General features: G+C 36.1%; 3 protein-coding genes and 1 long non-coding RNA gene across 6 annotated transcripts; 2 read left to right on the top strand and 2 right to left on the bottom strand.

Moving 5' to 3' along the window:
* Window positions 1-20,873: 20,873 nt before the first annotated feature.
* On the bottom strand, window positions 20,874-107,802 carry LOC132158343 (uncharacterized). 2 transcript variants are annotated; one of them, XR_009437683.1, is made up of 3 exons: window positions 107,518-107,802; window positions 99,354-99,551; window positions 20,874-21,303 (listed from the first exon to the last, which is right to left on the bottom strand). It is a non-coding gene; the product is annotated as an uncharacterized LOC132158343 (long non-coding RNA). The 2 variants fall into 2 exon arrangements; XR_009437682.1 differs by lacking the exon at window positions 107,518-107,802 and adding an exon at window positions 104,318-104,458.
* A 70-nt stretch (window positions 107,803-107,872) lies between these two features.
* Window positions 107,873-108,996, top strand: LOC132157741 (RIIa domain-containing protein 1-like). The gene is made up of 4 exons (XM_059567039.1): window positions 107,873-108,016; window positions 108,228-108,304; window positions 108,539-108,585; window positions 108,883-108,996. The coding sequence occupies exons 1-4, from the start codon at window positions 107,936-107,938 to the stop codon at window positions 108,945-108,947; spliced, it is 270 nt and encodes an 89-aa protein (XP_059423022.1). The 5' UTR covers window positions 107,873-107,935; the 3' UTR covers window positions 108,948-108,996.
* A 2,042-nt stretch (window positions 108,997-111,038) lies between these two features.
* Window positions 111,039-124,040, top strand: otoa (otoancorin). Its single transcript, XM_059567038.1, has 29 exons — window positions 111,039-111,155; window positions 111,277-111,368; window positions 111,918-111,939; window positions 112,356-112,392; window positions 112,510-112,639; window positions 113,181-113,249; window positions 113,437-113,627; window positions 113,763-113,923; window positions 114,137-114,217; window positions 114,539-114,663; window positions 114,821-114,963; window positions 115,587-115,695; window positions 115,789-116,010; window positions 116,090-116,251; window positions 116,387-116,527; window positions 116,606-116,661; window positions 117,322-117,442; window positions 117,562-117,680; window positions 117,823-117,958; window positions 118,932-119,125; window positions 119,385-119,475; window positions 119,736-119,901; window positions 120,011-120,210; window positions 120,335-120,487; window positions 121,135-121,277; window positions 121,402-121,538; window positions 121,640-121,737; window positions 123,096-123,306; window positions 123,487-124,040. The coding sequence occupies exons 1-29, from the start codon at window positions 111,101-111,103 to the stop codon at window positions 123,564-123,566; spliced, it is 3,645 nt and encodes a 1,214-aa protein (XP_059423021.1). The 5' UTR covers window positions 111,039-111,100; the 3' UTR covers window positions 123,567-124,040.
* Window positions 124,041-125,845: 1,805 nt separating this feature from the next.
* Window positions 125,846-135,732, bottom strand: znf687a (zinc finger protein 687a). 2 transcript variants are annotated; one of them, XM_059567719.1, is made up of 12 exons: window positions 135,629-135,732; window positions 132,838-134,905; window positions 131,209-131,287; window positions 130,996-131,080; window positions 129,899-130,083; window positions 129,610-129,801; window positions 129,316-129,478; window positions 129,005-129,232; window positions 128,683-128,795; window positions 128,540-128,571; window positions 128,463-128,509; window positions 125,846-126,524 (listed from the first exon to the last, which is right to left on the bottom strand). In XM_059567719.1, the coding sequence occupies exons 2-12, from the start codon at window positions 134,888-134,890 to the stop codon at window positions 125,943-125,945; spliced, it is 3,759 nt and encodes a 1,252-aa protein (XP_059423702.1). In that variant the 5' UTR covers window positions 134,891-134,905; window positions 135,629-135,732; the 3' UTR covers window positions 125,846-125,942. The 2 variants fall into 2 exon arrangements, with proteins under 2 accessions (XP_059423702.1, XP_059423701.1); XM_059567718.1 differs by having other exon boundaries at window positions 128,463-128,571.
* Between the last annotated feature and the right edge of the window lie 4,541 nt (window positions 135,733-140,273).

Here is a 140,273-nt window from a genome sequence, read left to right as displayed (position 1 = left end):
GCATACGCATTTATAGTGCGTTCTTTCACTGGAAATTTAGAATAATCACATTTTTCAAGATATGGGACAGAAAATGTATAGATCTATAAATTTCATATAGTTACTATCACAAAGAGAGACGTTTTCCAAAAGTCAGCATTATTATAAATGTGATATTGATTTTATAAAACAGTTCAATAAACAAGAAGTTAATATCAAGAGACTTACATTTTAGACAACATATTCCCTTTTTTGGTCCATTTCTAAAACAAAAATCATTCCAAACACAGCCACTGTTTTGCGTCTCTGAGCAACATCATAGTGTTTCGTTCCTGAATGAATCAACCGTTTAAATGATTTGGTTCAATTGCAATGACTCACTTACTAACAGTGACTTGCTGCCACCTACTGGCGGTTTTAATTTCACAGTTAAGGTATCTTTTAATTTTAAAAATACATTTAAACATCCGTTTTCAATATTTTATCTTTAAAATATCAAAACAGTATTTATTCATTTGTAATTGCATGGTTAAAGTATTCCATATCCCACAGAGCTGCATTAAACAGTGTGTAAATCCATCTAAATGGCACTTTAGATGCAGCTTCTGTTTTCTCTGCATTGTAATGATCAATTTTGTTTATACTGATTACATCTGCTTGGTAACAACCCAAATGCAAGTATTTGACCTAAAAGATGGTGCACAATTTTAGAAAAAATGGCGTAAAAAAGATAAAAATAAAAAAATTAGGAGTCAGCTGTCAGTACAATTAGAAATAAGATATGAGCATAATAACACACTGAGCTAAATATTGTCTAATTACTGTTATCCATAAAATCCCAGAAATCACAGAGACTTTTTTTTCCAATATTGCAAACCCTTATTTTTTTCCCTTTATTTTTATGTGCCACCCCAAGATTTACTGTGGCCTCATCTGGCCACCCCTATTAAAATTTTCTGGGGGCGCCACTGGTTGTAATACTACAGAATACATGGGCATCAGTATTGCACATGCTGAACTGTTGACAACAAACACCCGCTTACCCCCACTGAAAGGCTTGGAAGGGCAAGGACAAATTTTAATATAACTCCAGTTGGATTCGTCTGAAAGAAGAAATACACATAAAACATAGACACATTTTCATTTTTGGGTGAACTAACCCTTTAAGCTCATGAATCATTTATGTTACCTGACACCAAAAGTGTTTCTGCAACACTCAGTGTCATGTGTTTCACACTGTACATTGCTACTTTTAGCTCATCTTGGCTCATCCTGAATGTTGACTGATATACAGTGTGGGCATGAGCAGGGCTGTGACACATCAATATCAGGTTGTCATGGGAAAAGCAATAACTGGCAAGGTCAAGGTGATAATTAAAATAAAAGTTATTTATAACACTTATTTAAAAAATAAATAAATAAAAAACAGTATGTGACTATTAACCAATATCAGAAAACACTGCATAGCAAATGTGTTGTTACATTGACATTTATACTTCAAACATTAGGAACTGCTTCAAGTCAATTTTTGTTTATTCTGGTTATTTTACACCAACTACGCCTATATTTCCTATTATGTATGCCTATGAAAGACGATCGAACCAATCAGAGGTATGGGGCGGGGCGACACGTGTCTCGAGCTGTCAATGGTCTCGAGCTGCCGGTGCGAAGACAAATCAGGAAGTCAGTCGTGCATTCAACCATGTCTATGCATTCAACTGTCAACATGAGAGGTAGTATAGCTTTCCTCGGTAAGTTCTTTGATAACAGATTATTATTTTTTATATTATTTTTTACATCTCTGTGTACATCTTTTCATATGTAGTTCTGCGTGAGACAAAACATGATTTGACCTGCGGTTTAGTTTGTCGATTGATCGGTGTATGTCTGCAGATAGTTATTGTTATATAAACGTCACACTGTGAGATACAAGTCACACTTAATATAAATAAAGTGACGGTATCATTATTGCTTTTTTACTCCGAGGTGGAATCAGTTCACTAGTTTCATTGATGTGGCCACCCAGAACTGTTAATAACCCCAATATGTCACGATATCACTTTTTACTGAAAGTTGCGTTTTTTCTGTCCTAAGATGACTTTACCGTGTGTCGAATTATCTGTTTGGGAATCCCCCTCCAGGAAACTCTTCAGACAGTCTTATCTGTAGCCTGCTCATGGTGAAATATATAAAGCACAGTTTTCTGTTGATTAAAAAAACTTTTTGTTTTTGTGATTGGATGCAATAGTAGCTTGTGAGGCGATGTTAATGTGATTATGAGATATAAGAAATTGTTGCAGAACTAATAGCACTAATAGTATAATAATTTGGGAGTATATTTTCATGTGCCATAGGCTTGTAATTGAATGCTTAAAAAGAAATGTCAGAGAAGCGACTGGGGTTTCTTAAAAAATTAGGATGAATGGCTGACAATAACATTTACCATCACCAGAAAGTGAATATATTATGTAGTAGATTAGAAGATATGCCCCAACTTTAAATTTCTTTCTGACAATAGGAGACATAAATCTCAACACATTTATTGAAGGGTTGCACTTCTTTAGTCTAATCAGTTAAATACAAAAGTTTGAAAGACTTGTACTACAGAAAAAAGTAAGCAGTGTTATACAAAACCAACTGTTTGCACTACCAAAGCAAAGCTGTTGCTGTTTCACATCATGTTAAAGCCCTGCATGGATTCACACACAACAAGGGAAAACACTTCCTTATCTCTGCACTGGAAGTGATTTTTGTGAATCAGAGAAAGTTTTAAGTTGTCTTTCAGAAAAATTAATGTTTCCCATGTGAGATGAAAATCTCCTGAGGGTTATTTTGTTGAACACTAAACTATTTAAGCACCTTTGGGGATTCCCAAACAGATAATGTTTTGTGCTGGGCAGTGGTTCACATTAACTGACCCTGTTAATCTAAGATGCAATATGCAAGTGAAGGGTAAAATAGAGAGGCCTTCTTAGTCCTTAAGAAAATAATGTTTCATCAGGCATTCTAACGAGTTTATCTGATCTTTTACTTACTATTGAGGTTATTGGAAGTAGTTCAGCATGTGAGTGTTTTCCCTTTCTAAGAGAATGGGGACATTTTTGTACCGTACGTAAGGAAGTGACTAACAGTTTTCTGTGTTTTCTCTGTTAATGTGTCTTTTATACAAACAAGGTTCCCCATTACATTAAGTTTAAAATGATGCCATTACTTTTCCTCTGTTAGTAGTTAATTTTCAAACAGAGGTAACAATCATCCAGAACAGTCAAAAAATGTCTCTGTTGTGTTGCATCATGTTTGAAGTAATGACAGTCATTGAAAAGAAATAAGGTAATGTTTCCTTTCTCTCTCTAAAATGGCAGTGAAAGTCCTAAAATGGACGTCTTTTCCCCTGTCTTGCTTCAGCCCGTGGTAAATAGCTCAGCTTTGTTTACATTCATAAATTATTAGAAAAGCATATAATCTCCTCACACCTGATCTGAGATATCTTCTTTTAAAACTAAACTTTAGAAGAGGTGTGTCATGTTTACATGCCTGGTTAAATAAACATTAAAAGACAAATGGGGTTTTCAGTAGCTAGTTTAGATATAGTTCTTTTCTTGGTATTTGCTTTTCTAAATGACTAGTGTCCTTTTAGAGTATTCATGTATTGAAACAGTATTGTGAAATAGTATCGTTTCTCATGATTTATTTGTGTAAATATGTTTATACCATATCTGTAAATATATATGCATTTGATGTGTTAGATACAGTTATATTCAAAGTCTTATATAAAATGTAAATGTATATGACATGGCATTATTATAATTATCTTAATAACAGTAAAATGTGTTACAAGCAGTGCCACACAAAGTAGTAGAACTCAATATTGTAGTTCTGATGAAAAGCCTAGTTTCTTTCTTTCACATCCTCAGGAAATCATTCAAAGATATTGTGTCAAATTAGTTATTTCTCTTTTTATATCTACTTAATGACTAATAATTTCCCTGTGGATTACGTGGCCTGTGGTCTGGGCTTGTGTATTTAAACACTACTGTATGTACATAACAGTTACTCATCTCAATTTAACCTTTGTTTGTCTAATCATTTTTTATGCTCCATTGACACAATCAGCTGAAAACAAAAATGTCAAAGTGTGGTTTGAGGGAAAATAAATATTAGTCATGGCTCGGTATGTTTAGAAAATCTTTCTTGATCTTGTATTAAATTATGTTTATCAGTGTCACAAGACACAATGTGTTTCTGTGTTTGTCTTGTACATGTCAAAATTGAGAAATTGATCTCTTTAGTCAAGGAGGTTTCAAATGAATATTTCGGACAAAGTGTTAACAAAAAAGCTTTTGTTGTGAAAACTAAATTATTTGAATGAATTTAATAATATTTTCCAGATACTGTATAATTAAATACTAAATCTATTTTCTTTGGCTTTAATACAATGACAGCATAAATACTGCTATTATTTATTTACCATTTTATAACACATTATATGAATCTTAAAATATGCGAGGTCTTTGTGGGGGGATCCATGACATTTGGGGGGTGTCTGACATCAAAAAAGTGTGTAAACCCCTGTGTGTTAGACTACGATTTGTCTTATGAATGGTGGGTTTGGCTCTTCTCAGTTTCAAAGACTCAAAAGTGTAAAAATGGATGCTGAATCAATAAGTATTCGATCAACAAAAGAACAAAACAAAACATTTATCAGTTCATACTTGCTTCATGATTCTTTGCTTTTGCAGTGCAGCATACTCTTCTGTGTGTATATATATATATATGTTTTTTAATTTTTTTTTTTACAGAAAATATATATTTTTGCATCTGTTCAAATGAACCCAGTATACTAATTGTTTTGTACATGTCTCTTTCAGTTGTGGCCGTGCTGTTATGCATCGTACTGTCAGCAGAAGCTTCGGATGTCCTGCGATGCACAGGGGAGAGACTAAGTGATGGCCAGTTCTACTTCAACATGACGTTTGATCTTAAAGAGGGTGTTGATGACTGCGAGACCCAATGGGTCATCAATGTAAATATTTAAAACACTGAGTGATCATTTACAAGGCCGTCTGGAAAATTAAGTGTAATAAAAAACAGTAAATGTAAAAGTAATAAATCTCTGCTTCATGATTTATTCACAAGATATCAGGAGAGAGATATGGTAGTCATGTTGAAAGTATGGGATGCTTATGTGCCCAAGTCTTTAAATAATAAAAGGAACATAAACTTACTCTTGTCACTGTAAATGTCTGTAAATGGCAGGTATTAAATCTTAAACTGTTTGTTTGACTATAGGCTTGTTAGCCTAAACATAAAGATGACATGGCGTTATAAACAATACTTTGCACATAGCTTCAGTGAAAATGTAAATGTATATACAGCTTATTCTTAACCCTGTCCTCCTGCCATCCTTTATTCCTTGTCTCTCCCTTTCCTGGTTAGGGAACCGTGGCAGGAATTTCTGATGCTGATGGACATACGGAGTGCATGCTCCCACTTTTAATTGCAACAGCAAACACTGCCATCTTACAGACCTGCCATGAAAAACTGGAATGTCTGCTCATCTGCCCCTCCGCCAGTGTAAGTGTAATACTGTTTATGTGTTTTAGGTTTTATGGCCATCAAATGAATTTAATAGCATAACTTAACCAGCATTGCTTTGCACTAACATGCTTTCATTATGGACTTTTTATTTGGTTTTCAGATCAACAAAAGGGAACCGTGCTCTTGTAAGTAACTGACTTGCTATATTATAATATGACAGACAACATAATCTTTCTAAACATGCCTAGTTATGTGTTTAATCTTCAGTACACCCAGTTTAACATATACTAATATCAAGTGACTAACTATAAATTACTAAATATCTTTTATTGCCCTAGTATGTGCAATAAAGTGAAATAACATTGTTTTGCAGGTGATACCACTTCTTCAACTACACTTCCTGAAGGTAAAGTCAACAGCACTAACTTGTATCAAACAATTAACATTTAAGTTTGTACATTCACACATTTTCTGTTGGCAAAAATAGGCTTTATAGGCCAGCAGCTAGTATCCTGTTTCAGACACCAGAATGCTATGAAATGCACATGCTTCTTTTCAGTTTTGCCATTTTCTTTGCCTAGAAAATGTGTAACAGTTTGAACACGACACAAGCAAACGTCAGGATTTCTGTTGCTCCTTCAAAAGTCCATTCACCTAAATCTGTGACACTTGACATACAGCCAAGTATTCAGAATTCGTGCTCTGCAATTAACCCATCCAAAGTGCACACACACACAGTGGGCAGCCATTTATGCAGCATTGCTCCGGGAGCAGTTGAGGGTTCAGTGCCTTGCTCAAGGGCTCCTCAGTCGTGGTATAGTTGGCCAGAGACTCGAACCAACAACCTTAGGGTTAGGAGTCAAATACTCTAACCATTAGGTCACGACTTCCCCTTAAGACTTAAAAAAAGATTTAAAAAACAGCAAACAGTGTTTACAACATTACATTTTGTTCACAGAAGCTCAAGCATACTTGCTTGATGTGCAAGAAACAGTATGGTTAATTTTTGCCTGTTACACAAGCACATTTCAGCTTCTGCAAGAACCAAGGGTTTTGTCCTCGTGTGTCAATCAAGAATGATTGAGCTTATCAATGTTTATATGTATATAAATGCAGAAATTAAACTTCTTCATGGTGTAAAGCAACCATATCTCTTCAGAAGACTTGGATTAATATGTTGTGATTTTTTTGAAGCATTTGAGTTTTGGGTGAAGATACTTTCAATTGTGGGGCAGAAAGCAGATTTGATTAAAAATATCTTAATTTGTGTACTGAAGATGAATGAATTTTGGTAACACTTTCGGAAATAAGGAACACATATTAAGCATTAATATTTTCCCTGAACATTCTCCTAATTTGCTGCTTATTAATAGTTAATTGTGAAGTTTAGGTATGAGGTAAAATATGGTCATGCAGAATAAGGCATTAATATGTGCTTTATAATTAATAATAAAATGCTAGTAATATGCATGCTAATCAGCAGCTAGTTAATAGTGAGTATTGGTAATTAAAGTGTTTCCTGAATTAAGAACAACATGACAATGAGTAAAAACCATCATTTTAAGCCTGTAGACAGATGGACATGATTGTGTGGCTTACAATGGAAGTGGAATGTCACCACTGAGCTGTTTTGGCTGTTTGTTCTCTATTCCATGGTAAAAGTCTGTGGTTAGTGTAGTTGTTCACTGTAAATATACCTCAATTTTGTTTTCTTAATCACACACTAAAATTGCATTAACATAATTATTAAGCAATCTGGTATTTTATCATAAAAAAAGTACTTTATATGGTAAATGAATGCTATTTTTACATCTGGAACTTGACAGCTGTTCTATGTTTCATCAGGCAGTTTAACGAGTTTATCTGATCTTTTACTTACTATTGAGGTTATTGGAAGTAGTTCAGCATGTGAGTGTTTTCCCTTTCTAAGAGAATGGGGACATTTTTGTACCGTACGTAAGGAAGTGACTAACACTTTTCTGTGTTTTCTCTGTTAATGTGTCTTTTATACAAACAAGGTTCCCCATTACATTAAGTTTAAAATGATGCCATTACTTTTCCTCTGTTAGTAGTTAATTTTCAAACAGAGGTAACAATCATCCAGAACAGTCAAAAAATGTCTCTGTTGTGTTGCATCATGTTTGAAGTAATGACAGTCATTGAAAAGAAATAAGGTAATGTTTCCTTTCTCTCTCTAAAATGGCAGTGAAAGTCCTAAAATGGACGTCTTTTCCCCTGTCTTGCTTCAGCCCGTGGTAAATAGCTCAGCTTTGTTTACATTCATAAATTATTAGAAAAGCATATAATCTCCTCACACCTGATCTGAGATATCTTCTTTTAAAACTAAACTTTAGAAGAGGTGTGTCATGTTTACATGCCTGGTTAAATAAACATTAAAAGACAAATGGGGTTTTCAGTAGCTAGTTTAGATATAGTTCTTTTCTTGGTATTTGCTTTTCTAAATGACTAGTGTCCTTTTAGAGTATTCATGTATTGAAACAGTATTGTGAAATAGTATCGTTTCTCATGACTTATTTGTGTAAATATGTTTATACCATATCTGTAAATATATCTGCATTTGATGTGTTAGTTATATTCAAAGTCTTATATAAAATGTAAATGTATATGACATGGCATTGTTATAATTATCTTAATAACAGTAAAATATGTTACAAGCAGTGCCATGATTGTAGTTCTGATGAAAAGCCTAGTTTCTTTCTTTCACATCCTCAGTCTCTCCACAAAGATTTCAGAAGTTATTTAATTACAAGCAAATTAAGTAATGAAAGGCTTGTGTGTATTTGTGTAAAAATATCAGTAGATTGTAAATCTTAAATCAAAAACGTTCTTCGTTGTCAATGTATGTATGATGTATGTATATATAAATGAACAGTAAGAAATGTTTTAACTAATGCATTATCTAATTAAGTTAACTAATAAATGTAACAGGATGGTATATTCAGCACACCCATAGACATGACCTGATATATACTGAACACACTGATTCCAGTTTCACTGGATAGTTGTTTCGTAACCTTTAGGAATCTGCACATATGTTTTTGCAGAGAAAGATCAGATGATCCGAAATGTTCTTTTGTTTGTTTTTTTCAGTGGGTTTGCCTGACTGGAGAGTTGGTGTTTGGATTGGAGTGTGTGTAGCTGGGATAATGTTGGTGTCTTTGATTGTCAGCATGCTTTATAAGAGAAAAAAAAAAAGGTGAGGCCCTCTAAAGAAAGTGTGAATATTAATTCATATACAGTGTTTTATTAAGTACTGGCATGAAAAAAAAAAACATGGGTTTGTATAATAATGTCAATTAATATTAATTTAACCATGGATAATTGTGTGCTTCTAGGTCAGAATATGCTCTTAGTGGCCCATGTCCTGCTGAAGATGTCTGATTCTGGTATGTACTGTAGCATCAGTAGTATTCTTTACCATAATGTGGTATGATGTGTAACAATTCCAATCTTTTGTTCTGGCCTTTTTAAAAAATACCACATTATACAGTATTAGGCAGTCAATTACAGCACAGACAGTGGTGAGTACTGCTTAAAACATTTCCCTTTCCTTTTTATTTAACCACAGAAGCAGCTGCATCATTGCACCTGGGCATTCTTCAGTCTTCAGACATTCATTAGGAAATGCCTCCTTTTTCTTTTCTTAACCATGTCTTAAGCATTGGAGGGGGTGGGCAAAAATGTTTAAAGAAGGAATTAGATAAATGGGTAAAGGTATTTAAGTGAATAAATGTACATCTATATAAGCAGCTACATGAATCACGATAAGAAACTATAGCCTATATTTTCAGTTCTGAAGGTGGACATGTCTGTGACTGTGTCTGTGGTGGTTACAGCCTCATTATAAAGCATTAGCTCTATGTTTGTGCTGAACACATTTAGCATGTCAGGGTTTTATAGCTTTCATGATTTGGTGTTTGCCTATTTAATGAAATTATGATCATTACTCTAAACTAACCTAAATGAAGCTTCAGGATAAAATAATAATATTATCTAGTTATCTACTACAGAATTTTATATTTAAATATAAAATATATTTTACACTTTGTGTCCTCTTTTATGGCACAAATAAAAACAATTGAAATTATTTTATCATAAATACTTGTGTGTCTGTTATGCAAATGGACACATTCAGTATATACAGGTCATAAGTATATGCAATTATATCCATAAATAAAAATACATTTTTAATTATATTGTAATATACAACATATACAACTTAATAATATGAATTTATAGTATATACATTTAATTATATTATTTGTATTATTAATATATCTATCACTGGTCTAATCAGTCTGTGGGAAAGAACTATTGTGGACGTTTATAGTGCGTATAAAATGTGTGTGAACATAAAAATAACTGTATGTCCAGGGCATGTATTTCTCGTAAACTACTGCTGTGGAAGCAAAATTATATGAAATGCTGTGCCAGTGAGTACACACAACAAATATTATTACTAATGAAATCAACTCAGCACCTGCCAATGCTTCAGATCCAGCCTTAAATATATAAAAAAAAAAGTTATGTCGTTGATCCACAATAACTACATGATATGCATGTGTTAATTTACATTACCAGGGTGTGAGGGGCGAAGTTAAAATAAAAATGGTATGTTATCTTTGGATAAAGTTCTTTCCCCATTGTACTGTAGCCATTGATTTATATTCATACAGTGTCCACTATGACTTTGTGGGAAAAGAAAATGTCACTGCTAGATTTGGAACAAAGGTAACACTTTATTTTAGTGGCCAGTTCTCACTATTACCTAGTTGCTTATTAGCATGTCTATTATTAACATATAGGTCGTTTATTAGTACTTATACAGCACTTATTCTGCATTACCATATTCTACATTCCTAATCCTACCCCAAACCTAAACTTAAAAACTACCTTACTAACTATTAATAAGCAGCATATTGGGAGTTTATTGAGGCAAATTCATAGTTAATGGTTTGTTAATAGCGAGAATTGGAGCATAAAATAAAGTGTGACCACAGCAAATGTCTGTTTAAAGCATTACACATGTCATGAATGTTGTTTAATAGTATTTGCTTAGCTATTGTATTGCATTGAACCACTATCCTCTTTGTGATTACTTCTTTCTTTTAAGCACTTAAACCCCTTCTGTCCCGGTGCAAAATATTTTGGGGTTATTTCTATTAATAAAATGCTGCACAAACATTTTGATTGTGTACCTGATTTATTTTTCAACAAATATTTTTCAAAAAGCAACAGCTGAGGAGAACTCTTTATATTAGTATTTACATTTACATTTAGTCATTTAGCAGACGCTTTTATCCAAAGCGACTTACAGATGAGAAAAGTGGAAGCAATCAAAAACAACAAAAAGAGCAATGATATATAAGTGTTATAACAAGTCTCAGTTAGCTTAATACAGTACACGTAGCATTGGCTTTTAAATAATATATATATACACACACACACACATAATTGCATAATAAATTAAAGGAAAATAGAATACAAAAAGTTTAGAAAGGTAGTTCGATTTTTTTTTTTTTTTTTTTAAGAATAGAATTAGAATAGTGAGTGATAAAGTTAGAGGGTCAAATAAAAATGGAAGAGATGGGTTTTAAGCATTTTAGTATTTCTAATATTAACATTAAGAAATGTTTTAAGCGTTTATGACTATATTAACTAATGGTAATAAATTGAACATGATGGTATAGCCCAGGGATCAGCAACCTTTTCGGCATGACGTGCCATTTTTTATTTTTATGGTTAACCACTGTGCCAAGTGTGCACAGCCCCCCCCCACACCCCGATATAATTCTGTATTTAAACGGTACATACACAATTTTTTATTATACGATAAAAAAAGTTTTTTTAACGTTTAATCAACGTTAATGCACTGCTTTAATTGATGAACGTGCACACACAGACACACACACACACACAACACACACCACTCGCACACAGAGATCTGAGATCGTGCTGTGCAAAAAGTAGCATTCAGAAGCTCATAAACCTATGAGTGTTGTCACGCTACTTTTATTAATCGATACTGAATCGCTACATTATATTTCTCAACAACAAAGGGGCAAAATTGCTTCATTGTCTGCAGAGAGAGACAATTTACCCCCCCCCCCCCCCCCACTTTCTTTCTCTCAAAATGGCCATATTTCAGAACATTTTTCATCACTGGATACAGCTTTAGGTCATTTAACATTTCTATGGTAAAACATATTATTAAAAGTTGACTAATGTTAATTGATTTGCAGCTTCATCTTACCTCACTCTCTTTAACGTTAAACTGACGCTTCGCGCTCTGCTTCTGTGAACAGTAAACCCCGCCTACTTTGATCTGATTGGCCATCTCAGTCATTTTGACATTGACGAGTGCTGTTAGACCGAGGCTTTGATCTGAAGCACCTAGTATGTGCAGTGTTTGCACGTGCATCCATGCAAGTTAATTCTCACACTTTAATAGTATTTGTAGCTCCTAACAGGCTGTGTGACTATGAGAAGTTATTACATCAAACTGTTCGTCATTATACAGTTTTCCTTATTGCTTGCGTGCCAGCGATTATCCCTCTGCGTGCCACTGTTGGCACGCGTGCCGTAGGTTGCCAACCCCTGGTATAGCCTATTCAGCACACCCACAGACAAGGCCTGATATATAATTATATATACTGACTAAACGCAGCACTTCCAGTTTCACTGGCTAGTCACAGTACAGGAATCTGCACAGAAGGTTTTGCTGGGAAACTGTTGTCAAAATGTTGGAGTTCTGATGATTTATGCATTCCCATCAGATTTAGCTGTCTCCCATTAAAACAATAGGAGCACAATTTTCAGATTACAAAATCAGATTGTGCTTTATTAATAATCACACCACCTTCTACTTTCTCCTCATACTAAATTTCTAACAAGCAAACAATTCACCAGAGGAAACCCACTCAACTTTGTGTAGATGTTGACCTGCATATTCATTACATTCACCCAGAGCCCTTAGTAAGTGCATCTTCATTGTCTAAGTTCTGTTACCATAATGTTCTGAAACACTTTTCAGTTTACAGTTCACAGTACAAGAATACATAAACACTTCATTGTCTGTGATTATTGCAGTACCAGAAATCATGCTCTAAACTGAACCTAATTTTAGCTAATATTGCCAATACTGAAAACGCAAATAAATGTTGGCTTGGGTCTCTTCCACTTGTCAGTTCTGAATAAAAAGCTTATAAATCAATCATGTATACTTTTTTTATTCTAAAAAATGTCCTACATGCAAAAGCCATTTGGATTGATTTATTGACGCAGTGTCAGCTAAGCTGCATGCATTACACATTATGCTTTTGTAATACTCCATTAGTATCTTATCGTAGTAGCATCACTACAAAACCTCTGCCTTGAAAGCACTTAAACTTCTAATTAAAGAGCCACACAGATGGGAAATCAAAAATTACCTGTATTACAGTGTATGATGTAGCTGTCCATCAGTGTAAACAATGTGCAAAGTAATTAAACCAAAAAGTACACGATTTATAAAGTTATTGGCTTCTAAAGTAAGGAGTCGACTCTGAATCGCTGAAACGAGTCGTTATAGATTTCAAATCTTTTGCCCATCTCTTTGTACGTAATGAGAACACTTTGCATAATAATCTCCGCCTACCGTCTTGGGAGAAACAAAACTCTGACCTGCCCCACCCCCCACACAGATGCTCTGGTTAGTAGTTGGTGTGATAGCATCATGTCGAGGAGTGTGTTTTTTAATTGTAAAGGCAAGTTTGTTTTATTTTCACTGCCAAAGAATGAAGATCAGAAGAACCAATGGCTAAAATTCATTTTTACCACAATACCAGAGCAGTACAACAAATCCCTTTTGTTGTGTTCACAACATTTCACTGATGACTGCTTTTCTAATCTCGGTGAGTTTAAGGCGGGATTTTCAAAGCGTTTGGCCATAAAAGAGGGTTCATTACCAACTTTATTTGGACCAACAAGCATCTCCGAATCACAACCTGTAAGTATGATTATGAAGTTATGTGTTTGTTTTCTCCCGAGCGTCTTATCAGTATGTCGCGCTAGCACTATATGTTAATGCTAACGCATTGTTTACCGTGAAGTTGTGTGCTCAGTTTGGTTATGTACGTGCTTACGTGAGTATGAAAATGTTAGTGTGTGTCATCGTTTTTATTACTTGGATGAATGATAAAAGACGTGTAGATATGATGTTTTTCCCTTACGTTTCATTTTACAACACGTACATGAGGAACAACCAATCAAAACTGACTATGTCAGTTGACCAATCAGAACACCGTATGTTACCGAAAGGTGGGGTTTAAGGAAACTGAATCTTTTGAACAGCTTCGAGCGAACCGTTTGGGGATCTCTGAGAATTAAGGTCATTTTAAAATGATATTTTGACAAAATGACAATGTTTTTTAACCTTGCATGGATTTGGCGCTGATGCTACTGTAGGTGACAAAGAGGGAGACCGCCGACAGACCAGGATCTTGTCTTCACGACAACAATATCTATACTTCATGTTGAGCATAAATATAAAGCCTACTGATAAAGGAACAGTATTGACGTCAAAATAGACTATGTTTGACAGGTGCAATATGCCAGTGTGTCACCGGCCTAAGGTTTTCAAAAGGCATCACGCGAGTGTGAACATCTCTACAACTAGGAAAAAAACGATTGTAAATCAAACGCAGCTCACGTCGGCATTTAAACAGACCTTTGCTCTTAATTCCGATCGGTCCAACGCAATAACGAAATCTGAGCAGATCTAAAAACTGAAACTTTATGCTGCACTTTACACTTTGGAAAAGTTATATATTTTTTTAAATATGAACAGGCCTACAAGCTGGGATTGGTAATGCTGCACTGTAATCATAGTTATTTATTTATATTTTTCATTATATTTTATTATATGATATTGGTTTGAGACTGAGAGTATTTTATTTAGTGGAGAACTTTGCAGCAGTATTTTATTTCTTATTCTTTTTTTATTTTATTATAAATTATATTTTATTATTTATTTTATTAAAAACTATTTAAAAAAAAGTGTAAACAAATTGTTTAAAAAAAGTTTATAGTAATAAACAACCTGCAGTTTAATGTTTGCATTTCTTTCCCTTACTGTACCGAAAATGAACCGAACCGTGACTTTAAAACCAAGGTATGTACCGAACCGTGATTTTTGCATACCATTACACCCCTAATATATATATATATATATATATATATATATATATATATATATATATATATATATATATATATTATATATATAATTTAGCCTGCAAAAAAAAATGTTACCGTACCCCCTTATGTTTTTTGTTACATATCAAGGATAAACAGTTCCAATTGCTGCATTTGGAAGTGATATTTGTGAATAAGAGAATGTCATGTCATTCAGAAAACGTGTGATATGCAGTGTTGGGGAGTAATTAGTTACATGTAACGGCGTTACGTAATTTAATTACAAAATTATTGTAACTGTAATTAGTTACAGTTACTACGAAAAAATGAGTAATTAAATTACAGTTATGAAATTTTTAACGATTACAAAGGGGATTACATTTGAATGTTTACACGCATCCACATACAGATTTAACTGATTTATTTCCCAAATTGCACTGACTATTCTGAGACATATCGCCCTAATAATTTCCGGGATGCCTTTTTTGTTACATATCAAGGATAAACAGTTCCAATTGCTGCATTTGGAAGTGATATTTGTGAATAAGAGAATGTCATGTCATTCAGAAAACGTGTGTTATGCAGTGTTGGGGAGTAATTAGTTACATGTAACGGCGTTACGTAATTTAATTTTATTCTGAGACATATCGCCCTAATAATTTCCGGGATGCGGAAATACAGTCTGGTTCGTAGAATCCAGTCATAAAAACGGATGGAATATGCCACATTTTGGATGACTAAATCAAAAGTAGGTCAGTACACTTGAATCAAAACATGACATGGACTAGTGTCTGTGAATATTAAGCCCCAAAAATGCAATATATGACTTCCACATTCTGCGTGTCTGTGGAAATCAGGCGCGGACTGGACACCGGGAGAACCGGGACAATTCCCGGTGACCTGGCAGCCGATTTTGCCCCACTATTTAATATCATTATTGTATAATTGCCTGCCGAATGTACTAAAGCTATCATTTGCGAATCCGCCATTTGATAATTAAATCTCTAATAAATCATGAATTGTTAGTCATGACTCGCGCGCTCTCCGCGCCTCCGCCAAACGGTTTGGATCAGACTCAGAGTAATCAATGCGAGAGAGGGAGACTATGGAAGCGCACAGCTGGAGCAGAGAAGCAGAACTCCTGTTCAGGGTTTCAGGTCAGTTTCATCTGTAAAGATGCTTTTTTGTCTTTGTTTTTTTTTGTTTTTATTTAATCAAGCAGCAGCACGTTGCTCATCAGTCATCACTCAAAATACTATATAAAGGACATCATTATTATCTGTTGTAATGTTACAGTAGTAATTTAGCTGAAAAAAATTCAGATTTTTTTTATAGGTTTAGGGGGAGCTACGACAGACAACAACAAAATTAACATTTTAATATTTAACTATAAGTCCAGAGAAAATGGTTACTATTGTTTAACTGTGATAACCAAAAATGTAAAATTATTTTACAAATGTATTTATTTAAAAATAAATACAAATCCATTTGCAAAAAAAAAAAAAATTAAACAAGGTTATTTTACTTTTATATAGGCTAATAAAAGCATGGTTAATTTTTGTAAGGGAAAAATATGACTCGTGTACAGTATTAGGATTTTTCTATAAAGATATTGTAGTATTGGAGAGTATTGTATTGTAAAGTATAGTTTTGTTCAATCTTGAGTATTAAAGTCAAGAGTAGGGTGACCACCTGCTAATAAGCCCAAGGGGGGACAAGGGGTACGTTTCTGAGGGACAATGTGGGACACCCCATGGGCAGACTCACTGATAGTGGTTTACCCATTTCTTGCACATACCACCTTACATGGTATATTAATAATGCCCTATTCCCCTAAACATGTGTAATTGCTGATGTATGCTCATGACAGAATTGACAGATGCACTTCCACTTACGATTTACTTTAGCTATTTTATTAATTTTTCATTACAATTTATTCACTTTAAATAAATTATAATATAAAATTATATGATTAAAATGAATTGTAGTTGCTCAACACCACAGGAAAAGTAAAAAAAAAAAAAAGTCTGACATCACAACTCAAGGGAAGGGAATTCACTCATTCACTAATCCCTATATAGTGTATGGCAGTTGAGTTCACTATATCAGGAAGGAGTGATTAAATAAATAAGTGAACGGATTCGGACAGTGACGTATAGCCTACACTGCGCGTGAGACTTGGAGCTGTTGCAAAAACATTGCCATGTGTACTTTTATATTACATCTGCCTAATTTTAGAAAATAATACTAATAGCAATAATACTCAAAATTACTTTATATTGCATATATACATACCTCCCGCGTCAGCTTTGTGGTTTCATCGATAGTAGCCTATATAGTAATAATATATATATATATATATATATATTGTAATGCTTTATATTCATAATCATTAATTGCTATTAAAATAACGTACTGAGAACAAAAATAAACACACATAAACGTTCATAATTATGTATTTATTACTTTTAGTATCTTGACACTTGCTCAAGCAGCGTTTTGAGCTCAGATAAGATGGTTGTTGAGCGTCCACAGGCGACTGTTAATTTTACATCGGAATACACTACCTGTTATTAACGGAAAAATGTCAATTATCCACCAATTTATCATTTTTGTAAGTTAACAACGATGCCACCTCAGTAAATTAGTCAAATAGTAAACTGAGTTATTGCCTAGGCCTACATAACATATTTTAATATAAATAATGTAGGAAAAACGTTAAAACAGAAATAATAAAGATGTAAACTTCATCTCTCATTCAAACTCGCTCGCTCCCGCTCTTGCAGTACACATAGTGCACATAGGCCTACTGAAGCTTGCAGTGTTTTCAACCTCTGCCGCCTCAATATAGGAGTACACGAGCACATAAACACAATTTCTAGAACTGCTCTGTGTCACTTCATGTGCATTTTACTTATTTTGAGAAAACTATCATCATATACAAAGAGACAGCAGTTTAAAAAAATACACCAATGTTTAGGAGTTTATTACACAGAATACGTCACATGCTTATTAGATAACTGTATTTAAGTTGTAATATGCTTTTATTTATTATTCTTTAATTTTCACAAATTTAGAAAAGTAATCAAAAAGTACTCAAAAGTAATTAGTTACATTACTTTAATAAAGTAATTGAAAAAGTTACACTACTATTACATTTTAAACAGGGTAACTTGTAATCTGTAACCTATTACATTTCCAAAGTAACCTTCCCAACACTGGTGATATGTATCAGATGGAAATCCCCGAGGACAGGAAGCTGGCCACCCCTTTAGCACAGGGTGCTGCATATGAATTCTGACTTCATTAAAAGCTGATGTTTCTAACTTCAAATAACTGACACCAGCACAACTGAATCTCTTTACCTCTGCCACCTTCTTACTGTAGCTTTATTGTGTAGCAATCAAAAGCAGTCCAGCATGTGAGTGTTTTCCCATTGTAAATACTGAAATATTTTTTGTTGCTGTTACTGAGTGGTATGTAAGAATAAAAAAGTGGATTGTGGTTTCTGTTTCCTTTGCTAATGTTCTTTTTATTGAGTTCTCTCTTTCACGGAACTAAAAGCAATTAAAAAAATTATGCCATTCATTTTTCTTTTATTAGTAGTTGAATTAGCAGACATGGGTAGAAAGCTGTTTAAAAATCTTGCTGTTGTGTTACATCAGATGTTTGAACTCTTGTCAGGTGTTGATAAAAAAACAAAAAAAACAAGTCAATTTTTCCTATCTCTCCCTAAGATGACGTCGTATGGAAGTCCTAATATGGACGTCCTTTCCCTCTGTGTTTCGTCATATCTGGGAAGATGACTCAGTTTTGTACTGTAGTCACGAGTTATGAGTAGGTGTAGGTCGAATGGGTGGCAGATGAACTTTTTTTTGTTTATTAGCATCAGACAGTGATGAGACCAGATAAAGATGCGTAATGAAAGTAGATAAGCATATAATCTCCTCATAATTGATCTGAGATATCTGAAACTTGATCTGAAACATCTTCTTCTAAAACTAAACTTTTGAATTGTAGTGATTTGTTAGTATTTCAAGAACCAAGAGATGTGTCTCTTTGTTTAAATGCCTGGTCAAATAAACATTAAAAGCCAGTTTAGATATTAGAGTTCATTCCTTGAGCTTCGCCTATTTCTATCTGCCTGTAGAAAAAAGATGCTCAATATGCATTCACTGTCATTCACTGGCACCTTATTTAATGTGTTGGTGATTTATGTAAATTATAGTGAGAGTATTATGCTGAGAGTATTGTATAGTGAAATCAGGATCATCAAAAAGAATCATGACAGGAGTGCATTGTTACACCCAGAAGAATTTGTTTTTTTAAATGCCTCATGTACAGTAAAACCAGTTTTGGTTTACATGACTGTAATTTCTATGTAAATGCATTTTGGGTTAAATTACCACATTTGCTTTGTAAGATTCAGTTATACACAATTTATAGTATAAATACACAGTCATAGTTATGCAAATAACATGATATTATAACCAAACCACAGTAAATGTTATCACCAGCAGCACCACTCAGTAAGTGATTTGATTTTGTTGGTCTTATTAAAAGCCAATTATATTCTATAATGTGGGTAGTTTTTTTTTCACATCCTCAGGAAGTTATTCAAAGATATTATGTCATCTTGCAAATCAGTTTTTTTTTCTCGAGTCAAATATATTTGTATAAAATAAGAGTAGTATTGTCCCTGTGGATTTATTGGCTGTAGTTTCAGTGAAAGCTGTACATTTTAATAAAAAATTAAACTGTTAGTAGGGCTTGGAGATAAAACGATAGCGATTATCATCATTATACTTTTTTCCTTAATAGAACCATAACACATGTTGGTAAAATGTTCGATATAATGTTTATGCATCAAAAATTATGTAAGTTGAACAAAACAGGTTTCAGTATCAGAGTAAACATAAGTTTACCCCATACGGATATAATGCAACTGGAAAGACCATTCAAACTTACATCCCTTTTATGGACATTGTGGTTTATGCCTTACCATAACCTAGCAACAGCATTGCAAAAACAAACAAATTGGTGTGGTAAACAGAGTCACACCTGTTTAATGGAAATAGAATGTATTCAAAGAAAACAGTAGGGCAAACCCATCTTCAAGTGTCTCTTATAACCAATTTTATGAATGAGAAATCAGATACTATATCTTATTCTTGGTTACTGCAGGCATGCTAGTTGAATAAAATCCATATAATGTAGATAGATCTTGACTCTATACTTTTATATCATGGACTTTAAATATGAAAGTGTACATACCCTACACATGCCCATACTAATGCAGCAGTTATTTGTATCTGTCTGCATGTACATGATTGTATTACCTCCATTTCTTACGTGGTGTCTGTTGTCAGAAGCTGCTACAGCTAAAGAAATTTGATATGGTCAGTAAAAAAAAAAAGTATTCTAATACTGAGTCAAGTGTAATTTTGATTCATTATCATTATTGTATTAGCGTTCATGAACTACAATTTTTAGGTTTAGGGTTACAATGTTTGTGTACTGTATATATACACAAACAATGTACAGCTGCTTTAATTCATACTAATTCATAATCCATTGTTGTTAACACTCAAAATGCTAATACTAGAGGAAGTGACATAAATTAAATGTATTGTATTGTTTATTGTTCGTTTATGATAGCTTTCACACATTAACTCATGTTAAATTAAGCAGGGTGATACATTCAGTACACCCACAGACAGTTCATGGCCTGATGTATGATTTAAATGACCAGAACTGGCTTTCTTGTTCTTTTGTTGACACTACTCCCGTGACCCTGCATACATGCTTAATATTTTATTTATGAAAGGAATATCACGGGCCATAAATACTGAAACAGATATTCTCTTCACACTTCTTATACTTTGTCATAACAGCAGTAGACATTCTTCACTACACTGTATATACGAGTGCTCGGAATTCCCCCATGCACAAGAGTGTTCACCTCATCTAAGAGGTCACAGTGGTTGGCAGATTAACAGAAGAATCAAAGGCTGTCTAACTGCTGGTGGTGGAGCCAATCATGTGCCAGTAAGATCACCTTACATATCTCCAGCAATTAGGGAGAAAGTTTAGAGACATGGACATTACATCATGTTCAATGAAAGCACAAACCAAATTAAATTAAGATGATACAAAAAAACTAAAAATAATTTGAGTTTATTTAAAAAGTCTTGAAGGTGGTTGCCTCAGGTTTTGAGTTTTCTTAACTTTTATTAGACAACTAATAATAATTACAACTTTTAAATAAATGTCATGCATTAAGTTAGTACTTCTCAGTTGAGCTTTCAATTGAGTAAAGATATATGCACTGGCCTGTTAATAACACTGATATGGAACAGGATATTGATACTTGAATACACTAATGTTGATCAAGTCAAATGTTCAATAAAACTTACCATGCTGGTGTCAATCTTTGACAAGTACAGTCCATAGTTTTCTTCATCCAAACAGCAAAGTAATCCACAGTTAGGGGGAAAATAAAATATAGATGTTTTTCTTTTGCAGCTCCATGTTATTCAACAGAGTTGCACAAGATCTTCAAGCTAAACTGCTGTCAGGTTCCAAATCCAACTCCTGAAAATTAAACACCAATGAATAGCATTAGCTTACAGTGAAGGACATGTGAATGTTTATAACATTTTAATACTATATATATATATATATATATATATATATATATATATATATATATATATATATATATATATATATATATATATATATATATATATATACTAGCTAGGAAAATAGAACTCTAACAATTGGCCACATCCAACACAAATATTTTCTAGTTAATTCAAATTCATTCAGAGACTTAGGAAAAGGGAAATAGAATTACTAAAGCCTCATATTTGCTGATGTTGGTTTACATTTTAACAACACACAAGTATTATTATCACTCTTGGTCACCTGATTGGCCTTTATCTATATTTAGCTATATTATAAAAAATATTTTGCTCTCTAAAGAGTTAGTGAAAGATTTTAATGAACCATCTTCTTTTATTTCAAAGAACTTTGTACACAGGATGTGGCACCATATCTCTCTCTCTCTGCTCCTGTTAGGGGTCGCAACAGTGGAATTATCTGATTAGATATTTGGTCTGTATAATCCATTTGTATCACTTTTGGATGTAAAGATTAAAGGTATTTGGTTTGGTTTTTTCAAAGGAACACAAATCTGAAATTACATGAGGGGGAATAAGTGATAACAGAGATTTCATTTTCTGTGTGAACTTTAAACAGTTTTTTCATTTAGATCTTTCTGTGGTGACTTGCAGCCCATGTTCATAATGCAGCGGAACACAGTTATATACAGAAATCTTACACCTGTATATTTTTATGACTCAGAACCACACTTTCTCTGAAGCCCTGCACTTTGAAATGTAGTTATCAGGCACATTATACAAGGGACAGGGCTGGATTTAGCTTGAATTGAGTCACAAAAACAGCAGTTACTGTTAGCAGACATAAATGTACCTTAGCAGATATTAATAGACAAGTGATTTGTTTTTTGTGTAATGGATCCAGTAACATCTAACAAAACATACAACAACACCTAAATGACCCTTTTTATATAAGAGATCTTTAACTTCCCCAATTCTAGTGAAAGGTACTTTCCAGTTGCTTTTAAGACACACACACACACACACACACACAATGACCAAGCAACATGACAAAATGATCACAAAGACATGCATTTTTCCCTTCACTTAAAAGCAAATTATTTTGGAGATGGAAATGGATGTTTGTATTTGCTTTTTTTAAGAGCTGCATTTTTAGTTCATTATAGTACAATTCCCTTCAGACCAAGTTGAAGAAAAATCCATTAGCCCTAAATATAAAAAGGAAAAAAAAATGTACTAAAAAAAAAAAATATATATATATATATATATATATATATATATATATATATACACTTTATTTTAAGGTCCAATTCTCACTATTAACTAAACATTACCTATGACTTTTGACTTAATTAACTCCTAATTTGCTGCTTATTAATAGTTTATAAGGTAGTTGTTAAGTTTAGGGTATTGGGAAGGATTATGGATGGCATGCATTATATGTACTTTTTAAGCACTAATAAACAGCCAATATGTTAATAATAGGCATGCTAATAAGCAACTAGTTATTAGTGAGAATTGTACCCTAAAGTGTTACCATAAACTATTTGGCATGCTACTTCTGCACAATGCACATTTCTTAAATATTAAGTCTAAAATGTATTTTAATGTCACTTTGGAGTATGATTGTATGATCTTTAAATATTTTGCATTTAAGGGCCCTATCACACATACGCCAGGTGCGACGCAAGTGTTTTTTTCTAGTTTCGATCCAGTTATCGTTTTCACCATGTCCCGTGCCACGCTGTTTAATAGCAAATGCATCTGTGCCCATTAGGCGCTCATGAGTGTGCTGGTCTGAAAACAAGATGTGTTCAGGAGCATTGGTGGTGCAATGCTATTTTGAGGCAAATTAAATAAATGAATAATTTAAATAATGTGTGTAAATGAATAATATTAATGTTTTTCTGAAATATAGCAGATCTTTAGTACTGATACAGATCTTCAAACTCCTAATATTTCTCAGAACATTAATACAGATCAATGTTACTGCACTACAGAAGAACGCTGGGAATTCCATGTGGTTTCAGCTCATCTCAGAAGCTCCAGGTTACCAAATTTACATCATGATTAAACACTCTCCAACTATGAAGCCGGCCATGTGCTAGTGAGATTACCTCAGCTTTTCACCTCAGAAAAGGACAAGAAAGTGTGACCTGCAATAACCCTCAGGTCATTTGACAGTTGTGTAAGCCACTAATATGCAAGAAAGACAATCACACCACTCTTCTACTCAAGAGGAAAAGGGTGTTACCAGTGATTGCTCTGCTGCCTGGCCACCCCATCCCCCTCCTTTCCTCTGTTTGATGTAAGGAACAGTGTCTTGTTTCACCCTCACCATTTTGCTGAATCATCCGTCATTTTCATACACTCCACCTCCCTCTTCACAAACGGCTCTACTCATGGGTAATTTAATGACTTCAGAGAAGTGTTGGCTATTCCTACATAGATCGTGAATCTCAAGACATGCAGTTTCTTGTTTGGTGAATGTTAACGTTTACTTTTAGCTTGAGCACTCAGAGCACCTTCATTTTCCAGTTTGAATCTTTTTGTTTAATTATTTTTCAAGAAGACAAGACATAATGGTACGTTCAATGAAAAATAATCAATTACAGATTGTCCCAATTTAAATCATAACACCACTCTACATGCAAAACAAGCAAATTAGCCAATGTTGTATTAAAGATGATATTTATCAGCTGACAATGTTATAATGTTAAACTCCTGTCTGTTCAAATTTTACTTTAAATTTTAAATGTACTTAAAATTTAGTGTCAGTGTCAGAATTCAGTTTTGATCACTCCTTCTCTTCGCTCTTGCCTTTGGTTTTGTTTTCATTTTCTCGTCTCCTCTCTCCTCTTGAATTCTCAGCTTCCAATACATTCTTTTTTCTTTGTTTGTTTGTTTGAAAATGTGAAATTTGCTTCTCATGCTTGCAGAAGACTTTCTTTCAACATGTCCAGTTAACCAGTCTATTATGCCAGTCTAGTTATTGTTTTGTTCATGATCCTCTCCTCTGCCTGTTAGTGTTGTGTTTACTGTTGCACTAGAATACAAATCTGACTCTTGCTCTCATCTTAGGCCTCGGTCAAAGTTTGCTGAACTAGCCATGTTTGATATTCGTTCACCTCAGACTGCAACAGTGAACATCACAATAGATATACAAACGTACAAGAACTGTTGATTCAACTACTGGTTCTGTAAATTTCCATTTAAAATAATGTATACAAAAATCATATTTGCTCAACTGAGGTAGATATCTTTTCAAATATTATAATGAAGACATGCACATGTACCCTCAATAAACCCTTTTAGGTTATGTAGTTGCATCCACAAAACAATGAACGGTAGTCAAAAAGAAAAAAAAACATCCCATGTCAAGTCACATGTTCTCCTGTGAGCACAAAAATAGAATGGAGTTTTATGTACCAAATGACATCAACACAGTAGTCAAACTGGCAGTCCTCCATCTAACCCTTTATTAAAACACTAAAGAGAGCAGTTTTAGAGGCACAGTCACGGTAGGAATGGGGCAGACTAACCATACAAGTGTAAAGCAGACAGGCATGTATTGTGCTGCATGTGTTTAGCTCTAATTAAACAAATCTCAACTAGCTAAGAAAAGTATTTGGGAAGACGGGAAACTTTCAAGTGAATGTGTTTGGTCAGACTAAAGCTCAACTCCTTGGCCCCCAGAAACAGGATTGAACACCCTTGGTTTAACGCATTCCTGTAGCATTACTCAATCTTTTTCCTGGACTACAAATGTCACATACTAACACACTAACACACCTGTTTTGCCCCATTAGTACTATATCAGAGCAGACAGTAATTTTATCATGGGTGTGTCACATGGGTGTCAGCACTGCTTTGAATGCTTAAATTATTGTAATAGCAAACACTTGCACTGGATCATGTGTGTGGAATATTGCTTTTATCTTTTCCTTGATCATGTGACTAAGCCAATCCTGAGACATTCAACCTAATCATTCTTGTAATCAAGAATCATATGTAATATTTTGTGAGACATTACTTAAATGAAAGCTGCTGTGTTTTCACATTTATCAGGACAGTGGACAGGACATTTTCCACAACAGATGTACTTTCACCAAAGGGAGAATGAATCCAGTCAAGGATTGTATGTAACGATATGTGTGATTGTTTGCTTTACTGTCATCCCCGCTCTCTCGTGCAGTCACACCCAGCCCCATCCAACAAATTGATTGTTATGTTATACAGGTGATACAAGGAGTTACTTGACCTCTGTAAGTCTAAAATGCTTTAGCTATAACCTATACCCCATTACCTGGGTCCATTTTAATACTATAGAATACATGTACATCAGTTTAGTTTTTGCACATGCATTTATTTCCTCAACCAATATTTCTTGTTACAGATTATATTGAATACAAATTAAAGTTACTTTCAGAATTTTCAAATGCCAGTTTATATATTTATTTCAGTTTGAATATTTTCTATCCGGATATTTCTACCTCTGAATTGTTTTGTCTTTTAAATATTTTATACAGTTGTTGTTAAACTGGTCTTGCAACTCTTGGCTCAACCATATGGTCACAAAATGAAACATCTGCAACACATTGAAACTGCTATCTGGAGTTGATCAATTGTTTTTCTTCAAAGTTGTCAGACTTGTGTCTGTATGTGTTTTCTTCACCCAACTCCCACCCCATCATGTGCTCCATATTTATGTTTCCATGCCCTTATTTGGTTATCTTCCTGTTCCTGCACCCTGATTGTTTCTGTTTGAGTCCATGTGTTCACCGTTTAGTTCATATTTTGCTTAGGTGTGTCCCATTAGTTTCTGTGCATTTATACCCTGTTTCCCAGTGTTTTCTGTCAGCTGTTATATATGTTATCTCCCCTTGTGCTCTGTGTGATTCCATGTCTCTGAATAAAGGATTATTTGATGGTAATTCTCCAGCATCTCCTGGCTCCTAGTTCCTCACTCCTGTGTAGCGTGACAGAACAGCCGAGTAGTACGGCTCCAGACATAGAGGCCACAATGGGGTCTGGGGCTACTCCTTCTGGGCTGCCCTTGTCTCCTGCCCTGCCATGGCCTCCCAAGTCCTCAGATCTACAATGGTGCCTGAATGTATACCAGTCCCATCCATGTCTGTCTTGAAGCACCTCCAGAGTACCCCCCCCCCATTTAGGTGGCATGAGGACAAGCCTTCCAGACGGGGAAGTAGTGTCAGACTTTGTTCCGTGTCTATGTGTGTTTTCCAACCCACCCCGATTTAATATAATATTTTTCAATTAACCAAATTAAGAAAAATGAAAAGTGCAAGTGTATATTGATATTTTTTATTTATTTATTTTTAAAATAAACCTATGGAAAACTTCAATTAAAAATTATTTTCAGTTTTTATTGATAGCATAACAAGATAGCAATGGCTTTCGATGGTGAAAATCAAGGCAGAAATAAATTTTTAAAAAGTTAGATCACAAAAATTAAAATTTTATGTTCATCTATATACACCCAGGGCATCCAAGATGTAAGTGACTTTGTTTTTGCAGTAGAACACAGGCCAAAATTTTTAAGACAAACCATTGCAGTCTGTCAGGAAGCTCGAGGCGGTGGGCTGGAGTGAGTTGCCGGGGACGGACGAAATCGCTGCCGGCCACCCGCAATGTGGAGGGGAGGCTGCCATCCGTGAGGGAGAGGAGTAGTTGTCTCCGTTCGCCAGGGGGCCGGAGCCTGCTGTAAATCAGATTTTTTTTTTTCCTCTCTCCCCTCTCTCGTCTCTGTCACTCCTCATTCTTCCAACTCCTTTTCTCTCGCCTCGTATGCCTTTCCTACCCCCAGGTTCCTGCAGGTCACTGTGAGCGGTCCCCCCGGGGGGGTGATGTGGGGGGGGAGCTAATAGAGCGCAGTCTCGGGAGTACCCCCCGGCCTGCGAGGGGTGATGGGGGTATGTGACGAGTGGGTAGGGGCCGAGAGCCATGGGAAGGTAGCGAGGCCGGTGGAGTGACTGGAAATGGGCGACACCTGCGACCAGAGCTGGGTAGTAACGGATTACATGTAATCTGGATTACGTAATCAGACTCCAAAACTCAAGTACTTGTAATTAGAGTAACCTACTTTTTAAAATACTCGTAATCAGACTACAGTTACTTTTTTATGGATTACATGATTACATTTTATTTACACAATGGTAATAAGTCGTTCACAATTCATTGATTTTCCTAATTGTCTTTTTTTTACGTTTATATTTTTTCCTAATAAACCTGCTACATATATACGTTCGTGATTCTTCGAGTTTTTCCGGTGGAGAGGAGGAGGGGTGTCAGAATCACACTCAGAAGAAATCAGCAACAGGATAATGTTAAATGGAGGGGAACCTGTTTTTATACAGTCTATGAGGGGAATGCAGCCTTTAATCACTGGATGTTCAGACATCATTTCATTTTTAAAGACTTCTAGTGTTTTTTTTTTTATTAAATATTCTACCTAGTAGTGATATTTTATTTTTTTTTTTTAATTAAAAGATTAGGCTATCTGAATATATGTGATATCAAATAAGGGTTAGCACAAATGTAATCTAAATGTAATCCAAAAGTAATCAGATTACGTTACCAAAAATGTGTAATCTAAGAGATTATATTACTGACTACAATTTTTTTCATGTAATCTGTAATCAGTAACTGATTACAATCCATCAGTAATCTACTGAGCTCTGCCTGCGATACTCCCCGGTCTCGAGTCCCACTGAGGAGATTGGAAGTGTTGTAAATGCTGACTTATAAGTGCATAACCAACACCTATCTCTCAAGTGGACCATTGGCACGCCTAATTGAGATTGTAGATAGTGTCTATGGTCCACTTGAGACACAGGAGGTGGTAATGCACTTATAAGTCTGGATCCACCATAAAGCAAGAAGAAGAAGCCTCCTCACATGCCTGCTGCTATGAGCACACTCAGGAGATTTCTTACAATTCAGACAATACGTGAATCAGAGTAAATAAATAAATAAACAATATAAACACTGTTCAGTTTCTTGACAGATCATTTGTGTCTTTACACATCCATGTACTGTATCATCACAAGCCGCAATGGTTTATTTAGATTTTGTTTGTGTACGTATGTTTTTTTGTTGTTTGTTTGTTTTATTGAATGTTTTAGCAGTGATTCTGATCCACTTTCATTATAAGACTGACAGACTGCAACGGTTTGTGTTAAAAATCTTGGACTGTGCTCTACTGAAGAAACAAAGTCACCTACATCTTGGATACCCTGGGGGTAAGCAGATAAACATCCAATTTAAATTTTTGGGTGAAATATGTCATTTCTGTCATCACTTTATTTTTTCTATATCATTATTTTATATTTTTGTTTATCTTTTGCCTTTGCTATCTAGTTGTCTTGTTTCTCTTTTAATAAAATCTGATTGTGAAGTTTTACACTTAAAACTGTAATGCATGCCTGTCTTTATTGAGAACAAATGAAGAAATTAAACATGTCTTACACCCACTATTTACATCCATACACCCCAATTTCTTCTTGCATATTAAGTTATTTTTAAAGATATCTATGATAATTTAAATAAAATAACAGCTGGGGATAAAAATCTTAATGTTCTTATACTGTTTGCTGTAATGGGGTTTGTGTTCTTGTTTCTCAAGGGACCGAAGCAAAACTAGAAACTACACTTCAAAACTACTTTTAAAATAAATGGGGTTTTGACAAATTTAAAATCCCTGCCAAATTATTACTGCCCTGGTTGAAGCTATGATCTGATAACTTAATCCTGACCCCAATATTAAGGAGCGAATCAAGATGCATGTACAGTATATGCCATAACTAGTGGTATTAGTGGATTAGTGGTAGATGTTGTCACATTCAAGTTTTGTAAAAATCATTTTTAAACACACATTTAGAAAAATGTTCCTTTCTACAGTAGTTTTAAATTGAATTGCATTTGAATAAAAAAAAAACTATAAGATTCTACACAGATTGTTAGAGCAAAACACAAACACAGGTGTGGTTGTCTGAACAACAGCTATGCCAAAGCAACACCCATTTACAGGAAATGGGATGACTTAAAAGAAAACAGTAGGGGAATCAACTCTTCAGCTGTTGCTTATCACCAGTATTGTGAATAAGGAATGAGAAACTATCTGACATTATTCTTGGTTATAGACATGTGAGCTCAAATACCATCAAATCATATTACATCATCATCAACAAAGGGCCAGCATTAAGCAACATATCTGAGGATACGTTTAACTGGCTGCCTATAAACTTCTTTAAGCTTATTAGTTAGAAGTTATTTACTACTTACTCTGCACTTTAATATCATGGACTTTAAATATGAAAGTGTACATACACTATACCTATACTAATGCAGCTGTATACATCTGCAGCAATGACATCTTGGTTTCTTTCTAGTTATTTGTATCTGTCGTACATGATTCTATTCTTCTGTTTCTTATGTGGTGTCTATTGTCAGAAACTGCTACTAAATACATTTAAAATGACCAGTAAAAAACAGTTCTGATTATGACTCTGAAATTCTAATTAGCAAGTCTAAAAAGCTAGATTTTTTAAATGTGACATGGCCTGACGCAGATGTATGGTATATCACGAAAGCGTCAGTCAAAAATATGAATTGGTACACCTAAACAGATATCAGTAACCACCCCAACACAACATATTCACTTTCTGTAAGGAATAATTGAACAACCAATACTGTATACTCGTACGAAAAATAACCATGGTTTTATTATAGTAAAACAGGAACCCATGTTTTTTTGGCCTGTTGACTACCATTTGTATAACCACAGATTTACTACAAATACCATAGTTAAACTATGGTTAATATAGCAAAACCATGGTTAATTCGTGGTCACCATGTATGGTTAACTATAGTAACCATGGTTTTACTACAAATAAAACCAAAAACCATGGTTATTTCAAATTTTCATAAGGGTAATTTCTGTATGTTTTATTCCAGCATAGTCATAAACTTTTTTTTATTTTTATTTTTTAATAAATTGGGAGGTTAATTCAGAGAAGATGTGCGTGTGTGTGTGTGTGTGTGTGTGTGTGTGTGTGTGTAACACGTGTTAGCCCCGCCCCCATACTACAGGCTCAAGTTTTGACAAGAGGGAAGTAACGCATTCGGCAGAAAGTGCAGTAGTAAGAATAAGAGACTAGAGTCTGTTCTTCAGTTCAAGATGAAAGCTCTTATGACTATGTTCGGTAAGCTTTTTAAATAATTAATTTCTATGTAGGCTTCTGCTTTACATTTCTTGCGGCAACAATACGTTTTGTTAAGCGAAATAGTGTTCCGTTGTTGTGGCTTTGGTCATTGTTGATCTGAGATGGAGTCTTAAAAATCTTGAATAAGATAACAGATTTAGCTTCATTACGCCAAATACGTCAACCACATTTTCACTCGGCGTTTTATTAATGTTTTATTGTCTAACTGATACTAAGAATCCAAACGCGAACGCCACTTTTCTCTGTATTCTCTGGCTTTACTGTATCGAGTATCAAGAGTTCCCATTCAAATCATGATTATGACACACACAGAGAGAGAGAGAGAGAGAGAGAGAGAGATGGCAGTACTTTCAAAAAATATTTACTATAAAAAAATGTCCTGTTCATGTTTATTTTAATATGCTAGATAATGTTACTTTTTCATCACTATGGATAACACAACTAGTTGGTTTACTTGAGTGTTGTTATGCTGTTATTTTTGGATGAGGAGAAAAAAGTCATTTCCTGTGGTGCGATTTCCTTTTGTCCTGCGTGATTGCCTGCAGTAATGTATGATGCAACATGTGACTTATGGTATTTGATAAGTCATAGTACTAATAAAGCGGATGTTTTGAAAAGATATCTTTAGGCCTTGAGGAAATTCCCTGAGTGTGCAGAGTTACTTACGGTGGCCCAGTAGTGCACAACACAACGACATTAAAAAAGCAAACATAAGCTCACAACACAATGACATTAAGCCACAACACAAATACATTAAGCCACAACACAAAGACATTAACCCACAATACAACGAAATTCTCACAACACAACGAAATTAAGCCACAACACAAATACATTAAGCCACAACACAACGAAATTCTCACAACACAAATACATTAAGCCACAACACAACGGAAATGCTCCCGACCACTAGGGGGCAGTTGGTCTGCAGAAACGGGCAATAGACTACTCTTTCCTGTGAAATCTCAGTGCGAATAAAAGGTTCCTGTCTTTATTCTGTGTGAGTGCATTACCAGCTGCAAACTTTTATCCATAAACGATGAATATTAAATAATATTTATACATTTTGCTAAAATACAACAAATTAAGTATACCACAGCAATATAATTATTTAATGAAGAGTTCCATAAACATCTGTGAGGGTGGTTTACACAGCTATTGCTGTGATCCGTTTTGTGAGGCTCCTCAAAGGTTTTTCACACTTCTCCCCTGGATGTAGAAACTCGAAATAAGTGGATTCAAATTAGTAATGTTAGATGTAAGGATTTCAACATCACTTCTGGTACTTCAGTGTGCAGGCACCTCTTCAAGAATGACAACGGCATGCGAATCTACACTAGGTAAGATCTAAACCTTTATTACTATATTAACGAGCACAATGTAGGCCTATTGAGAATTTTTTAATTGTCATTATTTATTTTTTGCCGCTGTGGTTGCCTGTTTGTTTAAAAACCTCTTCCGTGGATCAAGGCAATACGTGTTAATAGATGATTAACCCAAAAATAAAAAAATAAAGCTGTCATCATATTCTCAACATTATGTCGCTGTAAACCCATATGGCTTGCTTTGTTCATTGGCATACAGAAATGTTGTAAATAATGTTACCATCAGTCAGCTATCTAGATAGACCCCACAGAATAAATTCAGAACAGTTTAGAATGACACGAGGGAGAATAAGCTAAAACCCCAGCTAAAATCTTTTTACAGACCTACCTTTTTTCCACTTGTATGTCAATACATTATACATTTTTAAGTATCCTTCAGGTTCAGTGTAGGCAAACAAACTTTTTACATTGTTTGGTGTGTATTTTCTGAAAACATGCCTCATCCAATATAGATTTGAGAAGTAGATACATTTAATGGCCTTTTGGAGCGTTATTGAACCTGCATTCCACATGGTTCGTGTGACCAGAGCAAGGACAGCTAAAGCAAGGAGAGAAGTTGAAATAAAAAGCAATGCAATGGTAAATATTGATATTGTATTGTTTGTGACAGAGAAAGAAAATGTTATATTTATTTTCACTTTTTGATGCACACGTTAAATGCATGTATCATAATTATTTAACGTTTATTTTGACAGTGTCAGTCTCTGCAGCCCTTCGATGAGTTCCCCCTCTTCATGGTCCACCTTTCAGTCGATCTTCCACAGAGAGATCTGGCCTTGCACAAAAAACTTGGGATGGATTCATTTGGTTTTATTTGTACAGACTACAATATAAAATGTAAATTAAATATTATGTAAGTGCAAATATATGTAACTTTAATATGTTTTCTTGCTCACCAGTGTAATGTAAACATGTAAATATCCACACTTAAATTTTTTTAACTTTGATACAATTTTAATAGTTATGTAAAATACAAATACTAATAACTATGACAGTGTAATGGTGTGTTACTATATTTTTATAACACTACTATATTTATAACACTTCTGCCACTTGGAGGACTGCTAGGTCAGGCAGATCACTGGTGACATCACTGTAAACATTCTCCTGAGATGAAAAACAAAGGTATAGTGTAAATTGACCATTAAGAAAAATAAAAAATTTCCACCATCATTACAAGTTGCATGCATAATGAATAGAGCCATAATCATTATGATTTGTTTTTGTCTTTTTTCTGTTAGGGCTAATCAAATAGGCATGTTATACATTATGGATAAAAGCAAGATATGAAAAGATGATCAATATCAATATTAGACACTTTACTCCTACCTAAAACACTCAGCGAGTTTCCTCTCTTGAAAACAGGACCACCATCCCACTGACAGTATCTGGCTTGACTCTCTAGGCATACCAATGGGGCGTGTTAATATTATTAATCAAAGTTTATTAGTTATGTCATACATCAAAGAATTTGATCATTCTCTTACTTACCATTGTTGTAGGTTTGTGCCAGCTCTGCTCCCTTCAGTGCAGCTCTGTACAGCAGGAACTGCACTGATTCTCAGTTCTGAATAGTGTGCTGTCTGCTACAGTGCTACAACAGTATGGATGGGAGTCTGTTAAAACAATCTGTGAAGATAATAACATTGGTTTACATATTTAATTGATTTCAGATACATTTTGGATTACTTTCAGTTGCATTTTAATTTATTACATTGTAAATTACTCTATATTTTAAATAAATTATGACAAATAATTAATATTTAATAAAATGTCACAAACATGCCAATAGACCAGTGATCCTCACTATTTTTTTCACAAGAGTCACATTGGCAGAGCAAAATCAAAATGCGAGCCACTTTTACGACAACATACTAAGTCACCTTTGCAAATGTGCATTTCTACATATAAATTGGACATCCCACAAAAAAGAAATAACACGGCCAATACATTTTCGTTTAAGACCAGATTTACTTTAATAGTGGGATGAGCGAAAGCTGGCATGCATGTCAAACAAAATGCCCCCAAAAGAAAAAAAAATCTCTATGTTTTCAGTGCTGATGCATTCATGTAACATTTAAGGGCACCTAAAAGCTGTCACAACGAACCGGCAAAATTAATGATTATGAATATGTAAAATATAGCAGAAGACATTTAATTTTTTTTATGTCTGTCAGCTAGAAAGATGCTGACTCGTGATCTTCGCAGTAGTGAATGCGCCTGAGAGACATGCACATTTCATACGGGAAGGAGAGCAGTCTGTTTTCTTTCGTTTTGAATTGTTTTGTTTAAAAGTAGACATTTCAAGCTTTATATATAGCCTATTTGTCGGGTCTGTGAGGCAAGTAGGCTATACGCTGAGTTTCGGTTCATTCATGAGACAAACTCCAGGTTCACACCGGCTCCTTCGTATCGTGGTTATCTATTTTCTATTTACTTCTTATTAAATCCAGACAATTGGTTGATGAAACCTTGATTAAAATTAAGATACAATTAATACAAAACGAAATCAAATTTAAAGAAAGGCTTTGTGCTTTCTGTTTGAGGTCTCAGTGAAAGTTTTAAAGCAGTCTTAGTGCCGCTGTCAGAGCGCTCACGTCCATAACGGAGAACTGTCCCGTCCATAAGATTTTTTTTTTTTTTTTTTTTTTTTACATTTCTAAATAAATGCGACTTATAGTCCAGTGCTAGGCTAGGCCTATATGTTTTTTCTTCTTCATGGCGCATTTTTTTGACTGATGCGCCTTATAGGCTACTCCAGAGCGACTTATATTGATAGGCTACACCTGTATGAATTCTCATTTTACTTTTTGAACTCCATTATTGAGCCGAGTTTTGCTTGAAAATAGTCTACTGTTGATGACTGTGCAAGACTAATGGATTCAGGGTCAGGCTTGAATAAGCATGCTTCAGACTCGTGGTGTGAGCAGAGCGAAATTGGAGCGGGAAATGTGACGCTCTGTCCACCGTCCTTTTGAAATTGCCGCTCTGCGCTCTGTCCAAGATCCGCCCACTCGCGCTCCCCGCTCGCTCCCGCCTCACATGCTCTGAAGGCAAGTGGCAGTGTGATACTGTAAGCTACTATACGAGCCGCCAGTTATAGCTTGACGAGCCGCATGCGGCTCACGAGCCGCGCAATGAGTAACTGTGCAATAGACTGTAAAGAGATCAGTAATATTTCAAAGGATGTTCCTATCTCTCTTAACCATTTCTGATCTTGTTTGCTTTTTACTGAATAGCTTTATCATGCTTGTGTTGGGGATCCCCTGGAAAACTGCTATATTAATGTGAACAATTAATTCAAGCTTCAGGTTACAGATAATACAATTTGAAAATATAACAATAACTGTCAGACTAAAGCCCCGTTCACACAATGAATGATAACTATTAAGATAACGATATTAGAGTCCACAGCAGCGAATGATATAATCTGTTTATTCTAAGCGCGCAAAAGCTCGTCTGCTGCTTTACATTCTCGAGCTCGTTATAGCAGGATTCTGATTGGCTGTCAATGTTTTTAATCGTTCATCAGCTGGAAAAAAATAGTTCTTAAAGTGATTCCAATGATATTGTTTCTCTATGTCTTTATCATTATAGCTGTGGTGTGGACTCTTTTTTTAAATAGTGAGAACGATTTTTAAAACTAAATATCTTTATCGTTTTCTTTATAGTTTGGTGTGAACGGTCCTTTAAGATTTATTACGATACATGGCAATCTAAAAATGGCAACAGTATTTAAAATACTTTATATCAAGTGAAGAAGTTCCTATCACAGCAAACACCTATCAGAACCACCGATGCAAATCAACGTGGATTACCGGGAGTCCTGCTGTTATTTCTACTCTACTCTTTTACGAGTTATAAAAAGATGAAGTGGATGGAGTTTAAAGCAAAACTCTAACTTAGCCCTGCTATTTTTGAGCTGATCAAGTCAGTGCAGCAGCGTTATCCAGCCTTATTAGCTAGATTTGCTAGAAGACGATAGAACAATACTCACCCTAAAGTTGATGATGTAACTTGAAACGTTTAATGCCCTTCTCCGCGCGATGCAATTCATTTACAGTCATCAGGGGAAGTTCTTGTAAGATGAAAAATCTTCGACTCTTGTCAATTTGAAAGCTCTACGGAAAGAGCAATGGTTTCCCCGCACAGCACCAGATTTAAATAAGCCCCCTAAGGAAAAACATTGTGTACAAGAGCAGAGCTAAACGGTCCAAATTGAAAATATTATCAATTTATTTTTTGCTCGACTCATGAATCGATACATAAGATTATCAGGATATCAAAACATTTAATAAAAACACGTTTTTCATTTAAAAATCGATTACACATATTAAGTTACACATACGTCTTGATGAAATATTGGTGTTTAACTTTCAACACTGCCCCCTAGTGGTCGGGAGCACTTCCGTTGTGTTGTGGCTTAATTTCGTTGTGTTGTGAGAATTTATTTGTGTTGTGGCTTAATGTATTTGTGTTGTGGCTTTATTTCGTTGTGTTGTGAGAATTTCGTTGTGTTGTGGCTTAATGTATTTGTGTTGTGGCTTAATGTCGTTGTGTTGTGAGCTTATGTTTGCTTTTTTAATGTTGTTGTGTTGTGCACTACTGGGCCACTGTAGTTACTGTCCTCGTGCAAGTGTATGAACATATAGACAGAGGAAATGCACTCAATAAAGACTCTCGTAAAGATTGACATTTCCATAAATGTATGATAAATATAGCCTCAGATAAATTAATAAGCCAACCAACAATAAAAAATTTCTGCTGGCCAGTGGTTTTGGTTGCTGTTGTTTATAGTGTAGCTGTAATCTCCTGGAATGCTGTTGGAAACCACTCGATTAAAGGGTGTTTAAACGTGATTAGCAGTAAGCTGCTGTTGACAAAGCTTATCATTGTAGCAAACTGGTACTCTTTTTACGTGTAAACCCTTGGGCTGTAATTTAGCTCTTATCAACTGTTGATAATACATGTGTGTGTGTGTGTGTTCTGGTTTACATGGTTTATAGGGACAAATGTGAATAATAATGACATTGGTGCTACAATGTAAACATGGTTTATGAGGAAACTTCATGTGTCTCCATTAACCAAAAGGCTTAAACAAACTACTAAATGTTGTTTTATGAAATTCATAAATTGACAGTGGTTTCCTGTAAGGGTTAGGTTTAGGTGTAGGACGATCGAAAATACAGTTTGTACGTATAAAAAACATTGCAAATGCGTGCAGATGCATGGTTTTGCCTACATATACTGAAGGGAACTTGATGCTAGCTGTGTTTTCAGCCTCTACCGCCTCAATATATAAGTAAATAAATACATAAACAATCTCTAGAGGCACTCTGAGAATCACTTCAAGAGCATTTTAACATTTCTTTTGGGAAGAACTATCATTATATCATGTACAAACAGAAACTTAAAAGTCTTCACAGCAACCTGTCAAAATAAAAGTTTGGTTGCTTAAAGAAACTGTCACAGAAATATATTACTTAGGCCCCTAATTTAATGATTATATTTAAGGGTGCTCCGATCACGATCGGCCGATCATTAATGCGCATCTCGTCAGTAAAGCCGGTTCTCTAATCAGCGGTAAATTCCCTCAGGTGCGTGATTTCACATAGAGCAGCTGTTACTACACAGAGCCGTTGTTAACTGAGAAGATGCGCAAATAAACGATGAAAATGGAGTGGATTTGTGCATCTTCTCAGTTAACAACGGCTCTGTGTAGTAACAGCTGCTCTATGTGAAATCACACATCTGATGGAATTTACCGCTGATTAGAGAACCGGCTTTACTGACGAGATGCGCATAACGATCGGCCGATCGTGATCGGAACAACCCTAATTATATTATATTATATTATATTATATTATATTATATTATATTATAGGGGTGCACGATTTTGAGAAAAAACCTAATTGCGGTTTTTCTGACAAATATTGCGATTGCGATGTGATTTTCGATTCTTGCGTTCAATACTTTTAAGTGCATAAAACCTAAAATTATGAATGAAATATGTTGTTACTTTTACGACACAGAGGGTTAAATAAACTACATACATAGTTATTGAGGTAGTTATTGAGGTAATGAGATTGTTATATGCTTCGTGATTATTAAATACCTGAACCTAAATACCAAAGATTAAGACATAATGGAAATGAACTTAACCACTTGGTCATTTATTTTTAAATTTAACAATCTTAAACACTGAAATATAGAAAATGAATTCTTATTAGATTTAGATTTACAATTAGAAAAACAAAATAATTCTGTAGTCCACTGCCATTTACTGAACATGAAACTGTTATATTGCACAGTGCACACACATTTTAAAAAAACTGAGACTGTATTCAGGGGAATCATTTCTTTTGCGATATAACGTGTTATAGCCGTCGTGATTTTTAAGATGCTGGTATAGATTGGTAGTGTTTCCTCTGGATCTGGCCACGGCACGTCGACATATTTTACATTTAGCACTCTTTTGCTCCACGTCGTTCTTCGCGAATCCAAAATAAGTCCAAACAGCTGAAGTACCACCCTTCTTGTTAACCAAGTGCTCCCCCGCTTCCTCTCCCGTCACCGAAGAAGTGCCTTCGGCCATTTCTGCGCAGTTACACAAGCTTTTTCTGGCACAATTCGAGGTAAACGTTGTGTGTTAGCTGCTTTTCTGCTGACAGAAAGCCGATGCACTGCATACAACCTTGTTTATCCATTGCCATTTCTAATTGGCCAGCAAGCCAGGAAAGCGAGATTCGACCATTTTGATTGGCTAATAGGTTTGTCACTCAAATGTCAGAGGCGGGGGAAAAAACCTCAGACTCCTGAGGTTAGGTTATTGCGGGAGTTAAAACCTCAATATCGATGCGATAAAGGTTAATCGTGCAGCCCTATTATATTATATTATATTATATTATATTATATTATATTATATTATATTATATTATATTATATTATATTATATTATATTATACAGTGTTGGGGAGTAACTAGTTACATGTAACGGCGTTACGTAATTTAATTACAAAATTATTGTAACTGTAATTAGTTACAGTTACTACGAAAAAATGAGTAATTAAATTACAGTTACTTATGAAATTTTTAATGATTACAAAGGGGATTACATTTGAATATTTACACACATCCACATACAGATTTAACTGATTTCTTTCCCAAATTGCACTGACTATTCTGAGACATACCGCCCTAATAATTTCCGGGATGCGGAAATACAGTCCAGTCATAAAAACGGAATGCCTAACGCGGACGGAATATGCCACATTTTGGATGACTAAATCAAAAGTAGGTCAGTACACTTGAATCAAAACATGACATGGACTAGTGTCTGTGAATATAAAGCCCCGAAAATGCAATATATGACTTGCTCATTCTGCGTGTATGTGGAAATCAGGCGCGGACTGGACACCGGGAGAACCGGGACAATTCCCGGTGGCCTGGAGGCCGATTTTGCCCCACTATTTAATATCATTATTGTATAATTGCCTGCCGAATGTACTAAAGCGATCATTTGCGAATCCACCATTTGATAATTAAATCTCTAATAAGTCATGAAGTGTTAGTCATGACTCGCGCGCTCTCCGCGCCTCCGCCAAACGGTTTGGATCAGACTCAGAGTAATCAATGCGAGAGAGAGAGAGAGAGAGAGAGAGAGAGAGAGAGAGAGAGAGAGAGAGAGAGAGAGAGAGAGAGAGAGAGAGAGAGAGAATAGAGTGGAGTGTGGAAGCGCACAGCTGGAGCAGAGAAGCAGAACTACTGTTCAGGGTTTTAGGTCAGTTTCATCTGTAAAGATGCTTTTTTGTCTTTGTTTTTTTTTTTTTTATTTAATCAAGCAGCAGCACGTTGCTCACCAGTCATCACTCAAAATACTATATAAAGGACATCATTATTATCAGTTGTAATGTTACAGTAGGAATTTATCTGAAAAAAATTTCCTATTTTTTATAGGTTTAGGGGCAGCTACGACAGACAACAACACAACCCTTACGAAAATTAACATTTTAATATTTAACTATAAATCCAGAGAAAATGGTTACTATTGTTTAAATGTGGTAACCAAAAATGTAAAATTATTTTACAAATGTATTTATTTAAAAATAAATACAAATCCATTTGCAAAAAAACAAAAACAAAACAAGGTTATTTTACTTTTATATAGACTAATAAAAGCAAGGTTAATTTTTGTAAGGGAAAAACATGACTCGTGTACAGTATTAGGATTTTTCTATAAAGATATTGTAGTATTGTATTGTAAAGTATAGTTTTGTTCAATCTTGAGTATTAAAGTCATGAGAGAGATGGATAACAGGGCAAAATAAAGAGACTGAAGAGAAAAATGGAAGTGAAGGTGCAGTTCAGAAGAGAAGTTTAAATTATTTTGCATGTCCCCAAATTAAAGATTTAAACCTTTTTTTATGTCAGGTCCATACAAAAAAATAGTTTTGTCCATGAATTTGTTTGTATGAGTTTGAATTTTCCAGTCTGAATTTTTTTCCCAGTCCGCCCCTCCTGTAAATTAATGGCAAAGACATGGTTTCATTTTCTACACATAGGCCTACTGAAGCTCGCAGTGTTTTCAACCTCTGCCGCCTCAATATAGGAGTACACGAGCACATAAACATAATTTCTAGAACTGCTCTGTGTCACTTCATGTGCATTTTACTTATTTTGAGAAAACTATCATCATATACAAAGAGACAGCAGTTAAAAAAAAACACCAATGTTTCAGGAGTTTATTACACAGAATACGTCACATGCTTATTAGATAACTGTATTTAAGTTGATGTATATGCCTTTATTTATTATTCTTTAATTTTCACACATTTAGAAAAGTAATCAAAAAGTACTCAAAAGTAATTAGTTACATTACTTTAATAAAGTAATTGAAAAAGTTACACTACTATTACATTTTAAACAGGGTAACTTGTAATCTGTAACCTATTACATTTCCAAAGTAACCTTCCCAACACTGATATTATATTATATTATATAAATCAGTTTCTGTCCTACGTTGCATTTTGCCTTTGTAGAGCAGCACTTAGGCTTCTGTTTTTTTTTTCTTTTTTAATGAACCAAATAAACAAGTTTACTGATTGTTTTGTGCATATCTTTTTCAGTTGTGGCCATGCTGTTATGCGTCGTATTGTCATCAGAAGAATCTGATGCGCTGAAATGCACAGGGGAGAAACTGAGTGATGGACAGCTCTACTTCAGTATGCCATATGAAGTTAACGAGGACATCAATGACTGCGACACCCAGTGGATTGTTGATGTATGTATTTTATGTCTTAAGTAATCATACAGATAAAAATATCTGGACTGCTTTGACTAATAGGTCAAAATCAAACAAGAAAACAAAGTCTGACTTAACTAATAACACAAAAACAAACGCCAAGCGATCATTGACAAGGCCAGTTGTGAGGAAAATTTAAGTAAACCTCTATTTTACAGCTTCACCACAAGTTAACTGATATCATTTTAGGTTATGAGATTGGTAGAGGGGGGTGCTCGGGTGCCATGACCTTCAAAGGCACACAAAACCAACAATACTGGAAAAATGTTCTGTGGATAGTTCATGACCTTTATAAAGGTTGAGTGATGCAACAAGACAAGGCACAGTTGTTTCTTGATTGTCACAGTTGTTAATTCAGATTGTGTTTTAATTGTGAGTTAAATTAAAGGGATAGTTCACCCATAAATTAAAATTCTTTCATTAATCACTCACCTTCATGTCATTCCAAATCCGTCAGACCTTCATTCATCTTTGGAAGACAAATTAAGATATTTTTGATGAAACCGAAGAGCTCTCTGACCCTGCATAGAGTAACATAACTGACACATTCAAGGCCCAGAAAGGTAGTAAGGACATCATTAAAGTAGTCCATGTGACATCAGTGGTTCTTGTGTAATTTTATGAATCTATGGGAATACTTATTGTGCACAAATAAAACAAAAATAACGACACACGTCCATGAGAGTGCCACGTTGTTCAAACAGGTTTTGCATCAGAATACCAGCTCCTGCATCAGCAGTACGGCATGCATGTGTGTACTCTCGTGAACACGTGTTGAAGACTGGCACAGACGAGAAGAAATTGTTGAATAAAGCTTTTATTTTTGTTTTCTTTGTAAACAAAGAAGTATTGCCATAACTTTATAAACTGAGGTTGAACCACTGATGTCACATAGACTATTTTAATGATGTTCTTACTGCCTTTCTGGACCTTGAATGTATCAGTTGTGTTGCTGTCTATGCAGGATCAGAAAGCTCTCGGATTTCTTCAAAGATGAACGAAGGTCTTATAAGATTGGAATGACATGAGGGTGAGTAATTAGTGACAGAATTTTTTTATTTTGGGGTGAACTATCCCTTTAAGATCAGATTACAATTTAACAGTTATCAAACAGAAATTCAGATATATTCAAAAGAGTTTGGAAACTTATTCTTCTCATGGTAAATGTCAAAAAGTACTATAAACAATGTATTACAAATAGCATTAGTGAAAAAGTAAATGTACTGTATACATATGTAGATTCTTAACCCTTCCATCCTACCTTTCTTTATTATTTCTTCTCTCTCCCTCTCTTGATCAGGAGAAAGTGGCAGGGATTTTTGATGCTGAAGGAGAAAATCAATTCATATTCCCAATTGAAAATTTGACTGTGAATGCAGCAATCTTAAAGACGTGCCCTGAAAGACTTGAATGCCTGCTCATCTGCCCCAGTGCCAATGTAAGTGTAATATTGTTGATGTTGTTTTATGTATCACTTGGTATTTAATACATTTAAAAGCATAACCAAACAGACATTGATTTGCTTCATGCTTTCATTATGGACTCTGTTTTATGTCTTGTGTAGATCAATAAAAAGCAGCAGTGCTCTTGTAAGTAATACACTCTTTAATATTTACTAATCTTTATAAACAAGCCTGCATATCTTGACAGTAAAATACTTATTACCTGGTTAAGAATTAGCCATATAAATGTCTGCAATACTAGAATGCAAAAATATTTAAAAAGTCTTATACACTTTTATTTGGGTTTTTTTTTTTTTTTTTTTTTTTTTAAGTATTTTTACCCGTAAATGTTGAACTAGGTATCTTCAATACACCCAGTTTATGGCCTAGCAATATACATTGATTAAAACAAAACACTGGAGAGATTTTATTTGCCTAGTGTGCACAATGAATTCAATTATTGTTTTGCAGGTGATGCATCTCCTCTGACTATGCTTCCTGAAGGTAAGGTCAGCGCTAATTAAGTGCTTAAATAAAGTTTTGCCACTCTCCCACTCGTTTCTGTTGGCAATTAGTAATAACTTGTGGTTAAGTGTGGTTTTTCACAGGAATTTCACCTCTTTAAATCACACTCCATAAAATTACTTCTATCTTCTACAGAAGCATATATCATGACTTTATAATCACAGATATATTAATGTTAAAATCAGTTTCCCTATATGGAAAATTGGGGTGCTGTTGGGATGCTAATGTTCTTCAAAATATGCCTTTTCATGTTCCTCTGTTGTAAGGAAGTCACACAACTTTGGACCAACATGATGACCAAGTGCATAAGAAAAGTTTGATGTCATTAATTTGGCCTATAATTTTGTCTTGTTAAGATGCAATGCACTTCTTTCTGTTCACCCCTTTCTGTTGTGCTTTTTTATGTTTGTTTGTTTGTTTGTTTGTTTGTTTCCTAGTGGGTTTTCCTAGCGTTTATATTTGGATTGGACTGGGTGCACCTGCGGTGTTGGTGGCTGTCATTGTCATCGCTGTGCTTTATCAGAAAAGACAAAAGTGAGGTCCTCTTAAAAACTGCCACAAACAAGCTAAACACATTGTTTAATATTTGTCTTTTAATATCTGTGTAATTTTGTGCTTATAGGCCAGAATATGTTCTTAGTGACCAAGGTTCTGCTGAAAAGTTTGTTTGATTGTGGTATGTAGCATCGTTTTTTTGTTTGTTTTATAAAATACTGCTGTTATGATGTAAAATAGTTCAAATCATTATCTTTGATAGTATCTTTTAAAATGTACCACATTATATAAGGCAGTGCATTACAGTACAAACAGCGGCGAGTACCACTAAAAGCATTTCCCTTTGCTTTTTATTCAACCACAGGAGAAGTTGCACCTGGGAGTTCTGCACTCATTCACTTTGCTCTTATCTTTTATATAACAAGATATAAAATTTTGCTTTTGTGTTTGCCTTTTTTACTAAACTGATCATGACTCTTAAGTAACCGAAATGAAACTATATGAATGCAATGAAATAATGACATTATTTCATTATATGTTATAAAACTATATATTTATATTTATTTATAATATATTTTGTCTGTTATGTAAACAGACACATTTAGTATGCATATAAGTAAAACTATAAATAAATAACTAAATTATAATGTAACTTCATATATGTATCTTATAGTATAACTATTGATATATCTATCACTGGTCCAGTCAGTCTGGGGGAAAGAACTTGGTGGATTACATGACGTTATAGTGAGCATAAAATGTGTGTGAACATAAAAATAACTGTATGTCCAGGGCATGTATTTCTTATAAACTACTGCTGTGGAAGCTAAATGAAATGAAATGCTGTGCCAGTGAGTACACACAACTAATACATTACTAATGAAATCCACTCAGCGCCTGCCACTGCTTCAGATCCAGCCTTAAATATCAACGCGTGTTAAAAACAAAAAACAAAACATGTAGTAAATCTACTATAATGATCTACATGTATTAATTTACTTTACAGGTTTGTGTGTGTGTGGGGGGGGGGGGTACTTTAAATGGTCATTATGGTCTATGTTATCTGCTGATAAAGTTCTTTCCTCCCTGTACTGTAGCCATTGATTTATATTCATACAGTGTCCACTATTACTTTGTGGTAAAGGAAGTGGGCACTGCTAGTTTTGATTAGATTTGTATTAATGTGTCATGAATGATGTTTAGTAATATTTACTTCGCTATTACATTGCACAGAATCAGTATACTCCTTGTAATGATGACTAGCTTTTAAGCGCTTTTTTAGAACCCCTTCTGTCTAGGTGCAAAATATTTACAGGGGATTTCTGTTAATAAAATACAAAAAAACATTTCAAGTGTGTGCCTGATTTGTTTTTCTACTCTTCAGTTCATTTTGCAATACACAGCAGATGAGAGGATGTGAAAGTGTTGACTGATCACTAACCCTTAACAGTGACCAAGACTGTAACTCATGATGTCATAACAGGAAAAGACAAATGTCCCTACACTAAATATAAGTGCGGAGAATTCCCCATGAATACGTTGGTTCCCATATTACCAGAAGTATTAAATGTTGCCCAACTGCAGTGCAGCCAATCAAGTGGCACTAAGATCACCTCACACATATCACCAGAGCAAGAAAAATGATGACTTCAGTGAACTGAAATGACACTGACTGTCACCTGCTTCAGCCACTTCTAAAATCACATTAACTTCTACACAAGGCTAAACACCTCACTGATTACTTTGGAATATATCTAATTATTGATGAAATACCTGACACACTTAGACGAATTCCTTGTGTGTTAAAAACAAAGGCAATACATTATGGAATAATCATGAGTGCAATTCTGAGTGTGTCATGATGATGTAGTAACAAGCAGTATGAGCAGCATCTATCTATCTATCTATCTATCTATCTATCTATCTATCTATCTATCTATCTATCTATCTATCTATCTATCTATCTATCTATCTATCTATCTATCTATCTATCTATCAATCTATCTATCCCATCCCAGACTGTTGGTTTCTGCCTATTGGGTTTATTTTCAAAGTGTTTTGAAAGGGTAGTTTTGTATAACCCACTGCAGGGTTAGGTTTAGTTGACAATAGAAATTAGTCAGTAACTAACTGCTTTGTCACAACAACCATAGCGGCTGGTTTTGCCATGACCAGGTGTTGACATGAAAAAGGTGAGACTAAGAAACAAGCTATTTTTCTTTAACATCACTTAGAATACAGTATGTGAAAACTGTCATCTTTAGAACTGAAATAAAGCTCATAGTGTATTGATACCAGTTTCCTTCCTCCCACAGATGGCAGAAGCACCCAGATTATTTTGACACTTCCTAATATTTTATGTTTTAATGAACTTGCTATCAAAATAAAGAAAAAAAATTATAATTATAAATAATTTAAATAAATGAGCTAAAATTTTACCTTAACCCAGCAGTGCTGTATTTCACAACCAATGATAATACCAAATGTGACTGATTTAATGCGTCATTGAATTTAGAAGAAAAGCTTACATCATTTGATAGCTGAGACTGTTTCATATCCAAGCAGGGTTGTCACTTTGGCATGAAATTTACATGGACATGTCATGGAGTGAGAGCATGAGACAGGGCCTAAAAGTGTGTGTCTTGACAACACTGTGCCAGAGTAAAGTAATGCCACAAATTCCATATCTGTTCAGATCATCTTTTCCCCAAAATGAGAGGGATGCTAGACATATAAAGAACCCTTAGGCAAAAACTCAATACAAGATAAAATGTATTTGTAATAAGTTTCAACTGTTTGTTATGTTTTTATAAAGCAGCATGCTTGTTCGAGATGCAAGTCGTTACGCATCAGAATTTTCCAGACGTCATCACTGGGCGTTAGGTGATGGATATCATATACTGCACTGCAAAATGTATTTTCAATGCTTCAAAAAATTCTAACTGACCCTCTGACATCACATGGACTACTTTGATGATGTTTTTCTTACCTTTCTGGACATGGACAGTATACCGTACACACAGCTTCAATGGAGGGACTGAGAGCTCTCGGACTAAATCTAAAATATCTTAAACTGTGTTCCAAAGATAAACGGAGGTCTTACGGGTTTGGAACAACATGAGGGTAAGTTCTTAATGACATAATTTTGCTATTTGGGTGAACTAACCCTTTAACAATAAGATCAATGTGGCTCATTAAAAGAGATACTGAAGTTAAAATTATATATTCTTGTCTAGAGCAAAAATCCCATGAGTGTGCCCTAATTGTTGTTTTCATTTGACCAGAAAATCTGGTTTTGGCCTCATCACTATAACATTAAGATACTCACGTTAAATACCTTTGTGCATTTACAGTATTTTCTCATGATATGTAGGAACTTTGTTTTCCCCCTTTTCCCGCAAGTCTTAATCACAGCACATTACTACATGAATTTAAATTTAAATTTGATACACAAATCTCTTGGATTTACAATGAATACTAGTAGTTAATATGATGTACCTTGTGTCAAAATGATTGATGAGTTTGACCTTTGTGACCTTTCCCCTTCCCCCACGTAGCCCACCTACATGGCGCCCACCCATGTTGTGTTGACCCCATGACCTGTCCAGATGTGAAATCATGCATATGTGAAATTCTGACGTCGATCTTTGACCTCTGGGGATGACATATGATGTTTGTACAAATATGTGACTGTTTCAGATTGGTGACAGGAGATGAATGACCTCCTGAGGAATGTTTTTGTAGATTTGAATGGTCTGTTCCTACATCGGGGGTTTTTCCCCATCCGGTGTCTAGCTGCATCCCAAGTCAGGGGTTTTACCTGTCTCTCTCACACTCTATGGGAGGCAAAGAAATTGGTTTTAAGGGAAATAATTAATAAACAATTCTATCAGATCATGATATCACAATATGTGTGTGCTCACACTTATAATCTAATGTATAAAATAATTTAAATAAAATAGGTAACATGACTAATAATAAATTGGTGATAAAACAGTGAATAAATAAAATTACCCTTACATTTTCAAATAAAATGTTTAAATTGGAAAAGCCCCCCCCCCCCTTCTCTCACCCTCTCTGTCTCATTCATGCATGCATGTGCATTCAATCGCCCCGAGTCTTATTCTCTTAGTTTAAATTAAAATTAATAAATAAATTATGTGATCTCACATGATATAAAACCAATGAAAACATTTACGCAAATTTTTGTCATCACTAAAAATATAAAAACGTTCTACATTTTACCAGGATCGGGGAAAAAAAATATATATTTTAAAAGGCCAAGGGTTATTCCCCGACATGTCCGGACATGTCAAATGTTTTATGGAGGCTTTACACTGACATAATTCAATTCAATTAAATTGTGGCAAAGCAGTATCTACATTATATTTATATATTTATATTTACATTATATTAATTAATTTTATACATTATCATCCCCTAAAGCTACTCATCACAGTAAACTTTCTAATTTTCAGAAACATCATGTTTTATAATTTCTAATTTAGAAAAGCATGGTGACAAACATTTGGAGTATTACTACATTGCGTTATGAAATTCCATAGACATAATGATTTTTTACTATACAAACTGTACACCTATCCATCACACAAATTCTGCATACAAACATTTTTAGTTAAATATTGTTTTTTAGTGATCTGAATTATGAGAGCTCAAGAAATTTCATAAACTACATTTACCTTTGTTATATCAGTGTTAAACTTGTGTCATTATACAAATTGTTGCTCTGATAAATCATATAAACTAGCACACACGTGCTAAAACACTGAGAGGCTAAAAGAGACTTATTCCCATTTTAAAGAATATGACAGCCTGTTACTTAAGCAAATCATTTTCAACATTTATTTATTAAGTTTATTGAACTTATAAAACACATTTTAAATGAATATTTTAGTTTTTCACTAACTAAGCATAAACTTTGTTTTCACAAAAACACAAACACGTACAATCATGTCAAAACATATCCAGTGCACCAGTGATTAAACATAGCATACTTTATAAAATAAACATTTACTATAGGTTCATTTGTCAATAAAAATGCTTTACATTATTAAGCCAATGACGTTCATACCCTCAAGTAAACAATCTTTTACCAGATTCCAGATTTTTAAAATGTTCTTGTTAATTTTTACTTGCATATAGAATAGTTAAAGAAAGACATTATTGTCCATGGATTCCCTCTATACAGATCCCTAACCCCCATTTTGTTTTACAAAATGTACATAAGTTGGAAAATTAAATCCTGCTTTGAGTTCTTCTCACTAACAGAAGTGAATTGCCAGTCTGAGATGGTCATGCACACACACACACACACACACACACACACAAACACACACACACACAACCACACAGACACACACACACACACACACACACACACACACACACACACACACACACACACGTTTGTTTTTGTGAAAAGTGGGTTCATCCCATAGGCGTAATGGTTTTTATACTGTATAAACTGTGTATTCTATGGCCCTACAACAACCCTACACCTAACCCTAACCCTCACAGGAAACTTTGTGCATTTTTACTTTCTCAAAAAAAAAAACTCATTCTGTATGATTTATAAGCATTTTGAAAAATGGGGACATGGGTTATGTCCTCATAAGTCACCGTCTTCTTGTAATAGCTGTGTCATACCCATGTCATTATACAGAGTTGTGTCCTGATATGTCACAAAAACAAGAGCACACACACAGTGGTGTGTTTTTGTTTCCTGGGCACGTTCCATAGGTGTAATGGTTTTGTACTGTACAAACACCTACCATCACACAAAACATTCTACATATGCCTACCTTTTTAAATTAATATTGTTTGTAAGCAATCTTAATTATGAGGAAATTTAGAAATTTCATCATAAACCAAATTTACGTTATTATATCAGTGTAATAGCCATGTCATTATACAAATTTGTGTCCTAATAAGTCATTATGAACAAGCACGCACATTCATAAACATTTCGAATTAAAGAGAGGCTTATCTCTATTTTAAATAATAAAGTATATTTGACAAAATATTATGGAATTTTTGTACAAACAAAATCCCTATGTAACTAAAGAACCCAAAACACTAAGAAAATCTTCATATGAATACAGAAAAAACACTTGTGATCATTTAGGTATATATTTTGTAAATGTTGTTTTACTGTTTTTCTTGCACCGGTACATCTAGAACTCTTGTTCAGATAGCTGATGGCGATGTTTGCATATTATGTGTCGTAATCATTTCTTTCAACAGTCTAACTCGACATTAAAGCCTATGACTGCGTTTACTTGCTATAGGTCAGAATTATAATCCTCTAGCGAGTGCTAAATTTCTTCTGTTTTGTCCAATTTTTACAGATTTGGTAGAGGGGCTATGTCGACTTGTTGTAATGCGATCACAATTAAAAACCATAACATAAAAAAATACCCCACTTTGAAAAGGTTCTAGGCATATTCGTTTATACAGTGGAAATATATTTTCACAACAGAAAAATGTATCAGTATAACAAATACCTGATACGGAATTCCTCTCTTCTAAACTATTGTGAAAGTTTTAATGTCGATTTGATTGCCTGCCCCACTAGCTGACTATACTTATTTTATGGTTTGTTTTTAGATGAAGACTGTTCTCAGATTTTGTTCAAACATGTGGCGAGTGTTCACTGGAAAACGAGAACACAGTATAGGAGAATCAAATGAAAGTCGAGAGAGTTTTTAAACCAAGATTGTGCTTTTAGAGCATTTTCTGACCCATCTGCAAAGCGGATGCTTACTATTTCTCGGTTACATGTACATCTATTTCATTTAGAATGTATAAAGTTACACATTATAATCTGAAGATGGTGTGGAAACACTATTCTCTCTTTACTTATTTCTAAACACGACTTTAATAAATCAGTTGTTTTTAAGCGAAAGCGATGATTCAGTTTTATTCAGTCTTTGTGATTTAGGCTTAGGCCTTTTAGTTTTGTTCCAGGAAACAGGTACAACTGTCACTGCGCGTTGTCATGTCTGGCTGTCCATCTTTAAGAAAACATGAGGTCAGCGGGTTTTATAACATCTCTTAATTCTCTTAATTTTTCACAATTGAAAATGTTTGTCTAGCTTAAATATTAGTTTATAGTCAGTTACAAAAGTGTCATGCATTAAGCTTACATTTATTTTTAAATAATCGCAATAAAGTTACAGGTTTCTGGTAGTTGGGCGAACACTTGACAGAGTTTTTCTCAAACAGTCCTCAGCGTAATCTTTTAATAAAATATTTCATTGTATGGCACAAAGACAAATTCTGCTGCAGTGTTTCATAAATATGTTGATATGTATGTAATGTACAAACATTTATAATGACAATGAGCACAATGTAGCCTAAAACAAAAACACAAATGCTTGTCTAACTCTTTCACACACTAGTCTTGTTCCTGGTAAGTAAGCCTACAATTGCTAGATATCTTGACTTTAGTGTTCTGTTTTAATTTGTTTACAACAGTTTCGCCACTCGTAGTATTTTCCCATCTAATCGTAATTGCTAGGCCTTGTCTTACCAAGACTTACTTTTCGTGTTGAAGATTCATTCATTGAAGTAATATGGAAATGGACAATTGTCCAAAAAAAGAAATACTGTACCTACTTAGTCAAATGCTCTCAAGTAGAAATTTTCTTAATTTTTTTTATGTATTTCTATAAATGTTGCATGATGGCCGCTCTTAGAAAGAAGGCTTCGCCTACAGTCATATAAAGCCTAAAAAACTAAATGTGTACAATGTCATCTGTTATACTGATCATCTGACTTTGTAAAATGACAGCCACTGTAGATCGAGAAGAGGTTTTTTCTGTATATACGTACATTATGACCCATTTCTTAAATGACATACACTTTCTGGGTAACTAAGAAACTACAACTGTTCCCCCATAAACATGTTAGGGATCTGTATAGAGGGAATCCATGGACAATAATGTCTTTCTATAACTATTCTACAGTATATGCAAGTAAAATTTAATGAGAAAATGGAAAAAAATAATAATAATAATAATAATAATTTTGAAACAAGCTTGGCTGATACATCTATTTAATTTCATGTTGGATGGTGAAAAATCCACATTATGATGCATTAGAAAAAGTATAAGAAAACCATGATAGATGAGGAAAAATATTGAATAAAATATGATGAATGAATATAAAATAATGTTTTCTCGATAAGAAGCTTCATCTAGAACCCCTCATTATTTAGACCCCCAAATTATACAGTTCCAAATGCATAATAAACATCTCGGGGGAAATCCTTTGAAATGTAGGTTTGTCAAAAAGAGAGAATAATATTTTATCTGGTTTAATTGTAATTAAAAATAAATAAATAAAATCCCTTAAAAAACATTGTGTCAAAACTTATTTGGTGGCCTGATTCTCATTTCATGGTGTATTGATCACATATTTAACAGACTTATAAAAGAAGCGTGAACCTTATATTGTATATAGGTTTTAACGGTGTAGGTATTTTCTACCACAGGACATCAGGAGTCTAGTGTGGTGTGCGCTTTTACATTAAGCTTGATCTGTGCTTTTTAAGCGCAATAAAATATTCTCAGGAGTCCCTGTGACCCCAGAAGTCTCTCACATATGCTCTTTCATTCAACCACAGTTTACGACCCAACAGGTATCCAAAGAATGCGTGTCACTGTGACATGGATGTTTTTGGAAAGTCTTTTCAGAAGTCTGTAGTTTACTTAAACTTTTTCAATAATCCGAAACTTTATGGGGGTTGGTGCCTACAAAAGTCATAAAATCTCTCTTCACAAAGTCCATCATAAAAAAGACCAGCATACAAAGTCGATACATCACATATTGTAACTTTCTATATATATTTTCAGTAGATAACCAATAGTATATTGATAGTATATGATACATATCACGCTGATAAAAGACTGTTTAGAAAAGTCTGATATAAAACAATAAGTAAAGAAATAGGTCAGCATGTCAGATTTTGAGTAGGAGAACGTTACAGGACACTAGGAAAACTTTTAACCACTTCAGCTGTTATTTAGATTTTTTTTTAGAATTAGGCATATGCAATATTGGACCCACCGGTGGGTCCCCAGAGTTGATGTGGTTTTAAGCTGTAAAATGATTTGAAATAAAACTAAGTACAAGTTTCCTTAAAATGATAAACTAAGATTTAAACGGGTACTGTTGAATAAAAATAATAATTTAGGTTAAAATGAAAGTAAATAAGAAAAATATTTTATTTAAAACATTTAAGATTTCATCTAAACAATCTTTTAATTTCGAAAGATCTTATTTAAACTCTTAAGATCTTAACATTCAATCTGGTAAAGGGTTAACAGACTACATCCCAGATCATGTGGTCTAACTCCTCCCTCACCAACCTGTCTCTGAGTGGGCCCATCAGTTTTACATGGAGACTACCCCAGGGAGGACCTGCGAGGTTTTGGTTTTAATTCAAATTTAACTTTTTATTTTGTAAATCACATCCATGTTTTTGACATCATTGCGTAATGTCATTTTAGTAATCTCTTAGCACTCTTAAAAATGTAAGTTATAATTTTTCATATTTATTGTGACCTAAAATTACAACCCGAATTCCGGAAAAGTTGGGACGTTTTTTAAATTTTAATAAAATGAAAACTAAAGGAATTTCAAATCACATGAGCCAATATTTTATTCACAATAGAACATAGATAACGTAGCAAATGTTTAAACTGAGAAATTTTACACTTTTATCCACTTAATTAGCTCATTTAAAATTTAATGCCTGCTACAGGTCTCAAAAAAGTTGGCACGGGGGCAACAAATGGCTAAAAAAGCAAGCAGTTTTGAAAAGATTCAGCTGGGAGAACATCTAGTGATTAATTAAGTTAATTGATATCAGGTCTGTAACATGATTAGCTATAAAAGCTTTGTCTTAGAGAAGCAGAGTCTCTCAGAAGTAAAGATGGGCAGAGGCTCTCCAATCTGTGAAAGACTGCGTAAAAAAATTGTGGAAAACTTTAAAAACAATGTTCCTCAACGTCAAATTGCAAAGGCTTTGCAAATCTCATCCTCTACAGTGCATAACATCATCAAAAGATTCAGAGAAACTGGAGAAATCTCTGTGCGTAAGGGACAAGGCCGGAGACCTTTATTGGATGCCCGTGGTCTTCGGGCTCTCAGACGACACTGCATCACTCATCGGCATGATTGTGTCAATGACATTACTAAATGGGCCCAGGAATACTTTCAGAAACCACTGTCGGTAAACACAATCCGCCGTGCCATCAGCAGATGCCAACTAAAGCTCTATCATGCAAAAAGGAAGCCATATGTGAACATGGTCCAGAAGCGCCGTCGTGTCCTGTGGGCCAAGGCTCATTTAAAATGGACTATTTCAAAGTGGAATAGTGTTTTATGGTCAGACGAGTCCAAATTTGACATTCTTGTTGGAAATCACGGACGCCGTGTCCTCCGGGCTAAAGAGGAGGGAGACCTTCCAGCATGTTATCAGCATTCAGTTCAAAAGCCAGCATCTCTGATGGTATGGGGGTGCATAAGTGCATACGGTATGGGCAGCTTGCATGTTTTGGAAGGCTCTGTGAATGCTGAAAGGTATATAAAGGTTTTAGAGCAACATATGCTTCCCTCCAAACAACGTCTATTTCAGGGAAGGCCTTGTTTATTTCAGCAGGACAATGCAAAACCACATACTGCAGCTATAACAACAGCATGGCTTCGTCGTAGAAGAGTCCGGGTGCTAACCTGGCCTGCCTGCAGTCCAGATCTTTCACCTATAGAGAACATTTGGCGCATCATTAAACGAAAAATACGTCAAAGACGACCACGAACTCTTCAGCAGCTGGAAATCTATATAAGGCAAGAATGGGACCAAATTCCAACAGCAAAACTCCAGCAACTCATAGCCTCAATGCCCAGACGTCTTCAAACTGTTTTGAAAAGAAAAGGAGATGCTACACCATGGTAAACATGCCCCATCCCAACTATTTTGAGACCTGTAGCAGAAATCAAAATTGAAATGAGCTCATTTTGTGCATAAAATTGTAAACTTTCTCAGTTTAAACATTTGCTATGTTATCTATGTTCTATTGTGAATAAAATATTGGCTCATGTGATTTGAAAGTCTTTTAGTTTTCATTTTATTAAAATTTAAAAAACGTCCCAACTTTTCCGGAATTCGGGTTGTACATTAAATGTTTATTTTATACATCGTGTTATATATAATTACAGTTTTATTTGCTACTATCTTCTTTAAAAGAATAGTGTGTTTTATAAGATCCATAATCTTAAATAAATGTTGAATATATGTTTACATGTATGATTTTGCTTCAGTAACATGTTACTATGATGTCAAATATATTTTATTATTTAAAATAGAGATAAGCCTCTCTATAATTCGAAATGTTTATGGATGTGTGTGCTTGTTCATAATGACTTATTAGGACACAAATTTGTATAATGGCATGGCTATTACACTGATATAATAACATAAATTATTAAAGAGGGGTGGTGTTAGCGCAGTGGATAAGATGCATGCCTGTGGTGTGGGAGACCCGGGTTCGAATCCACTGTGAACCGCCAGTGTGTCCCTGAGCAAGACACTTAACCCCTAGTTGCTCCAGAGGCGTGCGACCTCTGACATATATAGCAATTGTAAGTCGCTTTGGATAAAAGCGTCAGCTAAATGAATAAATGTAAATGTAATAAATTTGGTTTATGATGAAATTTCAAAATTTTGAGTCCTCATAATTAAGATTGCTTACAAACAATATTACATTAAAAAGGTAGGCATATGTAGAATGTTTTGTGTGATGGTAGGTGTTTGTACATTACGCCTATGGAACGTGCCCAGGAAACAAAAACACACCACTGTGTGTGTGCTCTTGTTTTTGTGACATATCAGGACACAGCTCTGTATAATGACATGGGTATGACACAGCTATTACAAGAAGACGGTGACTTATGAGGACATAACCCATGTCCCCATTTTTCAAAACGCTTATAAATCATACAGAATGAGGTTTTTTTTTTTTTTTTTTTTGTTTCCTGTGAGGGTTAGGGTTAGGTGTAGGGTTGTTGTAGGGCCATAGAATACACAGTTTATACAGTATAAAAACCATTACGCCTATGGGATGAACCCACTTTTCACAAAAACAAACATGAACCTATAGTAAATGTTTATTTTATAAAGTATGCTATGTTTAATCACTGGTGCACTGGATATGTTTTGACATGATTGTACGTGTTTGTGTTTTTGTGAAAACAAAGTTTATGCTTAGTTAGTGAAAAACTAAAATATTCATTTAAAATGTGTTTTATAAGTTCAATAAACTTAATAAATAAATGTTGAAAATGATTTGCTTAAGTAACAGGCTGTCATATTCTTTAAAATGGGAATAAGTCTCTTTTAGCCTCTCAGTGTTTTAGCATGTGTGTGCTAGTTTATATGATTTATCAGAGCAACAATTTGTATAATGACACAAGTTTAACACTGATATAACAAAGGTAAATGTAGTTTATGAAATTTCTTGAGCTCTCATAATTCAGATCACTAAAAAACAATATTTAACTAAAATGTTTGTATGCAGAATTTGTGTGATGGATAGGTGTACAGTTTGTATAGTAAAAAATCATTATGTCTATCGAATTTCATAACGCAATGTAGTAATACTCCAAATGTTTGTCACCATGCTTTTCTAAATTAGAAATTATAAAACATGATGTTTCTGAAAATTAGAAAGTTTACTGTGATGAGTAGCTTTAGGGGATGATAGTGAATAAAATTCATTAATATAATGTAAATATAAATATTGTCATGATTCTGCCCTCGTGTCCTTGATTTTTCTCTAGTCTTGAGTCAGGATCATGACAGGCCGTGTTTTGTGTGCAAGCACATGGCCTTGTCTTTGGGCCATGTGCTTGTGTTGTCTCGTTTCCTTGCCCCGCCCCCTTGTTATCCTAGTTTTGTCATTATTGCTTTACCTGTGTCACCTGTTATATCATCATTAGTCTCCCTATTTCAATCCCCTTGTGTTCACTGTCAAATGCGGTTCATTGTTACACCTTGACTAAACGTTTTGAGACCTGTCGATTGTTTTTTCTGTAGTGTGAATACCAGATTGAAGAATCTCTTGTTTTATTGTTTGTTTCCAGTTTCATCCCCACACCCCAATCGTGACAAATATATAAATATAATGTAGATACTGCTTTGCCACAATTTAATTGAATTGAATTATGTCAGTGTAAAGCCTCCATAAAACATTTGACATGTCCGGACATGTCGGGGAATAACCCTTACCATTTGGCCTGTTAAAATATATATATTTTTCCCGATCCTGGTAAAATGTACAACGTTTTTATATTTTTAGTGATGACAAAAATTTGCATAAATGTTTTCATTGGTTTTATATCATGTGAGATCACATAATCTATTTATTAATTTTAATTTAAACTAAGAGAATAAGACTCGGGGCGATTGAATGCACATGCATGCATGAATGAGACAGAGAGGGTGAGAGAAGGGGGGGGGGGGGCTTTTCCAATTTGAACATTTTATTTGAAAATGTAAGGGTAATTTTATTTATTCACTGTTTTATCACCAATTTATTATTAGTCATGTTACCTATTTTATTTAAATTATTTTATACATTAGATTATAAGTGTGAGCACACATATATTGTGATATCATGATCTGATAGAATTGTTTATTAATTATTTCCCTTAAAACCAATTTCTTTGCCTCCCATAAAGTGTGAGAGAGACAGGTAAAACCCCTGACTTGGGATGCAGCTAGACACTGGATGGGGAAAAACCCCCGATGTAGGAACAGACCATTCAAATCTACAAAAACATTCCTCAGGAGGTCATTCATCTCCTGTCACCAATCTGAAACAGTCACATATTTGTACAAACATCATATGTCATCCCCAGAGGTCAAAGATCGTCGTCAGAATTTCGCATATGCATGATTTCACATCTGGACAGGTCATGGGGTCAACACAACATGGGTGGGCGCCATGTAGGTGGGCTACGTGGGGGAAGGGAAAGGTCACAAAGGTCAAACTCATCAATCATTTTGACACAAGATGCATCATATTAACTACTAATACTTGTTTGGCCATCATCTATGTGACAATCTCACGTCTCTCAAACAGAATCAAACAGTATAACAGTGGCTGCATTAACAACTTCAAGCCTGCCAGGACAGCAGGATTTACAACAGGACAGTAGTACAGAACAACATCACTCAGCTCTTGCATCACAGAAGGAATGTGTGCTCGTGAGCCAAGGCTGTTATTCATGTACTTCCTCTGCTGCTGCCCACTACAATGACTCAAGCTTTTAAAAAAACTCTTTTAGTTGAGTTCTGAAATATTTGATCATTATTAGTGGTGCTTGCCGGAGGCAAGGCATCACTATTACTATTCGCCTTGACAAAACTTTGGCACGCTACTCCTCCCGCATTTTTTGTCGCAGACCCATGAATGAGGTGTCAAAACATGCGGCTTATTGAGGAGAGGTGTGCTATGACTTTTCTAAGCAATCGGAAGTACAATATTCGTACAGCGGACGAAGAAATTGTGTAAAAATATCACATAGACTTAACATTGGAAAAATTATCTGACCTTATTTCTTTGGATCAGAAAGACATAGAGGCTTGGGAGTGGGCTCATTTGACTCGGCCTATCAAGCAGTCCATATGTAGTGACCTAACAAGTTAATATCCATGCCCTAGCAACCACTTTTAGCACCCTAGCAACTGTTTAGCTACATTTAAAAGCTATATATCAGCAAAATAACAATACAGAAACACTGACTCTGGCTTTTTGGATTCAGGCTGGCCAATAGTCTTTAAATAACACCCCATAAACTATATAGCCACACCATAGCAACCATATAGAGCACCCTAGCAACCATATAGCAATATAAAGTACTTATATCACGGCTCCACAACATCACACAGGCATCATGGGTGGCTACAGGGCGCCGAGTTTTGCCACTGCAAGCACCACTCACATTTTCTTCAGGAAATGTACATTCTAGTTATTATTATTATTTACCATGGATTACATTTCAATCCTCTATTTCTCCTCTCAAAAAAATTTACATATTTTGTTTTCAAACATGATGGACTGCTCTTGCCTTACCTTGTTTAGCGTATAAAAGTAATATATCATATATGTTTTTCAAGATGTTTCTCTGATGTCATGCAAATGCTTCATAATCTAACCATGTCTGAGGGGGTGTTTTTTTATTAATTAATTTTTTGGCATATTGTCCTTTATCATATTACAGTGTAGAGGTGACAAGTGAATTGGAAGAGAGAGGGGGCGGGATCGGGAAAGGTTTCTTGTACCCAACAGCCAATCAGAGGCATTTAAATTAAAATCCACTCACTGATCTCAAATTTGGAGTTTTTGTTCAGGTGTTGCATTTTCAGCACAAACCAACCTGGGGAAGAGTTTTTTTAGTCTATATGTAACTCTGATGTACAATTATTTAATTGCGAAAGCCATTTCACACTGCACCAACAGTCCACTGAGTACAGTAGGCCTATGTCATTTTTCAGACAGACCAAACAAATGATTTAACATTTTAAACATTAGATGCGATTTCAGTTAATGAAAACAAAGCAACAACTAATGTCAACAGATGCTGACAGAGATACTGTTCAGACAAAACCTGAAAAATGGGTCTTTGCCATTTGTCGGCATCTCTCAGTGCTGAGTGAAATGGCATTATCCCTGAATCTATGTACAGTATACATATAAATGCAACTGAATAAATGTAACTTAATACTCATGCATACTTGACAGCCATTTTTGACTGTGAAAATGACAAATGATACAAAAGCATAGGCCTCAGCTAACTTTGCAACAGTGTTTAACATTAACTGTGACTGTCAAGCTTTGAAAAACAAAAACACATCATGGTCCATGCCAAACAATAAAGACCATTCATCTGAGGCTCACATTTAGCCTGAATTCAATTCAAGTTTATTTGTATAGCGCTTTTTACAATACAAATCGTTACAAAGCAACTTTACAGAAAATTATTTTTCTACAATATTTAGTAGTAGCTTATGGTGGTGACTGTCAGTTTGTGCATGTTTGACAGGATTTTTAGAAAAAATTAATACAAGACGTAGTCAGCTAGACGATGAACATTATTAATATTATTAATTAATTATTATTATATGATGCAGTCACACATGTAGCAATAATTGTTAGTTCTGTTTGTTGATTCAAGGTTAGCATCAACTGGGGTCCTCTGAGGGTCAACATCATCTCTTCTCAGGTGTTCTGGGTCCAGACTGGAGCTTGTGTAAATCCTAGTTACCACGGGATGTAAATCCCATGGCAAAACATAGAAACAAAATAGAGACATCATTAGCAGCTGCTGATCCAACAAAGTAAAATTAGTTTAACCCAAGCTAATGAATAAAAATGCACATTTGATCAGACGCAACTACACTCACAATTTAAGAGATACATTATTTGAATGCTTGGCGAAAGAGATGCGTTTTTAATCTAGATTTAAACAGAGAGAGTGTGTCTGAACCCCGAACATTATCAGGAAGGCTATTCCAGAGTTTGGGAGCCAAATGTGAGAAAGCTCTACCTCCTTTAGTGGACTTTGCTATCCTAGGAACTACCAAAAGTCCAGCGTTTTGTGACCTTAGGGTGCGTGATGGGTTGTAACGTGATAGAAGGCTAGTTAGGTACGCAGGAGCTAAACCATTTAGGGCCTTATAGGTAAGTAATGATATAATTTGTAACTGATATGGAACTTAATAGGTAGCCAGTGCATAGACTGTAAAATTGGGGTAATATGATCATATTTTCTTGACCTCGTAAGGACTCTAGCTGCTGCATTTTGGACTACCTGTAGCTTGTTTATTGAAGCAGCAGGACAACCACCTAGAAGTGCATTACAATAGTCCAGTCTAGAGGTCATGAATGCATGAACTAGCTTTTCTGCATCAGAAACAGACAACATGTTTCGTAGCTTGGCAATGTTTCTAAGATGGAAGAATGCAGTTTTTGTAACATTGGAAATATGATTTTCAAAGACAAATTGCTGTCTAATATAACAATTTCGTTTGAATTTCTGGTAACACACAGAAACATAATCTGAGCTGTGGAAGTACACAGATAAGGCAGAAAAAATGTTAAAGACTGTCTAAAGAAAACCATGTGTTCAATATGACCTCAACGCTCTTCACTGTAAATAAAGAGCATGTTTCCCAAACCTTTCTGGTAAATGACTGGAAATGGAGTGGTATCAGGATAGCTTTTACAAAATGGAAATTTAAATGGTCATCAGCATTGTAAACAAATTAATTGTTTAAAGGAATGTACGTACAAAAAAATAGTAATAATAAAAAAATTAATAATTATATAAGAGAATGGTCAAACAGGCAGAGATCAGAAAACAGCATCAGGTATGTCAGGGGATATCCAAAATCGGAACCAGAAACAATGTATGTCTACCTATGTTTGCAGGTGATGACACGAGGTAGAGCCCGACCGATATGGATTTTTGGGGGCCGATGCCGATGCCGATATTAACTCGAAAAGAGCCGATTTATAAGCCGATATTTTGATTTAAAAAATAATCTGGATATTAGACCCATTTCCTATAAACTGCATTTACACAACATTCAATTGCAAAATATCTGCCTGTTCTATGTATGTGGGCTGTATAAACCATTTTCCAGAATGGACTATGTTAAAAAAAAAGCCTTAGATTACAGTCTCAATGACTAAACAATTGCACATCAAAAGTATATATTTTTTAATGATCAAAAAACAGTCTGGTTTTAAACATTTAAGACTTTTACTTTCTTCCAGTTGAAGCTGGTTTTAACAGTCTGTGTGTTTACTGTAAATAAATTATAATACTAAAGTTAAAGTATTTGCAGAAGTAGTCCCACACTTTGCTGCTACAGCATTCACCTTTTTCACCCATCTGTAGGCAGAAAGAGAGACAGAGAAAGAATAAGCATGTGTATTAATAATATCACCATGTATCATTACTCACGTCATCATTAGAATTATAATAATAATAAACTGGGATCTCCTACATAGGCAAAAATGAGAAATATATATATATTTTTTTATTTGTCAAGCAATAGGTATTACCTACTTATATTTAACAATATTATTTCAACATTTTCCTGTTATGTCTATAAAGCTGCTTTGAAACAATATGTAAAAAAAAAAAAAAGCGCTTGTTCAGCTCACATTTATTTACATGTCCCCTCTGGTTTAATCATTTCTGACGCACCTACTGTAGTTACTGTAACTACACTATATTTGCTCTCACAGACACATTCACAACAGACCCGCATCTTCTCCTCTTCTCTTTGTGCAGTCTGAATCAAAACATCGTCTTGCCTACTATTACCGGAAGATTACGGAATCAATTCGAAGTTGAATGGTTAACGTTAGTGTCATGAACACACCGCTGTCAATTTTGAGAAGAACCACCTTCAAACAAGTTAATAGCAAGCATTTAAGGGGCCTGCTAAAAAGGAAGCTATTAGCGTTAGAGTAACGTAACCAGCCTGAATTCACCAAATTGTTCTCTGGACCTGAGGGTAGCCTCTTCTTCCTTGCTTCTCTCTTAATTCTCATCAGCAGGACTAGCGCTATCGCTCGCTTCTTACAACGGGACAGATACATGTTTGCTGCTGACCAAAAGGAGGAGGAACAGACTATGAAAGAGCTCCCGCTAAACGTTTTTAAAACTCCGCCTATGCCATAGCGCAGCGCAAATCGCGTTGTATCTGAAGGGCAACGCTGAGCCCAGTGGCAAGCGCCGTGCATACCGCGTACTGTGTGAAAGGCCCAATTACGCGGTCATTATGTGGGAAACACACCGCAATAGAATAAGAATAAGTTAAACGCTAACGTTATAGTTTGACCTCCTATTAACGTTCGCGCTCTTCCACTGATAAACATGGTATTAGCTTTGTGGCTAATCTAATATAGCAATGCATTAGCGGCTGTAAGTGATGTTACAGAATATTTAGAAGTAATAATGATAGGACTGTTAGCTAGAACTACCACATAGTTTTTATATACAGGGTATGAACTAAATCTACAATCATTTCACATGACGAACGACAGACTCACCGTCAAAACAGTTGATCGCTTTCTTCTGTAGTGGACTTCTGGCGCTGTTGTTAACTCTGGAGCTGCAGAGCTCCCTCTGGTGGGCACACTGTGCAACACTCATAACATGAGTGAAGCATGAGACTCTGTTTCTCATGTTTCATCGGCCGTTATAAATGCCGATGCCGATTTAAATGCAATTAGCTTATATCGGCCGATAATATCGGCTGGCCAATATATCGGTCGGGCTCTAACACGAGGACACCGAATGCAGCTCGAGCTGGAGGCCGTGGAGAAGCAGATTCGCGACCTGGAGGTGAGGCAGGCCCAGCTGAGAGAGCGGAGAGCCGCGCTGGAATCATCCTGGGCTGATGCTCACAAGTTCGGGTTAAGTATACAGCACGCTGCTAACAGTCCCACTACTTCTACTCCATGTGTTTCTCTGCACAGGCCCGGTGCACCCTGCTATTTGTTAATAATTGGAATCTTTTCTGGGAGCATCCTAGGCTTTTTCACGTGCCCCAGCAGAGTCGGAGTGGAGCTGCTCTCTGACAACATCTCCAGGACACTTCTGTCCATGTGACTAGTAAGCCAATTCTCAAATAACTATTATGATGACTTTTGTTCCACCTGCTTAAATGATAAAAGTACTTGCGCTGTCCAATCTATTTAGACTGTGTCTGTTCCCCAAATAGTGAGGTCAAAATATAAATTTAATGTAGGATCTAGAAAAAATCTTATCATGATTAATCCAGAATGTTTTTTATAAATTAACAAAAACATTTTTTAAAGTTTGGGCTCATAAATATTGAATACATAAATACACCCAAAGCAGTTATTGTAAATGAAATGATCACAGATAATAGTTTTGATGTACTCTGCTTGACTGAAACCTGACTAAAACCAAATGATTATTTTGGTCTAAATGAGTTGACTCCACCAAACTACTGTTATAAGCATGAGCCCTGTCAGACTGGTCCTGGCGGAGGTGTTGCAACAATATATAGCGATATTCTCGAGGTTACCCAGAAAACAGGATACAGGTTTAACTCTTTCGAAATACTTCTGCTTAATGTTACACTGTCAGATATGCAAAATAAATCTATTGTATCTTTTGCTCTGGCTACTGTGTATATACCACCAGGGCCGTATACAGAATTCCTAAAATAACTTGCAGATTTCCTCTCAGACTTTCAGGTTACAGTTGATAAAGTGCTAATCATAGGAGATTTTAATATTTACACTGATAATACAAATGATGCATTAGGACTTGCGTATACTGACCTAATAAACTCCTATGGAGTCAAGCAAAATGTTATGGCCCACTCATCATTTTAATCATTCACTAGATTTAATGATCTTTAATGATTCGCATGGAATCGACCTTACTGATATAGATATTGTACCTCAAAGTGATGATGTTAAAGACCATTTCTTTGTATCAAGCATGCTGCATATCACTGATATTAACTATATGTTACCGTCCGAGCAGAACTATTGTCCCAGCCACAGATTCACAAATGGCCTACCTGATTTATCTCAACTGCTATTTATACCCAAAAAATACACATGAACTAGATGAAATGACTGGCAACATGGGCACTATTTTCTCTAATACATTAGAAGCTATTACTATAACAGTAATACACACTCTCTCAAGAAAGAAACTCTTCAACTCATTAAGTTCCATATCATTTACAAATTATCATTACTTACCTATAAGGCTCTAAATGGTTTAGCTCCTGCGTATCTAAATAGTCTTCTATCACGTTACAATCCATCACGCTCCCTAAGGGCACAAAACGCTTGACTTTTGGTGGTTCCTAGGATAGAAAAGTCCACTAAAGGAGGTAGAGCTTTTTCACATTTGGCTCCCAAACTCTGGAATAGACATCCTGATAATGTTCGGGGTTCAGACACACTCTCTGTTTAAATCTAGAGTAAAAACGCATCTCTTTCACCAAGCATTCGAATAATGCATCTCTTAAATTGTGACTGCAGTTGCATCTGATCAAATGCACATTATTACTCTTTATCTTTGGTTAAACTAATTTATTTTACTTTTTTGGAACAGCAGCTACGCTAATTATGTCTCTATTTGTTTCTCTGTTTTTGCCACGGGTAACTAGGAATTACACAAGCTCCGGTCTGGATCCAGAACACCTGAGAAGAGATGATGCTGACCCCTCAGAGGACCCCAGATGATGCTAACTCTGAAATAACAAACAGAACTAACAAATATTGTGATTGCATCATATAATAATTGCTGTTAATAATGTTCATCGTCTGGTTGACTACGTATTGTATTAATTTTTCTCAAAATTCCTGTCATATGCACATAAACTGACAGTCACCACTTATAAGCTACTACTAAATATTGTAGAAACATAATTTTCTGTAAAGTTGCATTGTAATGATTTGTATTTTAAAAAGCGCTATACAAATAAATAAATAAATAAACAAACAAATAAGGATGGCTGAAGCGAAACAGTCGTTCCGAAGCTTTGCGAGATCCCGAAGCGCAGATGTGTCGAAACACTGATCCGAAGCGTGATTCGAAACACCCATGCAGTGTTGGGAAGGTTACTTTGGAAATGTAATAGGTTACATATTACAAGTTACCCTGTTTAAAATGTAATAGTAGTGTAACTTTTTCAATTACTTTATTAAAGAAATGTAACTAATTACTTTTGAGTACTTTTTGATTACTTTTCTAAATTTGTGAAAATTAAATAATAATAAATAAAAGCATATACATCAATTCAAATACAGTTATCTAATAAGCATGTGTCATATTCTGTATAATAAACTCCTGAAACATTGGTGTTTTTTCAACTGCTGTCTCTTTGTATATGATATGATGATAGTTTTCTCAAAATAAGTAAAATGCATGAAGTGACACAGAGCAGTTCTAGAAATAATGTTTATGTGCTCGTGTACTCCTATATTGAGATGGCAGAGGTTGAAAACACTGCGAGCTTCAGTAGGCCTATGAAACCATGTCTTTGCCATTAATTTACAGGAGGGGCGGACTGGGAAAAAAAATCAGACTGGAAAATTCAAATTCATACAAACAAATTCATGGACAAAACTATTTTTTTTTATGGACCTGACATAAAAAAGGTTTAAATCTTTAATTTGGGGACATGCAAAATAATTAAAAGTTCTCTCCTGAACTGCACCTTCACTTCTATTTTTCTCTTCAGTCTCTTTATTTTGCCCTGTTATCCATCTCTCTCATGGCTTTAATACTCAAGATTGAACAAAACTATACTTTACAATACTCTACAATACTACAATATGTTTATAGAAAAATCCTAATACTGTACACGAGTCATGTTTTTCCCTAACAAAAATTGACCATGCTTTTATTAGCCTATATAAAAATACAATAACCTTGTTTTGTTTTTTATTTTGCAAATGGATTTGTATTTATTTTTAAATAAATAAATTTGTAAAATAATTTTACATTTTTGGTTACCACAATTAAACAATAGTAAACATTTTCTCTGGTCTGGTTAATAATAACGTTTATAATAAAGATGTCCTTTAAATAGTATTTTGAGTGATGACTAATGAGCAACGTGCTGCTGCTTGATCAAATAAATAAAAAAACAAAGACAAAAAAGCATCTTTACAGATGAAACTGACCTGAAACCCTGAACAGTAGTTCTGCTTCTCTGCACCAGCTGTGCGCTTCCACAGTCCACTCTATTTTCTCTCTCTCTCTCTCTCTCTCTCTCTCTCTCTCTCTCTCTCTCTCTCTCTCTCTCTCTCTCTCTCTCTCTCTCTCTTTCTCTCTCTCTCCTCTCTCTCTCTCTCTCTCTCTCTTTCCGAAGCTTTGCGAGATCCCGAAGCACAGATGTGTCGAAACACTGATCCGAAGCGTGATTCGAAACACCCATGCAGTGTTGGGAAGGTTACTTTGGAAATGTAATAGGTTACAGATTACAAGTTACCCTGTTTAAAATGTATTAGTAGTGTAACTTTTTCAATTACTTTATTAAAGAAAAGTAACTAATTACTTTTGAGTACTTTTTGATTACTTTTCTAAATTTGTGAAAATTAAATAATAATAAATAAAAGCATATACATCAAATAAATAAAAAAACAAAGACAAAAAAGCATCTTTACAGATGAAACTGACCTGAAACCCTGAACAGTAGTTCTGCTTCTCTGCACCAGCTGTGCGCTTCCACAGTCCACTCTATTTTCTCTCTCTCTCTCTCTCTCTCTCTCTCTCTCTCTTTTGTCACGTGACTATGACCAAACGAAGCCTCAAAGTGTTTCACTAATTGTTTCATCAGGTGTGGTCCGCCGAATCAGCGTTTGATTGGAACGGTCGGGAACAGACCACACAATCGCACATCTGTATAAAAGTGAAATAAACGCATTTTGACCTCGTGGGTTTTTGTGAGAGGAGTTTGACTTTGAGATAGCGGATTTTTGGTGATATAGTGACATAGTGCGATTTGATTAGTTATAGGCAATTTAGACTTACATTTAAATTTACACAACACATTGACTGAGAGGCTAGAGACAGACAGAGTATACATATAGTGACACATTAATAGATACATAGATATAAATATATATAGACAGCTAGATTAATAGATAGATACATATATAGATAGATTACAGATACATATATAAATACATATATTATAGATAGATACATATATAGATAGATTATAGATACACATATAAATACATATATTATAGATAGATACATATATAGATACATAGATTATAGATAGATATCTAGATACATAGATCGATTCATATATAGATAGATAGATTTGGATAGATAGATAAAATGGAAGCTCCCCAGAAGAGATGCCGTACATCTGTGGTGTGGGAGCATTTCCATTTAGAAACCCCAAATAAAGTGAGATGTGTGTATTGTGATCGGCAGCTAGCCTACTGCAACAATACATCATCCATGATGCGCCATTTGAGGAGCACTCATCCTGCCATTTTGCAGGGTGCAGAGGATGGCATTCCCCCTGTACCTAGGCCTGCTACTGACACTGCTGGGCCATCTAAGCAAGGTATGCATTGTTTGGGATATAATTGTAATTTAAAAAGAAAAAAATTACAACCTTTTGGGACACTGTTTATAAAGTTTATAAGTTATATAAAGCACTGATTATAAACACTGGAAGGTTTCCAAATAATGAACCAGTAGGCTATACTTTTAATAGATGTGCACTAATTGAAGCTGTATTTTTCCAATGTATTTGTCTGAAAGTATGTTTTGTCTTCTCTTTTAAAAGTCAGACAGAGGGAATTGGATGAGGCTCTTATAAACATGGTGGTGAAGGATCTGCAGCCCTTCACCATCGTGGACGATGAGGGATTCAGGGCATTTGTGAACAAGCTTGATCCAAGCTATGTCCTCCCATCCCGGAAGGTGCTTAAAATAATGGTCAGCGAAAAGTACAACAAAGCCAAGGAGAAGACAATGGAGGACCTACAAAAGGCCGAATTTGTTAGCCTTACAGCTGACATGTGGTCCTCCATTAATATGGATGGATATCTTGGTGTGACTTGCCATTACATAACACCAGAGGCAAAAATGGCAACTGTTGTACTGGGTGTAAGGAGGTTTTACCAAACCCACACAGCCCAGCATCTCATGGAGGCTAAAGCCTTGCTAATGGCTGAGTGGGGAATAACCTCCAAAGTTCAGTGCATGGTGACTGACAATGCATCTAACATGATCCTAAGTGCCCAGCTACTCCACCTTCGCCATGTCCCATGTTTTGCTCATACTTTAAATTTGATTGTGAAAAAGGCACTAGATCAAACCCCAGTCATCAATGAAATACGCCAGAAGGCCAGAAAGATAGTGAGGTTGTTCAGATCCAGCTGCAAAGCAAAGGACAAGCTTGTGGAGATGCAGAGCTTGATGGGAAGACCAACTCTGAAACTAATACAGGAGGTTGACACGAGATGGAACAGCACATTTGACATGCTACAGCGCTTGTATGACCAACGTGAACCAGTGGCTGCTGCACTTTCCAACTTAAACAATGATACTGCTCCCCTGACAAGTATTGGTTATGACATTATTGAACAATCATTGTCAATACTGCAACCATTCAAACTCGCAACAACAGAGATGTCAGAGGAAAAGAGAGTGTCTGCTTCAAAGCTTATACCACTGTACAGGATGTTGCAGCACAAGCCTGCACAGAAAAAAGGAAATGCAACGCAGGAATCAACTGTTCAATTAGGTAGGCCCCAATGACCATACTACCCATGTGATTGGCCATAACTGTCATATTATTGTCATTATTATAAATATGTGTTTCTCCTGTTTTGGCTCATAGGCTCACATCTGCAAGAAGGTCTGCACTCCAGATGTGGAGGTTATAAGAGTTTTAGAGCCTTGGCACTGGCTACACTGCTGGACCCAAGGTTCAAAAATGTGGCATTTGGAAATGCTGCCAAAGCCCAGGAAGCTGAAAAGCATATCACACTGGAGTGTGCTTCACTGATGCGTTCAAACACAAATCCTGGTGAGCAGTTTCAGTCTGTGTTATGTTATGTAATCTGAATCATGTAATATAATATATCCTTCATATATGCCGTCAGTTTAGGATTTGTTACTAATTGCTGTTTTCATTTTTATTCAGACCCAGAAATGTCAACATCACACCCATCATCATCATCATCACCATCACCATCAACATCAACACCAGTAGAAACACAGGACAGTTTATGGGAACTTTTTGATACTCGCATCCATCAAACTAAGATGATACACAATGCTACAGCTGATGCCACAGTGGAAGTGAAAAAATACATCAACGATGCGTATTTGCCCAGAACTCATGATCCACTAACTTACTGGAAAGAGAGAGCAGTAATCTTTCCTCATTTGTATGTCCTTGCAAAAAAATATCTTTGTATGCCAGCAACAAGTGTCCCTTGTGAGAGGATTTTTTCAAAGGCTGGAGAAATTATCTGTAAAAAAAGAAGGCGACTAAGTCCTTCCAAAGCAGATAAATTAATATTTTTGAATAAAAATCTCTAAAAAAGTGAGACATTGTGGCTTGATTTCTTTTATTAATATTCATTTTTCATGACCAAAATAACATGCACAGTGAGGAGCCTATAGGTTACAAGCTTCACATATTAGAACATTATAATAATAAAAAAACAACACATTTTTTTAATGGCTCGTCAAGGTTGTTTCAGATCAACACCTGCAAGTGACCACTAGGTGTCACCGTTGAGACGGGTGTCGGATTGATTCGAAGCCTCGAAACAATATGGCACATTTGATTCAACTGTTTCATTGGTTCACGAGGCCTCGATTTTGCCATCACTACAAACAAACAAACAAACACTGGGAAAACGCTCGGAAATGCCAGACAGAACTAAACAAGACATCGCAATCATTGAGAGTCCAAACACATATAGGGGAGTGGTAATGGGGAACACCTGGTTCCAGCCCTAAGCACGGGATTATGGGAAATGGAGTTGGAAATGTGAATGGACACAAAATACCTGAGTCCTGAGTGGAGTGCCCTCTATTGGTGTTTATGAGCACTCCAGCTGACAATCGTGACTATATATATATATATATATATATATATATATATATATATATATATATATATATATATATATATATATATATATATATATATATATATATATATATATATATTTGTGTGTGTGTATGTTTGTGTGTGTGTATGCATTTTATGGAGTCTCCCTTTCACCACTATAGAAGTTTACCCAACAATGACGAGACACACAGAAATGTTAAAAAGGTATTGTGATCATTTTTCCACTAAAAAATACGTTTTACTTTCATTAGGTGCTGTTTATTGTATCTCTCTCACTGATAATGACAGTACGCACACTTGATCACTTTCAAACCATTTTTAAAACAAGTTTATAACATAAAATCTGTTGTTGTCTGTGACTTGATGGAGAGTGTCAACTATTTGTTTGTGGATGGTCAAAGGTGACCAGTTTGATAGTTGTAATCTACACTTGGCTTAGAGTTGGTTATGTGCCTAAATTAACTCTCTCACTCTCTAAACAAAAAAATTTGACTAATACTAACGGTATCTACTTAGACTCTGAAAAACTGCGCCATGATAGGACAGAAATGTTATCATATACCAACTGTAGTACAATTTAATTTGCTGTGGTGAAATGGTTATAAACATCCATGAATCCATTCTCCAAACCACTTCTTGAGTATCAGTACAACATCTGATTTATCCAACACACCCAAACACGATAATGCCGGCCAACCTACTGTATATACTGTAGCATTACTCAGTCTTGTTCCTGGACTGCAGATGTCACATACTGACACACTAACACACCTGGTTTGCCCCATAGTACTCTATAAGATCTCAACCAAGTAATAGAGCAGACAGTCATTTTGTCATGGGTGTGTCACATGGGTGTCAGCACTGCTTTGAACGCTTAAATGATTGTAATAGCAAACCCTTGCACTGTATCATGTATGTGGAATATTACTTTTATATTGTCCTTGACCATGTGACTAAGCCAAACTGAGGCATTCAACCAATCAGAAGACAGCGGACAGCCACTGTACAAATATTACACATTTCATAATCAGAATAAGAGTTTTAGGCATGCCATATTATTTCAATATTCAGGCCAGACATGGGGACTTGTGACTTGGTGACTTGGACTCGAGTCGACTCGAGTCGCTATTTTTATGACTTGTGACTTGACTTGACAAAAAATAAAATACTTGAGACTTGACTCGGACTTGGAAGTTAAAGACTCGGGACTTGACTTGACATGAGACACGATTACTTGAATGACTTGAGTGTTAATCACATTATGTTTTCAGTTTGAATATAAAATATATAAATTATTTTTTTTTTTTAATAAAATTGATTACTCAGCTGGAGCGCAGGCTGAGAATCGCGTTGTCATGTCATGACATCATCAGTCATGCCCTCTCTACCTTACGCAGACCACGCCCACTTAGATCAGATATCACATCACATCAACATCTCAGCTTGAGGGGTACCGAGGGTCATCGCTTTTGTCGTCAATAATTCGCACCTAAAAACGCGTGGAAATCGCTAGTTGCGCCGCTTTCTCCTTGTTTCCAAAGCGCTCGGACAGTTGCGCCCCTGAGGCGCCGAGCGTGTCTCACCGCGTGCGCGTTGCGACCGCGTTGCTTCCAGTATGAGCGCGCATACCGGTGGCGCATACATGGTGAATGAAAAAATGATGAAAAAAATGAATTTGAGCTCCAAACCAAACTCCAGTGTTATTCGGCCCTAAACATAACCACAAAACTGGCAAATTACTTATCACTCAAGCAATTAAAAGAAAGACAAATACTTTCAAAATATCGACTCAGTGATCATGATTTGGAAATAGAGATTGGTAGACATAAAAGATCCTGGCTACCGAGAGAAGAGAGACTGTGCAAACACTGTGAGCTGAATCAAACAGAGGATGAGAAACACTTCCCAAATACAGCACTACAAGAGAAACATTCTTCTCACAGTTTGAAGCTTTGAATCCTTCATTCTTGTCTCTAAATGACTCAGAGAAACTACTCTATATACTTGGAGAGAATGAGACGGCAGTCACAATAGCTGCTAAATATTTATACACCATACACACCATACGAGAGGGATAATTTATTATATTCAACTGTTTTATTTGATATTCTTAATTGTATATAATTACTATTATTAATATTAGAAATATCTATTTTTATTGTATTGTATTTTATTGTTATCATATTTTATTCTGTATCTAAATGCTAAATTTGGCAATACTGTAACTCAAATGTCATGCCAATAAAGCAACTTGAACTTGAACTGTGGGTGCGTGCATGTAAAGTTCTCTCTCCACCTTCAATACCATGACTTAGGTGCCCTTGAGCAAGGCACTTAACCCCCAACTGCTCCCCGGGCGCCGCAGCATAAATGGCTGCCCACTGCTCTGGGTGTGTGTTCATAGTGTGTGTGTATGTGTTCACTGCTCTGTGTGTGTGCACTTCGGATGGGTTAAATGCAGAGCACGAATTCTGAGTATGGGTCACCATACTTGGCCGAATGTCATGTCACGTCACGTCACGTCGTTTGAGAGAGAGAGAGAGAGGGGGGTGTTCAGAGAGGAGTCTGTTGGATGTTTAGCTGTTATTTGTTTTATGGACTCAATGTTGAAAATGTAAAACATTTCTGTTGGCAGAAGTGAAAAATAAATAATTTTATGAAGTTACAATTTAGTTTGATTCCATGATGTATTTTACTGAACATGAGTATTTACAATGCAAATCCAAATTATTTTAATTTACTGTTACTTATATCTTGTCTTTTAACTTTATTAAGATCAGATTCTGCAGGTAAAATTACAATAAAAAGGTGACTTGACTTGGACTTGACTTGACTTACTACAGGACTTGACTTGACTTGACTTGACTTGACATAACTTGTGACTTGACTTGACTTTCCCAAGAAAAAAATACTTGGGACTTACTTGAGACTTGAAGGTTAAGACTTGAGACTTACTTGAGACTTGCACATGTGTGACTTGGTCCCATCTCTGATTCAGGCACATGACATAACGTTATGATTTTTAAGGCTAAGAGGTTAAGGATTACAATAAGGTTAGAAATCAAGAATCATATATAATATTTTGTGAGACATTACTGTCCGTCAAAATAACTCCACAGGCATTGTACCACAGAAAGCACTTCCTTTATTACAATTGAAATGAATAAAGCTTCTAAAAAAATAAGGCACAGGTGCGAGTATGGGGACAGAGGAAAAAGGCACGTAGGGGAGGCCGTTTGAGGCGAAATCCATTGAAAACTTGTGATACACACTGAAACACTTGTCGTACAAGTGAATCACTTGCGATAAACACTGAAACACTAAATTTCAAAATCAAAGACCGCAATAAGAGAGAGCGGCAACAGCACTGGTAAGATCATTTCGTTTCTCTACTATTAATGATGATGATTGTGTGTTAAGCGTTCGCGACTTACTTTCACTTTGATTTGCGATAGTTTGCACGTTGGTTTAATGAATATATGCTCAGCTTCTCATCTGGTGGTGCGTGTTCCAGTAGCGTCGTCATATCTGGCTATGACATTACATATAGCCTATAGCCTCTTTCACACAGTAATACCAGTAAATTGCCGTAAAATTACCGGAACGAATTTACAGTAAATTCAAAAATGCGCTGTTCACACAGTCAACAACATTCCGTCTTTTTGCCAGAAAAGCACCATTCACACATCCATTCCAAAATACCGGTAAATTCTGTGACGTCATTAACCTCTAAACAGCTGCGCTCAGTATTTTTAAACATGGAGGGTAATACATGGTCAGTATTTCTGTTGATGGTTTCATTTTTTGTTTCAAACTTTAGTATTCTTGCAACTGCTTTTGTTACAGAGACATCGTAATAGACGACTGGTTTGAATAATTATGCTCACCATTAATAAAACACCTGATGCTGTAGGAAGCTGACCAATTTAGTGAAATTCGTCTTGAAAGGATTAATAGCACAATGAAGTGGCGATTGTAAATTGCAGTCCGTAAGACGCGCGACATGGCAGAAAAGGTGCGTTCACAAATGTAAACTATATGCTGATCCAAATTAAAGGCAGGGTAGGTAAAAAAATGTATAAAAAACTTTTTTTCCAAATTTGTTTAAACTTTATTTATATATCAATACATAATTAAAATGTAAGTACTCTGAAAAAGAAAGTATAAAAATTAGTGACTGTAGACCTCTCACGACTGTTTTAAAGACAGCTCATTATTTCCATTCACTCCACCCCCTCCCTTCTGGGCTCCTTCCAAAGCCTCTACTACGACTCGCTAAGTAATATTATGTTAGCTAGATTACGCAGCTACGTGTGCTAATGACACATGCTTCATGAAAAAAATATGTATGATCAAAATACAAAAAGAAAGATTTACCTGTCCAGCAGAAATAAAGCCATCAAGGAGTCACTTTTCAGCCCCTTGTGTTCCCTCAGTTCTCGCCATCGCTGGAAAGCCACGCCGATTTTAACTCGTGTTTTATTTCTTTGTTTATCCAAAGACTTTTTGTTCATTGCCTTTTCTTGTACTGTTACTGTCTTCCTTTTTTTTGCCTGGTTTGCCTTCACTAACTGCATAGGCTGGTACTGTGAATTTTGCTTGCTGTTTCTCTGCCATTGTTTTGGTATTCCTAGGATCCGTGCCTGTTGAATCAAACGTGCTGTTTCCTCAAATCAAACGTGCACGCGCAAGTGGGCAGGTCATGTGTGGCAAAAGGGTGGTTGCCATGGTTGCGAGAGAGTGACAGTCGCCTAAGCCATTCCTATGTTTCATCCCGAAATGGAAATAATGAGCTGTGTTTAATACAGATTAAACGGTCTAGAGTCACTCGATTTTTATACTCTTTTTATCAGAGTACTTACATTTTAATTATGCATTGATATATATAGAAAGTATAAACAATTTTGGAAGAAAGTTGTTTATATATGTATTACCTACCCTGCCTTTAATATGAAATAGGCTAGTCTATCAGCGCAGATAAACAGTTCTGCGTTCAAATTGAGTTAAAAATATGTTGCAAAGTACCGGAAAAAAGTAATTACCATGAATGTGACAGAGGGAAATAGAAAAAAAAAAAAATATATATATAAATTTTTTTTTTTTTTTTTTTTTTTTTTTTTGCATTATTTACTAATAAACTAGTGTTTTCTGAGTCTGTGTCCCAAGGATGAAGTTGCCTGACTTGTCATCTCCTTATTAGACACGCATTCTATATGGATTATGATTGTAATAAAATAGTTTTTTTGTTTGTTTGTTTGTTTTTATTATTTCGTTAAGTAGTAATTTAAAGCTTTCTACTGATATATGTATCATGTCTGTTGGGCTGTACTGCGTTTGAGCTCCGTCACTATATTCTTTTCATTGACTATTTTTAACTCAAAAATCAATTGTATACATCATCGTTTCCGTTTATATAACGTGTGAATATATCCTCTATTGTATTCTACAACAAAAACAATCAGAGCGCCTCGCTATCACTAGTTTTATTTTGATCTCCCGGGTCCGCTATTAGCTTTTAGCCCGTTAGCATCAGCGGCGTGGTTGCAGCTAACTGCGCTAACATTGCTAATACTCCATTCACACACATTACCACTGCTGTACTCACTGTTACTTGCTTTAATGGCGGATGAATGTCTCCACTCTGTGCAGCTCGAGCTCGAGGCCGTGGGAAAGCAGATTCGCGACCTGGAGGTGAGGCAGGCCCAGCTGAGAGAGCGGAGAACCGCGCTGGAATCATCCCGGGCTGACGCTCACAAGTCCGGGGTAAGTATACAGGGTGCTGCTAACAGTCCCACCACGTCTACTCCGTGTGTTTCTCTGCACAGGCCCGGTGCACCCAGGACGCGATCTTCCCAGATGTCCTTCACTGCGACGCCGGGACACCACGGACCCTGGGTGCATCCACAGCGGAGGACGCGAGCCGGGTCCCGGGCGACGACTTCTCCCCCTCCTGCCTTCGACATCTCCATCCGGAACCGCTTCGCTCCCCTCCGCGAGACAGGACGCGACGCTGTGATCATCGGAGACTCCATCGTCCGACACGTAAGTGCTACGTTAGCCGAAGGTAAAGTGCACACTCATTGTTTGCCTGGTGCTCGTGTTCTCGATGTTTCTGCGCAGATACCCGCGATCCTGAAGGTCGACGAGAGCCCCAGAGCGGTCGTGCTTCACGCCGGGGTTAACGACACCACGCTGCGGCAGACGGAGACGCTGAAGAGGGACTTCAGCAGCCTGATCGAGACGGTTCGCAGCACGACGCCCGCGGCGACGATCGTCGTGTCAGGACCACTGCCCACGTATCGACGAGGACACGAAAGGTTCAGTAGACTTTTTGCTTTAAATGAATGGTTGTTGTCATGGTGTAAAGAACAGAAACTGCTATTTGTTAATAACTGGAATCTTTTCTGGGAGCGTCCTAGGCTGTTTCGCGCTGATGGATTACACCCCAGCAGAATCGGAGCGGAGCTGCTCTCTGACAACATCTCCAGGACACTTCGCTCCATGTGACTAGTAAGACAATTCTCTAATAACTATTATGATGAGTTTTGTTCCACCCGCTTAAATGATAAAAGTACTTGTGCTGTAAAAACTATTAAGACTGTGTCTGTTCCCCGAATAGTGAGGTCAAAATATAATGTAGGATCTAGAAAAAATCTTATCGTAATTAAACCAGAAAAATGTAAAGTAAATGAACAAAAACAATTTTTAAAGTTTGGGCTCATAAATATTAGATCACTCACACCCAAAGCAGTTATTGTAAATGAAATGATCACAGAAAATAGTTTTGATGTACTCTGCTTGACTGAAACCTGGCTAAAACCAAATGATTATTTTGGTCTAAATGAGTCTACTCCACCAAACTACTGTTATAAGCATGAGCCCCGTCAGACTGGTCGTGGAGGAGGTGTTGCAACAATATATAGTGATATTCTCAATGTTACCCAGAAAACAGGATACAGGTTTAACTCTTTTGAAATACTTCTGCTAAATGTTACACTGTCAGACATGCAAAAGAAATCTAATGTATCTCTTGCTCTGGCTACTGTGTATAGACCACCAGGGCCGTATACAGAATTCCTAAAAGAATTTGCAGATTTCCTCTCAGACCTTCTAGTTACAGTTGATAAGGCGCTAATCATGGGAGATTTTAATATTCACGTTGATAATGCAAATGATACATTAGGACTTGCGTTTACTGACCTAATAAACTCCTTTGGAGTCAAGCAAAATGTCACCGGGCCCACTCATCGTTTTAATCATACACTAGATCTAATTATATCGCATGGAATCGATCTTACTGCTATAGATATTGTACCCCAATGTGATGATATTACAGACCATTTCCTTGTATCGTGCATGCTGCGTATAACTGATATTAACTATATGTCTCAGCGATACCGTCTGGGCAGAACTATTGTTCCAGCCACCAAAGACAGATTCGCAAATAACCTGCCTGATCTATCTCAACTGCTATTTGTACCCAAAAATACACATGAATTAGACGAAATTACTGACAACATGGGCACTATTTTCTCTAATACATTAGAAGCTGTTGCCCCCATCAAATTGAAAAAGGTTAGAGAAAAACGTACTGTGCCATGGTATAACAGTAATACTCACTCTCTCAAGAAAGTAACTCGTAGTCTTGAACGCAAATGGAGAAAAACTAACTTGGAAGTTTTTAAAATTGCATGGAAAAACAGTATGTCCAGCTATAGACAGGCTCTAAAAACTGCTAGGGCAGAGCATATCCACAAACTCATTGGAAATAACCAAAACAATCCAAGGTTTTTATTTAGCACAGTGGCTAAATTAACAAATTACCAGACGCCACCTGATTCAAATATTCCACCAACGTTAAATAGTAATGACTTTATGAATTTCTTCACTGATAAAATAGATAACATTAGAAATACAATAGCGAATGTAGATTCTACAGCGTCTAACACTTCAGTTTCATCCATCGCACCCAAAAATAAACTGCAGTGCTTTACAAATATAGGACAGGAAGAGCTAAATAAACTTATCACTGTATCTAAACCAACAACATGTTTATTAGATCCTGTACCCACTAAATTACTAAAAGAGCTGTTACCTGTAGCCGAAGAACCGCTTCTCAATATCATTAACTCGTCGTTATCTTTAGGTCACGTCCCAAAACCATTCAAGCTGGCGGTTATCAAGCCTCTTATTAAGAAACCAAAACTAGATCCTAGTGTACTGGCAAATTATAGGCCTATTTCAAATCTTCCATTTATGTCTAAAATTTTAGAAAAAGTTGTGTCTGCTCAATTGAGCACCTTCCTGCATAAAAATGATCTGTATGAAGAATTTCAGTCAGGTTTTAGGCCCCACCATAGCACAGAAACTGCACTTGTTAAAATTACAAATGACCTGCTTCTTGCGTCAGATCAAGGCTGCATCTCATTTCTAGTCTTACTTGATCTTAGTGCTGCGTTCGACACCATAGATCATGACATACTCATAGATCGATTACAAAACTATACAGGTATTCAAGGGCAGGCTCTAAGATGGTTTAGATCCTACCTGTCCGATCGCTACCATTTTGTTTACTTAAATGGGGTGTCATCTCATTTATCATCAGTAAAATATGGAGTGCCACAAGGATCCGTCCTAGGTCCCCTTCTATTTTCAATATACATGTTGCCCCTTGGTAATATTATTAGAAAATACGGAATTAGCTTCCACTGTTATGCTGATGATACTCAGCTATATATTTCAACGAGACCAGATGAAACTTCCCAATTATCTAAGCTAACAGAGTGTGTTAAAAATGTAAAAGATTGGATGACAAATAATTTTCTCCAATTAAATTCGGATAAGACAGAGATATTAATTATTGGACCAAAAAACACTACACAGAATCTTGTAGATTACAATCTGCAACTAGACGGATGTACTGTTACTTCCTCTACAGTCAGAAATCTGGGTGTTATATTAGACAGCAATTTGTCTTTTGAAAATCATATTTCCAATGTTACAAAAACCGCATTCTTCCATCTTAGAAACATTGCCAAGCTACGAAACATGTTATCTGTTTATAATGCAGAAAAGCTAGTTCATGCATTCATGACCTCTAGACTGGTCTATTGTAATGCACTTCTAGGTGGTTGTCCTGCTTCGTCAATAAACAAGCTACAGGTAGTCCAAAATGCAGCAGCTAGAGTCCTTACCAGGTCAAGAAAATATGATCATATTACCCCAATTTTACAGTCTCTGCACTGGCTACCTATTAAGTTCCGTATCTGTTACAAATTATCATTACTTACCTATAAGGCCCTAAATGGTTTAGCTCCTGCGTACCTAACTAGCCTTCTACCACGCTACAACCCATCACGCACCCTAAGGTCACAAAACGCTGGACTTTTGGTAGTTCCTAGGATAGCAAAGTCCACTAAAGGAGGTAGAGCTTTTTCACATTTGGCTCCCAAACTCTGGAATAGCCTTCCTGATAATGTTCGGGGTTCAGACACACTCTCTCTGTTTAAATCTAGATTAAAAACGCATCTCTTTCGCCAAGCATTCGAATAATGTATCTCTTAAATTGTGAGTGTAGTTGCATCTGCATTTTTATTCTTTAGCTTGGGTTAAACTAATTTTACTTTGTTGGATCAGCAGCTATGCTAATGATGTCTCTATTTTGTTTCTATGTTTTGCCACGGGATGTAACTAGGATTTACACAAGCTCCAGTCTGGATCCAGAACACCTGAGAAGAGATGATGTTGACCCTCAGAGGGCCCCAGATGATGCTAACCTTGAATCAACAAACAGAACTAACAATTATTGCTACATGTGTGACTGCATCCTATAATTACTATTAATTAATAATATTGATAGTTCATCATCTAGCTGACTACGTCTTGTATTATTATTATTATTTTTATTTTTCTAAAATCCTGTCAAACGTGCACAAACTACTAGCTACTACTAAATATTGTAGAAACATAATTTTCTGTAAAGTTGCTTTGTAATGATTTGTATTGTAAAAAGCGCTATACAAATAAACTTGAATTGAATTGAATTGAATTGTGAGGCATGTATTCGCTGAGTTTCGGTTTATTTTTGTAAGCGCTCCTGTTCAAGACAAGACGGCAGAAAGTTATTTTCTTTATTTTATATTTCTTTATTTTATATTATTATCTCACTGGCACCTATATGTCCCAAAAAAGCGTGCTTTATCTTGCAATTTCCGCACAAAATATTCGATATAGTGTACATTTATATGGGTTTAACGTTAAAACATCGTTACATGCTTGAACTGTTTTATATCTTTAGATTTTATTTTAGACAATTCGTGATGATTTGAGAAGGCTAAACTGATCAAACAGGCTATGATCAACTCTCCCTCTCTGTGCTGGCCGCTTGTTACTTTAAAAACAAAACTTATAGGCCTGTTTAACGATCAAAAACTGCTCCAAACATACAAAACTGAACTATTTTAATAGCTGAAACAGTATTAGCTGTTTTGGGAGAATAGGGGAAAAAGACGGGCTGAACATCCTCAAGTGTGTTGCGGGACAAACTGAAAGTTGATGCCGAATGTCCAGCACTCTTCGTCACTGCTCCGACTTCTCGTTTGTACCCTATGTGTTTTTCCCTAGGTACCAACTAAAATAAGTTGTAAAACTTAAAAGTTTTTATTTTTTATTATTGTGTTCGGCATGATGGGTCGCGTGTGATTTCATGACGTGCCGCGGGTTGAGATCCACTGGTTTAGAGCTACAGGATTTGTGGAGTAGCAGGATCCCCAAATAGATTGACAAAATTCATAATAGGAACAAGAAATACTTCCACTACTACTTCGTTTGTGATGGTCGTCTATTTTTTAGATATTAAGACGCAATGTTTTCAGTTTATTGATGACCTGACTTTGTCCTGTGAATGCATTGCTCTCGTAGACAGTTAACAGTTATTTTATCATACGTCACTGCATCACTAACAGTTCCTCTCAATTGACGACAAATTTCTTCATCCGCCCGCATAAGGAGGAGCGCTTTAATTTCACTGTCGCTTCAGTTGGATGACATTTATTTAATTTTCTTAAACGGTGCGTGAATGCGTCACATTGTTATGATTGGCCCGGAGTAGACGTCTTACGTCACCGCGTTCTGAACTCGTACGTACTCATACCGGTAATTTTCCTTCTGTGTTCACACAGAGCAGAATTCCGGCAACTTACTGGTAATGTTACAACTTCTCATACCGGTAAATTGCCTGAACGAATTTACCGGTATTTTTTAAAAGATCCTGTTCACACATGATCTCTTTAAGGCAATTTACCGGTAATTTTCCGGAAAAGTCTGTATGTGTGAAAGGGCTTTATAACACGCCCTCACACGTTTATTTTTTTTAGCATTTTGTGGAGGAGTACAATTTACATATGTGGTTTTAACAACCAGATGCATTTACACTTGTCCAGTTTCGTCTGGAATGCGGCCCAGACCACCTCCTGAAGTGGTTTGAGCGATCGGATTCAAATCCGTCTCAAATGCGTTTCGGAGGGCATTTACACCTGGGGTCTCATTTATAAAACTATGCGTAGGATCTTTACTAAAAGTTTACGTGCGCCCAAAAGCCAAAAATGGCGTACGCCAAAAAATATTCCGATTTATAAAACCGTGCGTACGCACACCTGTAAGCAATGTTCCCTTTATAAATCACAGATCACCCGCAGATGTGCGTACGTGAACCAGCCTCATATCCCGCCCTGTACACGCCCATTTTTAACCATAAATAGTCAATGCAAATCACCTCATGATTGCTGATCAGCATGTAAATGAGAGTGGAATCCCATATATACCTGGAAAACTGGCATGCGACCCGCCAATTAATTAATCCAAGAAAGTGAAAACGTGCATTTCTGTTAGCCTAATTTTAATAATGGCGACAGGTGAGAAAAGAGGAAAAAAACGTAATTTCTCAGATACTGAGATTGAAACACTTGTAGGGGAGGTGGAGGCTCGGAAAACTGTGTTATTTGGTGGCCACAGCAGTGGGGTCACTAATAAAAAGAAGCAGTGCGAGTGGCAAAGTATTGCTTCTGCCGTCAATTGTGTCAGTGGGACAGAACGGACAGTTGCAGAATTAAAGAAAAAATGGTCCGACCTGAAGGTATACAAATTTTTTTTTTACCAACATATTACATTTGTGTTTTATTAGGCTATATACCTATATAAATAGCAATATTGATTTTCAAAAAGTTTTATTTACATGTGCTTACAGTATGCAAAATATGTGAAATAAAGATTCTCATTCATTCAAGGTGGAGGCAAAGAGAAAACTGTCCTCCCACCGCCAGAGCGTGGCTGCAACTGGTGGGGGCCCATGTACAGCTGATCTCACATCAGTGGACCGCAAAATCGCGGCTATAATTGGGGAGGTCAGCGTGTGTGGTATTGTGTCGGAAAAGGAGGGAGACACTGACGTGACTGAAACCACAGAGGAGCAAGGTTAAACCGATTTTTAATCATTAACGCTGTACATTTGAGTGTGTGGGGTGATAAATGGATAAATGTTGCCAATTGTTTGTCCTCCAGTCCTTCCGGAGTCTGAAGCTGTAAATGAACAGGAGGTTCAGGGTGAGGGGTTCTCAGATGCAGATGCACAGCGTCCGGCTCAAAGCAGTGCCCCTTCTGCGTCTGGCACGTCCAAAAGTGGTCGGGTACTCACTGACGCAGTCCTGCAGTTACAGCGAGAGACAATAAACGCTGTCAACAGGGTTGCAGATGAGCTACGGCAGATGAGAGAAGTGATGCAAGAAATTGCACAATCATTAAAAGATGCAGTTAAAACATGAACCTTGAGTTTTGTCTTTCTTTACAAACGCCGCATGACATCCTCACGGATTCTTGCACCTCGTTGATATCCCTCTTGTCGGCCAGGGGGCTGTGGCTCGGGGTCGTAATGCTGGGGTAGAGGGAGATCAGGAGGGAGAGGAATACCGTTTCTCAGTGCTATATTGTGCAAAACACCACACGCCCTGACAATCTTGCACACTTTTGCTGGATGGTATAAAAGTCTGCCACCCGAGGCATCCAGAGCACGCTGCATTTCAGGATGCCGATGGCACGCTCCACAACTGCGCGGGCACGAGAGTGGACCTCGTTATAATGAGTTTCCTCTGCGCTCTGCGGGTTTAAAAATGGGGTGAGGAGCCAGCGTCTCAGGGGGTAGCCACTGTCGCCTGCAGGTTATAATTATATTAAAAACAAAATTGTTACAGTTTCTACTTTTTAATATTGTTAAACTCACCAAGAAGCCAGCCATCACGTACTGCGCCTGCATTTAGTCTGTTCCCTACACTGCTATGTGTCAAGATAAAGGAATCATGTGTTGAACCAGGCCAGCGTGCCACAATGTTTGTGAGGGTCATGTTGGAGTCACATATGATTTGCACATTAATAGAATGCACATGCTTTCTATTAACATAAGCAAATTCATTTTCAGATGGTGCCCTTATAGCAACATGAGTGCAGTCAATTGCGCCGATTACATTTGGGAAACCAGACATTGCTGCAAATTGCGTTTTAATTTCGGCCTGTTCTCGCACAGTGTAGGGGAACCTGATGTATCGACTAACCATATTAAGTATACCATTTAAAACGACAGATATTATGGCACTCAGGGACGGCTGTGATATACCCGACCTATAGGGTGAGATGATAGATTCCAATAGAATTATTTCATATACAAAAAGGTCTTAGAGACAAATTTGAGGATTACTTATTGTTTTTTTATATTATTAATTTACCTGTCTGCCAATTCCCGCTGGAAACAGCCGGTTGCCAAGAACCCCAGAGTGGTGAGGACTTGTATTTGGACTGGGATGGCATGGTTCCGGCGTGTTGCCCTCTCTAATACTGGACCCAATTCAGCACATAGATCCAAGAGCACAGCTCTAGGGAATCTAAATCGGCTTATTAGCCAGTCATCATCATGGGCCAGGAAATCATCATGGTCCCTGAAAACTCGTTCTCTCCTTATTCTGCCATTAGCGTAATCCTCCAACAGTGCCAGGAGTGCCATCATGAAGCATTACATACCCGGGTCACCGGAGAATTTATATGTTTCTAGCAAATAGACTGATCGTTAACACCTTGACAAAATCACTTAATTAATTTGTGGGCGAAAATTTAAGACGAAAATGTTATAGTGAACACATGCTTCTTGACGGTTTTGTAATGAACACCGTAATAGTTAGGACCGATGATGAGTAGCGATTGTGCTTCATGACTGTATTTGCAGACTTTGACATTTTATGATATAGACTATGTACATTAAGGAAAATATTTCCTTTTTACACTGTGTTCTGCAGTTCTCTAATAAAAGGGTATTTCATGCTATTCTGTAGGCTATCACATGTATCGCGCCATGTCCTCCTGTGCTCCCGTTGTGGACAATGTGACTGTAAGGCAGCGCTGATTATTATTTTATTTTACTTTTAATACATTTTGAATTACGTTTGGATTTTACTAGATGTATATAGCCTAAAACAATCGGCACAAATAACACTGTTGGATTTAATCTTCATGATAATGTGGATATAACGTATGAAATGGAGTGAAAATTAAATGTCATTCATTCTTATAATCGTTCTTCTCACATTTATTTTCTACAATCTAACTTCAGTTCACGACCTCACCATCGGTGTCGCCAATTCCCTTTGTCTCCAGAATGTGCGTACGCACGGCTCAAAGTTTGCTTAAAGGTGCGCACATTCTCCCGTCAAGTTTGTTTTTTATAGATCACAACCTTTGCGTGGGAACTGGCGTACGTACGTTTCCAGCCCCGTTTTGTGCGTACGCACGCTTTATAAATGAGGCCCCTGGTCTTTTCACGATCGGATAGCTATCCGATCTGAGAAAATGCATGAAGTGGCCAGGTCTAAACGGCCCCTAATAGTTAACCCCTCCCTCCTAACTCAACTCACTCACACACACACACCAGAGTCTAACTAACTGTCTATCTTCATCTCCGGACTGTTTATTTATTTCTCCCACTGTTTATTGTAATGGTGCTCTTTTAAATGGTGAAAGGGTCTAAACCATCTGGCACCAATTTATAACATATGATGACAAATTATTAGAATGTGCAATATTGTGTTCACTCCATTTGTGATCTTTTTTTATTTTACAATTTTCATAAGAAGACCTATGGAAAATTGTATATATATATATATATATATTTGCATTTCTTTTGTTAAAGTGTAAACCTATGGAAAACTTCAATTAAAAATGGTTTGTCAGGTTTTATTGACAGAAATCCCTCAAAGGAGACAATTAGATAGCAAAGGCTTTTGGTGAAAATCAAGGCATAAATAAATAATAATTGTTATATAGTAAATGTTATGATGAGCAACAGAAGCTTTGCAAATTTAAGCAGCTTAATATAATAAAATGCATGCTATTTCAACTGACCTTTACCATATCCTCATCATATTACTACACAATATGACTGTGATGAGTGGGGCGGGGCCGAGAGACGTGGGAACAGGAGCGAGGCCAGTGGAATGATTGGGAAATGAACGACACCTGTCCGACCCACCGGTCTTGAGTCCCAAGGAGGAGATGGAAGGATATAAAACAGGAGCGACGACAGTGAAAGACTGTGAAGGACGAGAGAGGACCAGGCCTGGGCTTTATTTTATGTTTTGGTTTTTATTTGTGCGCATCCGCGAGGGGCTGATGTGCTGTTTTGTGTTTATTTTGATTATTAAAGTTTTATTTTGATTGTCCGCCGGTTCCCGCCTCCTTCTTCCCGATGATTATGGAGTTTTGATTATTACAGTGGTGCCGAAGCCCGGGAGAAGGAGGGACGCGCTGCTGAAGATCCCTCACCGCTGTGGTGAATCCGTGGTGCCATCGAGCAGGCGAGGAAGTGTGCCGCCATGGACGCTCGAGGTGGTGGGCTGGAGTGAGTTGCCGGGGACGGGCGAGCTCGCTGCCGGCCGCCCGTGATGTGGAGGAGCCGGCCGTGATGTGGAGTGATTGGGAAATGAACAACACCTGTTCGACCCACCGGTCTTGAGTCCCACAGAGGAGATGGAAGGATATAAAACAGGAGCGACGACAGTGAAGGACGAGAGAGGACCAGGCCTGGGCTTTATTTTATGTTTTGGTTTTTATTTGTGCGCATCAGTCGTCCGCGAGGGGCTGATGTGCTGTTTTGTGTTTATTTTGATTATTAAAGTTTTATTTTGATTGTCCGCCGGTTCCCGCCTCCTTCTTCCCGATGATTATGGAGTTTTGATTATTACAATGACATTATTATTAAGATGCAGATAGTCGGTTTCCTTCAGAAATACAGTGATTTAAAAACACCCATACTTAATGTATGGCAAACACTGTAATCTCATAGTTGTAAATTCTGCAGATTACATCATTGTCCAGTATTGTAAATTGCTGTCAGCAATTAATTATAAAAACGTTTTCATAATTGTAACATACATAATTAATCAGGTGCATGTGTAATAACTAGCAAAAACTATCGTTACAGCTGCAGCAGCACTCATTCATCATCGTCTTGCCTGATGTACCCAGCCAAACCAGCCAAGCATTCTATCCACGACCTCGCCCCTCAATATCCCAAACCATTAGAATTTCCGTAGGGAAATTTTTAATAACATTCTGATGGGCTGCTCCGTGACAACACAAAACCCGGAAAACAAACGCTGTCCAAACGAGAGGTTCGTTGTAACGAAATATCTTCCTTTGGAGTGGACTTTGAGATTTGTAAGTTTGAAGATTTTTTTTATGCCTTAAACACACTACACACTGACTAAAATTTAAAAAGTGAAAAAGCATTATAGGACACCTTTAAACACACATTTAGGAAAATGTTCCTTTGTATAAGTTTTAAATGGAATTGCATTTAAATAAAAAAAACTATTAGATTCTACACAGACTGTTAGAGCAAAACACAAACACAGATGTGGTGGTCTGAACAACAACATTGTCAAAGCAACACCGATTTACTGGAAATGGGATGAATGGGAAAAAAACATAGGGGAATCACATGTTCCGCGGTTGCTTGATTGATCCACGGAATGAAGAACTATCTCTGGCATTGTTGGTTACAGAAATCTGAGTTAAAACGTGTATGTGTGTGTGTGTGTGTGTGTGTGTGTGTGTGTGAGGGAGAGAGAGAGTCCCGCCCCATAGCCGTTTTGACACAAGCGTTATCCGGAACACCGGCATCAAGATGAAAGCTGTTCTGACTATACTCGGTAAGCTTTTTAAATAATTAATTAGGTGCTACTTTCCAGTTTTTAGCGGCTACAATGTGTTTGTTAAGCTAAATGTTGTTCCGTTTTGGCTTTGGTCATTGTTGATCTGAAATGAGTTAAAAAGATAACTGATTTAACGTCAGCTTCATTACGCCAAATACGTCAACCACACTTTCACTCGGCGTTTTATTACTGTTTTATTGTTTAAGTGAAACTAAGAATCCAAACGCGAACGCCATTTTTTCTGTATTCTCTGGCTTTACTGTATCGAGTTTCAGAGTTTCCTATTAGAAAGTTGCCCCTCAAATCGTAATTATGATTAAAGTGTAGAATAAGGTCTTCATACAGGCACATAAAGGCAAGAGTGCATGTTCTCATTCGGGAGGATATCAGCATTTATCAGATACTGTTAAATCGAGGAGAAATTAGTCTAGTCCAGGAGAATTCAAAAATCGCCTAATAATCCACATACAGTTTTGTTTTTGTTGGACTTCTAGTGCTTTTACATTGAGATAATTATATTTTATCTCCCCTAACCCAAACTTAAACTTCAGGCTATTATTGTTATGCTATTTTCTGACATAGAGGCTATATTCCCCACACTGTGGTTGATTTCAGGTTTACTGTGTACATTGTCTTCTTGGGAGCATTTGGTCTTGCAATGTAAACCTGTGGCTTTTGAACTGTACACACACACAAACACACACAGAGACCGCAGATGGCAGTACTTTCAAAAATGTCTTACTACAAAAACTGTTTAATATGCTAGATAATGTCACATTTTCATCACTATGGTAAACACTTCTAACTATTTGGTTTACTTGAGTGTTGTTGCCATATGCTGTCATTTCCTGTGGTGTGATTATTTTGTCCTGATTGGCTGCAGTAATCGTATGATACAACATGTGACTTATGAGATTTGAGAAGTCCTAGTACTATTAAAGCCAATGTTTTGAGAGGATAGCTTTAGGCCTCAAAGGGGAATTCCCTGAGTGTGCAGAGTTACTGTTTGCACAAGGAAACCACTCGATTAAAGGGTGTTTAAACATGATTAGCAGTAAGCCGCTGTTGAAAAAGCTTGTCATTGTAGCAAACTGGTACTCTTTTTACGGTGTAAACCCTAGGGCTGTAATTTAGCTCTTATCAACTGTTGATAATACATGTGTGTGTATGTTCTGGTATGGATAGTACAGTAATTAATAAATTACTATAAAAACTTTATTTTTAATTATTTTCTTTTACCAGAAACAAATATTTACCAGAATTTATTAACCACAAAAATTTAGTATTAATGAAAATATATATATCATATTTTTTTTTATTAAATAAATTAGACCTGCTTTTAATTATTGAAAATTAATGAAACCTTTAAAATATAATCCGGATAAGGTAAAACAGAATTTGAATTTGAGAAAAAATTAAAACAGATTTCATAGGGCCTTAAACTTTTAATAAATTGCTGTGAAATTGTGTGATTTCAATTAATTGAACATGCTTTTAATCATGCAAATTTAAGCTTAAAAAGGGAATTTTGGGAAAAAATATAATGGATTTCAAAGACAGATTACATGTCAAAATTGAGAAATCTGGCTCTTTAGACAAGAAGCTTTCAAAATGGTCTGGAGACACCAAGGAGAGGTCACATGAGAGTGTGTTAACAAAACAAAAACAAAAAGAAACAAAAGACACTTTTGAAAACCTGAATTATTTGAAAAATATTTTCCAGCTAATGCTTATCTAAATATTATATCTAAATATTTATTTTGGCTTTAGTACAGCTGTCATTTAGTAAATAAATGTCAGGTATTTAATTATTTTTGACACTAACTATTTTTCTCACAAAGTAAATTAATCTTAAAATACATTATTAGAAAAAGGGGCCTTTGCAGGGGGATCATATCATTTGAAGGTCCTTGGCATCAAAATAAATCTGAAACCCCCATCTTAGATCTGTCCTGTGACAGGTGGGTTTAGCAATGCTCAGATTCAGAGCAAAAGTGTAAACTAGATTTAAAATAAGTAATAGAAGTATTAAAAAAAATAATTATATTATATTATATAAAATCAGTTTCTGTCCTACGTTGCATTTTGCTTTTGTAGAGCAGCATAGGCTTCTGTTTTTTTTTTTTTTTCTTTTTTAATGAACCAAATGAACAAGTTTACTGATTGTTTTGTGCATATCTTTTTCAGTTGTGGCCATGCTGTTATGCGTCGTATTGTCATCAAAAGAATCTGATGCGGTGAAATGCACAGGGGAGAAACTGAGTGATGGACAGCTCTACTTCAGTATGCCATATGAAGTTAACGAGGACATCAATGACTGCGACACCCAGTGGATTGTTGATGTATGTATTTTATGTATTAAGCAATCATACAGTCTTATGAATAATTTTGTACTAATATCTGGATTTCTGCATTGACTACTAAGTCAAAATCAAACAAGGTCTGGCTTAATTAATAACACACAAACAAACGGCAAGCTATCATTGACAAGACTGGTTGTGAGGAAAATTTAAGTAAACCTCAAGCAAGTTAACTGATATCATTTTAGGTTATGAGATTGGTAGAGGGGGGTGCTCAGGTGCCATGACCTTCAAAGGCACACAAAACCAACAATACTGGAAAAATGTTCTGTGGATAGTTCATGACATTAATAAAGGTTGAGTGATGCAACAAGACAAGGCACAGTTGTTTCTTGATTGTCACAGTTGTTAATTCAGATTGTGTTTATATATAATTGTGAGTTCAATTAAAGGGATAGTTCACCCATAAATTAAAATTCTTTCATTAATCACTCACCTTCATGTCATTCCAAATACCGTCAGGCTTTCATTCATCTTTGGAAGACAAATTAAGATATTTTTTATGAAACCTAAGAGCTTTCTGACCCTGCATACAGCAACATAACTGACACATTCAAGGCCCAGAAAGGTAGTAAGGACATCATTAAAGTAGTCCATGTTACATCAGTGGTTGTGTAATTTTATGAAATCTATGGGAATACTTCTTGTGCACGAAGAAAACAAAAATAACGACACACATTTCATGAGAGTGCCACGTTGTTCAAACAGGTTTTGCATCAGAATACCAGCTTCTGCGTCGGCAGCACCACACGCATGTGTGTACTCTCGTGAACACGTGTTGAAGACTGGCACGGAAGAGAATAAACTGTTGAATAAAGCTTTTATTTTTTTGTTTTCTTTGCGCACAAGATGTATTGCCATAGCTTTATAAACTGAGGTTGAACCACTGATGTCACATAGACTATTTTAATGATGTTCTTACTGCCTTTCTGGACCTTGAATGTATCAGTTGTGTTGCTGTCTATGCAGGATCAGAAAGCTCTTGGATTTCATCAAAGATGAACGAAGGTCTTATAAGATTGGAATGACATGAGAGTGAGTAATTAGTGACAGAATTTTTTATTTTTGGTTGAACTATCCCTTTAAGATCAGATTACAATTTATTAGTGTTACGAATGCACACAGGAAACGAGAGATCAATTGCAGTGTTTTAATAGGGTAATCCAAAAGCAAATCTAAAACAGGCAGGAGGTCAAAAACAACGAAAGCAGTCCAAAAAACAAGAAACATGAAAAACACAAAGGAACACAAGAAAGCCGGGTGACGGAAAACAAGGACTCCATGAAACAGATAGAAACAGACCAGTTTACATAGACAGGTGAAAACGATGAAAGTGTGGACTAGTGTTGGGCGATATGGTCATTTTTCAAATCGTCATATCGTCAGCCCGTGAGATCGACGATACACAATATTATCGAGCATGGGTGGAGCAAGAGAGAGACTCTTTGTTCTTGTCATAGCATAACTATTTGGTGTTTTAAACCGCGCAGGTGCGCGAGAGAGAGCCTATGGAGTCACCAATAATCAAAAAAAAATTACTTTCAAACATACTGACTGATTTAACTAACGTTAAATATAAAAATACAGTATTTAAAACAGCTAGTTCATACATAGTCGGACGCAAGTGTCATATCGCACGTCCGCATCTGCGCAGGGAAGTTATCAGTCCAAATGTTCTGCAAAATCAGTCAACGGTGAAAATCAATAGCAGATTTCATTTAAAGTCCAACAGTTAAACACTAATATTGGGCATAAACGAACATTTAAATATAAAGTATTTAAAACAGGTAAGTTGATATATTTGTATTAAAGTTGAATTGAACTGATGCATCAGTCATACAGTGATCCGGACCGCGCGTCTCATGACGAGTCTGACACACCGTCACAGAAACAAGAATGAGACGCGTTCTAACATAACTGTGGCATTAAACTCAGTTAGTGAGGGCTCGTTTAATATATTGCACATACAGTATATAGGCCGTTTAGATTACTTGTTTAAGTGCAATGAAATACCTTATATCTGCAGACGATGTACGTCTGTTTGTGGATTTTGCATGCATCACATTATAGTGCGGTGTGCATGAAAATAATAAGGCGGCAGATTTAACTTATTATCCATAGTGGTTCTCACGTAGTCCTTCTACGTCATCACCAGAGGTGGAAAGAGTACAAAAATATTCTACTCAAGTAAAAGTACCATTACATTAATGAAATTTTACTTAAGTACAAGTAAAAGTACCAGTCTAAAAATCTACTCAAGTAAAAGTAAAAAGTAGCTCATTTAAACTTTACTCAGAGTAAAAATTACTTAGTTACATTTTAACAGTGGGAGGGAGTCGAAATGGGACAGGCCAAGAGTGTCAAACTCAGTTCCTGGAGGGCCACAGTCCTGCACAGTTTAGATATAACCATAATTAAACACACCTGATCCAGCTAATCTAATCATTTAGGTTTATTTGAAAACTACATGATATGTGTGCTGGAGCAGGGTTAGAACTAAACTCTGCAGGGCTATGGCCCTCCAGGAACTGAGTTTGACACCCCTGGGATAGGTCTATTAATCTCAAACTAGTTGTTTTTAATTAAAGGAATCAGTTATTTAGAATAATAAGACATTTGGGCTGTTACCAGGCAAATCAGTATCAACAAACTCATCTTTTAATGCAGAGGAAATGAAGAAGATTCATTGGAAGTGGCATTTAGATGTATTACACTGTTTAGTGCAGGACAAGAATGCATTTAACCTGCAGGTACAATGTTGAAAAATGTTGAATACTCATTTGAAATGATAAGAAATTAATTATTTAAAAAAATCAAAAGACACTTTAAATGTGAAATTAAAATGGCCAGTATGTGTCAGCAAGTCACTGTTAATAAGTGAGTCATTGCGATTGAACCGAATCATTTAAACGGTTGATTCATTCCGGAAGGAAACACTGTCACGTTGCTCAGAGACGCAAAACTGTGCTTTGGTGGCTGTGTTTAGAATTATTTTCTGTTGTAGAAATAGAGCTAAAAAGGCAATATGGTTTCTAAAACGCAAGTCTCTTAATTAACTTGTTTACTGAACTGATTTAATATATGAAATTATATAAGTATGTGAATTTTCTGCCCCTATATCTTCAATTTTGTGATCATTCTAAATGCATTTTAGGAGACTGAATCACACAGTTAAAGAACGCACTATAAATGCGCGCGCACATCATTAAAACAAAAATAGCACACTCCTCACCACGGTCTTTTTAGCTAATTTGTGCAAAACCTCTTGCTAAAATGTCAAAGCTTCATTTTAACCACCAATGCAACGATGCAATTATTTAGCTTACCTCTACATTCTTGCGAATGGTTGATGTCTTGTCGAGATTTTATAAGCTGCTAGTTTGGTCTTCCTAGGCAAGTACAGCTTACACTGCATAATAGAGCATACATATGGCCAGGGGTTCACTTCATTTCCTTCGAGTTCAACTTCAGAATATGACGGGGTTTCGTTTTCAGCGGTGTCTGCACCACTAACGCCTGTTTTGTCCGTCTGCATCTTTCTTGTGATTTTAGCGCCAGTTTGCCCTCCCCATAATTTACTGACGTAGTTTCCAGGGAGCGATTTTGTTTTTTTTTTTATTTGTTTTTACTCAGTAATTAATGTGTTTTAAAATGTAGCGAAGTACAATACTTCAAACAAAATATACTTAAGTAAAAGTAAAATTACAGATTTAAAAAATTACTTTAAAAAGTATTAGTACACAAAAAAGCTACTCAATTACAGTAACGCGAGTAAATGTAATTCGTTACTTTCCACCTCTGGTCATCACCACATAGTGTGTTTTATAAGTTAAGTGATCAGTCTTTAAGAAAAGGACTACGTGAGAACCATGCACTATGGATGATAAATTTGCTCTGCCGCCTTGTTAATTATTTTGTCTTTACTTTATTTGTGACACCAAGAAAGAGTTAATCTCTCATGTATGAGAAGAGCGCGTTGTCGTATACCAGCCATTAAATGTGTGGGACACCAACTCGTCGTTTTCTATCTCTTTCATTTCATGGATTTAACGAATTATCCGAGTCAAAGCATTACAACTTCAACGACTATATGCTCTAATCCTCCTGCGCGTTCGAGGTGTGTGTGTGAAATGCGGGCAGTGGAATTAAGTGAAATAGCTGGGCAATTTAAAAGCCGAATTATAATAAGCAGCCTAATAAAAATAAAAATAAAAATAATAGTTATTATTATTATAATCTAATACATTAATAGGAAAATGAGCCTAATGATGTCTTGATTATCAACAGAGAATTCTGCTTATGTCGATATCTCTGACGATCGTCGATACACGATACTATCGTCTATCGGCACAACCCTAGTGTGGACAGCTGAGTGCAATTAACAGGTGTGCAATTAACAGTGATGAAATTGACAAGGCTTGTGGGAAATGTAGTGCCTGCAGTGGGGTGACTCTATGGGGAAGTGAGACCACTAGTGGACGCCCAGGGAAACACAGACCAGACACTGTGACAAATAGTAATCAAACAGAAATTCAGATATATTCAAAAGGGTTTGGAAACTTATTCTTCTCATGGTAAATGTCAAAAAGTACTATAAACAATGTATTACAAATAGTATTAGCGAAAAAGTAAATGTACTGTATACATATGTAGATTCTTAACCCTTCCATCCTACCTTTCTTTATTATTTCTTCTCTCTCCCTCTCTTGATCAGGAGAAAGTGGCAGGGATTTTTGATGCTGAAGGAGAAAATCAATTCACATTCCCAATTGAAAATTTGACTGTGAATGCAGCCATCTTAAAGACGTGCCCTGAAAGACTTGAATGCCTGCTCATCTGCCCCAGTGCCAATGTAAGTGTAATATTGTTGATGTTGTTTTATGTATCGCTAGGTATTTAATAAATTTAATAGCATAACCAAACAGACATTGATTTGCTTCATGCTTTCATTATGGACTCTGTTTTATGTCTTGTGTAGATCAATAAAAAGCAGCAGTGCTCTTGTAAGTAATACACTCTTTAATATTTACTAATCTTTATAAACAAGCCTGCATATCTTGACAGTAGAATACTTATTACCTAGTTAAAAATTAGCCATATAAATGTCTGCAATACAAGAATGCAAAAAATATTTAAAAAGTTTTATACACTTATTTATTTTTTAACCATAAATGTTGAACTAGGTATCTTCAATACTCCCAGTGTATGGCCTAGCAATTTACATTGATTAAGAACAAAACACTAGAGAGATTTTTTTTTTTTTTTTGCCTAGTGTTCACAATGAATTCAATTATTGTTTTGCAGGTGATGCATCTCCTCCGACTACGCTTCCTGAAGGTAAGGTCAGCGTAATTAAGTTCCCAAATAAAGTTTTGCCACTCTGCCACTCATTTGTGTAGGCAAAAATAGGCTTTTTGCAGGATCTTTAGCATAGCAACAGTTTGAATGTACCACCACCTTTAAGTCATAATAGAATGACTGTGACTGTCTGCTTTTCAATGACTTTGGGAATATTTCTCCCATTCATTCTCATCATAGGGATTTGTTAAAAATCTTCAAAAGTGCAAAGGTTCTAGCTTAATATTCAAATCTATGAGTAATTTACGAGTGTAGATAGACTCACTTGATTACACAGGGTACAGTGATTCATCGCAATATACTGTCACTGCTGTGGTCATTTGGATTTTTCTTTTTTTTCTCCATAGTAATAACTTGTGGTTAGTGTGGTTTTTCATGGGAATTTCGCCTCTTTTAAACTTTTTCTTCTTTAAATCACACTCCATAAAATTACTTCTATCTTCTACAGAAGCATATATCATTACTTTGTATTCACATTTATATTAATGTTAAAATCAGTGCAATTTAGTTTTTCTTAAAATGATAGTTCACCCACATTTGAAAATAGTTAAATCTTTCCAAAGCTGTATGACTTTTTCTTCAGTGGAACGTATTAGAAGATGATCTGAACAATGTCTCTTTTTTTGTCCATACAATGAAAGTCAGCAGGATCTAATGTTGTTGGGATGCTGATGTTCTTCAAAATATGCCCTTTCATGTTCCTCTGTTGTAAGGAAGTCACACAACTTTGGACCAACATGATGACAAAGTGCATAAGAAAAGTTTGATGTCATTAATTTGGCCTATAATTTTGTCTTGTTGTGTTTTTAACTATATTCTAACACCTTTCTGTTGTACTTTTTTATTATGTTTGTTTGTTTCTTAGTGGGTTCTCCTAACTGGAGCGTTTATATTTGGATTGGACTGGGTGCATCTGCGGTGTTGGTGGCTGTCATTGTCATCACTGTGCTTTATCAGAAAAGACAAAGGTGCAGTCCTCTTAAAATCTGCCACAAATAAGCTAAACACATGGCTTTGTTTAATATTTGTCTTTTAATGTCTGTGTAATTTTGTGCTTATAGGCCAGGATATGTTCTTAGTGACCAAGGTTCTGCTACAAAGTTTGTTTGATTGTGGTATGTAGCATCGTTTTATATATAAAATACTGCTGTTATGATGTAAAATAAATCATTATATTTGATTATATCTTTTAAAATGTACCACATTATATAAGGCAGTGCATTACAGTACAAACAGTGGAGAGTACCACTTAAAGCATTTCCCTTTCCTTTTTATTCAACCACAGGAGAAGTTGCACCTGGGAGTTCTGCACTCATTCACTTTGCTCTTATCTTTTATATAACAAGATATAAAATTTTGCTTTTGTGTTTGCCTTTTTTACTAAACTGATCATGACTCTTAAGTAACCGAAATGAAACTATATGATGAAATAATGACATTATTTCATTATATGTTATAAAACTATATATTTATATTTATTTATAATATATTTTGTCTGTTATGTAAACAGACACATTTAGTATGCATAACTTTACATATGTATATGCAAGTAAAACTATAAATAAATAACTAAATTATAATGTAACTTCATATATGTATCTTATAGTATAACTATTGATATATCTATCACTGGTCCAGTCAGTCTGGGGGAAAGAACTTGGTGGATTACATTACGTTATAGTGAGCATAAAATGCGTGTGAACATAAAAATAACTGTATGTCCAGGGCATGTATTTCTTGTAAACTACTGCTGTGGAAGCTAAATGAAATGAAATGCTGTGCCAGTGAGTACACACAACTAATACATTACTAATGAAATCCACTCAGCGCCTGCCACTGCTTCAGATCCAGCCTTAAATATCAACGCGTGTTAAAAACAAAAAACAAAACATGTAGTAAATCTACTATAATGATCTACATGTATTAATTTACTTTACAGGTTTGTGTGTGTGTGTGGGGGGGGTTACTTTAAATGGTCATTATGGTCTATGTTATCTGCTGATAAAGTTCTTTCCTCCCTGTACTGTAGCCATTGATTTATATTCATACAGTGTCCACTATTACTTTGTGGTAAAGGAAGTGGGCACTGCTAGTTTTGATTAGATTTGTATTAATGTGTCATGAATGATGTTTAGTAATATTTACTTCGCTATTACATTGCACAGAATCAGTATACTCCTTGTAATGATGACTAGCTTTTAAGCGCTTTTTTAGAACCCCTTCTGTCTAGGTGCAAAATATTTACAGGGGATTTCTGTTAATAAAATACAAAAAAACATTTCAAGTGTGTGCCTGATTTGTTTTTCTACTCTTCAGTTCATTTTGCAATACACAGCAGATGAGAGGATGTGAAAGTGTTGACTGATCACTAACCCTTAACAGTGACCAAGACTGTAACTCATGATGTCATCAGACAGAGAGCTGTGCTCATATATATACACACACATGGTGGGTCTGTCTGCCATTGAAGTGTTCTTCAAGGGTTTCAGCCCAGTCAACACAAAACTCTCAGTGTCAATCTAAATAGTGAATTTGATCTTGAATGCAAAATTGCAAATGAAATATTTAGAAGTTACATTCACATTACAAAATGTATTAATATAGTTTCATTTCATCTCATTAAACAGGATGGTATATTCAGCACACCTGGGGTTTGTGGCCAGGTATATATTTTACACTTAGATGACAAAAAACATTTCCAGTTTCACTGGCTAGTTATTTCACAACCTTCTGCAATCTACACAGATGTTTTTGCAAGGAAACTGTTGATCAGTTGATCAGAATGCTGGGAAATAGTCCCGTTTACATTTTACCAAAGCAACAAAAGATCAACTTATTGTAAAAGTGTGTTTTATTGATCATTTTAGTGACTTCGTAATATTCATGTGACTTTATGCATGCTTAATGGCAAGGAATATGATCTTCAATACTGAAACAGATCACAACAGCAAAAGACAAATGTCCCTACACTAAATATAAGTGCGGAGAATTCCCCATGAATACGTTGGTTCCCAAGTATTAAATGTTGCCCAACTGCAGTGCAGCCAATCAAGTGGCACTAAGATCACCTCACACATATCACCAGAGCAAGAAAAATGATGACTTCAGTGAACTGAAATGACACTGACTGTCACCTGCTTCAGCCACTTCTAAAATCACATCAACTTCTACTTTCTCCTCATACTACATGTCTAACAAGCAAACAATTCACCAGAGGACAGCCCCTCCACTTTATATGTGCAGGCGTACATATTCATTCATGTGCAGGCCTACATTTTCATTATATTTACACAGAGCCCTTAGTGAGTGCATCTTCATTTTCTAAGTTCTAAGCAAAATGGAAGTGCACCTATTATTTTGGGAATGGTTTTCTGTATTGAAAGAAAACTTTGTACAGTATATGGCATAGCCACAACAATACTAAATATTTAAAAAAAAAAACAGTATTAAAAAAGGCTAAAATAAATGACTTTTGTGTTGTTCCAACCTTGTATGACTTTTTTTCTATGGAACAAAAATTAAGATATTTTCCTCAGTATGTTCATATAATAGCTGGGTCCAAAACTTGAGTCATAGAGGAAGACAGAAAGTGCCATTAAAGAACTTTTGAACATTACGTGCAGCCAAGAAGTACATGAACACAGTCTACATAAATCCTCTGTCTCTGTTCAAACAGAAGCTGGGAAACTTCATATGATGTGATTTGTACAGGTGTAATAACATAGCAAAAAAACAATAGGTGAATATCTTTGGTCATTTACTGTACATAAAATATTAAATACAATTTGCTTTATTATGTCATCATAATTATTTACAGTGAATCCTGCAAGTGTTCTATATGAACTTACAAATTATTAATATTTGGGCTGACCTGTTAAGAATACGGAGACGTACAGTAGCAGGATATTGAATATGTCTTACCAAACTGGTGTCCATTTTCAAAAGTACAGGCCACATTTTTCTTCATCCAAATAGCATAGTAATCCACAGTTCAGAGAAATATAGATGTTTTCTTCTTTACTTTTTGTGTGTACAGGTTTGCAGAAGTGTTATTAATGTGTAACTTTATTGAAACAGCTGACATGGTTCCAAGTCCAGTCCTAAACACCAGCTGCATTCCTGGAAATGAAATGAAACATCAGTGAACAGTATTAGACTACAGTGGAGGAGACTTGAATGTTTATAATGTTTTAGTACATCCTACTTAAGAGAATAGAAATCTGTAACATTTGATTTCACAGCTCAGATAAGTGCTAGAAAATAATTGTTGGTTCTCCAAAGAACCAGTGAAAGATTCTTAAAAATAAAATAAAATAAAAAATAAAATAAATTTTGAATGAAATTAATCTCATGTTTTTTATTTGTTTGTGATGACTTTTAGGCCAGATATCAGTGATTTATAGCAACAACTGTGCTTGCTCAATACCTCAGCATATTTACATTTATGCATTTTACAGATGCCTTTATCCAAAGTGACTTACAGTGCATTTAAGCTATACCTTTTTTTATCAGTATGTGTGTTTCCTGGAAATTTAACCCATGACCTTTAGCATTGCTAAATGCATGAGGTACTCTACCACTGAGCAACAGGAAATCAAATGCTATTTTGGTTATTTGTTAAATGCATCCAATAGCAACTAACAAACCATTGGCTAAATGTCCCTGCTTTGTTTTTCAGAGGTCTGTGTGACAGAATGACAAAAGACGTATGAATGGTTTGTGACTGTATGTCTGTTTCCCAAGATGTTAAGATATTTTAGCAGGAGATCAGCTTCATTAAAGCTTGCTAAACTTTCTCTGTCTTGTTACCTTCCCCCTGCAATTCATTTTTGTAAAAGTAGTTATTATACCAAATTACATTTCCCTTCAGACCAAATTGAGGAATCGTGTGTTAGCCCTAGGGATAGTGACAGAACAAATCACAATATTAAAATGACACCACAAGGCTAAACACCTCACTGATTACTTTGGAATATATCTAATTATTGATGAAATACCTGACACACTTAGACGAATTCCTTGTGTGTTAAAAACAAAGGCAATACATTATGGAATAATCATGAGTGCAATTCTGAGTGTGTCATGATGATGTAGTAACAAGCAGTATGAGCAGCATCCATCTATCTATCTATCTATCTATCTATCTATCTATCTATCTATCTATCTATCTATCTATCTATCCCATCCCAGACTGTTGGTTTCTGCCTATTTGGTTTATTTTCAAAGTGTTTTGAAAGGGTAGTTTTGTATAACCCACTGCAGGGTTAGGTTTAGTTGACAATAGAAATTAGTCAGTAACTAACTGCTTTGTCACAACAACCATAGCGGCTGGTTTTGCCATGACCAGGTGTTGACATGAAAAAGGTGAGACTAAGAAACAAGCTATTTTTCTTTAACATCACTTAGAATACAGTATGTGAAAACTGTCATCTTTAGAACTGAAATAAAGCTCATAGTGTATTGATACCAGTTTCCTTCCTCCCACAGATGGCAGAAGCACCCAGATTATTTTGACACTTCCTAATATTTTATGTTTTAATGAACTTGCTATCAAAATAAAGAAAAAAAATTATAATTATAAATAATTTAAATAAATGAGCTAAAATTTTACCTTAACCCAGCAGTGCTGTATTTCACAACCAATGATAATACCAAATGTGACTGATTTAATGCGTCATTGAATTTAGAAGAAAAGCTTACATCATTTGATAGCTGAGACTGTTTCATATCCAAGCAGGGTTGTCACTTTGGCATGAAATTTACATGGACATGTCATGGAGTGAGAGCATGAGACAGGGCCTAAAAGTGTGTGTCTTGACAACACTGTGCCAGAGTAAAGTAATGCCACAAATTCCATATCTGTTCAGATCATCTTTTCCCCAAAATGAGAGGGATGCTAGACATATAAAGAACCCTTAGGCAAAAACTCAAACACAAAAACTACACACCTTCAATGGAGGGACTGAGAGCTCTCGGACTAAATCTAAAATATCTTAAACTGTGTTCCAAAGATAAACGGAGGTCTTACGGGTTTGGAATGACATGAGGGTAAGTTATTAATTACATAATTTAGATTTTTGGGTGAACTAACCCTTTAATGTGGCTTAATGTACTAAGACAGTGATTTTTTAAAAACCAAACTCACTAAACATTATACTAATAAAGTATACTATGTACGAAAAAATCAGATGAGCCCTGAACATGAATGCAACTCGTTTAATAACATGTTATGCCTTATGATGGTTTTCTATGGGAGGAAAAGGCTTAACGTGTTATTAAACGCGTTGAATTCATATTCAGGGGTCATCTGATTTTTTGTAGATAGTATACTTTATTAGTATGATGTTTAGTGAGTTTGGTCTGTTAATATCACTGTATTACTAAACCACGTTAAACTTACGTTAAGTGTTTTAGAATGTCCCGCTAAAGGGGTCTGAAAATTCACTAAATCTAGCAACAAAATCGCTAAGTTGCAACACTGGGCGGGAGGGTGCATAGCGAGTTCAGAACATAGAGTAACGACGAGACGAGATGAATCCTCCGGTTACTTGCAGCGCTCTGAAAACTGCCAGTTCACACCGATGCAACGAGACAGTGCGTTGCATCATCTTGATAGCACAACAACTCTTTATACTTCTGTCCAACCTCCGACTTTTCGCCAATGTTGCGTCTAAATATGAATGAGGATACAGTTATTGATAAATCGAATTGTCATTGACTGTTGTTCTTATAATCATTTAGGGGGGCTTAGGAACATTTTGGGGTGGCTTCAGCCCCCCTAAAATAGGCCTAACGACGTCCCTGGGAGCAGCACTTTGAGGTAAAAACAAAAGGATATTCTGTTTCTTTTAACTATATTTTACATGCAAGTATAGCCGACATCAGTCACAGCACAACCACTAAAGTTATCGTATGTGTATTTGATTTCATTTGATGTCGTGAATAGGATTTTAGTTCAGTCTTAATGGACCGCGTTTGAGTCATTATAATATCAATTCCGTTGTCTGACAACAGAAACATTAAAATCTATTAATAAAAACAGTTTTATTGAGAATTTGGCTAAATTAAAATGTAACATCTGAGTGAGGACGACGCACGTCATTAATATGCTAATTCGCGCTTGACGTCATTTCAGGCGGGGTTTAACGTTAGGTACTTTACAATGAAAGGAGCTCGGAACACTGAACACTTTAGTATCATCATGTATGCCGCGCTATTGTTTCTTGCTTTGTTCTCGTGCTTTTCTCTCACAGCGGGAAAGTCACTCGAAGGTAAGTTTGTATAACTATAACGGTGTGCAGCGATAATTGATGCTGAAGAACAAAACTGTTGATGAGCTATTTGAGTTATTCAAGTTTGCATATGACGTACCTTATAAAAAATTACTTGTGTTAAAAGGAGTTAAGTCCGAAATTTAGTTAACATGCATTTTGTCAGACAAATATGATATCAGGATAGCTCAGTCCGATCGAGTAGGTGGGATTTTTTTATGCATAGGTTGTCGTTTTTAAAGTAGCCGTAGAGTACAGGTGACACTAAACTCCAAAACCCCGTTTTAATGCTGGGATTACGACAGACAGATTTAATTAATTTGATGAATTTCGCACAGCAGGTGGAGCGTGTGTTGGGATTCGGAGAGAAGATTCCTATGACTTTGAGCTGCCCGGAGCTGTAGCGGTGCACGTGCAAGACCCTGGGTGTGATGCGACCTGGACCATTGACGTAAATATCAAAACCACTTCCTCTTACAGCCCATTCTCATTACATTTCATTTTAAACTAAGTCTAATGAATAATTATTAGAGAAATGAAATGTCACCACTTAGGGTACTATAGAAAGGCTTTTTATTATAATTGTATTTTCTCTCAAAACTCATTATCTAAACATGTCACTGATTTGTTCAGATTTTTTTTTTTGCCATATCTTGCACAAGGCATCGGTGAAAAGAAGCAAAATTTTCAATTGTGTGAAAGTTTCACCATGTTTATTGAATGTCTCAAAATTCTCCTCCAGCAATCCACAGCAATCCTGGATGGAAATTTAATTCACTGTTCTCATCCCTGCAAAAACGTAACTCGCCTGGGAATCAGTGTTTCTTACTGTCCAGCTTCAGTCAAATTCCACGTCACTTGTTCAGTGAGTTCAGTAACATTTATTCATCTTTCCAGAACAGATTTACTGCTCTTAATTTTAAGGATTGCATATACTGTACAAATGAATGCTTTTTAATTCTCCTGTAGATATACACCAACGAACTCACATGCTATTGTGAGTACTTTTTCACTTTGTATCGCTTTGCTTTTTATTCTCCACATTAACAAAACTATACAACAAATATGTATAAGTAAGATAACAGAGGCATCCAATTCTGTCTCTCAGGCACAAATTCCACCAAGAATCCAGTTTATAGCACAATCCTGCCATCTACAGGTATTTTTGCAATACTACAATGAAATGCACTGGAGTCCAGTGTTGGAGTTTGCCTTAGAGTGTACAGCAAATATGCCTTCAGGAAATGGTGGTAGGAATATAGTATGTGGTGATATTAGAGAAAGATTTAGCAAATTCATGTACTGACTTTTTGTGTAATATAACTGCATTTACAGATGTGTCTTCCTTTGCCTTCAAAACTGATTCATCATTGAGGACACACTGTAAGTATAGTCTTTAAAATAAATATAAATGACCAAGTACCCAGCATTTGGAAAGTGATCCGGCACTAACCTTTTACTAGTTTAATCATTGGTTGAAATACAGTATGATAAATGGCAAAAATGTAGTGCTAAACTTTCATAGACAATGCCAATCAGTATGATCACCATTTTACCCTCAAAATATACCTGCATAGCTAGCTTATTGCAAACCACATGCACACGGTTTCTTACCAGACTTCATTGTCTTTGTTATGGTTGCAGTTTAGAAGTTCCACACAAAACAGAAGAATATCAGTAGTAATTATTATCCTCATTTCATTGTTGGTCGATGTTATGGAACCACAGACTGCAAAAATAATGCAAGTTCTCTCTCTCTAGTTTTGCTAAACCTTGTAAAAATCACTATCCTGAAATTCCTGTTCCGCAAGCCACTCCTCAAACGTTTACTTTTAAGTTTAATGTCAAAACTAAGTTGAGCAATCTCAAAGAGCAAACAGGTCAAGTACACAACCAAAAACAACCGCACTGAACTAAGAGAATTCTCTTACGAAACTTGTAAAAATATGTAAACAGGAATAAGATTTCTGATGAGGAAGCAAACTAGAGTTCTGCAGATAGGGGAAGGAAAAACTTTACTGCAAGTGCTGTTGTAACAGGGAGTTTCCTGTAACTAAAACCATGTAAAAATGTTTTGAAAGAGAGAATATATGACCAAATGCACAGGCAGCAAATCATAGATCATTAGTATTATTAGTATAATTATCTTTAATATCATCTGTATAATCTACTATTATTATCATTAGAACTTTTAGTATTATTACGTTGGCACGTGGCCTTTCGTACCTTGTAGTTAATATCAGTGTATGCATTTTTAATAAAGCAAATGTCAAGGAAATTTGTATTTTTTTTCAGTGCATTGATATTTTGGTGAAATATTCTTCTCTACAGATTGTGTCATTGCTGTTGCTGTCACTTTTGCCCTAACCCTTGTCATTTTGGGTTTCCTCATCTGCAGGGCAAAAAGGTATTTAACACATTGCATTTATACCATAAGCACAAAACACTAAAACACTCTTTTCTATTTTCTAGCAGTGCAAAATATGCTCCTAGAAGAAACTCAGCTGAGGAACAAAACCAGCCTTGTTCAGAATAATCCTGAGGAGGCAACTGAACTTTCCCTAGAAACAACAACACATGGCGTGGAGTCATGACAACACATTATCATATAACCTAACACATATTATATTATATTATACCGGTATATTATATTATATTATATTATGTTATATTATTATATTATTTTATATTATATTATGTTATATTATTATATTATATTATAGTACATTACAGTAGATTTATATATTATATGATATTATATTTCTAGTTAGAGAAACACCAAGTGCTATACAAGCACAAAGTGGATACAAACAGTAAAATATCTGAATTTGACTAAATATAAAAATGATATATATATAAATATACTAAATTACATTATATTATATTATATATTGATTACATTATGAAGGCTAATATGAAGTTTATAACTTTGTATTTCCTTCTAGAATTTACAATAACTCCCTGTCTCGGTTAAATGTTTAAGTTCCCACATGAGGTCACTGTCTACAAACTTTGAATCATTTCATGTAATTTCATGCGCTATTGTCCATTTTTCCATCCTTGTAGCTCTTATTTAGTCTTTGTGTTAAATGATGCTCTGAAGTGACCATTAAGCTAAACCTATGACTGTTACTCAAGTCTTTGAATCTGTCGAGTCACAAGCAATCCAAAACTGTAATGCCAAACAGGCCCGGTTCTAGAACCAAATCACTGAGGGTGCTTCTGAATATAGTGAGGGTGCTGCTTGCATAATCGTAGGAAATAGCTCAGTCATCAGTCTGAAACATAGCATCTCAAAATTGGGGATGTTGTATACAACAATACTACTGTAATTGCTGTTATGTTAAACAATATACGATCTGGCAGTAAATTATAGAATAGCATGTAATCAAGCAGCAATCTTCACTTTGCAAAACAATAAAACATGCCACACATACCATACCTACACTGTGGTGATACCCTTGTTGTAACCGGCTTCAAATTCAATTAAACACTCCTAGAATGGCCAAAAGTCACTGCCTTACACACGTCTCTCTCCATGACGGTGAGAGACACATTTTTACATAACAAGGCAGAAAATGTACCAAGAACATCCAACCTAACTTGAACATAAACACACGTAACTTTACTAACACAAACCCCAACCATATTGCTGTAATAACGCATAACGTTAAATCAACTCCCAACAAACAATTACCCATAATGCACTAGCGCTGACTGCCGGGTCTGTACAATATGACAACACATCAACACCCAATCAGTCATTCATTGTTAGCGTTATGCATAAACATATTGATAAAGCACTGCTGCAGTAACGTTATTACACCAAGGTATTGCTGCTATATTCTTTATGACAACTCCAATAACAACGACAAGCAGTTCAAAACAATTGACAGCAAAAGACCAAGAAGCTGCGCTAGCTTAACGTTACACAACACACATAACGTTACACAAAATACTTATTGAGCATGCTACAATTATTAATAATAATACTTACAGGTTGTGATTCGGAGGAGGAGGAAGAAGCTAATCCAAATATATTCAGTACTGTAACCTTCCTTCAAACGGCTTGCGAATCCAGACTTGAAAGCATTTATGTTGGAGAACATTATGTTGGAGAAATGTCATTAAAATGACGCGAGGTTCGGGCTAAACTTCTGCGTTAGTAAATATGAACTGTAGCCACTGACTCTTCACATGCTTGTCCCTTCGATGTAGATGTTTGTGCGTTCTTGAGCCATTTTCTTATGTCCATGATGGTTAAAAATGGACACTTATTTTGCCCCGTCTCAGAAAGTCGGCTAACAAAATTTCTGAGCGGGAAGCACGCACGCAAGCAAAGTGGGCAATTAAAGAGACAGCTTCACCTTTTGCGTATCGCGATCACGAAAGGACAACTACAATGCATTAAACATGAAAGCATAACGAAATAATTTATTTTATATATATATATATATATATATATATATATTTGTTTAATTTTATTAATTAATTTATTTTGTGTAGGCTATCCTATTATAGGCAAGAGTCTGAAATCCGTCTGTGTTATTTCGGCAAACTCTCGTTTATGTGTGCTATTAATAATTTTTAATCTGAGGGTGCTTTCACTTTTATTTGAGGGTGCTTAGCACCCTCAAGCACCCCCGTAGAACCGGGCCTGATGCCAAAGCTTGGATTTGTGAACATATGTTTAAACAAGATGTTTTCAATCATTTATTTGAATAACGAGACTCAGCAAGCGGTTTTGTTGAATTTCGCTTATGGGTTGATTAGCTGAAAAATATAGCGTTGTAAACAAATAAAATCTCACTTACCGGTGGGCAATAGCTTCAACATGCCATCTGTTTCGGTTTGTAGACAGACTCCGTGAGTCATGGTCACCGCTTATTTGTTGCCATGACGCGTTGGTAAATGGAGATAATTATATGATCTTTTTTTTAAATCATAAATGTTATCAGCCAGCTCAGCCCATGAACGGAGATGTTTATTTATTTGCATAAAACTACTATATTCAATTCATGCAAATGAGCACAATCAAGTTTAAAAATAACGGTAGCACTCTGATAATAGGAAAACTGTAGATTATAAGAAAAATGCAACAACAGAAAGCTAAAAATTAGAGAATTGTATGCAATGCACATTTTTATCAAATATGTAAATACGGAAGTGTCTGTTGCTTGGCAACGCACGTCAACATCCGGTGCTTGGGGACAGTAGCGCAGAGACGCACAGATGGCGGAGAGAAACGCTCTGGAGAAGCTCGATGTGGGCGCTTTAAGCCTCGAGCAGCAGGAGAAGCTGCACCAGTTCAAGGTACTTCATTTTCTTCTGTTGAAAGTTATCAACAAGTCTGCTAATTTTATTTGCGTTGGATAAAGTTATACTAATTAACCTAGTAGGTCTAAAGAACGGTAGATATTTGGCATTTGTTAAAGACAGTGAGTGTATGAGAAGTGTGATTGGTTTTGTTTTGTTTTGTTTTTTTCTAAAGCAAAACCTAAACTACACACGTGTGATTTCACAGGTCAAGACGCGAATAGCTAATGAAAGATATTTAAGATCTCATCCAGAGGTGGAAATGTTACTCAGTGACTTCTTAAGGTCAGTCTTTATGTTTTCTTTGTTTATGTTTTAACTTTATGTTTTCTTTATGTTTATGTTTTAACTCAAAAAATGCTGGGTTAAATACAACCCAGTGCTGGGTAAAATATGGCCAAAACCAGCGTTTGGGTTGTTTAGGGTTACTGCCCAGAAGGTTTGGTTAAACATTTACATCAAGATCATGCACCCTTTTTATATTAATCCATTCTCTTTCATTGTGTCTCTTTTTAATAGAGATGTGTTTCTGAAAAGACCTACGGATATTCGTGAATTTGCAGCAGGTAATTAGTATCACACACATTTTCACACTTTCTTGCAAGCCACTAAGACAATTTTGATAAAATGCTTCACATTTAGCTTGTAAATAGTCTTGTTCTTAAATTGAATATTTTTTTGTTCTTCAAAATATTGTTGAATATAGCCTATATGTGAGAAACAGAAATCTGTCTCGAGTCTTCTGATATTTAAACACTTAACACACATAACATCTTATTTGATTTTACAATAAAAATAATAATGTGTACTTTTATGTGTGAAATTATACTCTTAAATTAAAGCCAATATCTCATTTTTTCCAGATCATTTCAGTGACCCAGGACTGCCAAAAAAAATTCAGGAGCAAATGAATATCCATAATAAGTGAAAAATGTGTTTTTGAGTATAGTGTTTTGAAATAAAAGAGAGAAAAATGATGCAATATGTGTCAGTCTTGATTCGTAGACATGCATGAAAGCATATTTGTTGTACACTATTATCAGCAGCAACCATTAGTGTGCAGGTATCGGGAGAGGACAGTCCAGGCTTGTTTGCTGAATGAGTCCACAGAGATTAAAGGCAAATTAATCTGAAACTGAACAGGTCTTTCTGTTCTGTTAAGTATGTCCAGACATGCTGGGTCCAATTACTTGAATATTATTTCTCTTATGTTTTATAGCATGAACTGTTTGGTAGAGCATTTTAAGCTACTTTTTTCCATTCAGTGTTTTTATTTTATTTATTTTTTCATGGAATTTTCCTAAATTAGTTTTTAGCTCAAAAACTAACTTAACAGTCCAACTTAGTTTGGTTTTTGAAATTTGGCCATTCGTTTCCTTATTTTCTTCTTTTTTTTCTTTTTCTTTGTTTCTTCTTTTTTTCACTACCCAAGGGTGAACTATTACTACAAGTGGCATGTTTCTTTTCTGGACCTAACAAGCCACCAGGGACCAATTAAGTTACTGCTCATTCTTACAGAAACATCTAATTGTCCTCTTAATGTAGCATCTGACTTCAATACAGTACATCAACTCATGAACCCCTATACCTACATAATTCATCATGTACTTAAAAGGCAATGAGATAACATTCAGCCTAGCTTATTATTTCCAATAATAATTTCAACTGCTGTGAGAAAAGTCTGGGTCTCCATGACTTGGATTATTTAAATCTTTTTTTAAATTTAAAAATGCAAGGGGATGGAAAGTCACATCTTGTTCCCACAAAACCACACATGTAATTTCATACATCTGACACACCTGCACAGACAGACTCCCATATTCTGTGTTGGGTGGGGCTGAGAGGAAAACCATGTTGAAATGTACCTGCTGAGCAGACTATCTGCTGTGTCATCTCAAGATCGTCGCATCACAGTGAGTACCTCCGTTACATTTTTACTGTAAAGTCCTTGTTTTTGGTGAACCCTTAAATGTAACTTTTAAATGTCTTTTAAATTACTTTTTTAAAGAAAAGCTTGTTGATTTAAAGTCTTATTTAGTATCAGATCATTGTGCATTATATATAGGAACATTTGTTAAAAATTCTTTTATGATTTTATTAGATGATTTGTACATTGTAAAAACTGGCGACGTCAAGATTTATTAAGAATCCATTTTTACTTGGACTAGGCCCTTAAAAATTAATAAATAGAATAGGGACACCTCAAAACAGGGACTGTCATTGTTCTGGGTTTTGCAGTAGAAATTGGGTTGACGTTACCTAAGGCAGCCTGAAGAAAAACATTTGTGTCAAATCTGTCGTAATTGTGTGCGCAGTTCATTATATTCTTTGAAGCGACATAATACCGCAGGGCCAAAACAAATAAGCTATTCAAATCGGGGGAAACTTAATCATTATTTACATTGTACAGATTTGCATTGTCATACAGCTATTCTAGATCAGAAATAAAGGCTGTTTTTGTATAGTTGTACTCCAGGGAGAGTGATCTGACACAGGCAGTATCCTAGCACTCACCCCACATCCTCACAGGGAGTTGTAGGGAACGATCTGAGAGTCAGTTGGCATGACTACAAAAACCATAGTAACACTGGAACATAAGATGCAAGTTTATGCAATAACAAAACAAATAGGACAGGGACACCGCAAAACAGCAGGAAACCGTATGGTTCTGGTTTTTATCATGTGTGATTTGTATGTATTTTAATGCTATTCAAAGGTTATCCATATACATATTTTTTTACATGATGATTTGAGTATCTACAGTTTCATTTTGTTCTTGCAGGTTTAAGTAATGCAAAGTTTTTGTACTATGCAAACACTGATGCAATTGAATGGAACTGTTTTGCGTGTCATCAGATATGTCTGTATCATCTGCATGTGATTTATTTATGTTAGATGATGCCATTACAGATAATAAAGCTGCCACTCTAGATAAAGTTTTTGCAGAAGAGAATTATGTAATATGGTAATTTTGATGTCAGTGTGCGGTCATTGCAATGTGATGCAGTCATTGAAATTGTCTAAATCCATATTTATTGTCCGTAGAGCCTCATCTGGAGAAAGAGAACAGGGAACAGCAAAATGGGGTTGTATAGAGAGGTTTTGATCCTTTCATGTCTAGTCCAGTGGGCTACAGGTAAATGGTTTAATAGGCTATATCACTTTTTTTAATTTCATAATTTTGGATCTTTAATAGAACAGACACAAAAAATGTCACTAATTTCAGTATAAATCTCCTGTGTTGTTATCATTTACAGTAATGTCCCAGGGTATGATGGAGATGCCCTTCAACCAGTCAATAGAATTTCCCAGACTACCTGCAAACTTCAGGCAAATGGCCAAGGAACTGGTAACTAAGTACCACATGATCAATAGTTATATATCAAACAGAAATTACATTGATGTACTAGGATAAAGGGGTTATTTCTTTAACTATACACCCTATACTGAAACACTTTTTCTAAATTGTAAATTTACTTAAATAACAATGTAACTTCCATAACATTATGTGGAAGTTATACAAAAAAAATGGCTTACCTCTTGTCCTGCTGAGGCTAACTTCATATCATATATATTAAACAGAGACAATTTAATATTTTGAAAATTGAAATTTGTCAAAAAAGAAAAAAAAACAGATAACCTTCAAATAAAAAAGAAAGAAGAAAAGTAATATACTGTAGTAAAATCAATTTCTGGGTCATAAAAGTAAAGAAACAAAAAAGTGTGATATGCAAGATGAAACTATCACTGAATATGAATTTAGTTGATTTTAGCATTGTTCATTAATCAACCCTACATTTGCGTGCATGCATATATAAGTCTTTTTCAGAACAAACTGCATGTTTTGTCTTATATCGTATAGTAATATAATATTTACACTTCTTTTGTTTCCTGACAGATGAGCACATGCTTCAAGAAAGGTAACATTTGTACAGCCACATTTTCATTATCTTAAGCTTAAACACATTTGGCCTTATATACTCATGGTATCAAAATGACTTATATGTTGCACCTGTGTTTAATGTAATAAATTAAGGGAGCTATATTGGACAAACCATAAGCAAATACAAGTGCCCATGGAAAGAGTGTTGGATATATTTGCATACTGCATCCATTCCAGCTCTGCCACTACCTGAACAAAATGTATTACTAATCTACCATCATAAATGCAGTATATATTATGAAGTCAGATAACAATTCTTCTATAGTTCCTACCAGTATGCAGTACCAGCTAATGTTTGTTCCTTTTGTTTCCAGTCATAATAAAGAGAGAGTGTTTGTGTTTCTCAGTCATGTGTTGTGTCTTTGGCTAAATGATGTGGTTGTATTGTTTCAGGTCACCAGGTGCCTGTAATGAACAATTCACTGAACAGGTAGACTGCCATTGAGCTAATGTTATAGAGCAGCTATATGCCAGGTGTATATTTGAATACTAATGATAACATTTCATTGCATGGAAAACTACTACATTTTCTTTGTTTATCTTCCAGCTCATATGGACAGATGATGGAGAGCCCCATCTCTATTTTTCCAGAGCTTCTCTCCTCTCTTCCTCAGTCTTTCCCCTCTCACTCCAAACCACAGTTCAATGAAACAGCAGAAGAGCAGGACTCAGTCTGGGTAACTCTCAATATCCCAAATACATGCATATGGTTACCTGTAGCTAAAGTAAGACAACTGACCCTTCGCAAAGACCCTCTTCCTCTTTGCTGTTGCTATGTTTGACAAGCCATGCCACGCATAATTTTCTCACGTAGTGAAAAATATGTCAAATCACTGTAGCGCCTCAGTCAAATCTTCTTCCGCTTTTCTTCTTAAAGCATGAAATAAATGTGAATGGACACCAGAAGGTATCTGTCTTTCAACCATGGAAAGACATTGATACACACAATTTTCAAGGTCAACATAAATCCAGAGAGTAGATGCCTGTTTTTTTTTTTTTTAACAAACATTGCAGATTCAGCGTAATGATTGGTCAGCTCGCCTGTCAATCAAACTCCCGTGAAGGGTCTATAATTCTTACCCAAAGCCGAACCCCAATCTTTCTTTCAGATTTAGTTTTTGACTTATATAGAGAGAGATACACAGGAAAGACACCAATATGTCCATATTTTGTCTTTATTTTATGTGCATCCTGATGGGAAATCTACATTAAATTTAGAACATTGCTGAGAAGATGCGGAACTGCACCAACATGGGCCATATGATTGATCTCATGAGGAATAGCACGGTTAGTGCTGGACTACGACAAAAAACTAAAATATAATAATTTTGGTAGCACTTATCTATGTGGTGTTCTGTGCTTCCTATACGTAAAACTATTCAAACTGTTCAATAAAAATGGCATTAACACACCTCTTTTTTTTTCATTCTCTCTCTCCTTATTTATTTATTTTTTTACATTTGCACACACTTAGGAAGGTCCTGGTTGTTTCATTCGGGCATTCATGGCTCCTCTTTCCTGGATGACAATCATGCAGAATGGAACAGACCTCAATAAAGAAGATCTAACAAAGCTTTTATGGGCGGCTAAACCCTTCTTAGAAACAATGCCTCCGTCTAGCTTTGTGTTGCCGGCATTTTCACAACGTTCTCACCTGGCTGAAATGTGAGCGTATTGTGTTTAATTAAACTGTGACTAAACACATGGAGTATCTTTATCTTACTCCCTTCATCTAATTCTGAAGTAAAATATTGACTCCTTGTTTGTGTCTGTTTTCTCTTCTTCCTCATGATGCTGAAGGATGAAGGTGCTTGGTGAGGTGTTCAGTGTTCTGTCCGAGGAACAGAGGAAGGCAGTTATAGGGTGGATCAAAGAGAGAGTTGCACTAAATGAATATAAATGCCTTCTGAAAGCACCAGCCCTGAACATCCAGCCTCCTGGATCACTGGGAAAAATCATTCGTAAGTTTTGAGTGATCAGCGAGCTTTTTCATCAAAACAGACCTGATCATTTTTTATATAATATAATATAATATAATATATTATAATATAATATAATATAATATAATATAATATAATATAATATAATATAATATAATATAATATAATATAATATAATATAATTAATATAACATAATATACTAATCTATGCATCAATTCTTTTGACTAATCTAGAAAATGTTCCATTAGTCACAGCAGCGATGCCTGTGATGAATGTACCAGGAGCTCAAGGGAATCCACATCCAATGATGAATGGTAAATATTAAAGAAGTCAATGAAAGAAGCGAAAACTGAAATGGAATTGCAAAGTGGTGAAGAAGTTGGAGAGGAAACATTGGAAAAGAAATCCTAAACATAAAGACAGTCCCGCCTGTTTCAGAAAGAAAAGATTTATACTGTAGATAGAATTGTAATAATACAGTGGATCATGAACAGAAGAATGAAGAAAGAGAAACACCAAAGATAATAACAATGCAGAAATATAAAGAGAGGACATTAATTATATTTAGTAGAAATATGAATTATTGATATTTAACATTTAGTTTATTTATACACTTTATACACCTTTTATTTTAGCTTCAACAGGGGTCCATATATGTCCTCCAAGATTGTCCTGGCTGAACGCTACTGTGTTGACAATGATGGGGCCTTTTCTATCTCGACTATCTTTAGAAGAAGCAAAGACCATCCCTAAAGAAGAGGTCAGAGTCTGTGACATGATATGCAAGCCATTGCCATAGTTCATATGTGTATTTTTCCATTGCCTTTTGTTTCTCAGAGCATTCCATACAAATGTAATGTGAATTCAGAACCACCTATAACTCAGCAAATAACTACAGTAATCTTTCTCTTTGTCAGCTATGTGAGTTTTTCAGGACTTCAGATTTCTCTCCATCATTTCAAAATGTTAATGGAATCCAGCCTGCCCTTGGCCGAACACTTTTTCAACGCTTGAAACAAGAGTGTTCCAGCAGTGAAAATTTCACTCAAAACCTGGACAGGTCAGGATTTCCATCACTAGTGTGTGTTTTGTGCATGTGTTTGGTAAAAGATATTTAGGTTATCAGCATTAATACACCGGTTCCCCTGGAAGCCTGTTGCCGCTCTGTTTAAATAAATAATTAAAAGTGATTTAAATATATAAAGAGAAATGTTCAAAATGAATTCACGATTATGTGATATAAAGTAACGTTGTGATACAGAAAGTCACATTGTGTGATATAAAGTCACAATTATTCACATTGTGAAATATAAACGGCAGTTATGAGAAAAAAAGTCTCAAATTTGAGGTACAAAAGTCCCAGTGTTAAATGTAAGTAGCAATTATAAGAAAAAATATTTGCAACTACAAAAAGTATCAGACAAAGTTAAATTTGTAAGAAACAAATGAATAAGTGTGAGAAAAAAGTCCCAATGTCAAGTATTAGGAGTTGCACTTAGTAGAAACAAAGTTGCAATTACAAACATTGTATTTATAATATATAAAATCACAACAGTGAGATTTGAAGTACAATATGAAATATAAAGTATCAATTGTTTGAAACAGTGTTACAATTATGTGTTTAGTTATTTACTCTGATATGGAAAGAGGCCTCCAAGGATAACATTCTCTCTTTTTTCACAGGCTGGGCTCTCTGGCTTGTTTCTTCGATGGTGCACAGTCTCTGAATCTGAATCTTAGTAGAAAACTGCTCTCTCAGATTGAGGCCTGCAACAACCCTGAAATAGACAAGGTCAGAACTGACACTTTATTGAATCGCTGTTGCTCCCAAATTCTTTTAGCATAACTGTAATGTAACTTTTTCTTTCACTCAACCCTCCCTCAGGTGAAAAGACAGCTAGTACAGATCATTCTGGAGAAAGATAGCAGTTCCTCCTATCCTGAGATTCTGCAGTCTCTGGGATCTGCCGTGTCTGCCCTTCCTCTTTCCCGGCTGTCCCGCTTCTCCTCTGAAGACCTGAACAACACCCTCACCAGCTTGAGTCAGGCCAGTTGGAGCCCAGCTCAAGCTAAGACTTTGGCAAAGAAACTGTTGGAAGCTGCCAAGGTTAGATTTTCTGCTCAGTTTATAGAGATGTGTTTTGTTCCTTATACTGTTGTTTTCACAAGAATGTTTTCTTTTGTAGAATATAAGCGGTGAGAAGTTGTTGTCTCTGGGTACGATGGTGAGAGGGGTGGCCAGTTCCCTCCTCAAGAATGTGAAGGCAGAAGGGCTGCTGGGAAATAAAGCCCTGAACACTATGAGCGAGAAGATGTCCTCCCTACAAAGAACAGCACTACTGGAAGCGGTAAGAATAAGAGGAGTTACTCAGAAAGAGATGGAACAGCTTCCCCAAATAAGAAGAATAAAAATATGACCAAACTATCAGTGAAATCCCTCATCCTTGATTCTGCTCTCTCTCTTGGTTTTATCAAACCCACAGTTCCGTCGTGATGTAAATGCATCTGAACTGGTGAAGGGGTTGCCAGATTCTCTCCTCTCTTCTCTGTCTCTATCCACGCTGGAGAAGGCAGACCTCAGCTCTGTGGATCAGCTGCAGGGACGCGGCTGGACTCGTGCTCAGGTATACACACTAGATAGTAATATAAAAATACAAATCCATTACTTCTACATTACCTAATTTCCTTATTTCTCTCTATAGTCTGCTTTCCTTCTGAAGAAGATTTTGGGTAACAAGATTAACCTTGGTGAATTACGGTGAGACTCTGTATTACTGTAACAAAATACAGCAATGCTATACGTTATGTAGACAGAATAATTTTTTAACTATCTTTAAAACAAGATAGTTAAGATCTTAATAAATAACTGAATGAAAAGGAACATGGAACTGCTACTAAATTTACTTTATTTAGTTGCTACTTATTTTTATCGATTAAGATGAAGAATCGCATATTAATGAAATAAATGTTGTCTGCATAATGGCTGGAATAAAGTGCATGACTTTTGGAGCAGATTTTAAAATTGGAGCATCATACTTTAAGCGAGTGAGGATCACATACTACTTGACTTTTAGGTCATTCTGACAACAATAAACTCGTGCAGAAATGTGTGCCTCATTGCTAGGAAATGCATGACAAACTAAAACAATCATATAAAATGTTCTAAAAAGTTCAATAAAAATAATAAAATAAAATAAATTTTCTAAAATTCTGAGGCTAAAAAATTGGAGTCTATACCCTCATAGTCTACACTACGCAAATTTCTGTGAAATCTGTCAATGCTGACTGCTTAGAATCTACAGACTGACTTTGACTTTCAACAGCTAGTGTTGAGTTGTCCAGACTGCAAATCAGGGCAAAAATAGTAATTGCAGCCTTAAATGTATTATCCTGATCAAGCTCATGGTGTTGTCAACAGGAAGCTGGGTCCAGCTGTACAGGGTGTCACTTGTGAAATGATTGAAAAAATCAATCGAACTGATGCTTTGGAAATGGCACAGACACTGAACAAGTCCTGCGCATGGCTCTCCAGGGTTCAGGTAAACATTATATATTCATCATGCTTTCACACACTGTCTTTCATCAGCTCTGCAACTTTTCCATGATTAAAAATAGATATATAAAAAAAAATCCCATCCTGATCTCCTTTCCTTCTTAGATTCGGTGTACTGCTCAAAAACTCTTTGCAAGTCTGGAGGAGCAGAGACCAGGATATTTCAACAACATTAAAAACTCTGAGCTCCAGGCCATCCCATCTGTGCTGCTCATCCATCTACCGTAAGAACAGAGCAGTGCTGTATATGCTTACAATTAAAATGTGTTTAAATTAACTTCAGTTCATGTTCAGTTATGCTAATACAGAGTTCTTACTTTCTAATGTTCCCCTCTCACACTATCCACACTGTCATGACACATTCAGAGTGGAGAAGATTCAAAACCTGTCTGATGCTGTGTGTCCCGCTTTCATGGAGAAGATGAATCAAGTCAACCTGTCCTCTCTACCAAACAGCTCTCCAGCACGCAGTGCACTTACCAAAAGAGCCATCAGCTGCCTGGTAATATGTGCACACATATACACAGGCTTTTCTTCTCCTGTCCAAAATAACCCACACTCATCTAATGTTAACATGTTTGTAAGCCATATCAGTTCTGTAATGGGATGCATTTCTGAGTAAAAGAGAATATTTAACAAGCAAAAAATGCAGGCTGAGACTTATCCAGCATGAACGGATTGGATGGTATGCATTACATATCCGAATCCAGTCAGACTTAATGGGTGTCACTGTACACTTTTCGTTCCATTGGCTTACTGTATATTCAATGCAAATGCAGTAGACAACTTACGAATCAATGCAAATGCAGTAGACAGGAAACTCAGGGTTATGCAAATTTTCTGCTCTCCAAATCAATACTGTATTTCACAGCGTGACCTCTTAGCTGAATTAAAAGAATGCAAATTTTAAATCTGCAGGATTGCAGCATTGCAGTAAAGTGGAGTAGATTGAATTTTTTAATTTTGCATGTATCATTTGTTGAAATATGTATTTTTTTTTCTTGTTCTAACTTCATATTACGACAATTGCAGTGCGTTATAGGAATGGCCCCTTTTTAACCTTTAAAAAATAAACACCTGGAGATCTTTTCTTTTGTTCTGTTTCCCCTGCAATTCTCTCTTTTGCTCTTTTTTCATTGTCTTTCTATGTAAATGTGCGCTAGTTGAAACCATTTGACCTTTGTGCATGGAATCGCATCTTGCACAGCACTTCATGCATGACCCAGAGTTTTAAAAACACAGTGCTCAAGTTAAAAGTTAGCAACATGTCTCTAGTTTTTTTTTACAGTCTCAAAATTTTTGCTTTTAAAAAAGCAAACATTTATAGAATGTTTACATGGAAAAACAATAGAAAAGAAGCACCGTAGAGTGCAAAATTGCTGATTCATAAAATAATCCAGTAGACAAAGCAGACCATGTGACACCAGCAGAAAAGGATTCTACATTGTCCTAATCTGTATTCTGTATCTGTGCAGAAGAGGAACGCGTCTGATCTGTCCGTGGCAGAGGTTTTGACTCTAGGCTCTCTGGTGTGTGAGTTAGACCCAGCCTGGATTTCCTTTCTGAACCCTGCAGCTCTGAACTCCACCCTGCAGGCTCTCGCCTCCTGTCAGTATATCCAGCAACAGCACAGAGAGCATCTGTTCAGACTGCTTACGACAACCTATGGGTAACAGCATGTGCAAAATCACACATAACCCACAATGGCTTCACACAACCCACCTCTGCAGACCTCAGATCCCACATCCCACATTTTCTAGTGGTTTCATTGTTAAAGAGACTGTGACTGCATTGGCTTCAAAACAAGTTTAAATATTTGAAAAATTCCTCACTTCAAACATCCTTCTTCTCTAGCCTGAAGTGCTGCAATTAGAGCAAAATTACTTTGCATTGCTGTTATTGATACATGTGTATTTTCTTTAACCAAGGGACACTACTTTATGGTCAGAGGAAGATATGAGGGTGCTTGGGCCACTTTTGTTACTTAATGACACTGCCATTGAAAAGCTGCCACCCAAAGTAAGAATCTTAGCAATGCTGCTGACCAGTAGATTATGAAAAACTAGGATTAAATTATTAAATGTACATCATTAAAAATGTGTTTAATGTAAAATGAATTTAATTAATCATCAAATCATTAATATATATTTTTTAACTTATGAATAAATAAATAAATGATTAATTGTTTCCTTAATTTTATTTTAAATGGCCATCATTTTATTATTTATTGTTTTTTAATCTACCCATCCATCCCTCCATTCTGCTCATCTGTCTTGCAGAGCTGGGTAAAGTCATATCTGTCAGACCTGATGGACAGTTTGCCCAGTCAGCCTGTGGTTCCTCCTCCAAAGGAGTTCCGCTCTTGGTTTGACCTCTCTGCACTTCGTCGCAAACTGTTTGACCTCAAAACGAGTAGCACACTACAAAACCGCAGGAAGCGTGAAGGTAGGTGTGTCTATTAATCAATAGTGGAAATGTTAGTGATATGATTTCTAACAATGTGCCATTTGTCTTTCTTTCTTGCTTGCTTTCTTTCTTTCTTTGACACTGGTAGTTATTAGCACAGTGGTGTCCACTTTAATAGACCCCATGCTCACGTATATTGAGGACCTCAAACAGGGGAATGTATACTGGACTCCCACCGAATTCAGTAAAATGACTGTGCAGACTTTCAAAGATGTTGTGCCAACATTAGGAGAGATAACCAACTATAGCACCGAACAACTGGCTGCACTCAAAGCAAAAACTCTGGAGGTACACACACAAACACATACACACACAAACACACACAAAACGTAAGTTAAATTCTAATATATACAGAAAAAAACTTTACAGTTTGACTTCAGTGGTCAAAGACAACGTCTATTGTATATGGCAGGCATGGGGGAGTGTGTCCATGTTGAATGAGTCTCAGATTGCTGTTCTGGGCTGCATCTGCCAGAGCTTCAGTGCTGAAGAGCTGGGCAACCTCAGCATTGCCTCACTGGACACTTTGGAGACAATGACCACCTGCAACTTTACCCAGACACAGGTAATACAAACACACACACACACACACACACACACACACACACAGTCACCAAACAGCATCTAGAGTTTATATATACAACTTAAAGTTATCTAAGAAACATATTTATTATTATTTTTTTATTTACTTCCAGTATTGTGCAAAGGTTTGGGGTCAGTAAGAAATTATCTTTTATTCAACAAGGATGCATTCAATTGATCAAACAGTAAATATGTTTACATTACCTTCATGTTTACATTTATTTTAAAATCAACAAACTTTGTATTCATAAAATAATCTTTTTTTTAACTGTTTCACGGTTACATTACCAACACTGATAATAATAATAGGTGTTTATTGAGCAGCAAATCAGCATATCAGAATGATTTCTGAAGGATCATGACACTGAAGACAGGAGTAAAGGCTGCTACAAATTTAGCTTTGCCGTTATGGGAATAAATTACATTTAAAATTGTTATTTGAAACTGTATTTCACAATATTACTGCTTTTACTGTATTTCTGATCAAATCAATTTAGTCTTAGTTAGCATAAAACACTTCTTTCAAAAACATTTAACATCTTACCGACCCCGAACACTTGAATTAATTAATTTATTTTTAGCATATATTTATTATACAAAAACAAATACTGAAAATGCTGAACTCTGCAGAGGACAGCGGTCTGGCAGGCCTTTGAAAGAGTGGCTGGAATCAACATGTCTAGATTAGGACAGCTGGAGATGGTGGGTCTGGGACAGTTTATCTGTGGTCTACAGCCTGGCCAGATCGATCAGCTCAATCCCGTCAGCTTCAGGTTAGAAACACTTCCACATTCAAGGTTATATTCTCAATTAAGTGTGTTTGTTTACCCTACAGCACAACAAAACTGACCAAAACAGATCAGGTCATTGTGATTTCCTGTGATGTGTGTTTCTCAGTGAGTCAGTAGAGGTGGTGGGCCGTGCTCCTTGTCCTCTGAACATTAGAGAGCGTCTGAAGGAAAAGGCAGTGGCTGTGTTTGGAAAATCCCACACATGGACTGAAGCTCAAGTCAGCATTATGGGCAACATTATTGGTAAGTTACAAAGGACACCAAGTGAAAAACTTGAATATTTCCATGTGACTAGTTCAAACTTCAGATGTGAGAGCTGCCTTGGTTATTTCATGTGTTTCTAGCTGGTCTAAGTGCTGTCGAGCTGGGAAGTCTAAATTCAACCGTCCTGCCATTCATTCAGCCATCTGCCATCCCTCTCATATCCTCAGATCGCTTAACTGTAAGTGGAGGGATTCTTCACCCAAAAAAACAGAATTAACACCCTTGTGCTGTCGTAGATGACTTTTAGAAAAATAATCCATCTCTGTTGAGTCCACATAATGCAAATGGATGGCTCCTTCAAAGTTGATGATTCAAAAACTGTAAAATAAAAACGAACACAACAGTATTCTATACAATCCAAGTTGATGAATCAGTGTCTTCTGAAGTGAAACAATTGTGAGAGAAAAAACATGATAAAAGTGATTTGGAAGCAGAGAGGACCTCCACTTCACACATAAGTTTCACAACATACTGAAATTTGGCCAGATGCAACGGTTTATAGTGTCAAAAGAAAAAAAATATTGGTATTTTTCTCTCACTCATTGATTGTTTCATTTAAAAAGATACAGTCTACAAGAGAAAATAATTCAAAAGTTTACATGACCTTGATTGTTAATACTGTGCTTTACCTGTTTTTTTGTTTATTGATAGTTGTTCATGAGTCCCTTGTTTGTCCTGAACAGTTAAATCTCCTGCTGTTTTAAAGAAAACTCCTTCAGGTCCCACAAATCCCTTTGTTTTCCAGCATATTCTGTGTATTTGAACCCTTTCCAATAATGACTGTGGCATTTTGAGATCTATCTTTTCACACCTGAGGGACTCACATGCAACTATTACAGAAGGTTTAAACGCTCACTGATGCTCAAGAAGGAAAAGCATGCATTAAGAACAGGGGGGTGAAGGCTTTTTGAATTTGAAAATCAGGGTAAATTTAACTCATTTTGTGTTCTGGGAAACATATAAGTTTATTATGTAGCCTCTGAAGGGCAGTACTAAATTTTAATGCATGATATTTAGGCAAAATATCAAAAATGAACCCATCTCCATTCTGTTCAGAAGTACGGCTCTTAATGCATGTTTTTTCCTTCTGGAGCATCGGTGAGTGTTTGAACCTACTGTAATTTTTAAGAACACAGTATTAAGAATCAAGGGGATTTTTGAACGGGGTCATTTTAATAAATTCAGCTATTATTTTCACTTGTGGACTATACTATATATTTTATGTGAAATATCGTATTCAGGTCAGTACTAAATAAACAATAATTAACATTTTGCAGATTCTGAAAGGGGGGATGTTAACTGTTGACCTCAGCTGTATTGATTCATCAACTAGAGTCATATGGTTTACCGTCATGTTCACTTTGTGTGGTTTTTGAAGTGTCAACTTTGGAGGTACCATACACTTACATTTTATAAATCCAGAGATTGATGGAGGAGGGAAGGTAAGTTAATGATGAGAGAATTTTGAGGGAAGTATCCCTTTAATTGAGTTGCTCTGTAAGTAAAGAAAAAGTGACTCTCGTCATTTGTGATCAGGCACTGTCGGTCAGCCAGTTGAAGGCTTTGGGTCCTGACAATGCTGCCGCGGTAACAGAGGCTCAGCGTTCAGGACTGAGGGTCGATCAAAAGGCTGCACTGGATGAAGCTGTGGGACTGAAAACTGCACGTGCTGAAGTGCCCATTGGAAACTCCACTGGAATCTCCAATCCAGGCTCTGGGGGATCAGTCACACTGCCACTAAAAGGAGGTAAGTGACAGGTTCAGGAAACCTGTTTGGTGATAGTCATCCACCAATTTAATCCTAATAATCTCAAGGTTTTTTTTTTTTGAAAATTCCACTAAATAATGACCATTACATTTGCAGGGATCTCTTATTCGTAAAATTTTATAAAACAAATTTACAAATATGTTTCTCTTCGTACTCCAGGTGCATCTGTAGAGAGCATGGCAGGATGTGTCCTCCTCATGCAGGCCATTGCACTGCTGTTGTTTGGATACATTCTCTAAGGAGCAGAAGAGTCAAAGGCCATAGGATGCCATGTGTCTGATGACAGATGCTGATGTATGATCAACCAGCAAACCAGTAGATTTAAGAAATGTTATAATTGCTTTGTTTCAAAACTTTATTTAAAACTAAGTCACTGATTGCAAATTTAAGCTCAGCGATTAGAGCATAATCAAAGATAGTACAAGATGGTGAGATGGTGGTTTGATAAAATTTTGGTCTAGTTCATCTTCATCAACTTATTAAATGTAGTTCAGAGAGAAAATATATTTGGTAATACTTCTTTTTAGGTATTTTCAGATGCACATCTATTGTTATTCTATGAGAGAATTTAAACACTGTGTATAATCTATTAAAGTGTATCTAAGATGTAGTTTTATTATTAGTTATTTAATTGAAGTTAAATGTTTGTATTAATTAGAGGTTGTGTTCTATTTTAAATCATTTATGCCCAAACATAAGGGTTAATAAAGATCTGTCTGTACAGAGAGTGTGATTTGAATAGTCAAAAGCTGAGACTTTCACACCCTCATGTGGTGTAGAAGCTAACCATAACCAAAGTTAACCATAACTGATGACCCGAAGTTTATGCCAAGCTTTCATCAGATGCACAAGCCATCTACTTTGTCTTTGTCTGATGTTGTCACATAAAAGGGTAATGTTAATTATTCAAAAAGCTATTATACCTCATTTATTGTCAAAGTGTTTAAGCTAAATAAAACACATCTGGTCAACCAAACTCCCAAACGCCTGGCAAATATCAAGATATGCAATATACATTATCATTCAAGTCAGTAAGATTTTGTTTTCAAAAACATTTATACTTTTATTCATCAAGGAAATATTAATTTGATCAAAAGTGACAGTAAAGACATGTTTTCATTTCAAATGAATGCTGTGCTTTAAGAACTATTTATCTATTTCCACTAAAATATTAAGCAGCCCATTTTTTCAACATTGATCATAAGAAAAGCTCACAGCTCACTCAGGGCGGGTCTAAGGTCAGACCCTTGTCAATCAACAATCGTGGGCGGGGCTTGTGTAGAACTACATCATTCTGACAGGATTCTCAGAACAGCAGGATTTGAGAAAGGGGATTTTAAAATAGGGATTTAAAAAAAGAAAACAGGACTGTATTTTTATTATTATACGGTGGATGTGTAGACACACTTCCAACTAACATTAATGTTCAACAAACAACAACAAAAGTTAATTTTGCATCCAATGACCCCTTTTGGTTTTACGGGACTGAACTTGAAGAGAAAAAAAATGGGGAAAAAAACATTTTTATTATTTATAGGTTTATCAAATGAGTATATACAGTAGACTACAACAACGCATCGAGTAGTGATTAAGCCATTACAGTTTTTTATTTATCTCAACACAATCCATATGAAACTGCCAGAAAAAAGTCAGGTTACAGTAAAACAGATCTATATTAATCATCTTTAAAAAAGAAAACCAATAGTCAAGATATGCAAGGCACCAATAAAACATAATTCCAGCACAAACATAAAAATAACTCAACTCTTTCAAATCATCCTCAGCCTTTGACAGTAGTCTTAACCTTAGACTAAATGAAGAAGGCACTTTTTTTCTCATTTTAAAGATCAGCAACTAATCAGCAATTTTCCTGATTTTAATGCCTCTGTGGAAACACAAATGGAAGAAATACAAACATTAAACATAAAAATAATTCAAGCACAAAGGAGTCACCTGATTCAGGAGCATTTGGCTGTTAGTAATTACAGTATTTCATCTATGTAAGCAGCTGCATTTTGCATTAGAGAAAACGGACTGTTGTAGAATGGAATCAGTAGCCACAGGAATTTAGCAGGGCTGGTAAACGTGTGTATGACACTCTGAATATGATGCTCAGTGTCTCTCAACCTCTCAGCTCAATAAAGAGCTAGTAGCAATCACTTTTTAGGTTTATCAAACCTAATCATTCCCCTATAGTATTCCTCTTCCGTGTTTATATAAAACTTGTCTGGCAGAGTTACTACATGTTGTTACAAACATGTATTGCCCTGATGCAGTGTTTTTCTCTAGTTTTTAGGTGAGAATGTAGAGTGTGAAAAGCCTGTGGCAAACCCAAATGTTTATAATTTGCAGACTTTTAATTACATACACGCTTTATGCTGAACCTTACAAAAACGCCCCAAAAATAAGAAGAAATTATATTTTGCATAAAGAAATTTAAATCTACTTAAATGAAAATTGAGAGAATTCTGTAATGAGAATTGGTGTGCTTAATTAAAATCGAAAAGTCACAAAGTAAAATAAATATCACAAAAAAAATCTTAAATTATGCTTGCTGTTATGTTGTTGATTTTGGGGTGACATGTTCTTGACAGGTTTCACCCTTTCCTGTCTCTCTACGCTGGTTTGTCTGTTTTGTACGCGGTGATGAAGGCCATGCCATGAGTTCTGAAGTGTGTATTAAGATCAGCAGGTTTGCTAAAGTAACGTCCACACACCTTACAGGTGTGCTTACCTTCCCCATCCTCCGCCTGTGCCCCCCCTAAACTCGAGGGTGAGCCTGGGGACCCTGCTGCAACTGCCGAGTCAGAGGTCACAGAATTTGAACCAGTGACAGGAGATGCATGTTTGCGCTCGGAGGGGGAATCACGCACTCGATGGCTGATGAAGAGATGTCTGCTGAGAGAGGAGGAGGATGCGAAACACGCACCGCACTGCTGACACTGAAAGCTGCTGCCCCCGTCACGGTGACAAACAATATGCTGGAGAAACTCTTCTCTGTGCTCTGTGGTAAAGCCACACGGCATGCAGCGGAATCCTGTGGCTTCCTGCTCCTCAGCTGCAGTTCCTCTGCCAGGCCTGGTCAGGCTGCTCTCAGCCAATTGGCTTTCTGCTTCAATGGAGGCCCCGCCCAAAGTTCCAGGACCACCATCATGCTCAGACGAGCTGTCAGCTGCATCTGTGATACCAGGAACTGCCTGAAAGTGAGAGGGAGAGACAATGAAAGCGACTTGCTGTGCCATAACTACAGGAAGTCGTTCACTTTCAATGAGCTTCAATATGGGGAAATTGTGTCCAGTTACTTAAAGCTGTAAAAGGTTTGACTTTATGTTTGAAAAAATTATCATAATTCATTAATTTTGACTGAATCTGAATTAACACTGAATTAACACTGAACTGACTCAAGCTTCTGAAGAGCTGCTTGTGAATAAATGTCATAATTTACAAAATAAACTGAATCAACACTGAACTAACTAGAGCTGAACGATGACTATTGCTTTTTTAGAGCTGTTCTATAGCAGAATTTGAATTTTCTCAACTAATGAAGTCTGCAACATTGCTTCTATTTTCTTTTATATTATTGTAAAGCTTTTGAAATTTTTTTGAAATCGGTATTATACAATTATATATATATATATATATATATATATATATATATATATATATATATATATATATATATATATGTATACATTACAGACCAAAACTTTGGAAACATTACTATTTTTTATGTTTTTGAAAGACGTTTCTTCTGCTCATCAAGCGTGCATTTATTTGATCAAAAATACAGAAAAAAAATGTAATATTGTGATATATTATTACAATTTAAAATAATTGTTTTTAAATTTATTATACTTTAAATTATCATTTATTTCTGTGATGCAAAGCTGAATTTTTAGAATCATTATCACATGATCCTTTAGAAATTATTCTAATATGATGATTCATTATCAAATTTGGAAACAGTTCTGCTGCTTAATATTTTTTCAGAACATGTGACACTTTTTTAGGATACTTTGATGAATAAAAAGTTAAAAATAAAAATAAAAAAAGAAGCTATATTTTTAAAATATTAATATTTTGTAATAACAATATACACTACTGGTCAGTAATTTGGGGTCAGTAATTTTTTTTCTTCTTATTTTTAAATAAAATCAATACTTTTATTCAGCAAGGATGTGTTAAATTGATAAAAAGTGATAGTAAAGAAAATATATTATTAGAATATATATTATTAGAATTTTTTTTTTATTTTGAATAAATGCAGTTCTTTTTAACCTTTTATTCATCAAATATGTTAGACAGCAGAACTGTTTCCAACACTCATAATAAATCAGAATATTAGAATGATTTCTAAATGATCATGTGATAGACTGATGTTACATGTGACACTGAAGGCTGGAGTAATGATGCTGAAAATTCAGCTTTGCATCACAGGAATAAATTTTTTTTTTTAAGTATATTCAAATAGAAAACTATTATTTTAAGTTGTAATAATATTTCACAATATTACTGTTTTTTTCTGTATTTTTGATCAAATAAATGCAGGCTTGATGAGCAGAAGAAACTTCTTTCAAAAACATTAAAAATTAGTAATGTTTCCATATATATACCCTGGACCAAAAAAAACCAGTCATAAGAATCACGGATATATTTGTAGCAATAGCCAACAAAACAATGCCAAAAATTATATAAACTAAAGATCAGAAATAGTAAGATAATTTGTACATTTCCTACAGTAAACATAACAAAACATAATTTTTGATAAGTAATATGAATTGCTAACTTAATTTGGACGACTTTAAAGGGTAATTTTCTCAATATTTTGAATTTTCGCATCCTCATTCCAGATTTTCAAATAGTTGTAACTCAGCCAAATATTGCTCTCTATCCTAACAAACCATAATCAATGGAAAGCTTATTTATTCAGCTTTCAGATGACGTATAAATCTCAATTTAAAAAAATTGGCCCTTATGACCGGTCCAGTGTCACATACATGATCAGTAAAGAAACGATGTGTAATTACATTTTCAAAAGCTGAATGCTTCGGTGAACTCAAGCAACAAAAGTCACTGTAGGTTGATCATGGCTTTGGATGTGTTTTGTTCATCATGGAGTGTATTTGGGCTCTTACCTGACTCTGACTCTTTGTGGCTGCTCCTCTGTCTCCTCCATGCTGAGCCTGAATATGTTTCTCAAGAATCAGCTTACTGCTGAAACTCCTCTTCCCACCTCTACAGAGTCTTCGTAACAAGAAATGAAAGTAAATGACTTTGAAAATAAGAGAATGAGTGTTATTTTAAAAACAAAAAAAGCCATAGAAGAAAAAATGTTGCTGTATACTTTTAACTTACTGGCAATAAAACGCTCTTTTGATGCCTTTGTGCTTGACACGGATGTGGCGTCTTAAACTTGATGATGAAGAGAAGGACCCTTCACAAAGAGTACATGGAAACTTCTTCAGTTCCTTCAACAAAACGAAACAAAACAAAAAAATCAAGATGAAACATTGTTAGTTTAGGTTTGTTGGTTCAGGACAAATTGGAAACAAGAATCATATGATTATATATTTGACAAATATATTCTTTCTTTTTTTTTTTGAGGTAGGAGTATTGAAACATTTTGTCAGCGCAAAAAATCTCCTTATAGTTGAGTTCTGCCTGATGAAGTCCTGACCTTGCCATGCTGCTCAGACATGTGTGTGATGTAGTTCTCTTTGTCTATGTAGTGCGTCTGACACTGTGAGCAGCTCCATCTCTGGACAGCAGAGTTCCCATCCTCTCTCGCCATTCTTCCTCGGTCCTCGTCTTCACCCTGTCCCTCCTGCTCCCCGTCAGAGCTCTCCATTTTTACCAAATTGTTCTGTGCTGATGTGTCATAAATGCTAGAGTCCCTGTGAGAGTCCTAAAGACAAATTACAATTCGTTCATACACTCACAATGTCAATGAATAGAGCTTATTTTTGTCGAACTAAATAGAAAACAAACCTTAACATGCTCAAGAAGGGAACCCCTCTGAGTGAACAGCTTGTTACAGTCGGGACATTTAAAGACGTGCATCTTCTGCTTGGCTAAGTGAGTGTCGATATGGACACTGAGTAATGCTTTTTGTGTAAAAACAGTCCGACACATCACACATTTATAGATCTCCCTGTCAAAAAAAACAACGGTTATTAGCAACTAAAAAAAAAAGGGAACATTCAAATTATTTTTTAGTTTTTAAAAGGGTTGCTTGACTGCAATTTCATGTAGCTACAGTTTCAAGGTAGTTTCCCAACTTACTTGGACTGCCTTTCGGTCTCAAGGAGTTCAGGATGCTGGGAGGCGCAGTGGCCCTCAGCACTAGAGGAAGATTTAAAAGCCATGGGGCAGGAGGGGCATTTATGGAAGACCTCACAGTGAGCCGTCTGCATGTGAGTCTTTACAGCATTCAAACTATTCACTCCACCAAACACCAAATGACAACAAGCACATCTGCAATGAAAATTAGAGAATGGGCATTAAAGTGCTCTTTTGAAAACAATAGATGAAACAAGGGTTTTATTAGTAGTATGCATGGCTAGGTGGTTACCTATATCCAAGGCGCCGTGAGTAGTGGAGGCAGGTTTGATTCAGATGAGTGTTGAGTTCATGAAACTGACAGGTGACACCGCATTCAGGGCAAACCAGCGGAGGGAGCTGCTGATGTAACCGCCGGTGAGCCGCAGCACTACATGAGTTCCACAGCGGCATCGGAGGAGAACACTGCATACAACACTAGAGAGAAATCAAAATGGGATATTATTAATGAATATTAAAGGAATGGTTCACACAAAAATGAAAATTCAAGATGTGAGTTTCTTTCTTCACTGAAAAAACTGACAACTGAGTGATACATCACTTGCTTACAGAGACAAAAACTAATAAAAGATAAAATCTGATAAAAACAATGCAATAATGCGCAATAATCCACAACGACTGGAGAAAGTAGTATTATAGATAGAAGGCTCAATGGAAGCAATGGTTTGAAGTTAAAAAATCTTAATGATTGGTTTGTTTATTGCAAACAAACAGCTTTTTAAATTCTAATTCATTAATCAAAAGACTGTAGTTGGGTAGACTGTGATGTTTTTATCAGCTGTTTAGACTCTCATTCTGATGGCACCCATTCACCGCAGATGATCTATTTGTTGAGCAAGCAAATTCAAAGTTTCGACATCTACATCTACAATCTAAAATCTACATTTTGGATGGCCTGAGGGTGAAAATATTTTTTTAAGCAAATTAAAAATGTTAGGTGATATTAACAACTTGTAATAATAATAATGCTCATTTTATTATGTATTTTAATGTTAAATGTTATTAAATAATAATAATGAAAAATGTTCATATATTTTTCCAATGCTAAAAGTGTTAGCAGGGCGAATGCAAGTCTGAACTAGTGGTTGACCGATTTATCGGTAAGGCCGATAAATATGAATTACATAAAAACTATATCGGCTTTATATTGGCTATTGGCCCCTCTGCTTTCCAAGATATCGGCATCGGCTGTCAAAAAAAAACAATTATCGGTCGACCCCTAGTCTGAACTACTGCAAAACTAATGGCCCAAATAAACCACCAAAATGAAGAAGAAGAAAAAGAAAGCTCACGGTTATAGTCCTGACACCCACACATGCACTCACTCACCGTTTCAGTGCCACCAGGCTCCACCTCTTGAAAGTGTGCCACTATTTCTGCCTTCCCTTTGAATGGACTCCAACACTCTGGACAGCTGAGAACATGGAGTACACAAACATACAACGCAGCATCTTAATCACTCAGTCTCCATTCATTTTTGTTTATTTCTCTTTCATTCAAACATAAAAACCAAATAAACATGATCTGACAATGTGTTGTTACCTGTTATCAGAAGATTGTGACAGATGGACACCACTTTCTTTAATGGCAGACAGAGTGGAGGCAGCTGGAGAAAGGACACCTGTAAAAGAGACTGCACATATTACATATCAGATAAATCAATCTGAAATGGGTTAATGAAATGGACTAATCTAGATAATCGTGGACAATTATCTACAGCACTGTAAACCTCTGATTTATAGTTCAGCTCCCTAAAGAGTACTTTTGCAATGCACTGAGCACAGAGACTGCTCTTTGAAAAAGTGTGCAGAAAGAACAAGCCCCAGATGAATTATTCAGCATCAAAGCTTGAGTCCTTTGATTTGAAGTGCACAGAGACAGTGACTGCTACTTGATCCCTGTGTGAACACCTACAACTATGAGTTTCATGTCTGTTTTGTAAACTAAAATTAAGAATCAAATTTCATCCAGACAAGGATTTCCAAAAGTTTTAACTTAACCACTGATTTCTGTTTGTGTTCTCTTTTGGAAGGCCAAACAAAGTAGTTTCGCTTTCACAACAGAACACACAGCATTTCCACGGCATGGCGGCGGCAACAGTGAGAATGAAAGTTATGCCTTCTTTCGTTGTGTGAACATTTGGGCGGCATTACGCAAATCTACCCACATCATGACGTAGACATGGGGGGGGGGGGTTGAACGAGCCGTTTTAGGGGGGTGTGTACCAGTCTACTTTTATAAAGAATATCTCTTTTGGATTTCTTTATGCACCAAGAGCTTGTAACATTTCAAAGATAAAGGAAAATTTGAAATCGCATCATATGACCCCTTTAAGGTTTCAAATATGTTTTGGGAGAATAAAATGTCAGTCTCAAATCTCAGTGCAACACTTATATTTATGTTAAAATTTAAACAACATTAAACCAACTTATTCTGAACTGTACGCATTAAAATCTATAAAAGAATAGGTGAGCATACAAAATTTTATTGCATTTTAAATGAGTAAAAAATTCTTGCTGACAAATGGCCAAAATGGTATAGTGGCTAGGTTTAAAAATGTGAAATTACAAGAAGTATTCTTTTAATATGTCATAAACTGATTCTTATGGTAAATACGCTGACAAGATTGTTACACTGAATGAGATTTTAGTGGCTGTTTTCTGTAAATCATGTTACAAATGTATGATATTTATTATATGTGCAAAATAAATGTATATTTAATTAATCTAATGTATTGAAAAACAACAACAACAACAACAATTCAAAGCTGTATCCTTATCGTACTTGAAAACCCTTTTTTGTCTTTGACCCAACTGCAATAGCAAATGACAGGATTTCTGACAGGTTTTTAAAAAGCAAAATTAAAAAATTAAATAAATAAAAATGTGTTGAATTAATCAACTTGATCCTAATTTAACCTTTAAAATACATTTTGTAAAACCTTTTTGGGTTCTCTCAAATTTTCCACAGACCCCCTATCATCCCCACGTGGACCATATTTTGACATCACCTGATCCAAAATGTCCAAATTTAAATCTAAAATATTTACTCCCTTCCTCACAAGTCTTGTTAGTTACGTATAAATGTCTAAAAATATGAGGAGAAAAGGCCTTATGAGTATTCTATTCCTACTGCATCTATAAATACACTAACAGTGACAGAGACACAAACCTATAGGCACGGTATCCTGCTGGCCAATCATCTGCTCCACACTCACAGGACTCATGATGAGGTGTGAGCACTGCATAACCAGCCCCTTCTCCTTGTGCTCTCGTGCGTGGAGCAGCAGGCTGCACTTGTTAAAGAAAGCCAAGCGTTTGGAGCAGTGATTACAGGTCACCTCGATCCTCATAGAGCGCCGATCGTAGTGCCTCGCCAGACTGCGCTCCAGAGCGAATGCATCACCGCATTCAAGGCAACGGTATCCCGTTGAGGGCACTCGAAGACCCCATTCTGGGGGAGGCGGGATGGAGAGGTCTGGATGATAACTTGGCAGTGGATTCTTACTGTTTAGTATTTTGTTGAAGGCCTCAACGAGGCTAGACTGGCTGCGTGAGATCACAGCCCCCGAGTTGTTCACAATGGAGGCTGGTTTGGCAGTCCCAGGATTCCCGTTCATTGTTTTCTGCCCCAAACTGCGAACCCCAGGCATTAGTGAAGAGGTGATGGAGGGGAGAGTTGATGTTCTGGTGATCTTGACTGCAGTGGTGGAAAGACTGGTGGCCATCTGATTCTGTGCCTTGCTGGCTGCAAATAACATAGCTGTGCTGGCATCCTGAAGGGTGGAAACTGGCAACATCGACACCTTTGAACCCTGAGCTCGCCCTTGAGGAGCATCACCAGACTTCTGGATCCTATGGGCCCCTGCTTGAACTTTAGGGCCACCAAGACCCTTGGAGGTGCCTCCTTTGGGAGCCACTTTAGATACAGTACGTGTGATGTTTCCAGCAGACGTTTTGACAGTCTTGATTCTGACTTTGAGAGGCTTGGAGGAGGTTTTGCCGGAGTTTGTGACATCTTCAGAGGGGGACTCTACCAAACTAGTCTTGGTGGATTTCCCTTGTGTCTCCGCACCTCCACCAGCCTCTGTTTTTAGTTGAAGACCACTATTCTCCTGCACACTTATGCTCATGTCAATAACTTGATTTTGAGCGGCTTCTTCTTTTCTGACTTTCTGTTCTGGCTCATTGGCTTCTTGTTGATTTGATGGCCGGGTTTGAGGGATTTCTGGCTCAGGGCTTTCAGGAGAATCTCTCTCCTCGATTATGTGCTCCACGTCTTTTTCTTCAGCTGGCAGATCGCTTGTGGAGGTCAAAGATGTTGGGTTGACGCCGCTTTGTAGAAGTGTTGGATTCTGGACAGATGGCTCTTCGATTTGAGTGTTACTAACTGGTAAGGAGGGGGACGAGGGAGATGGTGGTTGAAACACGCTTGAAGGAGACCGCTTCAGGCGTGGTACCTTGGGAGCAGAGCACCATTGTGAATCCGGGCTTTCTTGTATGACAAGTGCAGGGCTACCGAGGTCTGGTTCAGATTCTTCATCTTCAGATAAGTGTCGACGGACTCCTGCCCTCAAAGTGCCATTTAATGGTGGTGCTTCCTCACAATCAACTCTTGCAGGAAAGTCTGAACTAATTAAATGTGAAGATAAGATGGGAGGGTCAGGCAGAGGTAAAGACTGAGCTGTGGAGAAAGTGCTAGAAGGGTGTTTAGAAGAAGTGCCATCTTGGTTGTCATCAGTTGAAACACTAGGAGCAGAGAGAGACCAAAGCTGCCCATTTGGTTGCATCCGGGTTAGAGCTGGTGGTGGAGAGGGTTCTGTAGCCCCAACAGAGACAGTTTTGAGTCCATTAATGATGAACGGATCTGGTGGCACCAGGCCATCTTCGCTGGGACCTTTCTGGGGAGATTCATGTGAGGCATCAGCACCAGAAATGTCCCCTTCAGTTACATTCCCTTCAGTTTTGTCATCAGAATGTACACTGTTTTTTACAATCACACTGACCACGGAGGGGTCATTTTGAGGAGCTAAAGGAACAGGCTCAGGGCTTTCTGGAGGTCTTAGGCATGAACTTCCACTTCTCTCCTTTCCAACAACACCACTGCGCTCATTTTGATTGCCATCAGTGTCAGACTGAATTGCTTCTTTGGCATCAATGTCTGGAATGTCAAACGCTGCCAGCAGGTCATCAAAATCTGGTGTCTTCATGTCCCCCATTCCCATGTGGATGACAAATACCTGCATTACAAAACATCAAAAAATCCACAGATGTGATCAATTGTTCTTAATGTAGAAAAAAAATTATGTAGAAAATGCATTCAGATAAATTCAACATTTGGAAAACATGAGAAAAGGCACATAATTTGCTTGTCAAACAAAATAAATATAAAAAGGTGTGTGTGTGTGTATAGCTAGATTATACATGGTTAATAGCTGCATTAAATTGCAGGAAAAAACCGAGGTTACACAGGAAGTAGGCTATCAATAACAATCTTCTGCATATGACATTTTACATGTATGCAGTAGCTATGCCCAGCTGCAATTTAATCTGTGAATGTACGGAATTCCGCATAGCACATATAACTTGATCTGCAAATATAACTTCATAATAGTCATTTCATATGCTAGCTAAACCAAAAATATTTCAGATTTCCTTTGCGCGACATTACGGCTACATATTTCCACAGAGAATGTCGTTCTGCAATAAGTGTCAGTCTGCAGGTCGCGATTATGAATCGTATCTGTCAAATATAATAGTCTTGCTAAAGTGTCTAGCCCAACAGCTACAGCAGATTAGCTTAATGCGCAGTCTGCAACGTCTGACGTCGATAATACAAAAAAAACAAGAAGTTCATACGATGATGATGGCCATTATTAGTCAGCTTCTATATTTATACTGACAGTAAAGCGATAAATGTGACTATTGTTGTTCTATGTGTCCAAGCGTAAAACTTTCTTTACCTGACCAAATATTCTCGTCTACTCCTGGACTGACCCAGGACGGCGCACAGCATTTGCGTCACATCTGGAGAAAAACAAGTCGTACACATGCAAATGTTGAGAAGTGAAAATCGAAAAGAGAGCCGTTTAATCATGATGTATTTACTTGTTTTCAGTTGTCTCGCAAACGGCCGCTATCATGAAACAATGACGCAGCTATTTATCACAGCGTAACGTTGCGTTTAGTTACCTGTTGTATGTGACAGTCTGCGAAAAGGATTTTATGCTCATGATAACCACGAACACGGGCAATTTGTTGAATTTGACAAGCCTTTTACTACGGAAGAGTCCATGCTGATTTATACTACTTTATACATCAAATGTATGACTGAGTGTGAGTGTTTGGGACGGAGCAAGACCACTTTGTTCAGCCAGCGTCTAACGTTACAGTAATCGTTCCATCGGTTCTTTTGAATGAATTGGTTTAACAGCTTCACAATGTCTGATTCCAATGGTTAACTTTATCAAAGGATTACAAATCAAGTAAATATATAAATGTTTAATATTTAAAACACCGTTCAACATGAGTAGTTTTTTTTCAGATGGTTGTAATGTATGCATAACAGTTATACAATGTTTTAAAACCCCTATATTAAAAAAATGTACATGTAGGTTATGTAATATGCCATGATATGAACCAAGCTGATGACGTAAATTAACCAAATCCACTGAAACGAATTGTTTGAAAGAACCGATTCGCATAAACTAACAGAACTTCTCATTAGTGATGGGAAGTTCGGCTCTTTTTAAAGATTCGGCTCTTTTGGCTCGGCTGCCTTAGAAGAACTGCCTTACGGCTCCCAAATGGCACTTTAATTAGTATCACTGAGCATTCTATTTTAGCCCAATTTAGCAATTGTGAATGGTTTGTGTGTTGATAAGCATATTTTATTCAGTGTTTTCATAAAAGCCTTATTTCTATGCTATTTTTTTACAATACAAAAAATACACATATACTACAACCCGAATTCCGGAAAAGTTGGGACGTTTTTTAAATTTTAATAAAATGAAAACTAAAGGAATTTCAAATCACATGAGCCAATATTTTATTCACAATAGAACATAGATAACGTAGCAAATGTTTAAACTGAGAAATTTTACACTTTTTTCCACTTAATTAGCTCATTTAAAATTTAATGCCTGCTACAGGTCTCAAAAGAGTTGGCACGGGGGCAACAAATGGCTAAAAAAGCAAGCAGTTTTGAAAAGATTCAGCTGGGAGAACATCTAGTGATTAATTAAGTTAATTGATATCAGGTCTGTAACATGATTAGCTATAAAAGCTTTGTCTTAGAGAAGAAGAGTCTCTCAGAAGTAAATATGGGCAGAGGCTCTCCAATCTGTGAAAGACTGCGTGAAAAAATTGTGGAATACTTTAAAAACAATGTTCCTCAACGTCAAATTGCAAAGGCTTTGCAAATCTCATCATCTACAGTGCATAACATCATCAAAAGATTCAGAGAAACTGGAGAAATATCTGTGTGTAAGGGACAAGGCCGGAGACCTTTATTGGATGCCCGTGGTCTTCGGGCTCTCAGACGACACTGCATCACTCATCGGCATGATTGTGTCAATGACATTACTAAATGGGCCCAGGAATACTTTCAGAAACCACTGTCGGTAAACACAATCCGCCGTGCCATCAGCAGATGCCAACTAAAGCTCTATCATGCAAAAAGGAAGCCATATGTGAACATGGTCCAGAAGCGCCGTCGTGTCCTGTGGGCCAAGGCTCATTTAAAATGGACTATTTCAAAGTGGAATAGTGTTTTATGGTCAGACGAGTCCAAATTTGACATTCTTGTTGGAAATCACGGACGCCGTGTCCTCCGGGCTAAAGAGGAGGGAGACCTTCCAGCATGTTATCAGCGTTCAGTTCAAAAGCCAGCATCTCTGATGGTATGGGGGTGCATACGGTATGGGCAGCTTGCATGTTTTGGAAGGCTCTGTGAATGCTGAAAGGTATATAAAGATTTTAGAGCAACATATGCTTCCCTCCAAACAACGTCTATTTCAGGGAAGGCCTTGTTTATTTCAGCAGGACAATGCAAAACCACATACTGCAGCTATAACAACAGCATGGCTTCGTCGTAGAAGAGTCCGGGTGCTAACCTGGCCTGCCTGCAGTCCAGATCTTTCACCTATAGAGAACATTTGGCGCATCATTAAACGAAAAATACGTCAAAGACGACCACGAACTCTTCAGCAGCTGGAAATCTATATAAGGCAAGAATGGGACCAAATTCCAACAGCAAAACTCCAGCAATTCATAGCCTCAATGCCCAGACGTCTTCAAACTGTTTTGAAAAGAAAAGGAGATGCTACACCATGGTAAACATGCCCCGTCCCAACTATTTTGAGACCTGTAGCAGAAATCAAAATTGAAATGAGCTCATTTTGTGCATAAAATTGTAAACTTTCTCAGTTTAAACATTTGCTATGTTATCTATGTTCTATTGTGAATAAAATATTGGCTCATGTGATTTGAAAGTCTTTTAGTTTTCATTTTATTAAAATTTAAAAAACGTCCCAACTTTTCCGGAATTCAGGTTGTATTATTTAACATTTTAAATTAAACTTTAATGATAACACTTTAGTATATAGTGCAGGTTGGCATTCAGAAATATCAGATGCCTCAGTTTGAGAGTCCTGATGCGATTTATCCTCTCTGTGATTATTTATCCTGTTTCTGAGAAGACTCTCTCTGAGGGGACCGATGTTGCAACAATGCAGTGTCTTACCTTAACCAATGCTCTTGCGTTTAAATCCCTCGTTATCTTCGAAGCTTGTGTCCCGATTCCTTCTTTCACATAATGGCATGATCCTAGTCAGTCCTCCTATGTGATTAGCCACATGTGTATTTTATTATTAGTAGTATTTTACTTTCTCATTATTTTCAGTGCTGAAAAAGACTTTCTCGGACTCATATAGTAAAAGTGAGCTATCATTTCTATTTTCAATGTATATATAAAAATATATATTTTATTTATCTTTTAATTTCAGATTTTCAGTCAGACCAACAAGAGAACAACAAGAAGTATACAGTTGTCATGACAAGTCCCAGTTAGTCTAGAGCAGTTCACATAGCTGTATATATATGAATAAATAATAGAATGGGATAGAACAGAACAGATTAGAATAGAATAGGTAAATGCTACTATTAGTTGGTAAAGCGCTGGCGAAAAATATATTTTTTAAAATATGACTAAAGACTCAGCTGTTCAAATTGAGACTGGGAGGTCATTCCACCAGCTAGGCACAATCCAGGAAAAGGTCAGTGAGCGTGATTTTTAACCTCTTTTGGATGTCACCACAAGATGCCGTTCACTTGCAGAACACAAGCTTCTGGAAGGTGCATAAGTTTGAACTAGTGAATATATGTATATTGGTGCAGTGCCAGTGGTTGTCTCATTTGTAGGTAAGCATCAGTACCTTGAATTTGATGAGAGCGGCTACTGGTAGCAAGTGTAACCTTATTATGAGAGGAGTAACGTGAGCTTGCTTTTTTTTGGCTCACTGCTGCATTCTGGATCAGTTGCAGAGGCTTGACAGAACATGCAGGAAGGCCGCCAAGAGAGCATTACAATAGTCCAGTCTGGATAGAACAAGAGCTTGGACAAGAAGTTGTGCGACTTGCTCTAACAGAAAGGGTCTAATCTTCCTAATGCTGTATAAGGCAAATCTGCAGGATATATGTTAATAGATAATATGGTAATATGCAATGCACGCAGCTACCATCGGGTCATCTGGTTGGAATGAGAAGTAGAGTTGATTGTCATCAGCAGTGATAAGAAAAGCCATGCTTATGAATGACAGATCCTAATGACGTCATGTAGATGGAGAAGAGAAGTAGTCCAAGCACTGAGCCTTGAGTAACCCCTTTAGCAAGAAGTTGTGACTTTAGAAACCTTTAGAACTTTTAGAAACCTCACCCCTCCAAGACCCACACCTACCTGAGAGTTAGGACTTGAACTACAGGAGTGCGACTCCAGAGATGCCCATTTTTCTGAGGTTGGACAGGAGAATCTGGTGGTTAACTATGTCAAAAGCAAGGTTTCTTAAGACATATCCAGCTAGATGAGTACTGAGGATATGGAAGCTGCTTTTGCCAGTCCCAGGGCTTCAGTAACTGAGAGCAGGGCAGTTTCAGTTGAGTGGCCACTTTTGAAGACAGATTGGTTTCTTTCCAGGATGTTGCTCTGTGCAAGAAACATATAGTTGGTTGAACACATTTCACTCAAGTGTCTTTGCAATAAATGGAAGAAGGAATGGGAAGATAGGGCGTTTTAAGCAGTTTGCTTACCAGAGCCTGCTTAAATGCTGTTGGAAATGTACAAGTGTGAAGAAAGGTGTTGATAATGTGAGTAAGCGAAAGTTTGACTGAAGAAGAAATGGCCTGAAGGAGGTGAGTGGGGATAGGATCAAGTGGACAAGTGGTAGGATGATTGGAAAGGATTAGTTTGAAAATGTTCATCTCTGGGAGTGGAAAGAGGGAGAAGGAAGAGAGAGAGTATATTGGCGGTTACGAAGTTATCATCAGTTTGTGGTGTGGGGAATTGGTCAATGATGGTTCTTGTCTTATTTGTGAAGAAAACTGTAAAGTCAT

This window comes from Carassius carassius, chromosome 15 (genome assembly GCF_963082965.1).
Source record: "Carassius carassius chromosome 15, fCarCar2.1, whole genome shotgun sequence".
Taxonomy (NCBI): Eukaryota; Metazoa; Chordata; class Actinopteri; order Cypriniformes; family Cyprinidae; genus Carassius; species Carassius carassius.
This window is presented reverse-complemented; position numbering and strand designations above follow the sequence as displayed.

What these genes read in the sequence shown, in the direction of transcription:
- LOC132157741 (XM_059567039.1), top strand. Translation starts at nt 107,936, where the DNA reads ATGGCGGAGAGAAACGCTCTGGAGAAGCTCGATGTGGGCGCTTTAAGC. An exon ending in AGAAGCTGCACCAGTTCAAG is followed by an intron (nt 108,017 to 108,227) that starts GTACTTCATTTT and finishes GTGATTTCACAG; the next exon opens with GTCAAGACGCGAATAGCTAA. An exon ending in TTACTCAGTGACTTCTTAAG is followed by an intron (nt 108,305 to 108,538) that starts GTCAGTCTTTAT and finishes TCTTTTTAATAG; the next exon opens with AGATGTGTTTCTGAAAAGAC.
- otoa (XM_059567038.1), top strand. Translation starts at nt 111,101, where the DNA reads ATGGGGTTGTATAGAGAGGTTTTGATCCTTTCATGTCTAGTCCAGTGG. An exon ending in CTGCTTACGACAACCTATGG is followed by an intron (nt 119,126 to 119,384) that starts GTAACAGCATGT and finishes TCTTTAACCAAG; the next exon opens with GGACACTACTTTATGGTCAG. An exon ending in CATTATGGGCAACATTATTG is followed by an intron (nt 121,539 to 121,639) that starts GTAAGTTACAAA and finishes ATGTGTTTCTAG; the next exon opens with CTGGTCTAAGTGCTGTCGAG.
- znf687a (XM_059567718.1), bottom strand. Translation starts at nt 134,890, where the DNA reads ATGGGAATGGGGGACATGAAGACACCAGATTTTGATGACCTGCTGGCA. An exon ending in GCAGGATACCGTGCCTATAG is followed by an intron (nt 131,288 to 132,837) that starts GTTTGTGTCTCT and finishes TCTCTTTTACAG; the next exon opens with GTGTCCTTTCTCCAGCTGCC. An exon ending in CCCTTCTTGAGCATGTTAAG is followed by an intron (nt 129,233 to 129,315) that starts GTTTGTTTTCTA and finishes ATTTGTCTTTAG; the next exon opens with GACTCTCACAGGGACTCTAG.